Raw genomic sequence first — 143,746 nt, forward strand, 5'->3', positions numbered from 1 at the left:
GGACTGTAGCCTGCCAGGCTCCTCTGTCCATGGAATTCTCCAGGCAAAAATACTGGAGTGGGTAGCCATTCCCTTCTCCAGGGGATTTTCCTGACCTGGAGACTGAATGCAGGTTTCCTGCATTGCAGGCAGATCCTTTTCTGTCTGAGCCACCATGGAAGCCCTACTTCTTGCCTGTCACTTTGCCTCTTGCTGAATTCCTACTGCTCTGAGACACAAAAAACCTGGGCCTCAGTAAGTCCAGACACCAAGTCAGTCAGTTCAGTTGCTCAGTCATGTCCAACTCTTTTCGACCCCATGGACCGCAGCACACCAGGCTTCCCTGTCCATCACCAACTCCCAGAGCTTGCTCAAACTCACGTCCATTGAGTCGGTGATGCCATCCAACCGTCTCATCCTCTGTTGTCCCCTTCTCCTCCTGCCCTCAATCTTTCCCAGCATCAGAATCTTTTCCAATGAGTCAGTTCTTTGCATCAGATGGCCAAAGTATGGGCGCTTCAGCATCCAAGGGACTCTCAAGAGTCTTCTCCAACACCACAGTTCAAAAGCATCAATTCTTCGGCGCTCAGTTTTCTTTATAGTCCAACTCTCACATCCATACATGACTATTGGAAAAACTATAGCTTTGACTAGATGGACCTTTGTTGGTAAAGTAATGTCTCTGCTTTTGAATATGCTATCTAGGTTGGTCATAGCTTTTCTTTCAAGGAGCAAGCATCTTTTAATTTTATGGCTACAATCACCATCTGCAGTGCTTTTGGAGCCCCCCAAAATAAAGTCTCTCACTATTTCCATTGTTCTCCATCTATTTGTCATGAAGTGATGGGACTGGATGCCAAGATCTTTGTTTTTTGAATGTTGAGTTTTAAGTCATCTTTTTCCGCTCTCCTCTTCTACTTCAAGAGGGTTTGTAGTTCCTTTTTGCTTTCTGCCACAAAGGTGGTGTCATCTGCCTATCAGAGGTTATTGATATTTCTCCTGGCAGGCTTGATTCCAGCTTGTGCTTCATCCAGTTTGGAATTTCACAAGATGTACTCTGCAAATAAGTTAAATAAGCAGGATGACAATATACAGCCCTGACGTACTCTTCCCAATTTGGAACCAGTCTGTTGTTCTATCACACCAGGTATGTGATTCTAATTAAAAGACTGTAGGGGACTTCCCTGGTGGTCCAGTGGTTAAGAATTTGCCATCCAATGTAGGGGCCTGTGGGTTTGAACCCTGGTTGCAGAACTGAGATCCTTGGGGCAACTAAGCCTGTGAGTACTAGGCCATGACTACTGAGCCTGAGAGGCACACCCAGAGAGTCCAGATATCACAACCAAGAGCCCTCATGCTGCAACTAAGACTGGACACAGCTGGAAAAAGAAAAGACCGTGGGTTCCAGGCCTGAGCAGAGTTTTGGCTGGGTCCCAATCCTGGCCACATGGGCTCAAGTCCAAATCCAAGGTGCACGGTTTCAGTCTGGACTTGGTGCTTTCTCTGCCATGGCCTGGATTCAATCCCTGGTTGTGAAACTGAGATCCTACAATTGTGTGATACAGCTGGAAGTTAATAAAAGAAGGTGAAAATGTAGAATTGTCAGGGGCTAGTTTCTTAATAGAGAGGCTTCCTTATGAACTTCTGTAAGTATAAAGGAACTCATGTTTAAAATCTTTGATCCAGAAAATGTGCATTATAATTGGCATAGTTAAGAAGGGCAATGAGCAATGAGTTTTATTTTCAAAAAATTGTAAAAATGGAATTTTTGTAAATATGGCCGCTTCAGCTGGACTGTAGACTCTCCTTCCTCTAATGAAATGAATACAAAATATTTGCCACAAAATGTCATGTGAAAGCCAGATCACAGTTGTTAAACCATAAAGCTTTATAAAAATTCAAATGGGGACTTCCCTGGTGGTCCAGTGGTTAAGACTTTATTTCTGGTGCAGGGGGCTCAGACTACATCCCTGGTCGGGGTGCAGGCAAAAAAAATAAAAATTCAAGTGGAAGGAAGTGCAAATTTCTGCCAGGTGTGATACTTTCACTTTTCCCCCTAATATAATCTTCATATAAGTCAGTGGGAAAGAAAGAAAGGAAGTCGCTCAGTCGTGTCCGACTCTTTGCGACCCCATGGACTGTAGCCTACCTATCAGGCTCTTCCGTCCATGGGATTTTCCAGGCAAGAATACTGGAGTGGGTTGCCATTTCTTTCTCCAGGGGATCTTCCAGACCGAGGGATTGAACCAGGGTATCCCATATTGTAGGCAGACGCTTTACCATCTGAGCCACCAGGGAAGTCAAAGTCAGTGGGAGGCTACAGGTAATTAGTTGCCAACTCATATTTTATAATTTTTTTAACTTTTTATATTGTACTGAGATGTAGCCGATAAACAATGCTGTGATAGTTTCGGGTGAACAGCTGAGGAGGACTCAGTCATGCATATACTTGTATCTGTTCTCCCCGGAGCCTCCCTCCCACCCAGGCTGCCACATAACATTGAGCAGAGTTCTGTGTGCTACCCAATAGGTCCCTGGCCAACCCACTTTAAAATTACGGTTAATATTAAAAAAGCCCACGTTTCTACCTTTTCTAGAAAGATGCGTTCTGCTCCCCTGTGGTCAGTGCTCTAGTTTGAACAGTCCCACCACCCTCTCCTTCATTACCTGCCTCTTTCCTCTAAGCAGCTGAATCTGCAACCTCTATGTTGGCCTATCTCCCACTTTCACAGCGGGACTCAGGCAGAACAAGTAACTTGCCTAGTGTTTAACAGTGGCAGAGGCTGAGTTTTCAACCTAGATACTGCAAATAAATTCTCTACTACTTCCACTGTATCAGCTGAAAACGAGACGAATTCACCTTATTTGACTTCCTTTACTGCTCTACTGTGCCCTGAGTCAGTCCTTAAGTATGTATCTTTTTATCCATTCGGGCGGCTCTGACCCTGAACTTGTCACACACTGTAACCTCTGCCCTGCTGTACAAGTGCCATCTTCTGTGAAACTAACTCAAACTTGTTTTTTCTCATTGTTGTATCAAAAAAACAACACAGAATCATACTTTTCAAATGCTGTGCTTTACATTTTATTAAAAAACAAGCAAACATCTTCAACATCAAATGCTTTAATTCATGTTTCTCTGTCAAGCATTGACCACATTATAGACCCAACACAACGAAAGCAATTAACACAGGGTAATTCGTGGTAGGGACATAGTACGGAGGCCAAGGGGGCAGAAAGTGCACAGGACCAGCTGGCTGCTTGAGCTGCTCGTCCTTGACACTGTGGGTTCACAAGAGCCAGTTCAGTCAGTTCACCTGCAAGTAATCACGGCCAAGGATCTGGCTGCTCTAAACTTGCTTAACACAGAATTAAAATCAGAGTTTGTTTACTGTTGGGCTCATTCAAGTTGATCAAATTGGAGAGAGTGCTGGCAGAGCCCAGAACGGGAGTACTAAGAACAAGTGTTCTCATGAGCCATCGTCACCCAATTACACAAAGTGCCCTTCCTTATTGTAGGAGTTTGCTCAGTAGCCCAGGCTCCTCATCTGATCAGGAAGTCTCTTTGCCTGGACAACGTTAGAGCAACAAGGAAAGCAACCTAACTTGCCAGCTCTCTTCCCCGTTTTGGGTCAGTCATCAAAAAGCACCATGAGATGGCGACTTCCTGTAGTTTACCTTGTAAAGCGCGTTCTGCTTTGACATTTCCCTTTAGCGGTGAAGTGGCTTGGGGGACGTTTGCAGAGACTGAGGAAGTGTCCTAGGTCTACCATCAGCAGTACACTTAAATTTATAGCCTTTAGGTGACAATTTCTGCCGACATTTCTGTAGATGACTAACCTCAATCATTAACATTTGTGAACGTCCCCATTAGAGGGTGACAGTTTTTGAGTCTTCTCCGGAACCTTAGCATATACCTTTATGAAACCTGTGAGCCTCGTGCACTGACTGCGCTGTCAGGGCCATGAGGGTAAAAGTGTGTGTATTTACAAAACTAAAACGAATTAAATACACAGCCATTTCTATACTTGACTAAAAGTAGAAGTACGAGGAACAGAGGCTAAATCAGTGCTTTACTATTCAACAAAATGCCTTCAAAATGTGAGAAGTAGCCAAGTGGCCATATTCCAAGCAGCAACCGAGACATCCAAAATACTCTTTTTAATGTAAAAATCAGTAGAAAATTAACCAGGTGACAGAGTCGTTATAATGGCTTCCAAACTCTTTGAAAGAAAATAGTGGAATTTTTTTTTTTGAAAAAAAAGGAAGTGCTTTGTCTACTGAAATCTGATCTGAAGCAGCACCGCGGCATGGGGAGAAAGCAGGGGCCCTCCAGGGGTCCATTCCACCAGCCCCAAAGCACCGCCTGTCCTCCAAGACTCCACGGATCACAGCCCCACACCCACACAGCTCCACAGGAAAACCTGGGGCTACCAACTTTTATGTAATACAGCTTATCAGTTTGGATAGGATATGACAAGTTTTTCAGAGTTCCTTTAAAGGAAAAACAATTTAAGAGTATCTAATTAATTCAAATTTTCGGCATGGTATCTATTGGGCAAAAGCCCTGGGTGAACACAGGAGGTACAGATGAGTAACTTTAACGTTTCAGTTGCATCAGAAGCACCAGAGGTGCAGACGTCCCATATCTCAAGATACCCTGCTTCCTGAAGTCAAGGGCTGGTTCCTGGGCTGAGGCAGCCACACTGTCAACCAGCTCCCACGGTGATTCTGATACTACAGACAGCCTGCAGAGCATATTCTGAGAAACAGGAGACAAGCCTCCAAGGGAAAATCTGAGAAAGGCAGGGATATACTTTTAAAAGGCAAAACCCAAACAACCTCTTCTGTCTTGTTGCTGAGAACAGACCTTCATTCAGATTGAGATAGAGTAACAACACTATTTTTTCTTTTTAAATTTCTAGAAATTTTTAATAAATCTACCTCTACCTACATTCCTATCCCAAATTAGGTAGAATTTTTTTTAAAAAGTCTGAATATAAAGTGCTGGTTCTTGTTTCAGTATTATCGGCTTGATGGAAAACCACATAAAATTATCACCTGTTCTATTGACCTTTTCAGCTGAACAAGTACAAATTACGTATTCGGATCCACATGTATATGTAAATTAATATCATCTTTAAATTTTTTGGTCAGTGCAAATTTAAAATTCCATAATATACATTAAGTACAATTTTACTTTATATTACAAATGCACACTATTTTTCTTTTGACATGCTGGTAGTATTCATTTTTACAGCAAAAAGGACTGTTAACACTTTCTGAGTCACAGTATATTTTCCAGCTCTAGGTAGGCAAACATATTTCAAAAAGCAAATACTACACGTTTTTGACACATCCTAAAAAAATAAAAATAAATAATTTTGACTATAAAATTTCATAACGTTAGCTACAATAAGGGTTCACAGCTAATAGTTGCAGAAAACCTAAAACACCTTTAAGATCATGTAATCTTACCATTTGACAACTTGTATGTTACAACACAAGTCAGTTTGATTTCCATTAAACAAAAAAAAGCACTGAAAATTCTCATCATCTACTTATGGGATCCCTAAGAAACTGCCAGGGATTCAGTATTTAACCTACTAAGATTGCAAGGAGCTAGGAATTGTATTAGAATAAAAGGAGAAATCTGAAAACAGACATGAATACAAGCTTTACTTCACATATTTCTTCCTGAGAATTTAGAAGTTACTATTTTTAAATCAGAATAGTTTGAAATGGAACAGAAAAATTCTATGGCAAATCATTTTTTGTAAAGTGTGGACTCTCTGGTAATGTCAACAATTGCTACCCTAATATATAACTTGCAAACATGAGTCTTATAAATTGTATTTATTTAAAACAAGGTACATGCCTATACATTTATTTGAAATGCTGGGTAAATGTGCCTAAAAAGTTAGAGAATTTTTCTAAAATATGTTATATGATATGATATTCTGAAGTAACTTTCATAAAAAAATTAAGTCTGAATGAGTGAATAAGGTTAACAGATAAACTTTGTGAAGGTCAAACTTCAGTGGATTATGAAAATGAAAGACCAGTTTGTTTTTAAGTAAATGAGGGTGTTTTATATGACTCTGTTCTAAATCCAATGTAACATTATAGCTAGAATACAGTTTTAAAAGTAAAAAAAAACTATATAGTTATTTTGATTATTTTAATTCTGAGACCCCCTATTAACTATTTACTTTGATTATTCTATAATTAGCACTATGAATTATAGATAAAATATAGCCTAAAGCAAAGTGAATCTAACAGTATATTTGTAAAATGTGGTATCGGTAACAATTTTGATCACAAATTAAAGAATGAAGCTCATTATACTCAAAACATGATCAGCCCAGGAAAGAAAATCTGCAGACTCTCCCAACCACCACCACAGGTAGCTACTGTGAATGGTGTGTGAGTAAGGTGAAAACAGATCTTCTCACAAAATCTTACAATACTAGAATTTAGCTGCTCACATTGAGATCTGGGAAGAGATTAATTTAAGCAAAATAAAAGCATTCTAATGTAACTGACTACTACTGTATACATTTCTTAGTTGTTCCTTCAAAACATGGCCTGGGCCTGAAGGTGACTGAAATTTAAGCTTCTGGCAACTCATAATAGACGACAGATTCATCCACAGATCTTTAAAGGGAGCTAATGGTGTTGGTGAAAGATACATTCTAGTTCTTCAGAGATTAATGGCATAAAAGACCACCAAATCCACAAATGGAACATCTGTCCTAAAAATACCTGGCTGGGGGCCCCCTGGGGCAGCCTCCGCTGTGGAACCTGAGGGAGCAGGCTGGGGAGCAGCAGAGGAGCACCCTCGGAATATTTCTGAAGAATGAGAATATCCAGATAATATATCTATCAGAAGAATTATGGGTTTTAATTATTAGGCTACATTTCTATCTGTGAGTAGCAGAATTTATGATCAATTTAACTTATTAAATAAAGCAACATATTGTAAACACTAAACACAGGTATACCACAGTGAAGAAAATAAATAAGTAAAAAAAATATATCTCTCATTTTAAAATAAATATGATATAAACATTTTAGCAGAGGATTCTATATCCATTTCCCCAAGGGAAAATCCTGTTAAGTACTTTCAAAATACTGTAAGACCACCAATTTTTTAAAATGTATCCATCAATACTGAACTTGTTTTGAGCAATTAACCTGACTGGTAAATCTTCCTTAGTATATATTTTTTGAATTGTTGACACTGTCTTTTAATCAAAAGAGAATTTGGTGAACAGTCTGATTTGAAACTTGTAACTTTTTTTTTTGACTGCCACTCCGCACGATCTTAGTTCCCTGACAGGGGATTGAACCCCATACCCTCTGCAGTGGAAGCATAGAGTCTTAACCACTAGAATGCCAGGGAAGTCCTGAAACTTGTAACTTGCAATGCAAAGTGCTCTGAATGTTGATTTTTACAACTCGCCTAGGTGGTCCCCTTTAGGCTAAACTGGAGTATAACAAGATGGCAGATTTCAGCTCAACTCGGTCACTAACAGAGTTAACCAAACAACAGTAGGAGACTGAAAGTGTCCTTAAAATAAAATTTAAAACAAAAAATCTGAGTGTTGCCTTCCTTTTACATTTCTCCTTTTAGGGTTTCCTGGAAATAGATATTTATGTGTCCACTTGGTGCTGGGCTGCAAGAAGTCTTAAGAGGCATGCTGCAGGAGGATGCCCAGCAGGACACCAACCATCTCCTTTCAAAAAAGCACGTCATTTTTAAATGTTACAGGGTCATCACACTCAACATTAAAATGGCAATGATTTTCCACCCACACCTTGCTGGATATACGTGTCCAATCCACTGTGTTGTTCAAGAGTAAGGACTGGGAGGGAGCACACAGGTCAGCGAGCCTACCCGCAGACACAGAGCCTTTGTGGAGCGTTCTGTGACTTTCTGCTAGTGCTGTACGGTCAAAGTGTTTGCTGCAAAAAGAGCAGGCATTTGTAAACAACCCGAGGTCTGGCTGTTTTTGGAATGCTATTTACATAAATGCATACCCACTCTACTATTGATGAAGTGAAGACTAAGCTAGTTGACAGCTCTTTTTTGGATGAATGGGCATCTAGTTGTTTGCGAGGACTCGACACTAAGTCCTCACGCCCTCCTCCATCTACTCCGTTTCCTTTGTGTCCTCTTGACCTGAAGCACTGGAGGCGTCGTCGTCCGTTTGCTCTCCGGAGAAGCACAGCATGAGCGCGCGTGTCTTGTGGGTTATGGTGACAGCGCAGGGCCCCTGGGCCCACGGCTCCCCGTCCACCTGCACTGGCGTCATCGGGCACTTCAAGATCAGCTAGAATCACGGCAATGAGAAAGCGGTTAGTCCCCAGAAAGCTCAGACAAACCTTCCTTAGTAACATCTTGAGTCCTTGAACCCTTCTTAGGGACATTTCTTAGCATTGCACTCTTAGAAAATTAATCTGAATATATTTTATTCTTCAATTGTTTAAGGGATTCTTTTTCATTGGACACTTCACTTCTTCAACTGGACTGAGGGCCACATTTCCTGTCTTTCCCCATCCTACTCAGCCTGGGTACAGGATGACCGATAGCATGGGTTGTAAACCGCATGTTGGTTTAGGGAAGGCTATAGTATATTATCTTCTAAACCTCAATGGCTTAGAAATGGGACAAATCAGTCCATTGTAGCAATATTTCACCTACTCGCACTGTATGTGCTTGTCCTATTCGAAAAGGATTCGCCAGTTTCACTTGAATCTGAGCACAGTGGAAAGACCCATATACTCCGACGACTTCCAATAAACCATCATCATGCCTAAAATTGGACAAAGGAAACATGGATTATGTGATGCGGTAAAATAAAACCAGCCACAATAGGACAATTACTTTTCAGCATAGGTGGACCATCAGCTTATTAACTATTGACATTAATGAGGTATACAAAAAAGAAAATCTGTGGTAAAAATGTTAAAAGTCTACGAAGAACAGACTGCTTTAAAGAAACCAGCGACATAAAAAACCAGTTGCAAATGTACTTACCTGGCTAGAGGGTAAGTCTCGTCTCCCATCCCTTCCCACAGTCTGCAGCCACCACCCCAGTAGCCGATATTCAGAACGATAATGCCTTCCAAATTCGGCAGTTCTACTCGCTCACCATCCAGCTCTAGCTTTAAAGAAATACAAGGAGTAAGTTACTTTAGGGCACACTACTTTCAGACACAGCCACTCAGAATCATATCCACTTTCACATACATGTGAGAGCTGGTTGGAAGACTGCTTCCTACCCAGGTAATCTAGCCTTTCTCATCTGTTCAATGTTTGTCGTAATAAAGGAATCATAACGGTGAATTTTTTTAAATCAAAGACATCCTTTTTCTTACATCCCATTAGTTTTTCAGGCTTTATCTAACTTGCTGTTTTAACAGCATCTCACACTGCCAACCCCTTCCTCTTTCCCTGAAGTATTCTCTTCCTTTGCTTTCTGGGAACCAGACTACTTCTCTGGGCGTCCCTCTGCCACTGCTGAGAGCTCCACTCCCAGCCTCACACCGAAGGCATTTCACACAGCCATGGACTGGGCTCCCTTCTCTTCTCTACACACTCTGGATTGAAAGCTGAGCCACTTCTGTCTTGCTAATTGCCATCTCTGTGCTGACAGCTCTATTTTTTGTTGGTGCAGGAACGTGAACTGGGCTAGATCTGTATATCCAACTGCCCACAAAACACTTCCCACTGACTGTGGCTCCTAAAACTCTCATGCACAAAGCTGAGTCAAGCATCTTCTCTGCCATCTTCTTTCCCAGGGAAGGTTAGCACCAGCTGTCCTCACCCCCTAACTAGAAACCTGGAAATTATCTTTGACCTCTGTCTCTTCACCTTCCATACCAATTAAGCACTAAAAACCACCGATGCTACTTCTAAGTCTCCGTCCTTGCCGTCATTCCTGACCACCCCTAGTCCAGCAGCCACCGTTTCTGCAGCTCTGCTCTCCTCTTATTCACCTCTCAAAGGCCGCTTACACTGACACTTACCCCGATTACGTCCCTTCAGTGGCTGGACTCGGTGCTCACGATGAGCCAAGTGCCTTTATAACAAGGCACCAGCTTCTCTGTGACCTCGGCCTCTGCCTAGTTCTCCAGCATCAGCTCTCGCCACTGTCTCTCCTGCAGGTTACGCTCCAGCCTGAACACACTCAAATATGCTATGTTCTCTCCTGCCTCTGGGCCTTTGCCCATGTTGTTCTTAGCCCAGAATAATATTTATCTCCTTCATTTAGCTAAGTTTTAATTTGTAGATTATAGTTTGTAACTTCTTCCAGAAAGACTTCCTCGTCAGTCACTTTCCCAAGACAGTTTCCAGTCTGTGGGTTATGTTCAGCTCAGTTCAGTTCAGTCACTCAGTCATGTCCAACTCTTTGCGAGCCCATGGACTGCACCACGCCAGGCTTCCCTGTCCATCACCAACTCCTGGAGCTTGATCAAACGCAAGTCCAATGTGTCGGTGATGCCATCCAACCATCTCATCCTCTGTTGTCCCCTTCTCCTCCTGCCCTCAATCTTTCCCAGCATCAGGGTCTTTTCCAATGAGTCAATTCTTCGCATCAAGTGGCCAAAGCATTGGAGTTTCAGCTTCAGCATCAGTCCTTCCAATAAATATTCAGGATTGATTTCCTTTAGGATGGACTGGTTGGATCTCCTTGCTGTCCAAGGGACTTTCAAGAGTCTTCTCCAACACCACAGTTCAAAAGCATCAATTCTTCAGTGCTCAGCTTTCTTTATAGTCCAACATCCATACATGACTACTGGAAAAACCACAGCTTTGACTAGATGGACCTTTGTTGGCAAAGTTAATGTCTCTGCTTTTTAGTATGTGGTCTAGGTTGGTCATCGCTTTTCTTCCAAGGAGCAAGCATCTTTTAATTTCATGGCTGTGGTCACCATCTGCAGTGATTTTGAAGCCCCCCAAAATAAAGTCTCTGTTTCCACTGTTTCTCCATCTATTTGCCATGAAGTGATGGAACAGGATGCTATAATCTTAGTTTTCTGAATGTTGAGTTTTAAGCCAACTTTTTCACTCTCCTCCTTCACTTTTGTCAAGAGGCTCTTTAGTAGTTCTTCGCTTTCTGCCATAAGTCTGACGTTATTGATATTTCTCCCAGGAATCTTGATTCCAGCTTGTGCTTCATCCAGTTTGGCATTTTGCATGATGTGTTCTGCATATAAGGTAAATAAACAGGGTGACAATATACAGCCTTATGTACTCCTTTCCCAATTTGGAATCAGTCTGTTGTTCCATGTCCAGCTCTAATTGTTGCTTTCTTGACCTGCATACGTATTTCTCAGGAGGCAGGTAAGGTGGTCTGGTATTCCCATCTCTTGAAGAATTTTCCACAGTTTGTTGTGATCCACACAGTTAAAGGCTTTGGCATAGTCAATAAAGCAGAAGTAGATGTTTTCCTGGAACTCTCTTGCTTTTTTATGATCCAATGGATGTTGGCAATTTGATCTCTGCTTCTTCTGCCTTTTCTAAATTCAGCCTGAACATCTGGAAGTTTACGGTTCACATACTGTTGAAGCCTGGCATGGAGAATGTTGAGCATTACTTTGCTAGCGTGTGAGATGAATGCAATTGTGTGGTAGTCTGAACATTCTTTGGCATTGCCTTTCTTTGGGATTGGTATGAAAACTGACCTTTTCCAGTCCTGTGGTCACTGCTGAGTTGTCCAAATTTGCTGGCATATTGACTGCAGCACTTTCACAGCATCATCTTTTAGGATGTCAAAAAGTTCAACTGGAATTCCATCACCTCCACTAATTTTGTTCACATTGTAAGGCCCACTTGACTTCACATCCCATGATGTCTGGCTCTAGATGAGTGATCACACCATTATGGTTATCTGGGTCTTTAAGATCTTTTTTGTACAGTTCTTCTGTGTATGTAATTCCTGTAAGACTCCATATTTTCCTTATATTATTTCTTATGCCATATTACAATGTGGTTTAAATGTCTTTCTTCTCTCCAGACTGCAGACTTAGTGACAGTGAGAGGTTTGTCACTGTATGTCTAGTACCTAACACTGTGCCTGGCATTGAATGGGTGGTTTCACAGGTGATTTTTGTATAAACAGACAATTAGACAAAAAAATGTGCTACCTCATACGCTTCACTCTACCCAAGTAAAGTCCAGGAAAAAGGAAATAGGATAAAGCAGAAGGGAACATTCTTCACGGCCAACCTCACCATTCCCCCTGTGCCGTGAGCTCAGAGTCTGTCTAACCAGAGCAGCAGCTTTCCGAGCTGAGTGTGCAGTGAGGCTCCTCCTTCTCCGCTCATTTTCCACTCTTTCCCTAAGCTGTTTATTGTTTGGCTCTTTCCTTACTTTTTTTTGGCCATGCTGCACGGCACATAACAAAGATACATCACAACCATAACAGGAATTGAACGTTGGGCTTCATCTTCCTCTGAGAGTCCATGACCCAGGCACTGTTGTCACAGAGCGTCACACTGGTCATCACGCATGAACAGACGCTGTTCAGTATAAGGGTTAAACAGACTCTGGAGTTACATAAACCTGGGTTTAAATGCTGGTTACCTGTATCCTTGGGCACTCTGTGAACCTGGGCAAGTTATTTAATTTCAAACAGCTTCATGAGTGATGGGAATATAGTAGTATCTACCTTACAGGCTGTGGTGAAAATTTAGTGGGAAAATGTGTATAAAGCACTTAGAAGTGTCTGGTACACAATAAATACTCCATATGTGTTATGGAAATATGTTAATAGAAAATTCAGCATTTTTGTTTAAAAAAAGTTCATAGTCCAGAGACCACCTGAAAGTTTAAAAGCTTACCTCAACTTTTTTATTCAAATCTTTACATTCTTGCACTAAACAATCTTTGGTTCCATAAAATAAGTAAACAGCCTATGAGAAATGGACAGAAAATATGATATTAAAGCAATCTAACAAGCCCTGTAAGCTAGAAAAAGACACTGAACCAAAGCTCCCTGATGTGACGACTGAGTCATGTATCCACAGAGTGGACTAGAGACTGATGGGAGAAGGCACCATTATTACTACAGAGTTCAGCCCATTTTTTTAGGGGAATGTAGGATTAAGTGGTTTGTGCTTAAATGGTGTTTTCTCCCAGTTTATCCAAAAAGCTACACTTTATAAAGAAAATTTTGCCTTTTCCTAGTACTTAACATTACTTAATGAAAGTAATGCAGGCAAATCTAGCAAACATTTTATAATCACTTTTGAATATAGAAAGGTTGATGGAAGCATTGAGATGCTAATTACCATACTGTATAAACAGCAATACTATTGTGTTGGTAACTATATTAATAAAAGGGAGCTATTTATAAATTTCAAATATTTGTAAAACAGAACCAGGAACAGATAATTGTAAAACAGAACCAGCATCTATTTTTCACATCCTGTTGCTCAATCACCAAAAGTCATTAAAAAAATTTCCAAGACAAATGTTCCACCAAAGGAATCAATTGTACTAAAAACCAGTTAAAACTGTGGTAAACAAACTGCTCCTTTTCTTACCTCATTTGCCTTTTAGAGTCTTTTCAGGCCTATGCAATCTATTTTTCCACTAATGGCTTCATCAAAAATTTATCTTGCCTAAATTTACTTCCAATTCTAGTTGCCATTTAAGTAAGATAAGCTATCATATATTCCATTTAGTAGGCATCTAAGCAAAATGTGCTCTAAAACATTGCAACTGTGAGTTAAAAAATTTTGTCATGGTTATAAAATACTTTAATAAAATACATTTAAGGATCTAATTCGACAGTCTTATACAAAATGGAGCAGGCAAATGTTTCCGTAAGTTAGTTCTATCTCAATCTAGTTGAAAGAGTGCTAGGTATGATTGAACTATTGATTTTTACTGTACCTTAGGTGATAAGCAGGAAATGTTATTTTATCCAACACACCTTATTAAGAATTCTGCTAGAAAACAGAGATGGGGCCTTCTCACGATGAGCGTGAAAATTGAGGGCCATGAGAGCATCAGGTCCAATAGAAAAATAGTTGTTCATTGTGAATTCCTGTGGAAAAGCGTAAACAACAGATTATGCTTCCATCCATGCCTGTGTCATTTATTAAACATATAAATCTTAGTCTTTATGTTCTTTATGAAAACTGAGTCATTTACTTTTTACATAAGCTATTTTATGCTATCCAGTGACATTTCCAGAGATAAAGCTTCAGTTTAAAGGCTGATTCTTTAAGACAAAATTTCACTTTCCATTTCTGGTTAATATGCTACATCTAAACAGCTCTACTCTACACCCAGGCTTTCAAATCCTGTGTTCTCAAATATTTGCTTGTTACTTCCAGCACTTCTCAGGTTCTCAGCTTTTTCAGTCTCCATTAGGCTATTGGTGCCTGCTCAGTTTATCTTACTTCCCAATCTAGCCTGGGTTCCTCAACCGAGCTGCACTTGGTCTTCTCCCTGAGCAACAGCTTGCATTTCTGACTTCTTGTTCAGTGGGTCACAGACTAAAGGTTGACATGCCCCGAATATTAATGCATTTTCTTCCTATTCAAACCTGAAACCCTATTTTTCTTATTTTGGTTAATGTCATTTTCACATATCCTGTCATAAAAACTAGAAATCTTGTAGTAAAGTTTTTTTTTCCCCCGCTTCCCCTAATAGCAATCAGTTGCCAAGTCTTGATCAATACTACTTCTAAAATGTCTCTGAACAGGGGAAGTGCTGAGTTATGGTCTGGAAATGCTGAGTCATAGTGAGGAAGGTGCTGTGTTATGGTGAGGAAGTAAGTAGTCCTCCTCCTAAGATTCCCTTTGTTTTGTCATAGTGCAGGTTTCTTACCTATTTTCACATTATCCCCAGTATTTTTCTTTTTATTTATTATTTTCTTTCTTGTTTTTATATATTATTAATTTTAAATTGGGGTTTAGCTGCTTTACAATGTTACATTAGTTTCCACTGTACAACCAAGTGAATCAGCTATGTGTATACACACGTCCCCTCGCTCTTGGACATCTCTCCCATGGCCACTCCCCCACCCCACCCATCTAGGTCACCACAGAGCACAAAACTGAGCTCCCTGTGTTATACAGAAGCTTCCCACTAGCTAGCGATTTTACACATGGTCGTGTGTATATATGTCGATGCTAATCTCTCGATTCATCCCACCCTCTCCTTCCCTTGTTGTGTCCCCAAGTCCATTCTCTATGTCTGTAGCTCTACTCCTGACTTGCAAATCAGGAATTGCAAGGTTCATCAGTACCATTTTTCTAGATTCTACATATATGCATTAATATACAATATTTGTTTTTCTCTCTCTGACTTACTTCACTATGTATGACAGACTCTAGGGCCATTCACATCTCTATAAATGACCCAATATAATTCCTTTTTATGGCTGAGTATAGAAAGAATGCCTGAAGAACTATGGATGGAGGTTCATAACATTGTACAGGAGGTGGTGATCAAAACCATCCCAAGAAGAAGAAATGCAAAAAGGTAAAATGGCATTTTTATCTCCTCTGAGGAGACCTTGCAAATAGCTGAAAAAATAAGAGAAGCGGAAGGCAAAGGAGAAAAGGAAAAATATACCCATCTGAATGCAGATTTCCAAAGAATAGTAAGGAGAGATAAGAAAGCTTTCCTCAGTGATTAATGCGAAGAAATAGAGGAAAACAATAGAATGAAAAAGACTAAAGATCTCTTCAAGAAAATTAAGAGATACCAAAGGAACATTTCATGCAAAGATGGGCACAATAAAGGACAGAAAAGGTATGGACCTAATAGAAGCAGAAGATATTAAGAAGAGGTGCCAAGAATACACAGAAGAACTATATAAAAAAGATCTTCATGACCCAGATAATCACGATGGTGTGATCACTCAACTAGAGCCAGACATCCTGGAATGTGAAGTCAAGTGGGCCTTAGAAAGCATCACTATGAACAAAGCTAGTGGAGGTGATGGAATTCCAGCTAAACTATTTCAAATCCTGAAAGATGATGCTGTGAAAGTGCTGCAGTAAATATGCCAGCAGATTTGGAAAACTCAGCAGTGGCCACAGGACTGGAAAAGGTTTGTTTTCATTCCAATCCCAAAGAAAGGCAATGCCAAAGAATGCTCAAACTACTGCACAATTGCACTCATCTCACATACTAGCAAAGTAATGCTTGAAATTCTCCAAGTGAGGCTTCAAGAGTACGTGAACCGTGAACTTCCAGATGTTCAGGCAGGATTTAGAAAAGGCAGAAGCAGCAGAGATCAAATTGCCAACATCCACTGGATCATAGAAAAAGCAAGAGAATTCCAGAAAAACATCTGCTTCATTGACTATACTAAAGCCTTTAACTGTGTGGATCACAATACACTGTGGAAAATTCTTCAAGAGATGGGAATACCAGACCATCTTATCTGCCTCCTGAGAAATCTCTATGCAGGTCAAGAAGCAACAGTTAGAACTGAACATGGAACAATAGACTGGTTCAAAATTTGGAAAGGTGTATGTCAAGGCTGTATATTGTCACCCTGTTTATTTAACTTATATGCAGAGTACATCATGCAAAATGCTGAACTGGATGAAGCAGAAGCTGGAATCAAGACTGAAGGGAGAAACATCAATAATCTCAGATATGCAGATGACGACATTCTAATGGCAGAAAGCGAAGAGGAACTACAGAGCCTCTTGATGAAGGTGAAGGAAGAGAGTGAAAAAGTTGGCTTAAAACTCAACATTCAGAAAAGTAAGATCACGGCATTCAGTCCCATCACTTCATGGCAAATAGATGGGGGAACATGGAAACAGTGACAGACTTTATTTTTGTGGTCTCCCAAATCACTGCAGATGGTGACTGCAGCCATGAAGTTCAAAGATGCTTGCTGCTTGGAAGAAAAGTGATGACCAACTTAGCGTATTAAAAAGCAGAGACATTACTTTGTTGACAAAGGTCAGTATAGTCAAAGCTATGTTTTTTTCAGTAGTCATGTATGGATGTGAGAGTTGGACTATAAAGAAAGCTGAGCACCAAAGAATTGATGCTTTTGAACTATGGTGTTGGAGAAGACTCTTGAGAGTCCCTTGGACTGCAAGGAGATCAAACCAGTCAATCGTAAAGGAAATCAGTCCTGAATATTCATTGGAAGGACTGATGTTGAAGCTGAAGCTCCAATACTTTGGCCACCTGATGCGAAGAGCTGACTCACTGGAAAAGACCCTGATGCTGGGGAAGATTGAAGGTAGGAGGAGAAGGGGATGACAGAGGATGAGATGGTTGGATGGCATCACCGACTCTACGGACATGAGTCTGAGTGAGCTCTGGGAGTTGGCGATGGACAGGGAAACGTGGTGTACTGCAGTCCATGGGGTCACAGAGCCAGACATGACTGAGGGACTGAACTGAAATAATGCTCCACTGTACACATCTACCACATCTTCTTTATCAATGCATCTGTCGCTGGACATTAGGTTGCTTTCATGTAAATAGTGCTGTAATGAACACTGGCATGTATCTTTTCTAATTATGATTTTCTGCAAGGAAGACAATACAGATGGCGAAGAGGCACATGAAAAGATGCTTAACATCAGTAAGTATTAGAGAAATGCAGACCAAAACTGTAATGAGGTATCATCTCCCACTAGTAAGAATGACCATCATCATAAAATCTACAAACAATAAATGCTGGAGAGGGTGTAGAGAAAAGGGAACCCTCTTGCACTGTTGGTAGGAATGTAAACTGATAGAGCCACTATGGAGAACAGTATGGAGGTTCCTTAAAAAACTAAAAATAGAACTACCATATGGTCCAGCAATCCCACTACTGGGCATATACTCTGAGAAAACCATAATCCAATGTATCTTTTTAAAACTATAGATCTGCTATCTCTGTGCTACCTCTGTATTATTTGCTATTTACTAACCATGATGTGCACCCTCCAGTCTATGTCCTTTACCTGGGGAGTCTTTTGTTTCTTTCTCTGTTGATCTAAATTGTATTTACATTTTAAGGACCAACTCCCATGTCACTTCCCCTGAAATCTTTCCCGCCTGATCTACCAGGGGAGAACCAGGCACACCTGCAGCCTGTTCCATAACCAGCTCCCCAGAGACGAGCACCTGTTGCTGTGTCCCACGGCAGTGCCACAATGGAAGCACCCCATCATGTCTGTTGAAACCACTAGCAACTGCAGGCCTAAAAACATACCTTGGGTTTTCTTAAGTTGTAGTATCCTTTATTTGTTACTTGAACTTTCCATCTAAAAAACAAAAGTTTAAAAAAAATCAGTAATTACTAACAAATTAATTGTCAGTTAATTATAATTATTACCAATCAACTCTGGATGTCTGGTAGATAAGGTTCTTCTATTAAAATAGCTTTTGGGAAATGAATACATTTAAATGACTATGTAAATCTTGAGAGGAGTACTCAGCCTAACTTGTTACCTAACTTATGATTTACATAACAACACAATATACAGCAACAAAATAAAACACCAGTGTCCACACATAAGTACAACTGACATAGTCTCTTACATTTAAACTACATTTAAATTTATAACTACACAAGTCTTCATTTATAATTCAAGGAATATTCCCAAAGCTCAAGAAATCACTTTTGAGGGTAAGTATAACTTACCTATCTAGTTTAACTCCATCTGCTTCCATCACGTTTCTTAAGACTTGTGCAACTGGGATTTCTCCCGCATAACCTGTACCCCACCCCAAGGTATTGGATAGATCATTGCCTGTTCCCAGAGGCAAGACTGCAACTTGTGGAATGTACTTCTCTTGTCCCTACAATATAGAAGATTATTTTAGATTTTTCTCTTCAGACTATTTGGAGGGTAATTAAATTTGGTAAAATTTAAAGCCCAAAGCAATAAAGATACAAATAATAACTACTCAATCACAATATTCAAGGTTGGCAAGGTCTTCTAATATTCACCTGCATAATAAAAAATATAACCACAAATGCTGTGTAACTTTCTTGGAAGTGCTTCTGTGAGAGGCAAGGAGATTTTAAGGATGGATACCTTAATCTTCATTTCGTCAAGGGCATCCAGGACCCAGCCGACAGTCCCATCCCCTCCACAGACAAGCACTCGAGCTGAGTCATAGGGAAGAAGAGTACAAAGTTGTAGGGCTTTGATGGGGGGAGTTTTAGTAACATCAAAAACCTATAATGTGAAAGAAAAGGAAAAAATTATTTTACCCAACACTGTCACCCCCCTGTGAGGATCATTTCCCTCTAGATGAGGACCCAGATGTGCTTCAGTAACAATGCTGGCATTTATCTTTATGCTGGGCAGTATACCAGACTATAGTCACTGTGGCTCACATCCTGAGTGAAGTGAGTGCAAGTCGCTCAGTCGTGTCCGACTCTTTGCGATCCCATGGACTATACAGTCCATGGAATTCTCCAGACCAGAATACTGGAGTGGGTAGCCTTTACCTTCTCCAGGGGATCTTCCCAACCCAGGGATCGAACCCAGGTCTCCCATATGGCAGGCAGATTCTTTACCAGGTGAGCCACCAGGGAAGCCCTAATTCTGCCCCTAAAAAGCACGAGCAAACAGCATTCTACTGGAAATGGAGACAAAGGAAGGTTAAATAACTTGCCCATGCTTCCTCTGATAATTAAGTGCTGACATAGAAATCTAATCCTGTATTCTATCCACTGTACAATACTGCCACCTTTATGTTCACATAAAACCAGGCTGTGCTAAGTTCACCTTTAACCAGTGCTTCCTATTCTATATGGGATTTAAAAAATTCATTACTAATGCAAGTTAGTACACATTTCTGTAAAAAAATTTTGCAATATGAGTAAAATGACATAAAGATGAAAGGATCCATAATACCTATAAGTCTATAAATGATCTAGGAAAACATTTCAAAAGATGAAAAAACTGTGTATAAAGATATTCAGTGCAGCATTATTTATAATCATACAACTGTAGAGACAAACTCGACCGCCATCAGCAGGAGACTATATAAATATGGATACATCCACTTGATGATTTCTTAGTCATCACATATATAATTATGAGGACTAGGCTGCAACACTGGAGAAGGCAAAGGCAACCCACTCTAGTAATCTTGCCTGGCAAATCCCATGGATAGGATTTAGTTGAAAAACTAAACAACCCATTGTGCAGCAATCATTCTTTCCAATTTGTAATTTTCTCTTTCAACATTACACAACTTAAGAAAATATAAAAATAATTTTAAAAGGAAAGAGAAAGGGAAGTTCCCTGAGAGTTCAATGGTTAGGACTTCGCATTTTCACTGCCATGGCCTGGGGTTCAATCCCTGGTTGTCTAGTTTTTCAAATCCCATGGAGGAGCCTGGTAGGCTGCAGTCCATGGGGATGCGAAGAGTTGGACACGACTGAGTGAATTCACTTTCACGCATTGGAGAAGGAAATGGCAACCCACTCCAGCATTCTTGCCTGGAGAATCCCAGTGACGGGGGAGCCTGGTGGGCTGCCGTCTCGGGGTTGCACATGAGTCGGACACGACTGACGCGACTTAGCAGCAGCAGTAGCAGCAGCAGGTTGCAACATGGGAGAATATACTTTTAGGTAAATGCAAACTTGCTACTGCTAAGTCACGTCAGTCGTGTGCGACCCCATAGACGGCAGCCCACCAGGCTCCCTGTCCCTGGGATTCTCCAGGCAAGAACACTGGAGTGGGTTGCCATTTCCTTCTCCAATACATGAAAGTGAAAAGGGAAAGTGAAGTCGCTCAGTCATGTCCGACTCTTCATGACCCCATGGACTGTAGCCCAGCAGGCTCCTCCATCCATGGGATTTTCCAGGCAAGAATACTAGAGTGGGGTGCCATTGCCTTCTCCGGTTACTTTTAAAGAAATGCCAATATATAAATGCATGCACAATTCATGGAAAGAACATGAACAAATGAAAACAACTGATGTATCTGTGTAGAGGTACTGCAGGTGATTTTCTCTTTTTATTTTTAAATTTTATTTATTTTGGCCTTGCTGTGAGGCTTGTGTGATCTTAGGTCCTCAACCAGGGATTGAACCCCAGGCCATGGCAGTGAAAATGCCAAGTCCTAACCATTGAACTCCCAGGGAACTTCCCTTTCTGTTTCCTTTTAAAATTATTTTTATATTTTCTTAAGTTGTGTAATGTTGAAAAGGAAAATTACAAATTGGAAAGAATGATTGCTGCACAATGGGTTGTTTAGTTTTTCAAAGTAGAAGCTGCTAGCATGTCATCTCAGTCTCAATGGCGTGAACCTTTTATTCTTTTAAAATTGAGGTATAACTCACATATAATGAAATTCACTGATTTAAAGTCAACAATTAAATGCGTTTGAGAAGCTTAGTGAGCTGTGCGTTATTCAGTTTAGAGCATTTTCGATGCCCCAGTAAGGCTTCCCATTAGTCACTGTCCATTAGACACTCCTCATTCCCAGCCCTAGTCTTAGGCAATTGCTGATTTACTCTCTGGCTCTATAGATTCACCCTTTCTGAACAGATCATATAAAAGGGATCATACAGTATTCATCCCCTGCATTGTGCTTCCTTCACTCAGCATGTTTTGAGGTTCATTTAATTTGTAGTATGTATGTACTAGCATTCCTTTTTATCACTGAATATTCCATTCATATGGGTACATCACATTTTGTTTTATCCAGCCACTGACTGATGGGCTTTTCACTTTTGGGCTATCATGAAAAATGCTGCTATGAAAATCTGCATAAAAGTATTTGTGGGATATATGTTTTCGTTTCTGTTGGGTAGATTCCTAGAAGAGCTATGTGGTATGGGAAATTTAAGTTTGAATTTTTAAGAGATTGTCCAAGTAGTTGCTAAAGTTGCTGTACCATTTACATCCCCACCATGAGAATCCCTCTTTCTCCACAAATTCAGATGGCTCAATACTATTTTCATAATTATTATTCTTCCCTATAACCAGGTGATTACTGGCTTAAAGCATTAACAACCATTACAATTTAGGAAAAATGTACAACTAAAAATGAAAAGATAACTACAGAAAGAAAGGTCTCCTCTTTGGTTACCTGGACGGGATTTAGGAGGATCCTGAATTCTCCCAGCAATCCTTCTCCCATGTTAGTTCCACTACGAGAGTTGGCCAGAATTATTAATGGAGTCCATTGCTTTCCAAGTTTAGAGGCTAGCTAAAAAAATTAATGTGCATTAAAAGATCTTAATATCTCAAAGACAGTGAGTAGTTTTTAATTTCTTATTAACAACAGTGCTATAAATCTGCTGAGAGAAAAATCAACTATCCCAGTCAGTACAATATAAAAATGAAAGAATTCTAAGAATGGAAAGAGATGAATTAATTTAATTTCTGCTTAATATATTAATATAAATTTCTTCTACATTATTCTAGATAAGTTATCCAGTATACACTTGGGTACTCATGTAAGAAGGAACTCACTTAACAAGGAATTTCACTGCTAAATCAAATTACTAGAAAGTTTTGACTTAAATTGAGTTAAAAAATCTATCTTTCAGTAACTTTCCACTTTTGATTCCTGAAGTAAGGAATAATCTCATTTGTTCTTCCATATAACTGTTGTGTTCAATAACTTGAAACATTATATCATTTATTGGTCTTGCCTCCCAAGCAACACATTTCAGCCCTTCATAGAAGGGACATTGATCTTCTCTGCTCTCTAAACCCTGACTGTGCTTTTCTGGCTGTACTCTAATTTTCAAGCTTTTTAATTTTTTTGAATGGTGTATTCAGAAATATATTCAAGAATCCAGATTTGCACAAAGCCCTAAATCAAATTAAATTCATGTTTCTCTAACCACTTCTTTCCTCTCCCCTTCTCCTTGTGGGTATAAATATTAATGAAGATGTTCCCTGGTTTTACTTAGTGATCCTCAGTCTCCTATGATGTCAGACTGAATTCAGAGACATAAGGGGTAGTGTATTTTTTTTAAAAAGTATCACAATAACATTAAACATAATGCTTTAAAATTTTAAAATGTCTATTTTGGACTTCCCTTGTGGGAATGTTCACTATTATTTGTGGCAGGATCTAATGTGCAACATAAATTCTTGTCTCCAGGTACCCTATATGAGGTTCCAAAGGAAAACATTCTTCAGAACAACGTGTGAGGGAAAATCTGTTTTCTTTTTACCGACAATAATGAGTCCCAAACCTGGCTGTTCATTAGTCATTGAAAACTTAAAACAAATACAGATTCCTGGGACTTATGGCTACCTGCTCCAGTATTCTTCCCTGGAAAATCCCACAGACAGAGGAGCCTGGAGGGCTCCTGGAGGGCTGGAGGGTAGTCCATGGAATCACAAAGAGCTAGACACCACTGAGCGACTAACACTTTCACTTTCACAATATGGTGGTGGTGGTTTAGTCGCTAAGTTGTCCAGGCCCCTGTGTCCATGGAATTTTCCAGGCAAGAATACTGGAGTGGGTTGCCATTTCCTTCTCCAGGGGATCTTCCTGACCCGGGAATCGAACCCAGGTCTCCTGCACTATAGGCAGATTCTTTACCAACTGAGCTACAAGGGAAGCCCAAAATATAACACATCCCAATTTCTCCTTAGACCTGAAGGAACTCAAGTGCCAAAGTTCCTGGCACATCTTTAGGAAGTGGGTAGGGTATCATGGCTTACCATAATGATTCTTTGCACACACACAGTTCTCAGTGTTTCACACTGACTTAAATAACTTTGTAGAAATCAATTATGTAAAGAAAAATAAACTCTGATTACCATTTCATAATCTGTTTTTTTGTCTTTACGCATATGATTAATGGAGGTTAAATAACTTGGTGGAATGATGAGGTTTTTGAATTCTCCAAAATCACACTTTTCATTCCTTAAGCTATTCTTCATACACTCATCATGTACTGTTTTCTGACACCAAACGCACCTGAGGCAAGGAAAAAAACAGATAATAATTAACTGGAGACCATAATCATACTAATCTGCAAACCAATCATTTTTGTCAAAAAAAAATTGTAATCTCATCACCAATGAAAAAATCTGGCAAATAAAAATTTATAATTGCTTTCTACACAGGCAAAATAGAGCAATAAACTTTGAATAAACTTGTTTAACAGTAGTTCTTAAAGTGTGGTCTGGGGAAGATCATTTCAGGGTGTCTCTGAGGTTGAAACCATTTTAATAGTAATACAAGATGTTATTTCACCTTCATTTCTATCAAAAGCATACAGTAGAATTTTCTGGAAGCTTTATGGTATGTGCCAAATCAACGGACTGAATGCAGAAAGAGATACAAGCCTCTAGCTGACTTCCACACCAAAGAAATGTACCAAAAATTTAAAACGATGTCACTTTCCTCTATTTTCACAAAATATTTTGTTACCAGTATTATTTTTAAAGTGAATATTTTAACCATTTCTCAGTTTTAATTTATAAGGCGGTAAATACCAGTAGATGTAATCCACATAAGCAAAGCTGGTCTAGAATATGGTTCTGTGTACTATGTATTTGGGCTTTGGCTGGAACAGGGTCATTAGGCCTAAAGGCCTGCAGCTTAAACACCCAACTGGCCCCAGTACTTGAAGAGTTCTTCAAGGTCCAGTCTGAAAACCTCCGGATTTATAACCATCTGTGACCACTTCAGCAAAGATAGCAAAACAGTCAATTTCTTATTGGCAGTTAATATGAAACAAATCTATACGTTTACATCTAAATTACAGGCAGAGACATTTATGTTCAAATTTGTCTCTGTGTTTAAATCATATGAAACGAGAATAGTGCTGGCCAAGGTCTTAGGTTTCTATTATTATTCTACTAAGTATTTAATCCACTCACGGATAAGGCAGATCTGACTGTACAGATAGAGCAGGCCAACAGAAAACAATAGCTGTAACTAAATAAAAAAAAAAAAAAGAGGATACAAACTCTTTCACCCCAAGGTCAACTCTCTTGGACTTCTATTTTAAGGCTGTTTTTTTCCGGTTGGATGTTCAGTTTTGTCAAGTAATTACTGCTATTGACTCAAGAATCCTAATTACTGCTCAAATTATCATTATCTGCCTGATCTGTTAGAGGGAAAATGTAAAATAACTTGCACCAGACTTTGTTAACACTTGCTTTCAACCTAAGCTTGAGAAATTACAATTGATTGCTTACGTAGCCAAAGTATTTTACCTCCACCTACTGTACTACTGTACACTTTAAACCAGTGTATTGTTATTGAAAATAATCTGAAAGGAAACCCCACTGAATTATTTCACAACGGTTTCCTCTGGGAAGAAAAGTGGGACTGAGGAATGAGAAGAACACTCACTTTTTACTCTATGTTCTTTTGTATTGTTTGAGTTTTAAACATCAGTATATATTCATAAACTACTTGAATAAATTTTTAAAAGTGTATTTTAGGTGATCTTAGCTTGAAAGTAAAAGTGTTAGTCGCTCAGTTGTGTCTGACACTTTGAGACCCCATGGTCTGTAGCCTGCCAGATTCCTCTGTCCATGGAATTCTCCAGGTAAGAATACTCTAGTTGGTAGCCATTCCCCTTCTCCAGAGGATCTTCCTGACCCAGGGACTGAACCCACATCTCCTGCATTGCAGGTGGATTCTATACCGCTGAGCCACTGGAAGCCCAAATTAAACTAGTAATCTGCAACAAAGCACAAATCAAATTAAGCAGTAATTCACCATATCAGTGGAGGATTTTTGATTTTAAGTGAAAGTGAAAATGAAGTTGCTCAGTCGTGTCTGACTCTGTGACCCCGTGGACTGTAGCCCACCAAGCTATCAATTTTCAAGACAGAATAAAATTTGCTGGTATGGGAGGCACTTCATGCAAGTGGGTATTCTAGAATCTAGATCTTCCCAACCCAGCAATTAAACCCAGGTCTCCTGCATTGCAGGCAGATTCTTTCCTGTCTGAGCCACCAGGGAAGCCTGTAATGCTTGAGAATTTAGAAAATATAGAAAGACATAAAAGTCATCTAGAGATAGTTCCTCTTAACTTTTTGATATATTTAATCTCAGTTTTATAATCCTCATATATTTATTTTTCATGTTAGGGGTAACAATGTATATATGTCTGGAGGTACTTCTCGAAATTGTTATCATGAATTCTGTCCTATGCCATTAAGTTTTTTTTTTTTTTCAAAACATAGCTTGTAAAGATGTATAATATCACATCACATGGACATAACATAATTCATTTAATCCTCCCCCCTCTAAAAAATTTAGATAGTTTGTCTAAGTATAAACAACCTGATGCACAACCTTAAACATAAATGAAATTATTTCCCTGGAATCTTTAGAAGTCAAATTACTGAATCAAAGGGCATGCGTTTTCCTAAGTTTCTTGAGATGTGTGTCCAGAATGCTTGATACCAGCACACAAAGGTGTCCATCATATTTAATACTTGCTCAACACTTTTCCTTGATAATTTGATGAGTGGAAAAGTACTTTGTTGTTTTAATTTGGAGATCTTTGATCACTAGATGAAGCTGAATAATTTTTCTGCCTTGTTTTGTGAATTGATTCATAGCCTATCTTTTACTAGGTTTTAATAACTGCACGCACTGTTAGTTATGTAGGATATCAACTTCTTTTCTGTCATAGTTCCTGCAAATATTTCAGTTTTCTCTTAAATTTACTATTTAATGTACTTAAGTTTATTTTTTGCTAGACAGATATATATTCCCTTTGTGGTTTATTTAAATGCTTTCAAGCTTTGAAGACCTTTACCTTTCCAAATTAGATAAATATTCACCTATAGCTATTTTCCCCCTCACAATTCAGCTTTAATCCAGTGCTTCTTAACCTTCTGGGGCTACAGATTCCACTGAGAATCTCATGAAAGTGTTAGGCTTCCTGGAACCTTATCTATGAACTAACAATTCCTGCTTCAATCCATCTGGAGTTTATTTTGGTATAGAGTGTGATATGAAGAGTTAACTGTTTTCCTCTCAAAGAGCACTTGTCCAAGCACGACTGATCATTCACTAAATTCTCATAAATTTCAGAAAAGACTGTTTTAACCAAGACGATGGCTATTATCAGCCTTTGCTCTGTTAAAGTAAAGCCAACATACTCACTCCTTAGGCAGCACTCTATTTTTCCTGAGAAATACCATAATCAAAATTGAGACCTGTTTTCTTTATCTATTTTGTAACTGGTGTTTTACTTGATCTAGATTTCAAATCTGATAGGAAAATAAGACATTAATAGCAATATTTTAATATTTTAGTTTTAGCAGTCATGTTTTTGAGTGATTGTTTATGATCTTTATTCTTTCCCTATTTTGAAAAATTTTAAACCCTTACACAGATGTCAAAAGAATAGCAAAATGAATACCTTTAAACCAACCCTTAGCTCTGATTCTTAATTAACATTTTTCTCTCATATTTTCTTTCTTTCTTTCAAAATAAACTCATATTTTGATGTATCATTTGGAAAGAAAATTGGACATTATGAAATTTCACCTTTCAATACTTCAGCAACTATTTCCAAAAATACAAGGGTAGTCTCCTTGCTTTTTCAAATGTTTTGCATTAGAAAAAAAATTTTTTAACAGCAACACAGGTAAGCCCACCACCCATATTCCAGCATTAGTAACTTATTGTAATTACTTTGCTTCATTTCTATATATCCATTTCATGTGTGCTTAGCCACTCAGTCATGCCCGACTCTCTGCAAACCCATGGACTGTAGCCTGTGAGGCTCCTCTGCCCATGGGATTCTCCAGGCAAGAATACTGGAGTGGGTTGCCATTCCCTTCTCCAGGGGATCTTTCTAACCCAGGGATCAAACCCGGGGTCTCCTGCACTACAGGTGGATTCTTTACCATCTGAGCTGCCTGGGAAGGCTCTTTTTTTTTTTGGTGCACAAAAGTAAATTGCAGACATTAGAATATCTCCTAAATACCTCAGCAAGCAGGCATATCACTGTTTAGATGTTTTCTTTTGATTTTACATATGATGAAATCTACACATATGTACATTTTCTGAGTTTTGACAAGTAAATATAATCATGAATCATAATCATGTTCATCATCTTATGAACACATAGAACATTACCCTATGAGTATTTTCGTGCAGGAGTATGACTGCTTTATTAAAAAAAGTTCACAAGGGAAGAAAAAACACTTGCTGGCAACACTGCTTATTAGTTTCTCTAAAGTTGCCTGTTAGTAACTTTACCAAAAGGTACCAGTTCTCAGTATGCTGGACGAGGCAACAGAATTATATGTGAAACTGAGATGGTCACCTAAGAAATTCATGTTAGAATGGGGTTCAAACTACAAACATATCTGCCTCCTAATTTGGGGAATATGTTTTATTGGAATATAGATCCTCATTCATTTATGTACTGTCTCTTGCTACTTTTGTACTGTGACAGATGGTAGAGTGAATTACTTATGACAGACTATACGCTCTGCAAAGCCTGAAATACTTAGCTTGGCTCTTTACAGAAAAAGTTTGCCCACCTCTGCTCCAGAAGACAACTTGTTATCTTTCATTGTTTCACATAATTAATGAAATGAATAAACACATACCAATAGAACATAAAATCAAAAAGTTAAGATCAAAGCCTAAAGTTGCCAACATTGCCTTCTAAGAGTCAGAAGTTTTGTATTATTAATCACAGTGGGTATGTATGTGGGGTGGGGTGTAGTGAAGAAAAGGATATAAATAAAAGTGTTTTATAAATAAAAATATAATATAAACCAAAAAGTTTTCTTAACAGGAGACAGAACACAGTTTTATTCAATAACGTAATGAATACTTAAAAAAGAGAACCCAACTTCCTATTTTAGTCAGACGAGAGGTGAGAAGAAAGACAAGCAGCGTGGGGCCAGAGATGAGAGGATACGAGGTGCAAACACACTCTGCCATGGGTGAGGTGGAAGCAGGAAAACACAAGAAAGAAAGAAGGCTATAGGGAAAAATAGATCCAACACAGTGCCTGGCACAAAATAGATGCTTAATATGTGAAACCTAAATAATGACAATGGGACTAAATTAAAAGTCCTTTGCCACTTATTCTGTAGTTTTTAACTGGGTTGCAGGTTTTAAAATCAGCTATCACATGGCCCTTTGAAATTCTATCTAGTTGAATAGTCTTCACGGTTTACTTGAAATCTTGGACTTCCTAAGAATGTGAGGCGGTCACAGAAGGAGCCCTCCCCAGGGCTGGATAAAATCCAAAGAAGGACAGTCTGGTCTGTGTTTAAAGGTTATAAATATTTAGTTTCTTTATCTGAAATATCTCATTCCTGCAGAAGGTCACAGCAGACTGTAATCCTACATAAAATGATCAGCTAAAATAAATCAGAGCATTGCAGAATACATACTATTAATACTTCAGATCACTGCTCTTTTCTTCTGGGAATAATAAACATTTCCTAAATTGTAAAGAAACCATTTTTACCACGGGTTAAGGGTTTTAGCATGCTAGGAAGAGACTGCTCAGTAACCCGGAGAACAAGCTAAGGAGGAAAAGAAGGTCTTTAAGGACAGAGGCTCATGTTTAAGAAGTACATAAATACAGAAGTAATTCTTAAACTTTAGAATCCCCTGCAGGGACTGTTAAAGCAAAGATTATTGGCTCCCAGCCCAAGTTTCTGATCCAGTGGGTCTGGGGTGAGGCTAACGCCAGGAAAAATAGAAGATGCTCAGTTAAATCTGAATTGTAGATAAACAACAAATAATTTTTTGGTTTAAGTATGTCTCAAATAATGCAAATATTTTTATTTCATTTTGTGTTAGATGCAAATATCTGGTTTTTATTCTGTGTGCTAATCTAAATCTGTGTTGAATTTGCATTTCTAACAAGTTTCTGAGTGATACTGATGCTGCTAGTCTGGGGACCTTACTTCAAGAACCACTGATACACAGGATATTATGTCATCATCAAAAAGGAAAAATTAGGGGCAAGGATGAGAAGATTAGGGAAGGATTCCTGGAGGAAAGGGCACAAGATAGTCATTAAGGATGCCAAGAAGCTAGCCAGGAGGAGGATACTTCAGCCTTGAGGAAAAGAAGGGTGATATGAAAAGTTGGTATTTAAAGGAAACCACAACCAGCCTGATGTTGCTGGTGCAGAAAGCTTAATGCAGACAGTGGTAGAGAAGACTAAAAGGGCAGGCACGGTCCAGAGAGCACAAGGACCTTATATACCACGTTAAGAACCTGGAGTTTATACTCAAAGACCATCACTGTAAGTGATGGGGGTTATGGGAGGGTTTTAAACAGAGACCCCATCAGATATGTATTTCTAGAAAGATCACTTAATTGGAGAATCAGAGCACTGTGATTATTTGCTAAGGAGCAACTGAAATGCAGTTAAGATATTTACAGAAATCATTTTAATCTAATTCTGCACAGACAAAAAGAAGGGAAGGAAATAATACTTACTTCATGTCTTCTTTTAAACCAATCCCAATTCTCTAAGACTAAAGTTTAACTAGCAAGAGAATTATGAAAAAATTTTAAAAAGATACTGGTAACTGAGCTCTCACTGAGGCCAAAAGGACACCTAAATTTGAAAGATATCAAGTAAAAATGGTTATAAAACTGTAGTTGTTGAAAGCATATTTTTAAAGTCTTAATCTGATGTGTAAGATGTTAGAAATAATTGTTGATATAACTGTGCTCATGCTAATTTAAAAAAAGGACTTTTAAAAACAAAATACAAACAAAAAAAGTAACCTGCAATCTCATGCCAGTTTTCTATTTCTGTTCTTAAACATGGCTAGGGACTTTTCAACTTGTCAGAAACAAAATCCAACACAATGAAGATGTCCAGACTTAAGGCAGAGACAAGACTGTACTGGAGGTTAGAAATTCTGGAGGCCAATTCTATTTTACCACTGAGTAAAATTCTCTATCAAATTCTCTCAAATGTAAAATGAATTAGCACAGATAATCTGCAGAGAAGCATCCCCTTTTATTACCAGTGTCTAACACGAGCAAAGAACAGCTTCACCTATTTTCAGACGATATTTAAGTACACAAATGTGTATTTAAAAGCTATTAAAATATTCTTGGCTTAATCAAAGTCGCTTGGCTAAGATGCCAAAGGTCCTGAAAGACCATCTGGCAAAAGGAGTATTCCTTTAAGTGTTCTTTCGGAGTGTGCACTATAGCACCAAACCTATATTAAAAAAAAGATAACTAAAGTGCTGCCCTGGAATGACACTTGTTTTCATTGTACATTCATAATACAAAACCCAAGATGAATCAGTTTTGCAATTTTGGGGAAAAATTAACTGGTCCATACTTCGTTTTTCTTTATGCAAAATGGAGCTAATCAATAATTAACAAAAGTTAAAATATAACATACATTGGCCATAAAGTCTGCAGCACTTAGAGACCTCTGGATGAAAGTTAAGAGCCAAGTTTTATTACCCAAAAAGGTCAGGTTGGCTAAGGAGTGTGGGCCAGAAGCACTCGATAAATTACTGCAAAGCTGCCTCGTTCTACCATTCTAGAACTATATATTAACTTGTTTCCTTCAAGTGGGCAGGTGAGGTCTTTTGTGGCGATCAGTGCAGGCTGCTGACACCCACTCTTTGAAAAGCTTGACTCCCTCCAAGCACTGTGGGGCAATCAGGACCCACCGAAGCCATACCTGTAATCGCAGAGCTTGGGCTGGTTGCCGCACTGTTGCTTGCAAACCACACAGTAACTGCACAGGGGGACGTTTCCCCGGATCCAGTGGTGGGGCATGGCGTCCACGGCCTTGCTGTCACTCTTGAGCATGATCTCCTTGCAGGGGAAGCGCTTGTCGGCCTTCTTGAGGCAGCCCTCGTCCACGCGCAGCCCACAGCAGTCGCAGAAGGCGCCCTGCAGGATGTGCTGCGCGCACACACAGCAGTAGGTGGGCTGGCTGAACAGGTCCGTGTCGCGCCAGCCGTGCTTGCTCTTGCGGAAGATGTCCCTGCGGTGCAGCTGCCGGCGCGACCGCTGGACGCTGCACCAGAAGGTGATGAACACGGGCAGCAGCACCGAGCACAGCGTCCACAGGACCAGGTGCCCGTCCGCAAACAGGCTGGCGGGGGGCGCCGGCCGCTCCTGGCCTTCCATCTTCTCCAAGGACGGCGTCTGACTGGGAGAGACGCGGGCGGGTCCCCCACGGGCTCGCTGTCCCCCTGCAGCCCCCCTCCCTGTCAGGTGGCCCCGCTCGCCCCAAGGAGGCGCGCGCGCCCCGCCTTCCCCAGGCCGGACCCCGGAGCCTCGGGGTCGCCGACAGTCCTAGCCGAAGGGGCGGCGCCTGGAGCCGTCACGCTCCCCTCCCCCGCCCAGTCCTCGCCAGGCCGCGGGGAGGGGAGCGACCCCACTGTGGAGGAGGGCGGCGCGGCGCCCGGGCCTCGCCCGCAGCCGTTAACCCAGGCCCGGCACACTCGCGGCTCGGGGGCTCAGGGCCCCACGGGCCCGCCCACCGCGCGGCCTCAGCGACCAAGGTGCCCTCCACGCCCGCGCGCCCGGCCTACCTCGTGTGGGCTGGGGGTTCGGCTCCGGGGCCCAGGCCTCAGGCCTTGCTGTCGCCCTCGCGTCGCCGCGAGTCTCGCCGGGTGTGCGGACTCCGCCGGAGAGGCCAGCACCGGCGCGGCCGCGGGTTATGGGGCGGGGCCTCAGCCGGAGTGCCTGGGCTGCGAGGAGGTGTGAGGTGCGCCCGCAAGGCCGCGGGGCCTGACGGGGCGGTGCCTGATGGGGCGGTGCTAGATCGGGGGGCGGGGCCTCGGCGGGAGCGCCGGGGCTGCGAGGAGGTGTGAGGTGCGACTGCGAGGCGGCGGGGCCTGAGGGGGAGGGGCCTCGACACGGGGAGGGGTTAGATCGGGGGGCGGGGCCTCGGCAGGAGCGCGGGGCCTTTGAGGAGGTGTGAGATGCGACCCCGAGGCCGCGGGGCCTGACGGGGCGGGGCTAGACCGGGGAGGGGTGGGGCCTCGGCAGGAGCGCAGGGGCTGCGAGGAGGTGTGAGGCAAGGCCGCGAGGCCGCGCGGCCTGACGGGGCAGGGCTAGATCGGGGGGCGGGGCCTCGCGGATAGGGAGGGGCCTCCCGAGCGGGGCGGGGCTATATCGAGGGCGGGCCCAAGGGCGGGCCCGTGGGCGGGGCTTCGGGAGGACAGTGGGCAGGGCTTCAGGAGGACAGTGGGCGGAGGAACAGTAGAGAGGGCTTTAGAGGCTTACAATCTCATGGACGGAGGAGACTTGGTGGGCTGCAGTCCATGGGGTCGCTACGAGTCGGACACGAAATGACCGACTTCACTTTCACTTTTCATTTTCATGCATTGGAGAAGGACATGGCAACCCACTCCAGTGTTCTTGCCTGGAGAATCCCAGGGACGGGGGAGCCTGGTGGGCTGCCGTCTATAGGATCTCACGGAATCGGACACGACTGAAGCGACTTCGCAGCAGCAGCCTGTGATCAGAGGGAGCTCTGGCATGAATGATTTATTTACACAGTATACGTTTTTTCTATGACCTGTAGCCTCACCCCTCCTCACTATCAGAAGGTGGAACCTGGCACAGTTTTGAACACGGAAAGGGAGAAAACTGGCAGTTTTGACTGACTGAAGGGGACAATCCAAGTCAAAAATTGGCAGTGTTGCCTGAGCTCTTACTAGTTACTTATTAGACACACACTGGCTGCGGTCTCACTATGTGCCAAGCACTGTGCGAGGAGCTCCAGCTCTCTTGGAGTGCCCGGACTGTTGAAATCTGCCTAACAAGGAGAATTTGGTAGCCTTTTTTAATGACTTACAGCACCTTAGCTGCCATCTTTGCACTTAGCAGGGGCCATGCTGAACTTATGCCCATTTTACAGATGAGGAAAGCCAAGATAAAGAGAGGTTGAGAAATATGCTTGATGTCATAACTCAGTGTTGGGACTGATATCACCTTAACTTCATCATTGAAGTTGAGTTCAGTTCAGCCACTGTCATGTCCGTCTCTTTGCGACCCCATGAACTGCAGCATGCCAGGCCTCCCCGTCCATCACCAACTTCCGGAGGCCACCCAAACTCATGTCCATTGAGTCGGTGATGCCATCCAACCATCTCATCCTCTATTGTCCCCTTCTCCTCCTGCCTTCCATCTTTCCCAGCATCAAGGTCTTTTCAAATGAGTCAGCTCTTCGCATCAGGTGGCCAAAGTACTGGAGTTTCAGCTTCAGCATCAGTCCTTCCAGTGAACGCCCAGGACTGATCTCCTTTAGGATGGACTGGTTGGATCTCCTTGCAGTCCAAGGGACTCTCAAGAATCTTCTCCAACACCACAGTTCAAAAGCATCAATTCTTCGGCACTCAGCTTTCTTCACAGTCTAACTCTCATATCCATACATGACCACTGGAAAAACCATAGCCTTGACTAGATGGATCTTTGTTGGCAAAGTAATGTCTCTGCTTTTCAACATGCTGTCTAGGTTGGTCATAACTTTCCTTCCAAGGAGTAAGCGTCTTTTAATTTCATGGCTGCAATCACCATCTACAGTGATTTTGGAGCCCCCAAAAATAAAGTCAGCCGCTGTTTCCACTGTGTTTCCCCATATACTTGCCATGAAGTGATGGCACCGGATGCCATGATCTTAGTTTTCTAAATGTTGCGCTTTAAGCCAACTTTTTCACTCTCTTCTTTCAGTTTCATCAAGAGGCTCTTAGTTCCTCTTCACTTTCTGCCATAAGGGTGGTGTCATCTGCATATCTGAGGTTATTGATACTTCTCCCGGCAGTCTTGATTCCAGCTTGTGTTTCTTCCAGTCCAGCGTTTCTCATGATGTACTCTGCATAGAAGTTAAATAAGCAGGGTGACAATATACAGCCTTGACGAACTCCTTTTCCTATTTGGAACCAGTCTGTTGTTCCATGTCCAGTTCTAACTGTTGCTTCCTGACCTGCATACAGGTTTCTCAAGAGGCAGGTCAGGTGGTTTGGTATTGAAGTTAGCATCAGTCTGAATGATCAAAGGGGCTTCCCTGGTGGCTCAGTGGCTTCTCATTGTGGAGCACAAGCTCTGGGGCATGCAGGCTTCAGTACTTGCGGCACACGGACTCAGTTGTCCTGTGGCATGTGGGATCTTCCTGGATCAAAGATCGAATTGGTGTCCCTTGAATTGTGAGGTGGATTCTTAACCAGTGGACCTCCAGGGAAACTCAAGATGTGATCTTTGACCACCTCCATTGGCATCATCTAAAAATATGGGTTCCCAGGTCTTCATCAGATTCCTGGATCAGAATTGTACTGGAGTTAGGAGTCTACCCTCTTAACAAGCTCCCCAGATAGTTCTTTTATTTATTTATTCAAACTTTTGTTCGGTTTAAATTGTGAAATGTATATATCACACATACAAAAGATTTTTATAAAACATATGCACAGTTAAAAAAATAAGCACATGTATGCCCGCCATGTAGGTTACTGTATTGAATATTAAGAGCCTTTCCTGTGCCCACCTGATGGCTATGCCTCCTCCCCCATCAGGAAACTGTCATCCCATTTTTTGTGTTCTCCATTCCTCGCTTTTCTTTATAGTTTTACCCTTCCTGAAAGTGTCTCTACACAATATACTTTTGTTTAAGCCCAAGCCTGGCCCTGTCAGGAAGTAGCAGTGAAGCCAGTAGCACGTGAGGGCTCCCAGGACGACAAGATACACTGAGCTGGGTCTGGGACAGAATCTGGGCTCAGTTTCCTCCCTGAGAAGATCCCACCTGGAGAAATCAGTGGGGGTGGGCTTGGGAAGATTGTTCATCACCATGGGGGTCAGCTGGGCCGGGCTGTAGTTTGAATATCTGGAAAAATATGGCTGGGGAAGGGGATGCTTTCTAGTTTTGCTTCTCAGCTTGGTAAGACTTCCTTCAAGGTCTTAGAAAAAGGTCCACGTAGAATGCTGCTCAGGGAGGAATGAGTATCTTTAGCTGATCCAGGCAATACGCATGGTCATTAAGATAAACAAGATGCAGATAGTCTGTCCCAGGCTTACCCCGCCGCCTGTCCTCAGTGTGTCTCCGTATCGTGATGCTGACCTGGACCGCCTGTCCCCCATGTCAGAACACGGAGGTCGTCTTGGGATCCTCTTCACCGCCCTCCTGTTTGCATCTTCTGTTTCCTGGCTCCTGTGCCTTCCCCTTTCTTGGTGAATTTTCTACAGTTTGTGGAGCACATCCTTCAGTAGCAAAGGTACATGGGAAGCATATTTTTGAGTCCTTGCATGTTTATAAATGTCTTTATTCTGCCTTCTATACCTGATTGTTTATCTGCATGTACAATTCGAAGTTGAAGACATTTTCCTTCACACCACTGAAGACAGTGCTCCATTTCTGCTTTCTTTCATTGTTGCTGTAGAGATGTCTGAGTGTTGCTGATGGGCTTCCCTAGCGTCTCAGGAGGTAAAGAATCCTCCTGCCAGAGCAGAAGACACCGGTTCAACACCTGGGTCGGGAAGATCCCCTGGAGAAGGGAATGGCTACCTACTCTAGTATTCTTGCCTGGAGAATTCCATGGACAGAGGAGCCTGGTGGGCTACAGTTCATGGGGTTGCAAAGAACTGGACATGACTTTACATCTAAACCATACCATTAGGAGATGTCTGATGTTATTCCTGATCCCCACAATGTGACTTGTTTTTGCTTTCCTGAAGCTTGTAGAATCCTCTCTTTTTCTTCAGTGTTCTGAAATTTCACAAAGATGTGCCTTGGCACACGTCTGTTTTCATCTGTTGTGCCAGATTTGCCTGGCCCTTTCAGTCTGGAAGCTCATGTCCTTCAATGCTGGAATTACTTTGTTGATTTCCTCCTCTTTACTGTCTGTGTTCTTTTTGAAACTTCTGTTATCTGGATGTTGGACCTCCTAGACTGTTCTCTCTCTCTCTCTCTCTTTTTAAAATAGACTTTATTTTTTAGATCGGTTTTAGATTCACAGCAAAATGGAGCAGAAAGTGCAGAAAATTCCCTTATATCCCCTGTTGCCCCACATGTTCACCCTCCCTCATCATCAACGTTCCCCACCAGAGTGGTGTATTTGTTGCAACAATTGATAAGCGTACTTGGACACCGCATCATCACTCAAAGTCCACGGTTTGCAGTGGAGTTCACCGTTGGTGCTGTGCATCCGCTGGGTTTGGACAAATGTAGGATGACACTTATCCACTATTATCGTGCCAACATAGGACAGTTTCACACACATAGACACACACACAGAAGTCGTTCAGTCGTGTCTGACTCTTTGCGACCCCATGGATTGTAGCCCATCAGGCTCCTCGGTCCATGGGATTTTCCAGGCATGAATACTGGAGTGGGGTGCCGTTTCCTTCTCCGGGGGATCTTCCTGACCCAGGGATTGAACCCGGGTCTCCCACATTGTAGGCAGATGCTTTACCATCTGAGCTACCAGGGAAGTCCATCAAAAATACAGAAGAGTAGTAGTAAGTTTCAAAAGGATGTCAGTTGAGATCTTTTTTTAAAGATGAAATCTACTTCCTAGAAGTCAACTCGCCAATTATATGCACAGCTGGAGACAAGAGGCTGCAAAAAAAGGTCCAACTGGAAAGTATCTTGGGTACCCAATTAGATCCAGTTGTTCTGCATCTGTGGATTTAAAATGACCATCATCCACGGTGGAATAGATGTGTCCCTCGTTGCTTAGAAAATCCACAGCTAGCTTGATTGAGGCTACAGACATGTGTTGGAGTTGGTTCTTGAGATCCTGAAAGTTCAATCCTTCAGATCTTGGGCAAGCCTTGATCATATTCAGCACCTGGTTCTGGGCCACAATGAGGTCATTTGCTGCCCTACAAATCCTCTGGGTTCTGCCTGTTCCTCACCCCTGGTAACCACTGATCCTTTTCCTGTTTCCATAGTTTTGCCCTTCCCAGAATGTAATATAGTTGGAATCCTAGGATATGTAGGCTTTTCAGATTGGCTTCTTTCACATAGTAATGTGCATTTAAGTTTCCTCCATGTCTTTTCATGGCTTGATAGCTTATTCTTTTTTAGTGCCAAGTTGGAGAAGCCAATGGCACCCCACTCCAGTACTCTTGCCTGGAAAATCCTATGGACGGAGGAGCCTGGTAGGCTGCAGTCCATGGGGTCGCAGAGAGTCAGACACGACTGAGTGACTTCACTTTCACTTTTCACTTTCATGCATTGGAGAAAGAAATGGCAACCCACTCCAGTGTTCTTGCCTGGAGAATCTCAGGGATGGGGGAGCCTGGTGGGCTACCGTCTATGGGATTGCACAGAGTTGGACACGACTGAAGCAACTTAGCAATAGCACTTTAAATTTAGGGCTAAGTAATTGTCTGGATGTGATACTATAGTTTATTTACCCTGTAACCTATTGAAGGACATCTTGGTAGCTTCTAGGTTTTGACAGTTATGAGTAAAGCTCCTAGAAATATCTGAATGCAGTTTTGTTTGGATATAAATTTACAACTCCTTTGGATAAAAGTCCTCTCTGTAAATATTCTAAAAGACTTCCATCGCTTTATTCTTGAATCTTTTTATTGAGTTTTTAATTTCTAAGAACTTTTCTGTTGATTTTTTTTTTCAGATGTGGAAGAAACATTTAATGAAATTAAACAATTATAAAATACAGACTCTCAAGAAATACAGACTCTTAAGAAACTAAGAAGAGAACTTCCTCAGTTTGGTAAAGTGTATCTACAAAAAGTCTACATCATATTTAATGGTTAAATATTGAGATCATGAGACCAGGAAGTCAATGTTCCTTTCCTACAAAATCCTGTACACACCTCCTGGGAGCAAAATCTTTCTCTCATCTCTCCAAGGATACTCTGTGTGTGTGTTTCCTTCTGTTTTTGCATTGCTTGTGATTACCCCAAGTTGCTTTTTCCTGTAACTTCTTTTGTCTTCATCTTCCACATCAGAGTCTTTCTCAGATGTCTGATGACCCTCCCGGTGAGTCTTTGGCATCTTAAGATTTGAGACCCACGGCTAGAGTGTCTCTTTATCCCTCAAGCTTGTCATCCCAACTGAAATCCCACAGAGAAAACCAGCATATATTTCAGTAATTTTTTTTCTCCAGGAGAATTGGAGCTTTTCTGTTCTAGTTACAGGCCTTGCCCTTTTCCTGAATGAAGTATGACAGAGGCCTTAGAGGCTGTTTCCCGAGTTAGTCAGTGCACGCGCCACCCCTCGTGGGTTTATTTGCATTGTCTTACATTCCTCTGCCTTTGCCAGTGCTGCGGGCGTTCCTGTTTAGTTAGGCTGGAGAGGCGCTGGCACCGGCAGCCAGGGACCTGGTGAGACCTTGGCCGTCCTTACCTGCTGGGCAGATGTAAGTTGAAGCCGGTGTCCTGGCCCAGAGCAGACTTTGCAGCCCTTTTGGAAAGGGTCCTGTCCAAGGCCATTGTATTGCTGCTTCAAAGAGGAAGGCTTGTGTTTGTGCAGCAGTCCTGAGGCTGTGGGAAGAGAAACCCGGGACGTGGGGTGCAGAGAGAGCAGGAGAGAGGTAGGAGATGGGGAAAGCAGCTCACACTTAAAAGGCGCCAGATCTTCTTACCTGGGTAACGATGGACTTTATTTCAACGAATTATAAAATTATAAAATTTTATAATTATAAATGTATAAAATTAATTTAATATGTATTTGGCTAATCTCAACATCATTTGGGCATTACGTTTTTTGACAGCCTTTCTGTCATGTGTCTGAGAATGAGGAAGTTATACAAATATTAATAAGGGTGACTTCGCAGAGGAGGAAGAAGAATAACAACAGTAGTAACAGTAGTTTCCAGGTATTAGTTACATCTGTCAAGTACTTGACATGTTCTTTCTCTTAAAAGTCTTCAAACACGTTAAGAGGTAAGTTTTATTATAATTATCATTCCTGTTTTTTTTTAATTAATCTATTTATTTTAATTGGAGGCTAATGACTTTACAATATTGTAGTGGTTTTTGCCATACATTGACATGGATCAGCCATGGGTGTACATGTGTTCCCCATCCTGAACCCCCCTCCCACTTCCATCCCCTATTCCTGTTTTAAGATAATGAGCAGACAGTGACTTGGACAGTAAGGAACGTGCGCAGCGTCATACAGCTTCAGTGTAGCACAGGCAGTGTTTCGGAGCCAGGGTTCAAGCTCAGGTCTATGGATGACTCCACAGCTCACAGTCTGGACCATCGTACCACTCAGCCCACACAGTAGGTATTTGTTCATTTTTGAATGAAGCTCCAGGGGAGCTATTTCAAATCCTGAAAGATGATGCTGTGAAAGTGCTGCACTCAATATGCCAGCAAATTTGGAAAACTCAGCAGTGGCCACAGGACTGGAAAAGGTCCGTTTTCATTCCAATCCCAAAGAAAGGCAATGCCAAAGAATGCTCAAACTACCGCACAGTTGCACTCATCTCACATGCTAGTCAAGTAATGCTCAAAATTCTCCAAGCCAGGCTTCAGCAATATGTGAACCGTGAACTTCCTGATGTTCAAGCTGGTTTTAGAGAAGGCAGAGGAACTCCAGAGATGAAATTGCCAACATCCACTGGATCATGGAAAAAGCAAGAGAGTTCCAGAAAAACATCTATTTCTGCTTTATTGACTATGCCAAAGCCTTTGACTGTGTGGATCACAATAAACTGTGGAAAATTCTTCAAGAGATGGGAATACCAGACCACCTGATCTGCCTCTTGAGAAACCTGTATGCAGGTCAGGAAGCAACAGTTAGAATTAGACATGGAACAACAGACTGGTTCCAAATAGGAAGAGGAGTACGTCAAGGCTCTATATTGTCACCCCGCTTATTTAACTTATATGCAGAGTACATTATGAGAAAGGCTGAACTGGAAGAAGCGCAAGCTGGAATCAAGATTGCCGGGAGAAACATCAATAACCTCAGATATGCAGATGACACCACCCTTATGGCAGAAAGTGAAGATGAACTAAAAAGCCTCTTGATGAAAGTGAAAGTGGAGAGTGAAAAGTTGGCTTAAAGCTCAACCTTCATAAAACGAAGATCATGGCATCTGGTCCCATCACTTCATGGGAAATAGATGGGGAAACAGTGGAAACAGTGTCAGACTTTATTTTTTTGGGCTCCAAAATCACTGCAGATGGTGACTGCAGCCATGAAATTAAAAGACGCTTACTCCTTGGAAGGAAAGTTATGACCAACCTAGATAGCATATTCAAAAGCAGAGACATTACTTTGCCAACAAACGTCCATCTAGTCAAGGCTATGGTTTTTCGTGTGGTCATGTATGGATGTGAGAGTTGGACTGTGAAGAAAGCTGAGCACCGAAGAATTGATGCTTTTGAACTGTGGTGTTGAAGAAGACTCTTGAGAGTCCCTTGGACTGCAAGGAGATCCAACCAGTCCATTCTGAAGATCAGCCCTGGGATTTCTTTGGAAGGAAGGATGCTAAAGCTGAAACTCCAGTACTTTGGCCACCTCATGCAAAGAGTTGATTCATTGGAAAAGACTCTGATGCTGGGAGGGATTGGGAGCAGGAGAAGAAGGGGACGACAGAGGATGAGATGGCTGGATGGCATCACTGACTCAATGGACATGAGTCTGGGTGAACTCCGGGAGTTTGTGATGGACAGGGAGGCCTGGTGTGCTGTGATTCATGGGGTCGAAAAGAGTCGGACCCGACTGAGTGACTGAATTGGCAACACCCAATTATTAACTTGGACCCCAAAACACCCAGATTTGCACATGCTGACCATCCTATTGTACCCCTGACCAATTTTATTTCCTTGGGCTCCAAAATATCTACAGACAGTGACTGCAGCCACAAAATGAAAAGATATTGCTTCTTGGAAGGAAAGCTATGACAAACCTAGACAGCACGTTAAAAATCAGAGACATTACTTTTCTCACAAAAGTGCATACAGTCAAACCTATGATTTTTCCAGTAGTCATGTATGGATGTGAGAGTTGGACCGTAAAGAAGGCTGAGCACCAAAGAATTGGTGCTTTCAAGTTGTGGTGCTGCAGAAGACTCATGAGAGTCCCTTAGACAGCAAGATCAAACCAGTCAATCCAAAAGGCAATCAACCCTGAATATTCATTGGAAGGACTGATGCTGAAGCTGAAGCTCCAGTACTTTGGCCATCTGATGTGAAGAGCTGACTTATTGGAAAGGCCCCTGATGCTGGGAAAGACTGAGGGCAGGAGGAGAAGAGGGCAGCAGAGGATAAGATAGGTTAGATAGCATCACTCAGGCAATGCACATGAATTTGAGCAAACTTCAGAAGATAGTGAAGGACAGAGGAGCCTGGTGTGCTACAGTCCATGGCGTTGAAAAGGATCGGACACGACTTAGCGACCGAATAACAACAGCATCAGTTATCTGTTGTCAGGGTAATGCTGCGTAACAAACTGCTCCTAGCTCGTTTGTGCGAACTTCCTGACTCAGGGATCAAACCCTCGTCTCTTAAGTCTCCTGCTTTGGCAGGTGAGTTCTTCACCACTAGCACCACCCGGGAAGCCTGCTCCCTAATTCCGTGACTTGAAGTAACAATCATTCCCTGGTGACTCAGACGGTAAAGAATCCGCCTGCAATGCGGGAGACCTGGGTTCAATCCCTTGGTTGGAAAGATCCCCTGGAGGAGGGCATACAACCCACTCCAGTATTCTTGCCTAGAGAATCCCATGGACGGAGGAGCCTGGCGGGCTACAGTCCATGGGTCACAAAGAGTCGGACACGGCTGAGTAACTAAGCATAGAACACACAGTCTCAAGAGCCTGCAGATTACTGGGAGGCTCTGCTACAGGCTGTGGTAGCTGGAGGGCAGCTGAGCAAGGCTGGGCTGCGCTGGGTGGGTCTGCTGCCAGCTGCACATCGGTGTAGACACTGTCCATGTGAATTAATTCTGAGACCAAGCTTGAAGGATGGCAGCTGTCTGGGGAAAGCTCTTTTTGCAGCGATGACTGCAGAATGCAAGGGGGCACACTGAAGTACAGAAACACGTTTCCTGCCTCTGTTTGGGTCACGTCTGCTACCTTCCCACTGTCCAGAGCCCGTCACTTGGCCGGGCCCAAAGTTAAGGGACAGGACTGCAGAGCCATATGGTAAAGAAGGACATATGGTAAAGATGTCAGTGGTAAAGATGTGCAGTGGCAATGGTGAAGAACTGATGCTAAGAATTCAGTCTACCTAGCCCACGCCTAAGATCTCACAGTGTGCCTGTAAATTAACATGTGGGTGGGTACACATGCAGGTTATGGAGGTACCTTATGAAGAGTGTACAAGAATCATATGTACATGGTGAATATATAACATTTGTAGTCTAGTGGAAAAGAGAGCAAAAAAAGAAAAACAGAAAAGAGAAAAAGAAAACAAGTACGTAAGGAAATGTTAGTATTTATTTAATTGGCTCTGGGCCTAAAGAATGTGGACACATTATAATTCTCTGGGGACTGGTTCAGCAGCTTTCTATAGTTAAAAAGAAAAGATGTTCCCTTGTTTCTGAAGTTTAACTCACAGAATTTGAAATCACTCTTATCCTATTGAAACACTATGTGGTGTGATTATGTTGAGAGCTTGATGATGCTGGCTTTATCACCGATCCTTAAACTTTGAAGAATTTCTTTTTAAAAGAGATGGGAGGGCTTCCCTGATGACTCCGTGGGGGAATCGGCCTGCCAAAGCAGGAGACATAGGTTCGATCGATCCCTGACCTGGGAAGATCCCACATGCCACAGAGCAACTAAGCCCATGCAACACAACTATTTAGCCTGTGCTCTAGAGCCCAGAAGCTGTACTACTGAAGCCCATGCCCCCTAGAGCCTGTGCTCTGCAACAAGAGAAGCCCTCGCATCACAACTAGAGAAAGCCCACAGAGCAACAAAGACCCAGCACAGCCAAAAATAAGTAAATAAAAAATTATTTTAAAAAGAGAGAGAGAGATAGGAAACTGATACAAATGAAAATGTCAATTATGTCAGGGTGCTGTGAATATGGGTGGTAGTATTCTTCCTTTGGGGCTTCCCTGGTGGTTCAGATGATAAGGAATCTGCCTGCAATGTGGGAGACCCAGGTTCAATCCCTTGATTGGGAAGATCTGGAGGAGGAGATGGCAACCCACTCCAGTATTCTTGCCTGGAGAATCCCATGGACAGAGGAGCCTGGCGGGCTACAGTTCACAGGGTCGCAAAGAGTCAGACACGACTGAGTGACTAAACCTTGCCTTTTCCTATTCTTTCTTTATATATTATACTTCAGTCAATTTAGTCGCTCAGTTGTGTCTGACTCTTTGTGACCCCATGGACTGCAGCACACCAGGCTTCCCTGTTCATCACCAACTCCCAGAGCTTGCTCAAACTCATGTCCATTGAGTTGGTGATGCCATCCAACCATCTCATCCTCTGTCGTCCCCTCTCCTGCTCTCAATCTTTCCCGCCATCAGGGTCTTTTCCAACGAGTCAGTTCTTCGCATCAGGTGGCTGAAGTATTGGAGCTTCAGCTTCAGCATCAGTCCTTCAATGAATATTCAGGACTGATTTCCTTTAGGATTTAGGATTGACTGGCTGGATCTCCTTGCAGTCCAAGGGATTCTCAAGAGTCTTCTCCAGCACCACAGTTCAAAAGCATCCATTCTTTGACACTCAGCTTTCTTTATAGTCTACCTCTCACATCCATAGATGACTACTGGAGAAACCATTCTTAAATGTTGTCATGCCTCAGTATCTGATGAGGGCCTTCAGATCAGTTAAAAAGGTAGGAAAACAGTTTGAGGCACTGCAGCGCTGTCTCTCTCCACCTCCCGTGGATTCTCTGGTGTTGTTGGCAACTTATGGAATAGTGAACCTCGGTGGCCTTGAGTGCCTTCCCCTGACCTTGGTTGTCCCAGGTTCTTCTCTCTACTCTGCCACCTTGTGGATTTTTGGGGAACTGTGCCTTCTGCTGTGAGCCTGGGTGACTCATCTAACTGATGCTCCCAGTTTCCCTGGAAATGATCATAGGCAAATAGAAGGAAATTCTCCCCACCAGAATGACACTCTCTTGCTCTTTCAGTTTTGCCATTGTTCCCTTTTGTGAGATGATATCCCCAGAGCCCCACCTGAAAGGCATTTGAATGACCTGCCAGTATCACACCTGGGTGACTTTTCACCTGAGACCTTGAAGCAGTATCCCAGGGTGGGATACAACCTTTCTCTAGTAGCACTTCTGTCCACTCAAGGTTCCCTCTTCTTTCTGTTTTTTTTTTTTTTAAATTATAAAAGTAATACAAGCTTACTCAGAGTTTTGGAGAAGGAAATGGCAATCCACTCCAGGATTCTTGCCTGGAGAATTCCATGGATGGAGGAGCCTGGTAGGCTACAGTCCACGGGGTCACAAAGAGTCGGACATGACTGAGCGACTTCACTTTCACTTTCATTTAGAGTTTACAATCCAATGGAGGAGACGGATTTTAAAAAGTAAGCAAAGACAACACTTACCTGTTTACAGGGAGTGCTATGAGGTGGACAGTTGTGGTGGTCGTGGCAGGGAACCTTCATTATGTAGGCTGGTGCTTGCTTATGCAAGGGAAATTACAAACGGATACCTGAAGATTGAGAAAAATCCAAGAACAGGGAAGAAGAGCATGTGCAAAGGTCCTGGGTGGGAGAGAGCTTGTTAAGTTGAAAGTAATGAAGTGTGGCTAGAATGGCATGAGCTGGAGGGGTGTGCTCGGACTGGGTTTGGAAAGGACCACAGTCCCTGATAGCACAGCATCCTGTAGTGCATCATAGGGATTCTCATTCTGTTCTGAGCACAGTGGGAAGATAAAGAAGGATTATTAAGCAGGGAAGTGATGAGGCCTGATGTATATTTTGTGTTTCTGTTTTAAGAAGACTATCATTATTGCTACATGGAGAATGCATTGAAGCAAACAGGGAGGGAAGCTGGGAGACCTCTTGGGAGACGGGCACAGGCAGCTGGGTGAGAGGTAATAGTAGCTTAGATTCTGGTGGTGGCAAGAGAGATGGAACAATCTAGGCCCATGCTGGTGGCAGCAAGAGAGATGGAAGAAAGCAGGCCCATGTGGCTACTGAGCACTTGAAATGTGCAGGTGTTAAAGGTGTGGTACAGAAAAAAAAAATCTGAAATATCTCACTATTACTTTATCTCAATTACTTGTTGAAATAATATTTTGGATATTTCATGTTAATAAGTATAATGAAAAATTATTATCTTTTTTTACTATAAAAATGTGGCTACTAGAAAAACGTAAATTATGTATTAGTAGCTTGCATCTATGACTCACATTATGATTTTATTGGACAGTGCTGATAAAGAAAATAGTTGCCAAAGTAAAAAATACTTTCATAGTAAATTTACATTGGATACATAGAAATTTCTAGCTAGGTACAAACTTTTTTTTTTGGCCCACAGACGATGTTTATTTGGTATAACAATGCAGCTAATGTTTGTTCTAACCACAAAGAATAAAACGAATAAAAGGCTTGACAATGCACATAAAAAGCTAAGGTGTTTAGTGTGACAAAAATAGTGCTCCTAAAATTTCTCAATAATTACAGTTATTGAAAACTGTATGAAAACAGAAGGATGTTAACAGCAACAGAGTACATAAAACCAAACATAAAATATTGAGCAAATTAATATATGAGGTGACTTTGCTAACAATGCATGATTTTTTCCCCCTTGTTTATACTCTGTTCAGACTATTTTTATACCAACAGAATGGGCAGAACACTTTGGTTTAATATCAGTTACACAACATTAGCATAAACTTGGAACACTACGGATAGGAGGCTGTTTTCTTTTGAGTAGGCAAAGTAACCACACAAACGTCAGATCCCTTCTCTGAGCTGAGAATTTTATCCCCGTCAATGCCAAGTACCATCCACACACGTATTTTATAATATATTTAAAATTTTATGTGATATATATTTGGTGATTTGGATTTTGAGATTTTATTATCTTTAAAAAAACACACTTCAGTGTGGAGTGAGGCTGCTTATAGCCGGACTGACAGCATATTGCCGGGGCCCTTCTGGGGGCATAATTTGGAAGAGCGCTGGGCTTTAAAGACGGATGAATTTGGCTGGACTTCTGCATAACGTGTGAACTTGGGCATTATTTCACCTCTCTGAACCTCACTTCCTTGTTTATAAAAAGAAGATGAGCTATGCAGCTCATTCCGTAGCCTACACCCTACATGGTAGGTATTGTTATTTCTTTTGTTCAGAAGAAACTGAAGTTCAGAAAGGGTAAGTGGGGACTTCCCTGGTGGTCCATTGGTTAAGAATCTGCCTGCCAATGCTGGGGACACGGTTCGAATCTGGGTCCTGGAAGAGCCCACATGCTGCAGGGCAACGAGACCCCCTCCTTCCCCCCACACATATACAACTACTGAGCCCAGCCTGCGAATGGCAGCTACTGAAGCTCTCTCACCTAGAGCGCATGCTCTGCAACAAGAGAAGCTGCTGCAGTCCCTGCAATGAGAAGTCTGCGCGCTGCAACTAAAGCAAGCCCGCACGGAGAAAGGAAAACCCAGCACAGCTACAAAGAACAAAACTTTCTTTTAAAAAAAGAGAGAGGATAAGTGATTCATGGAAGGTTACGTTCAGTTCAGTTCAGTTCATTCGCTCAGTCATGTCCGACTCTTTGCGACCCCATGAATCACAGCACGCCAGGCCTCCCTGTCCATCACCAACTCCCGGAGTTCACTCAGACTCACATCCATCGAGTCAGTGATGCCATCCAGCCATCTCATCCTGTCTTCCCCTTCTCCTCCAGCCCCCAATCCCTCCCAGCATCAGAGTCTTTTCCAATGAGTCAAGTCTTCGCATGAGGTGGCCAAAGTATTGGAATTTCAGCTTCAGCATCATTCCCTCCAAAGAAATCCCAGGGCTGATCTCCTTCAGACTGGTTGGATCTCCCTGCAGTCCAAGGGACTCTCAAGAGTCTTCTCCAACACCACAGTTCAAAAGCATCTATTCTTCGGTGCTCAGATGGAAGGTTACATTGCTAGAAAGACATAAACCCCAGGCATGAACCCTGGTCTATCTGGCTACAAGGTCAGCTGAAAAAAATTTTCCCCTCATCAGGCTCCTGGCTAATTTCCTTGCCCACCTCTGAAATTACTGGGGAGGTCAAATTAGATTGGTGAATGGGCTTTGGAAAAATGTCATAAAATATGCAAATGTAAGAGATGATTCAACCTCAGTGAAACAATAGGAACATAAACAGAAGCGACAGATAAACACAAGCTACTCCAAGATGTCTATGTATCTGTTTAAATGAAATGGTTGTCGCATGTTGCTCTGTCAAATTCAAGCTCTGAAAGCCATATGACAGAGGGATAATTTCCTTCCTCAGGACGAAAATTTATAGGAATTCAGAGGAAAATATTTTGGTGATCATAATAAAAACTTCTGAGTCAGATGAGTTTTGCATCATGCCGTGAGCGCTGTGAGTCAAAGCACAAACAGCGTTTGGGCCGGATGTGGCTTCCTTCAAGTAGGCTGGCTCTCTGTGGGGGGATTCATTCTGCGACAGGCAGAGAGAGGGCCCGGCAGGATGAAGGGGTTCTTTGTGCTTGTGCTGTATCTCACCTTGCTGATTTTCTTCTCAGGTGAGCATTAACTCCCGAAACCGATTTCTTTGCTGACAAGATAAACTGGGATAAATCTATTTTATATTTTTAAAGTATTTTTTCAGAATTTCAAATAATACCTAATACATAATAATTCAATGCTTTTTTTCCCCTTAAGAGTAGGCTCCCAGAATTGCTATCATAAGAGATAATTTTTTTTATCTTTAAATGCATTTGAATACTAATTCTCAAAAATGCTGATCAATCTTAAAATTTGACATACCTTTTTTCCCACATTATTATTATTATTATTATTATTATTTGGGCTGTGCTGCCTGGCTTGTGGGATCTTAGTTTCCCGACCAGGGATTGAACGTGGAGTTCCCTGCAGTAAAAGTGGGAGTCCTAACCACTGAACCACCAGGGAATTCCCTTGATATACTTTTATTATGATAATGGCTTTTAGAGTTTGTGTATGATTATCAAAACTTGATTTACTTTAATTATAATATCTGTTTTGAGGGGTCGTGGGTGCTTACTAAGTTTAACATAATCTTGTTACGGGGGAACCTTCTAGTAACAATTTAAACTTGGTTTTAGTGTGTTGAGGCTTTGAAAGAATCTCACCAAAGCAACCCTGAGGGATAAGAAACACACTGATCAGGGACCTGAAGAAAATGTGTTTAAAGAAACATATCCATTAAAGTAATGGCCACTTTTAGAGGAATGGGTCATCGCAGTAGGTAAATAAGTTTTAGTTATGCAGCCCTAGCCATCTTAGGAACAATTAAAAATTCCTTTCTGAGCCTTTGGGAAAGCCAAGCCCTCTGAGACAGGTCTCTGAAAGAACTTTTGTGTGCTGACCCAAATTGGACTTGCAAATGCTTGGCCTTGGACAGCGAGATGGCACGTGGATGGGGGTGCCTGAGAGTCCCCCGAGGTCCTTCCTGACTTTTTCAGGGGCCTCTCCCATTCTGACGGAAAAGCAGGCCAAGCAGCTCCTGAGATCCTGGCGCCACGACAGACCGAGCAAACCCGGATTCCCCGATGAGCTCATGCGGGTGAGTTCCAGGCAGGCTCTGGGCTGTTTGAAGGGACAGGGAGGTGGCTGGAGTGCTTGTTCATTATGAAACCATCTGAGGTGGTCCTCCCAGCCCAGGGAGGGCATTAGATGGAGGCTCTATAGAGTCTCAGGTGCAGGGTGATCACCTTCTTCTCAGACCGTTCTCTCCCAGAGGTGCCAGCTCCACTCCCCCGCTGTTCACACAGGCTTTAAACGGAAACAGTGCAGCCCCCGCTGGGGGTCCCGGATCCCGAGTGGGCTGTCGGGCAGCTCCTCTGAATGGGACGTTCAGGAGCTGTGCCCCGAGGCTGGTGTCAGTCCCGTCTTCTCCCTCTTGCCTTGGGCCCCGGGCAGGCTGGCCCAGCATCCCCGACCAGTGGCGATGCTCTGTCTGGGCAAGGCAGGATCTCTGCCCTGCTGCGACCAGCTTCTGCGCTCGCCCCACGCCTCTGATTTCAGGCTGGGACCTCGGCTCAGCCCTGTAGGATCCTGGTGTCCGCCTGGTTTTTCTGAACCAGGAGCCCCTCTCCTGACTTCATTTTGTGACTTGTGCTGGGTGCTACAAGACCCTGCCACCCTGGCTTGTCTTGCCTTCCCATGACGGAAGTACTGACATTCCCACTCAGGTGAAGGTAAGGGCTTTCCAGGTGGCTTAGCAGTAAAGAATCCGCCTGTCAAGGCAGGAGACATTGGTTCCATCCCTGGGTTGGGAAGATCCCATGGAGAAGGAAATGGCAACCCACTCCAGTATTCTCGCCTGGGGAATCCCATGAGCGGAGGAGCCTGGTGGGCTACAGTCCATAGGGTCACAAAGAATTGGACCGGACTTAGCAACTAAACAACAGGTGAAGGTAAGCAACAGCGACCCGGGCAGAGTCAGCACGTCTGTGAAGCTGTGTCTGCAGTCGAGGCTGGTCCCCACCCTGTGTCCGTGCCAGCCAAGCCCCACACTCACCTCTGTTCACTGTGTCCCTGTGACAAAGCCCCGAGGATCTGCAGCCACAGTGGCTTCGCTCCCTGTGGAATCATCGAGCGGGCAGCGGGATTAGTCCCTTTAAAAGGCTCTCCTTACCATGCCCGGCCGGCACAGTGGTGGCTGTGGGGAAACCGTTGGAGTTTGAATCTCCCCATTTTCCAACTATGGAACTTTGAAGACGTTCCCTCACGTTCCTCAGTACTCTTCAATATTCTTGACTGTAGAAAGAGGGTAACAAATAGTACTACTTATATTACTATGATATCATTGTTATAAACAATAGCGTAAAGCAGCTCCTTTGTGAGAAGAGAAGAAGGTAATTCATACTAAGGCACTTAAAAGAGTATTCAGCAAGCAGTAAGACTCCTCTGAGTACTAAGTGCCAGGGACAGGGTGCAGCAAGGCTGCAGATGGTCCTCCAGGTTTCTGCTCCCCGCCGGTGGGAGACACAGAGAAGCCAGCAAAGTGCTGTTTCCCAGAGTCGCTTAGAAACCAAGCGAGGGCTTCAGACTGTGAAGGGTGGATGTGGCTTTGTTCTTTTCGGTGGGAGAAGCCAGAGGCGGCTGGAGTCTCTGAGTGCAGGGGGAAGGGCGCGGGAGCAGGGAGGGTGCGGGGATGCTGGACTTCTCGGTTCAGCGGAGGACAGTCAGAGGATGAGTGAGTGGGGGAGTGCAGACTCGGGCTTTAGACACAGCGTTTAGAAGAGGTCCGGGATTGAAGTCCGAGTCTGTCGGCGCTCAGAGGTGGGCATAAGCAGAAGACTCCTAGGGGCTCAGGAGGAATGTGAGGGGATAGGGCGGAACCAGGCAGGGGGCCACGTGAGCGCAGGGGACAGGGGTTGGGAAGGGAAAGGGTGGAGGGTGACGGAGCCGATGGGGAGCAGGGTGCCTGGCTCCAGGTCCCTGGGGGGCCCCAACTGGTTCTTTGTGCTTTGGGGGTGTTGTCTGGAGGGGGTGTTGTCTGGAGGGGGTGTTGTCTGGAGGGGCTGTTCCACAGGCTCTTCCTCGTGGGCCCCGGAGGCTGGGGGAGGCTGGTCACGGGGCTGGTTCAAGGCCCCCACAGGTGCCCGGGAGATAGGCTGTGCTCGGCTCCAGAGTGGGCCGAGTGGTTTCTCCTCCGGCGTCTGCTCTGAGCTCTGATTGTGGAAGGGCGACCTTGCGGGGATTGGAGGCGGTTTAGGCAGCAGGTGGGCGGGCCTTTAGGTTCCGCTTCCTGCCTCCAGCTTCCTTCCTCTGCCTGTGCCAGCTACGCAAGATGCTCGACTCTGTCCTCAGACAGGGCTGCTTGTGGTCCTTCCATGCCCAGAATGCCGCAGAGCTCCTTCTCTGACTGTTTCCCTCTTCCCAGCTCCTGATCATCACCAGCCTTCATCTGTGACAACCCTCCGCTTGCCTCCGGCTTTGCTATGTTCTGGAATATTTGGCTTTGGGGTTTTGTTAATTTGGTCGTCTTTCTTAGGTTTGACCACCGACTCGGGCTTCCTAGGGGGCGCTAGTGATAAAAAAAAAACTTGCCTTTCAATGCAGGAAATATAAAAGACTTGTGTCGATCCCTGGGTCGGGAAGATGGCCTGGAGCGGGGCATGGCGACCCACTTCAGTATCCTTGCCTGGAGAATTCCTTGGACCGAGGAGCCTGGAGGGCTATAGTCCATAGGATTGCAAAGAGCTGGACACGACAGCAGTGACTTAGCATGCACGCACGCACCACTGACTCATCTTAACGCCTTGAACCTGCCTGATCTAGTTCCTGTGATTCTGTCTGGACTCACCCACCATTTCCTACACATCCTGTGTGTGGTACAGTCCTGTGTGTCCGTCAGCAAGACACTGACCTGTGTCTAGAATCCTTAGCCACTCAAAGTTAGAAAAGTGCTTGTTGTGACCTATAAATATGCAACAAAGCATTTAGTACTTAGTTTATACCTGTAGTTCTCACACGGGGGTGATTTTGTTCCCCTACCTCGGGGACATCTGCTGATATCTGGAGACTTCTTGGGTTGTAACAGCTGCTGGGGGGAGGGTTTACTATTGGCATCTAACGGGTTAAGGCCAAGACCGCTGCTAAATGTCTTACAGTGTGCAGAGAAGCTCCCACAACAAAACTCATGTGGCCCCAACTGTAATAGAGCCGGGGGTGAGGAAGCCTGTCTGCAGTGCTGAACAGCCTCTTCCTGTTTCACTGTGTGTGTCTCTCACACTGTCACTCACAATCACCTCCACCCACGCACGGTCCTGGCTGAACCAACACAGTTTCCTGAATCATATTTTTTTTTCCTTAGGAGCTTGTTTCTTCACCTTGGCTATGTGCTGGAATCAAATGGGGAGGTTAAAAATATGCCACCTGGGACCCCTCAGGGATGGGTGGCCCGAGGTGTGACATCGGGGAGGGGGTAGAGGCCCCCAGATGGCATCAGTGTGCAGCTGAAGCCCAGAACCACCAGCCCGGGCCTTCTCCGGGGAGGACTGCCACGGGTAACAGTGGGGAGCACGTTTAGAAAGCAGTGGAGTGTTGAACTGAGTGGTCTGGAGAGTCGGTGGCTTAGCTGTTTATATGCAGGTGAGAGAGAGAGTGTGTGAAAGGGATGAGTGGTCGAGCAGAGAGCCCTCCATTCCTACCAAGACAGGCTCCGAATTACACTCTACATTCGCTGTGCCCTGCCGAGCACTGGGCCTGAGGCCGTAGACTAGACGTTCTTCTTTCTTTTGAGAAGCGTGTGTCTGTGGTATGGATAAGGATGAACCAGAGCCTTCCAGCCTGACTCCAGTTATCTAATGAGGTCACCTGGCACACGGGGTCTGAGGAGAGGGCCTCCAGCTCTAACCTGAAAAAGGAGGGAGGCTGGGAAGGCTTCCTGGAAGAGACACCACTGAGCTGAGGCTCGAAGGATGTGGAGTTTGCGGACAGTGCGTGGGTGGGCGAGCTGGGATGAGAGCGCCCCGCAGTGTGATTCCAGGCTGTATTCTGTACAGACTCATTCTGGATTATGGCCTTTCGACTCGGGGTGAGTCCTTTCCCTTTCCTGGAATAGCCGTTGTCTCTGTAAAATGCAGAGTTTGGCCCAGAGTCTGGCTAAAATGTTCATCCCAGGCTTTCTAATCTAGAATCTGGAGAGAGCGCCAGGGCGACTGTGTTCTTGGTGCCAGTCAGCAACTGACAGGAAGAGCCCACAGCCAGACCTGGACTTGGCAAGGACCAGAGGGGCTTGTTTGGAGCTCCTGGAGGGGCTTGTGTGGGGGTCTCCCTCAAATGCCAGCCCCCCTCGAGCTGGCCCTGCTGCCAGGGGCCCAGCCTCCTGCACTTGCTGCCTGACTTGGTCCCCCCTGTGTCTCGTTGCTGACTTTTCCTTTCAAGGGATTTACTGAGGGCAAGATGAGCAATACCAACCACCTGTTGTGTAAAAAGAGGCAACTCAGCCCTTTTTAAAAATTACAGTATTTTTTAGTTGAAGTGTAGTTAATTTACGATGTTAATTTGTGCTGTACAGCAAAGTGAGTCAGTTATATGTACACACATACATACATACATATATATATTCTTCTTTCTGTATTGCTTTCCATTACTGTTTATCACAGGATATTGAATATAGTCCCTGTGCTACACAGTTAGTTGCCTTATCATTTCGAGTCACCGCTTTTAGCTGAGCGACTGGTGGACGTCACCACCGTCTTAGCCCACGTCGCTGTCGAGTGTGAGCCCTGCGTGCAGTGACCTCTGTTTGTCAGAGGTCACCAGGAGGCCGTGAGATGCCCCTCTGGCCGCATGAACCACACCTCGTGGCTCTTTACCTTTTGCCGAGACCACTTTCTACCCTCCTTCTTTCTTTGTTCAAACCATTTACCTACATGTTCCTTTGTTAGGGATGGACACACTGTTCTGTGTGTTCAGGGTGGCAGATATTGTGTGTGTGAGAGAGTTTGTGTATGACTGTGTGTGTATAGGATATATATATATACTTGAGGGTGTGTATATATGAAGATATGTGTGTGTACGACTATACGTGTGTGTGTGTGAGCGTTTGTATATGACTGTGTGTATAGGATATAAAAGTATGTGAGGGTGTGTATATATGAAGGTATGTGCATGTGTATGACTATACGTGTGTGTGAGGGTATGTGTATGACTGTGTGTATAGGATATATGTGAGGGTGTGTATGTATGAAGGTATGTCTGTGTACAACTATATGTGTGTGTGTCAGGGTTTCTGTATGACTGTGTGTATAGGATATAAATGTATGTGAGGGTGTGTATGTATGAAGGTGTGTGCGTGTGTACAACTATACGTGTGTGTGAGGGTTTGTGTATGACTGTGTGTATAGGATATAAATGTATGTGAGGGTGTGTATGTATGAAGGTGTGTGCATGTGTATGACTATACGTGTGTGTGAGGGTATGTGTATGACTGTGTGTATAGGATATATGTGAGGGTGTGTATGTATGAAAGTGTGTGCGTGTGTATGACTATACGTGTGTGTAAGGGTTTGTGTATGACTGCATGTATAGGATATAAATGTATGTGAGGGTGTGTATGTATGAAGGTGTGTGTGTGTGTACAACTATACGTGTGTGTGAGTGTTTGTGTATGACTGTGTGTATAGGATATAAATGTATGTGAAGGTGTGTATGTATGAAGGTGTGTGCATGTGTATGACTATACGTGTGTGTGAGGGTATGTGTATGACTGTGTGTATAGGATATATGTGAGGGTGTGTATGTATGAAAGTGTGTGCGTGTGTATGACTATACGTGTGTGTGAGGGTTTGTGTATGATTGTGTGTATAGGATATAAATGTATGTGAGGTGTGTATGTATGAAGGTGTGTGCGTGTGTACAACTATACGTGTGTGTGAGGGTTTTTGTATGACTGTGTGTGTATAGGATAATATATATGTGAGGGTGTGTATGTATGAAGGTATGTGCGTGTGTATGACTATACGTGTGTGTAAGGGTTTGTGTATGACTGTGTGTATAGGATATAATGTATGTGAGGGTGTGTATGTGTGAAGGTATGTGTGTGTGTATAACTATATATGTGTGTGTGTGAGGGTTTGTATATGACTGTATGTGTATGAGGAAGTGTAGGTATGTGAGTGTGTGTGTGCATGAGGGTGTGTGTGTGTGTGTTTTGGAAAAGGCATCGCAGGATAATGTTTTTCAGACAGCCTGGATTCCAGTTTCCTCTCTTTTGACCTTGAGTGTCTGGGATACACGGGATGATAGGTGATGGGCACGGAAGGTCCTCTCAGGGCCAGGTTGGGAGGCGCTGGCTGTCCCAGCGGAGTGGACTTTCATTCTGTACTGGGTGGGAGCCACAAGGGGTTTGAAGAGGGGGGGTTAAGCTGGCATGGAGGAGCCACTTAGAGGCTCAGGACACAGCCTCTTGAACTCTGGCCTTCAGGTCCCATTATCCATGGTACGTGGGATATTACGTTTCTGGACATGTTATGTAACCTGGAGATGGACAGGTGGGCTGGGACAGATGAGCAGCGTGGGTCTGTCCTTGGGAGCTGAGCCTGGAGACTCATGTGCTCAAAATTACCGAGAGATGGCCGGAGGGTTATTTCATTTTGCTTCTCCCATCTGATGGACTGTGCACAAGAAAACCCTTTCAGAGAGAAGAGAGTCCACTGATGAGAGGAAACGGATGGTGCTTTGGGGAGGGATCAAGAATTCAAAATGAAAGCAAATAGGCAGATTTGTAGTCATCTCTCCTCGGGAACGTCTATGAAGCAATGTTTATATTCTTGACACTTGGCTTAAATATTGGCAGGTGTTGGCTTCTGTGGGATGATAGGTGTTTTGGAAGCAGGTTCAGACAAGCTTTGCCCACACATCCCGGGGGCTGGACTGCTTTGACAGCCTGTATCCTGCAGACTCACGGCAACAGCCGCTCTGTCCTGACTGTGTGGTGGGAAGGACAGAATAACGCCTTTGAAAAGATCACTGGTGCGCCCTCCTTGTGGGGAGGCCTGGCTTCCACCTCAGAGGAGTGGGAACACCTTGCTGGCACCCTTGACGGAAGAAGGTGAGGACCGAGGGAAAGAGGAAGAGACCGGCTCTGGGGAAGGAAGCCGGAAGTGTTCTGAGTGTCTGGAGGCAACCAGGGAGGAAGGGGTGGAAGCCCCAGAGGCGGGGATGGGGAGAGGGGTCGGGGTAGGATGAGTGGGGAGGTCAGAGAGGCCCACCTCTGACAGAGCTCCTGTGGCGGGAAATAGCCGACACATTCATTTTGTGGCAGGGCCTTGGCTTTGAGTTTGAACTCGTTTTCTGCTCTGTAACCATCCTCTGTGGCCCTCACCCTGTAAGAAAAGTCTGCTCTACGTAGCAATCTCGTGTTAGTGATTGTCTGGGGGAGTGACAGAGGGTAGGTGTGTGCTGTGTGGGCTGAAGGTGGCTGACGAAAGGGGAAGGGACGCACTCGGATCTGGAAGCTGGAGTGATGGGGGAAACGCGATCCCCAGATCTTCAGAGCAGCGGGGGAATTGGGTTCTAGATGTCGCAGGAAGGCAACAGGCCCTCTTGGAGGGCTAGGATTCACGTGGGGACAACCCCTCTGGGGACATCTGGGTGTTCGCTGAGTTCACTTACTCTGCTCTAGGATTTAGGACTGAAGGTTATGAAGACATCACGCTAGAAGTCTCCAGATGGTCAGGTAGGAGAAACAGCCTGAGAAGCGGAGGGAGACAGGGCTGTGTGGAAAGAAGGGCTGGGCTTGGGGTGCGAGGGGAGAAGCTGGAGAAAGACAGTCCTGAGCTTCTCCTGGAGTGTGTCAGCGGTTGCGACTGCGCTTCTGCTGATGGGCAGGGTTTGGGGGCTGAACTCTCAGAACTCCAAAAGTGGGCCCCGGCCCGGCTGGTGGGCTTCGCTTGGGAGCCCACCAGCCACGCAGAGCCTCAGGCTCCTCCCCACACGTGAGCGTGGACCTGAGCCACAGGCTGGGGGCCCCAGGGGCACATCTAAGTGCGAGAAGCGCTGTCCTGGAGGGGCGGTTCTTAGCTTCTACTCCCAGCGTCCTGGGGACTGGGAGCAAGCCGGCACTTGTTTTGTTTCAACACAGGGATCCCTCTTGCTTCCCTCTGGGCTCTCTGCTTGAGTGGATTCCTGTTTTCCAGGACGCCTGGTCCCTGGCTTCTCTCTCTGCTCTGTGGTCTCTGCTGCTCAGCCACAGTTTCCTTTGCTGGGTTCTTAGCGCTCGACAATCCTTTAAACATCGGAGCATTCCAGGGCTCTGCTCTCTGCCTCTTATAGTCCCCTAGTTGAAACATCACCTCTGTGCCAATGGCTCACACTCCTAAGTCCAGCCTGGGCTCTCTCCACGAGCTCCCTCATACAACTGTCTGCTGGGCTGTTTGCACTGGAACATCTAGCCAGCAGCTCAGACCTAACCGCTCCCTGCCCTAGCCTTCCCCTTGGGGTAAGGGAGGTGGCCATCTCCTCCTAGTTGTGTGAGCCTGAAATCCAGCATCTGACCACTTCTCACCCTCCCCTGCCACCACCTGAGTCCTTAGATGTGGACCCAGCCACGTCCTTTCTGGACCCCTCGGCTTCTGTTCTCACCAGAGCAGCGAGAGTCAGTTCTTAAAAACGTAAGCCAGACCCCATTTTCCCCCTGCGTAAATCCTTCCAGTGACTTCCTGCCTTGCTCCCCAAACTGCCATGGTCCGACAGTGGCCTGCGAGGCCCTAGAGGTCTGCCCACTCCCCCTGTTCCCTCCTTGACCTCCGCCTGCGTCGCATCCCTCTCCCCGCTCCACCCCTGCGGGCACGCTGGCCTCCTCCCTGTGCCTTCAACGTGTCAGGCTTGTCTGCCCCTTCACTGCTGTGGGTCAGGCTACGGGGAAAGCAGGGTTGCCTTTATTTCGTGACTTCTTTACTATCTTTTACTTCTACAAGAAGTAAAACTTCTTGTTCCAGTTCATTTTAAATTGAAGCGTAGGATATGTATTATGCTATGGTCTGAGTGTGTCCTCCCCTCCCCTCCATTCATATACTTAAATCTGAACTCCCAAGTGACGGTATCCGGAGATGGGGCCTTTGGGCCGTACTCAGATCATAAGGGCTCTGCTCTCATGGATTGTAAATGGGATTAGTGTCCTTATGAAAGAGGCCCCAGGAAATCTCCCCAGACACGTCTGCCGTGTGAGGATGCGAGGAGATGTCTGCGGCCGGCCAGGCAGCCCACGTCCGCCCCTGCTTCCGCCCTGATCTGTGATCTTCCACCTCCTGGGCTGGAAGAAGTCAATTTCTGTGGTTGGTGAGCTGCCCAGTCTGTGGTATTTCAGGTTATAGAGCCTGAATGGACTAAGACATGTTGCAACTTATTTATTTTGTTTAACTCTTCCTGGAACAATGGGCATTGTAGTTATTTCTGATCATGTGTACATCCTTGTACACATGTATGTTTTGCCAAGTTCAATGATAAATGAAACGTCCGAGTCAGAGGGTTTATGTACTTGCAATTGAAATGGGGACTGCCAAATTGCCTTATCAACTCCCATCAGTAGTGTAGATAAAAATATCTAGTTCCTTGTATTCTTGGCAACACTTGTTCTTATCAGACTTTGCATGCACAACATTCAAAATGGGAATAAATAAGGTTTTAAAAGGAAGCTCAACTGCATGCTTTTTTATCTGTTTCTCTTAATATTATACACATTTCTTCATATTATTAAAACTCTTTATAACCATAATGATAGTAAATTACCCTCTTTTGTTCGATCATGTCCACTATCTTTTTAAATCTAATTTTTCATTTTAAACTTTTTATTAAAACTGAATCTTTGCAATATATTTAAAATGACATATTCCACAGACAAATATTTAAGAGAAAACTTCTTTATGTATAATTATTGGCATACAAATTTAAGAACATATTTAAAACTAAGCTAAATATTTATAGGTATATATAAATATAGCCAAGTTGGAAGTGGAAGTGAAAGTCACTCAGTCGTGTCTGACTCTTTGTGATCCCATGGAATTTTCCAGGCCAGAATATTGGAGTGGGTCGTCTTTCCCTTCTCCAGGGGGTCTTCTCAACCCAGGGATTGAACCCAGGTCTCCCACATTGCAGGCAGATTCTTTACCAGCTGAACCACAAAGGAAGCCCAACAATACTGGAGTGGGTAGCCTATCACTTCTCCAGGGAATCTTCCCGAACCAGCAATCAAACCGGGGTCTCCTGCATTGAGGGCGGATTCTTTACCAACTGAGCTATCAGGGAAGCCCATCCAAATTGGATATATATCCAAATTCATATCAATAATCTGGAACACCTGAGTTTTAAGTTGTTGGTTTTCCAGATAGTGTGAAACACCTTTCATCCACTTTAGAAAGGACCCAGACCATCTAGAAAGAATAACTTTGTTTAACAGACACTGTTTCCCAAAGATCACATAGAAGTCTTCAATGCAATTATAATTAAAAAAAATTTTTTTTAATACATTAGTATTTTATTATAGATGTGCCTTGCTTGCTTGCTCAGTTGTTCAGTTGTGTCTGAATCTTTGTGACCTCGTGGACTATAGCACACCATGCTTCTCTGTCTATGGAATTTTCCAGGCAAGAATGGTGGAGAGGGTTGCCATTTCCTTTTCCAGGGGGTCTTCCTGACCAGGGATCAAGCCCGTTGTCTCATGTCTCCTGCATTGCCCGGTGAATTCTTTACCACTGAGCCACCTAGAAAGCCCTTATGATAGATCAGCATTATTTAAAAAAATTATACATAACAAGACAGAAATGTTTACCTTTACTAAATACTACTTGAACATACATGGCTATAGTATAAGGTTTTGATAGGTGAGCAGGGATCCATTAAAATTATCCCCCAAATTATCATTTTCTAGTCATCTTAAGCTCACGAATAACATGCTGAGACACTGCTTCAGGTAGTCAGCCCATGATAGCCAAATTGCATTATTGCTATATCGTGTTTGAGCTACAATTACTGGGAATAAGAAGGACGTTATAAAATTGTATTTCCTAAATGATATGTTTATTTGATAATTCACAAACCACATAGAAAAAAAATCACTCAGGACAAAGCTGCAGCTGCTGCTGCTAAGTCACTTCAGTCATGTCTGACTCTGTGACCCCATAGGCGGCAGCCCACCAGGCTGCCCTGTCCTTGGGATTCTCCAGGCAAGAACACTGGAGTGGGTTGCCATTTCCTTCTCCAATGCATGAAAGTGAAAAGTGAAAGTGAAGTCACTTAGCCGTGTTCGACTCTTCACGACCCCATGGACTACAGCCCACCAGGCTCCTCCATCCATGGCATTTTCCAGGCAAGAGTACTGGAGTGGGGTGCCATTGCCTTCTCCTGCAATTACAATTTATCTTCAGAAGCTTCTTCCAAGTGGAGATCTGTCCGTTGATGTAAGGAAGGAGTCCCACGTAGCAAGGCACTAAATAATGGAAACACGCCATCAGGAGATCAGATCAGAGAACACTTTCGCTGTTCATCATAGAGAATGTTCTCCTCAGCCATGTTGGTAAATGCTGACTTGATATCATTTTGCATTGTTTTGTTTCCATCTTTCCCCATCTGCTTTCAGGGTTTTATTAGTGTACTCCACTTTATCTTCCAGTTTTCCGATCTCTTCTGTAAACAGATCAGTATCTGCCTTTCTGGAGGTCAAAGATGCAACTGTGGAATCCAGTTCTGCCTGTCTTTGGTCTCTTCTTTTCATGACACCCATTAACATTTCAGTGTAAAGCACACACTCACATACGACAGGAAGCAGGGCCTCTGAGAGGCCGGACATCTGTTTTCAGAGGCCTTACAGCGTTTGTCAATGCACCTGGCAGCACCTTGTAGAGTATCAGCCAGATCTCCTCTGATGCTGACCACAGAATATGAATTGGGTCATATTCTTTCATTTCATCAAAATATTCCCTTTCTTTCTTGCAAATTCTCTGAGATATCTTAATCTATCAAATTTATTTTCTGGCTGAATATTTCAACAAAGTTATTCATTTCCTTGGATTCCCTTGGGTGACTTTTAACTCCTCTCATTGATAATGCGGCTGCTCTGTCTGCCCCATCCTGCTGAGTAATCTAGGCCCTTGCTTCTTGCGAGAAGAGAGTTCCCAAGCTTGTGCAATAGGAAAAACTTTAGCGTCCTCATTAAATGTTAGACTTGGATGATCAGCAACTTGGGTCAAAGATTTGTGCAATGCCTTCCTGCGTGTCTCAGAGATGTCACCATTAAAGCATTCCACCATGCCTTTCACTATAAACATTTCTGACAATGGTGGAATACTCAAAGTGGGTTGTTCTTCTTCAAGTTTTTCTTTTAATCAAAGAAAACCTTGATAATGTCTCCTAACTTTGAATTCACTGGAGTCAAATTCCCCATGAGATGTCTTAGTAGTAATCCTGTAAGTAATAAAAGTTTCAATTGTAGTAACATGGCTTTCAGGTTCATCAACTGTAACAAAAAGAAGGAGTGTGCCTTAAATTTAATTTTTATTTTATATTGGAATATAGTCTATTTACAATGTTGTATTAGTTTCAGGTATACAGCAAAGTGGTTCAGTTATACATATATACATTCATTTTCAGTTTATTTTCTCACATAGGTTATTATAGACTATTGAGTAGCATTCTTTGTGCTATACAGTAGGTCCTTGTTGATTACCTATTTTATATATAGTAGCTGCTGCTGCTGCTGCTAAGTCGCTTCAGTTGTGTCCGACTCTTTGCGACCCCATGGACTGCAGCCTACCAGGCTCCTCCGTCCATGGGGTTTCCCAGGCAAGAGTACTGGAGTGGGGTGCCATTGCCTTCTCCGGCAAGGATATGCTGATCCCAAACTCCTAATCTATCCCTCCCTGACCTTCCCCTTTGGTAACCATAAGTGTGCTTTCAAAGTCTGTGAATCGGTTTCTGTTTTGTAAGTAAGTTCACTTGTATTATCTTTTTAGATTCGACATGTAAGTCCTATCATATGATATACGCCTCTGTCTGACTTACTTCACTTAGTATGACAGTCTCTAGGCCCATCCGTGTTGCTGCAAATGGCATTGTTTCACTCGATTTTATGGCTGAGTGATACTGCATCATACACATGAACTACCTCTTCTTTATCCCTTCGTCTGTCCAATGTTTAGGTTGCTTCCACGTCTTGGTTATGATAAATGAATGTCAGGGTGCATGTATCTTTTCTAATTATGGTTTTCTCCAGACATATGCTCAGGTGTGGGATTGCTGGGTCATATGGTGGTAGCTCTATTTTAGTTTTTCAAGGAACCTCTATATTGTTCTCCATACTGGCTACACCAGTTTACATGGCCACCTACAGTGTAGGAGGGCTCCTTCTTCCACTATTTTTTCTATAATAAACAACAGTCTAAAAGTTTGCTCTTATGGTATTTTTAACATTTTGAATTAGTTGCTAAGGACATATTGCCAGAAAATAAATTACTGGGTCCAAGTATATGAATATTTTTAAAGCTTTTAGTATATATTTCCACATTGCTTTCTAGAAGTTTTATTTATTTATTTTTATCCTGCCACAACTCGAGAAAAACCATGAGATTCCCCCGTCATCACGAGATGAGGCCCTTCTTTTCCTGCAGGACCTAGAGAGCAATCCCGAGTTCCCTCTCAAAACTCCATAGGAGGCTTGACTCCCTTTAGGCCACTCAATGGGCTCCAAGAGATACCCGTCACAACTCAAGAGGAGAGCAGAGCTCTTTGCTTCAACTTGAGACGAGGCCTGACTCCCCAGGTGAACCTTGAATGCAACCCCAAGATCCCTGTTGCCACTGGAGAGGAACACGGAGTTTCTGGACACAAGTCTAGATGAGGCCTATTTCCCCTGCAGTGACTTTCGAGGAATCCCGAGGTGCCCGTCACAACTCGAAATGAGACCTGACTTCCCCGAGGCAATACAAGCAGGACCCTGAGGTCCACGTCGCAACTCAAGAGGAACCCCAAACTTCCCGCCAAGCCTCTAAAAGTTTTAAAAGATAATTCATGCTCTTGTCCTCCAAGAGTGTTCCAGTGGAGGTTTTAAGGTAAAGATATGAGGGGAGCATGATTATGGTATCTTAAATTGTAGATCAGTTGGCCGTTTCTGGGGCGGGAGGAGTGGATGCGGTCAGGGAGGATGAGGGACCAAAACTGGCTTGCCGGCATCTGTGTGGACACATGGGTGCTATTCAGTGGCATTGGAAACAGGAGGAGGAGAGGTTATCTGGAATGAGGATGTGTTTGAAGATCTTCTCTGACAGCACCTGCCTTTGTACTTGTTTCTTCTGCTCTTGCCTACCTGATTAACTCTACTTATTTGCAGAGATTGACCTGAAATGACGCCTTTTTAAAGAGAATTTCCTGGTGTCCCCATCCTCCCACCATGAATTACAGCATCCCTCTGGCCTAGCATTCACAGCATAAACTTGCTATTTCTGACTTAGAAAAACAAAAAACAACCAACCTCTCTCTCTCACTAGACTGCTCTAAACTGCTTGAGCAGATGGACTGCTTGTTTCACTTCTGGGCCCCCAGCACCAAGCAGAGTTTGACATTTACTAAATGCTCATGATACTTATTTCCTTTCCTCTCTCTGCTTCTCTCCAGGGGAGAAGTGTTGTAGGACATAACTCTACCATAGAACCTGGAGGTTATTTCAAAGACATCTTCCCCATGGCCTTGCTTAAATTCATTAAATTTCTCTTAGTCATTCCAAATTTTAGGGAAGAAATTACTGCCAACTGCTGGGGTGAACCATGGAAATTCTCTAAAAAGATGACATCTGAGCTAAAATTATGTCCTTTTTGATTGTATTCGTAAGCACTTGTGTGCCCTGGGAATATGCTTTCCATTTTGGCCTGTGTTCCTTTAAGGAATGTTCTTGTTGGGCAAGTATAAATCATATTAGCTTTATTGTAAATAGTCTTTATAAAATATGCTTTCATATTTGGCGCCTTGACAAATGTATGTAGTGACTCCATTACCCTTTCGTGCCCTGTGGTCTCAAAAACCAGTTCAGAGCGACAGTTCAGAGGCAAATTGTGCGCATAAATGATTTGCCTTCTTTTAGGACTGAGCCTTCTGGTGGCCCTGAGCAGTTAAGTTCTGAGCCACCCTACTGCCTGTCTGATTACCTTGCTTTTACTAATGAGCAAAATACTTCATCCAAATGTCAGTGGATCTTTAATTCCATGCAAATGTCACGGGAAGAAGTTTGCCTTCTTGGAAAAAGATCCCACCTTGATAGATTAACTGTCTAGTTTATGATTCTCAGCTAAGCTCAGGTTCCAGTGGGTTTTTAATTTCATTATCACACCTCTCCTGTGCCATTATAAAGGACCTCTTCCAATTTCTGCTCTAATTACTGAGAAATTATTTACTTAAACCATTACAGTTGGCATTGGACACGGAAAACAGATATTGGTTTTTGTTTGCTTTTCTTCCCCATGAAGAAAGAAATTAAAAAAAAAATGAAAACTTATTTTCCATCTACCCTTCTTTCTTGATCCAGGAACATTTGAGATTATCATTAATGCTGGGCCATTTCTAACCTAGCCAACACAATTGTTGAATTTGTGGTTTTCAGCAGATTTGCAGTTTGGCTTTTCATCTTTGACTAATGATTGCTTTTAGGCCTTTGTGGCGTATTCATTTCCCTAACATTTTAAATAAATAGTGAAATGTCATGGAAACCAGAGCTTGTTTCTTTCTCCCTCTATGTGTGTGTCTGTATTGTTTTTCTTCAACAATGATTTCAGCCTCTATTTAGGAGTATGAAATATATATATATATATATATATATATATATATATATATTTCATTCTTGGATGCTCTTTATGTACATTTGGCCTGGGCCATTATAATGGGCAGATTGACACAGATACCCAGGAACCTCCCAAGGAGGAGTTAGTGAGATTATGGAGAAAGAACAGTCATTTCAGTTACTCATTCACTTGCTTGTACATTTCTTCTGTGTGTTTTACTGAGGCCCTACTATGTGTCAAGAAGTAAGTCATATACTAGGTATGTCTTGGTCACTCATCAAAGAGCCAGATAGGTGTTTGGCTGAAAGGGACAAGGATTAAATGAGTAAGGATGCCAATGAGCATGTAATTATAAGAGGTGCATAAACGCTGTGTTTCAGTGGTGACATTCTTTCCTATCACCACCAGTCTCATTGGGAAAGTCTTTTTGGAAGCTATCAGGTTCATGGTTGCAAATGTAAGTTTCCCAAAGTTCTAATTTCCTCTCGAAAGCTCAAATTTCATCATGTAGTAACAAGCACCGGCAGTTGTTTTCCTGGAAGTGACAAGCTCAGTGCGTGCGTTCGTTCGTTTTTGGACAGATGCCTGCCAAACAGGCGCACGAAACGCCTAGTGCAACCCTTGACCCCTACATCCCCCAGGTGCTTCTTCTTGAGAAAATCGTTGCACTCTGTTGGGCAGCGGAAGTGCTGCTTGTATACTTCCTGTTGGTCACTCTCTACGGCTTTACCAGGGCGTGTTTCAGTGAAACTGGCCTGTTAAGCATGCTTTGTTTTTATTATTTATTTTAGCCGTGAATGTGTGATGAAGGACACTGTGACCCCTAGGCTAGCTGGGTGCCTTCGCTCCTGCAGAGGCGTCAATTTTACCCACAGTGAGGGGGCTTCCCAAGTGGCTCAGGGGTAAAGCATCCTCCGGTCAATGCAGGAGATGAGGGAGACGTGGGTTTGATCCCTGGGTCGGAAAGATCCCCTGGAGTAGGAAATGGCAACCCACTTCAGTATTCTTACTTGGAAAATTCCATAGACAGAGGGGCCTGGCAGGCTACAGTCCATGGGGTCACGAAGAGTTGGATGTGACAGAGTGACTGAGCACACACACACATGTGCAGTGAGAAGGCAAATGTCTTAATATTGTTTAAAAAGTAGTTTTGACATCATGGACCTGCGAGGGGAGCACAGATCATGCTTTGAGGACCACGGCTTTAGTCTTTTATTCAACAAACATTTATTAAAAGTTTCCTGTGGACCAGTTCCTGGGAGAGATGCTCTATCCACAACTTCAGGGCATGGTCAGGTCTTCCATATCAAATAGCAACCAAAATTAACTGAGGAGGGCTTAGTCAAGGACTGTTTACAAAGGTCTGGCAGGATGAAGGGGAACTGACAAGAAATGATAAAGGCTGCAGGGCTGAGGCTCCCGAGGCAGGAGGGTGGAAGGGAAGAGTGTGGTTCCCAAATCTGGAGGGGCAGACCTCTAGAAGCTGGGTCGTCAGGGGAGCGATGCAGACCACCTGCCGGGAGTCCTCAGGGAGGTACCAGGGGAGTCCGTATGGACCCCGCCTCTTGCCTCCTGCCTCCAGTCCTCTGCTGGCACCTCCTCCTCCAAACCCAGCTGGGAGCTGCAGGACAAAAGCGTCCGTGTTGCAGTTCATCTAGGTCAGCCTCTTAGTGCCTAGGGCCAGGCGAAGGAAGGGAGAGAATGGGTTTATTTATTGATTTATGGTTGCACCGCGCCACATGAGAGATCTTAGTTCTCTGATCATGGATGGAAACTGCACCCCCTGCATTGGAATCCAGAGCCTTAACCCCCGGACGGCCAGGGAAGTCTTGAGAATGGGTTTAGAAAGGAAAATGCAGATTACGAATTTGGCACAGAGCTTCATTTGTATCATTTTGTTTAATCCTGGAAGCGCAGTGAAGTAAGTGCTAGGGCAACCTCATGTTGCAGACGGACAAATTGAGGCTGGACACGCGGTGGCTGAATGGTAAGGAGTCTGCCTGCTAATACAGGAGATGCGGGTTTGCTTCCTGGGTTGGGAAGATCCCCTGGAGAGGGAGATAGCAACTCACTCTAGTGTTCTTGCCTGGGAAATCCCCTGGACAGAAGAACCTGGTGGGCTACAGTCCATGGGTTTGCAGAAGAGTTGGACACGACTTAGCGACTGAAATGGAAAGCAGCAGCTGTGGTAAGGTCTTGATTGGAACTAGCCCCCGATCCAGACCCAGACCTGATCCTCTTAGCCCCTCCACCACACGCCTGGCAAACAGGCAGGCGAGAAGACAGCAATGTGGGTTTCCTTCAGGGAGCTGTTACACGGAACAGCTGAGCAAGTAAAGCTATGTGCTGAAAAGTCCTTGTTCCTTATTTACAAGACTCCACACTGCCTTTCTGTTCCTCCCAGTGACTATTCTTCTGGCCAAAGACTCCGCAGACAGGGCAAGACAGGGCAGGGCTGAACCCCAAACTCACAAACGTGTCCAGCAAGCTGCTGGGGAGTCCTCGTTGGGTCCCACAAGGAGCCCTCCCAGAAACCAACCCCTCCCCAGCTGTCCCAGAGACTCCTCACCCAGAACACAGGGTACATCTTGATGAGTTAAATGAAAGCAATAACATAATCAAAACAGTTTCAAACTGCGTGAGTCCTGGGGGAAAGAAAAAATATTTCAGGAAAATTGGACACCTCATAATTCATTCCTTTGCACAGTCATTAAATTAAAAAAAATATCTAAAATAGGATGTAGACTTCCTAGAGGATTTCCTTGAAACTTAAAAACTCAGAGTTCTAAACTGGACTGCCTATTAAAGCTTTATCAATGCCATTGGAGGGTTTTCATGATTTAGGATTTTTAGATCTGTACCTGCCAAAATTATCTTCTACAGGTATTACCACCTATATGTATAAGGTGAAATGCCACTTCTCTGATTAATGGCCTGAAGCTTTGGGTTATCTACATGTGCTCATATGGACTGTTCCATGCATACTTTGCAGTGATTCCCATCCCATAATTTCAGCACCAAGCCTTATTTCAGGGCAATGTCAACAACATATATCCATCAAATTGAAAGTCAATTCTCTCTCTTTCAAAAGGAAACATCAAGTTCATGTGCCAACACATGAACCAGCATACACAGCAGTTCCACTAAAAAGTCTGCTGCTGCTGCTGCTAAGTCGCTTCAGTCGTGTCCGACTCTGTGCGACCCCATAGACGGCAGCCCACCAGGCCCCGCCGTGCCTGGGATTCTCCAGGCAAGAACACTGGAGTGGGTTGCCATTTCCTTCTCCAATGCATGAAAATGAAAAGTGAAATTGAAGTCGCTCAGTCGTGTCTGACTCTTAGCGACCCCATGGACTGCAGCCTACCAGGCTCCTCCATCCATGGGATTTTCCAGGCAAGAGTACTGGAGTGGGGTGCTATTGCCTTCTCTGAAAAAGTCTGATGAGGCACAATTAAATCCCTACTCTCAGGGAGAGGTCACTGCTAAGCTGAGTGACCAGAGCTGTGCTGGGGGAAGTCCAGAGAGCTGCAGTGCCACAGAGAATTTGAGAAGCTGCCTGGAGGAAGTAACATCTAAGCCGAGGGCTGAAAAATCAGATCGGAATGAGAGAGCTGGACTCTAAAGAAAGCTGAGTGCCGAAGAATTGATGCTTTTGAACTGTGGTGTTGGAGAAGACTCTTGAGAGTCCCTTGGACTGCAAGGAGATCCAACCAGTCCATCCTAAAGGAAATCAGTCCTGAATATTCATTGGAAGGACTGATGCTGAAGCTGAAACTCCAATACTTTGGCCACCTGATGCGAAGAACTGACTCACTGGAGAAGACCCTGATGCTGGGAAAGATTGAAGGCAGGAGGAGAAGGGGACAGCAGAGGATGAGATGGTTGGATGGCATCACTGACGTGAAGGACATGAGTTTGAATAAACTCTGGGAGTTGGTGATGGACAGGGAGGCCTGGTTTGCTGTAGTCCATGGGGTCACAGAGAGTCAGACATGACTGAACAACTGAACTGAACTAAGGAAAAAGAGAAGGCACAGGGGTGTTTTGGGCAGAGAGAATAGCCTAAAATCAGAGAGCAGAGCAAGCATAGTCCGTCCAGGGAAAGATGGAGCACAAAGCTCTTGTGGGATGATGGTGATGGAAGAGGCTCAGGAAGTGGGTGAGGCAGGATCACCAGCAACCCTGCAAACCACCTTAAGGAATTTTCCTTAGCCCAGTGGAAGCCATTCAAGTATTTTAAGAGAGGAAGCAATTGTAGATAAATTTTTAAAACAGTCGACTTTGCAACAGAATGAAGAGAGAGACCAAACCAAACCAAACCAACAGCAGGGATTTTTCACTCTCTTCTTTATAACTTAATTTTTACATAATTTCAAAACAGTAATATGTGTCACCTGTGATAAAAAACAATAAAGCCATTTTCATTATTCATATTTTAAAAACCTACCTTGGCAAAAGACCCGAACAGATACTTCACCAAAGAACATGGATTGAAAGACGAGCATCTGAAAAGATGCTCGTATCATATGTCATCAGGGAAATGCAAATTAAACAATGAGATACCACTGTATGCCTGCTGGAGTGGCCGAAACCCAGAACACTGACATGATCAAATGCTGGCAAGGCTGGAGGACGACAGGGACTCTCACTCACTGCTGGTGGGAATGCAGAGTGGCACGGCCACTTTCAAAGGCAGTCCAGTGGTTTCCTTCACAACTAAGCATCCTCTTAACATATGACCCAGGGATCATGCTTCTTGGTATTTATTCAAATGAGTTGAAAACTTATGTTCAATACAAAAACATGCACATAGATGTTTGTCAAAGCTTTATTCATAATTGTCAACATTCGGAAGCAACCAAGATGCCCTTCGGTAGGTAAATGGATAAGTTGTGGTATATCTAGGAAATGAAATATTATTGAGCTCTAAAAAGAAATGGGCTATTGAACCATGAAAAAATATGGAGGAAACTTAAATGCATATTTCTAAGTAAAAAATGCTAATCTGAAGGGGCTACACTCAGTATGACTCCAATGATAAGATATTCTGGAAAAGATAAACGTTGTTATTTAGTTGCTAACTTGTGTCCGACTCTTTGGGACCCCGTGAATGGTTAGCACACCAGGCTTCCCTGTCCTTCACTATCTTCCAGAATTTGCTCAAACTCATGTCCATTGAGTTGGTGATGACATCCTCTGTCATCCCCTTCTCCTTCTGCCTTCAGTCTTTCCCAGGGTCTTCTCTAACGAGTCAACTCTTCCCATCAGGTGGCCAAAATATTGGAGCTTCAGCTTCAGTATCAGTCCTTCCAATGAATATTCAGGGTTGATTTCATTTCAGATTGACTGGTTTGATCTCCTTGCAGTCCAAGGGACTCTCAAGCATCTTCTCCAACACCACAGTTCAAAAGCATCAATTCTTTGGTGCTCAGCTTTCTTTATGGTCCAACTCTCACATCCATACATGACCACTGGGAAAACCATAGCTTTGACTAGACGGACCTTTGTCGGCAAAGTAGTGTCTCTGCTTTTGAATATGCTGTCTAGGTTTGTCATAGCTTTTCTTCCAAGGAGCAAGTGTCTTTTAATTTCATGGCTGCAGTCACCATCTGCAGTGATTTTGGAGCCCAAGAAAATAAACTCTGTCACTGTTTCCATTTTTTGCCCCATCTATTTGCCATGAAATGATGGGACTGGATACCATGATCTTACTTTTTAGAATGTTGAGTTTTAAGCCAACGTTTTCACTTCCTCTTTCACCTTCATCAAAAGGCTCTTGAGTTCCTTTGTTTTCTGCCATTAAAGTGGTTGTTGTTGTTGTTCAGTCACTGTCATGTCTGACTCCTTGCAAACCCATGGACTGCAGCACACCAGGCTTCCTTGTCCTTCACTATCTTCTGGAGCTTGCCCAAACTCATGTTCATTGAGTCAGTGATGCCATCCAACCATCTCATCCTCTGTCATCCCCTTCTCCTTCTGACTTCAATCTTTCCCAGCATCAGGGTCTTTTCTAATGAGTCAGCTCTTCACATCAGGGGGCCAAAGTATTGGAGCTTCAGCTTCAGCATCAGTCCTTTTAATGAATATTCAGGACTGATTTCCTTTAGGATTGATTGGTTTGATCTCCTTGCTGTCCAAGGAACTTTAAGAGTCTTCTCCAACACCACAGTTCCAAAGCATCAGTTCTTTGGCACTCAGCTTTCTTTATGGTCCACCTCTTACATTCCTACATGACCACTGGAAAAATCATAGCTTTGACTATATAGCCTTTTGTTTGCAAAGTAATTCTCTGCTTTTGAATATTCTGTCTAGGTTGGTCATAGCATTTCTTTCAGGGAGCAAGCATCTTTTAATTTCATGGCTGAAGTCACCATCTGCAGTGATTTTGAAGCCCAAGAGAATAAAGTTTGTCACTGTTTCTATTGTTTCCCCATCTATTTGCCATGAAGTGATTGGACCCAACCCCCTGATCTTAAGTTTTTTGAATGTTGAGTTTTAAGCCAACGTTTTCACTCTCCTCTTTCACTTTCATCAAGAGGCTTTTTAGTTCATCTTCACTTTCTGCCATAAGGGTGGTGTCACCTGCATATCTGAGGTTATTGATATTTCTCCCGACAATCTTGATTCCAGCTTGTGCTTCTTCCAGCCCAGTGTCTTTCATGATGTACTCTGCATAGAAGTTAAATAAGCAGGGTGACAATATACAGCCTTGATGTACTCCTTTTCCTATTTGGAACCAGTCTGTTGTTCCATGTCCAGTTCTAGCTGTTGCTTCCTGACCTGCATACAGGTTTCTCAAGAGGCAGGTCAGGTGGTCTGGTATTCCCATCTCTTTCAGAATTTTACACAGTTTGTTATTTATGATCCACACAGTCAAAGGCTTTAGTGTAGTTATAGAAGCAGAAGTAGATGTTTTTCCACTTCTAAGGTAAACCTGGTGCTGCTGCTGCTAAGTCACTTCAGTCGTGTCCAACTCTGTGCGACCCCATAGACGGCAGCCCGCTAGGCTCCCCCGTCCCTGGGACTCTCCAGGCAAGAACACTGGACTGGGTTGCCATTTCCTTCTGCAAGGCATGAAAGTGAAAAGTGAAACTGAAGTTGCTCAGTTGTGTCCAACTCTTCGCGACCCCATGGACTGCAGCCCACCAGGCTCCTCCATCCATGGAATTTTCCAGGCAACAGTACTGGAGTGGGCTGCCATCACCTTCCTTTGAGACAGTAAAAAGATCAATTGTTATCAGGGGTTAGAGGGGAGGGAGGGATGAACAGGCAGAACATGAAAGAATTATAGGGCAATGCAAGTATTCTGTTTGATAGTCTAATGATGGATATGTGTCATTATGCATGTGTCTAAACTCATAGAATGTACAGCACCAAGAGTGACCACAGCATAAACTCTGGGTGATGATGCAGTGTTGATGTAGGTAGGTTCATCTCTTGTAACAGATGTACCACTCTGGGGCAAGATTTGATAAAGGGGGAGGTTGTGCATCTGTGGGGTATATAGGAAATCACTGTATTTTTTGCTTCATTTTGCTTTGAAACTAAAACTTCTCTGAAACATGTCTATTGAAGAGAAAAGAGAAAGAAAAAACAAACAGGTGAAAAGCACAGTCCCCACCCACCCCCCACCCTGCCAGACCCTCCCCCTGGAGTTGAGTGGAAAGGAAGGAGGTAAGGCTGGAGCCAGGGAGAGCTCCCCAGACGCCGGGGCGGGGACCGCGCAGGAGGGCTGGGGACTCTGGTTGCGCAGAGGCGATGGCGGGCATCCGGGAGCACCCACTGGACTGGGGCTTGACTGGCTGGTGGGGCTGGAGGGTCGGGCAGAGGAGGAGATCCCGGAGCACGATGAAGCTCTGCCTCCCCGGCCACGTGGGGCCATCGATGGAGATGCTGCTCACAGAGACGGGCAGCACCGAACAACCAGCTGCCCTCTGTTGTGGACACACCAACACGCAGAGCCAGTGACAGTTCATAGAGATGAAACCGCACAACCTGTGGTCCTTTGTGACCGGCTTTTTAGACTTAGCATAGTATTTTTGAGGTTCAGCCAGATTGCAGCATGCATCATTCCTTTCAATGGCCATGTAGGATTTCCATTGTCTGCGGATATGCTATATTTTATTTATCCATTCTTCGGTTGATGGACATTTGGGTTGTTTCTACTTTTTGACTGTGATGAATAATGCTGCTGTGAAAATCTGTGTACACACTTTTGTGTGAACGTATCCTTTCATTTTTCCCATTGCCTGCTGGTATACTAACTCTATGTTCAGCATTTTAAGAAATTGCCAGGCTGTTTTCACAAGATGCTTTTAGATCCCCAGTAACAGTTTTTTTGGCTTTAAAATTTATTTTGTTTGACAATAGCATATCAACTCCAACTCTCTTATAGTTATCCTTTACCTTTTGAAAAAGATGATTTTATTACAAATGCCATGCCATAACTAGTATTTTATTAAGTTATGCATGTTTTCAGCTTCATTAAAATGATGCCACACTATAAACATTGTCTTCTTGGACTTGCTCTTTTCACTCATGCTATTTCTACGACTCATCTATGTTTCTGTATGTTATTATAATCACATTTTCACTGCTGCGTAATATTCTACTTTGTGATCCTACCATAATTTATTCATCCACCCTCCTATCAATGGGTATTTGAAATGTTTCCACCTCTTTCCAGTATTTTGCTACTACAAATTTATTGCTACTGTAAACATTCTTATCTTCTCTTGTTCTCAAAGTGACCAGTGACATTCACAACTGGATACTTGTTAGAAATGCAAATTCTGGAGCTGTATCCCAGACTCATTGAATCAGAAACTCTGCGGGTGGGGCCCAGCAATCTAAGGTTTTTAAAATTTTATTTGTATTTATTTATTTCGGTTTTAGTTGCAGCGTGTGGGATATTTTTCAATGGTAGCATGTGTGATGTAGTTCCCTGACCGGGGGTGGAGACCCCTGCATTGGGAGCGTGCAGTCTTAGCCACTGGACCACTAGGGAAGTCCCAATCTGTAGGTTTTAACAAGCCCTCTAGGGTGCTTCTTGATGCCTGATGAAATTTGAGAATCACTGCTCTAGGCTATAAAAAAGAGTGGCGTTTCAGGATTCTAGGCAACAGATTGTTTTCCAAAGTGGTTGTTCCATGTAACTCTCCGTCATCAGTGCCTATGAGCCCCCGGGATACACACCCTCTCAGCACTTACGGTTGCTGGCACTTTCTCCTCCCTGGCTGTGCTGCTGTATCTCAGAAGCACAGCCGTATCCTGCACAGGGGTGGCTCGGCCGTCACCATGGATAAAAGCTTCTCTCTGAAATGTGTGTTTGTTTTACAGGAGTACATGCACCATCTGCTCCTCCTGGAACACCGTGCCGAGGAGCAGTTCCTGGAGCACTGACTGAACCCACACTGCAAGCCCCACTGCGACAGGAACCTGGTCCATCCCATCTAAGTGGCTCGGGACCAGCCTCTGGTATGTTCCTTCTCCCAGGCCTTCTGTTTCAGGGAGACAGCAGTGAGCAATGCAGGCAGGACTCTGGGGGCCTTTCAGAACCTGATGCTACAGGAACCAGCAGGTCAGCTAGTTATGGGTTGGAGATTGGGAGGAGCGAGGCGTGAGAGGTGGGTGGGACCAGGTGGAGAGGATCACTGGGGACACGCAGGGGGGCCTGACTCCTGCTGAGTCACCTGGAGATCCCAAATAGGGGAGGTACGAGACCTCATTTGCCACCCAGAAAGAGTCCTTCTGGAATACAAATCTGGAGAAGTGGGGCTTGTTGAGACTTGGGTCTTTCCAGCGGGGATCAACATCCATGGGCTTGACGGGTGACATCACAAGGGTCACCACCGTCACCAGGATCAGAAACTTATTTTCTTGCTCGATCTTAGTTCCCTGACCAAGGATCACACCCAGGTGCCAGGAGTGAGAACACTGAGTCCTAACCACTAGACTCCCTAGGATCAGCACCTTCTTTACTGCCTCCCCATCTTCCAGCCCGGGACCCTGCCCAGCCAGCCCAGTCTTCCCTCCTCCTTTGGCTCTGCCCTTTTAGTGCCCCTGAGCGCAACAGCTCAGCCTTCTCAGCACGCCTGACCCCTGCACCTCTGTTCCTGCAAGGGGCTGCTTGCTGGTTCCCTCGCTGTCCATCTGTGTCCATGTCCTCGCTCCCTTTCCAATTCTTGCCAGATAACACAGCAAAACCCCTTCAGAGGTGAAGCCTGGTGAGTTTCATTTCTCCTCGTCATGTGAATGGAGTAAGCAGGACAGAGTATACAACTTGACACTTGATCAGCTGTGGTTAACAGACGTCTTGTTTCCTTGTTCATTTTGTGCCACTGTGAGTGGACACATGAACATCCCCTTCAGAGGATTGCTCTTTGTAATTTTCAGGGTGCTATTACACAAAACCTCTCATTTGGTCCTCTTAACATCCCTGGGTCATTGCAGGGCATGAATTTTAATCCTGTTTTTTTTTTCCTTTTTTAGTTTTGGTTGTGCTGGATCTTCGCTGTGACGTTCAGGCTTTCTCTAGCTGCAATGAACAGGGTCTACTCTTCGTTCTGGTGGGCGGGCTTCTCGTTTCAGTGGCTTCTCTTGTCGCGGAGCACAGGCTCTAGGCACACGGGCTTCAGGAGTTGCGGTGCTCAGGCTTAGTAGTTGTGGCTTCTGGGCCCTAGAGCACAGGTTCAGTGGTTGTGGCACATGGGCTTAGTGGCTCCGCAGTGTGTGAAATCTTCCCGGGCCGTCTGCTGAACCCATGTCCCCTGCATTGGCAGGCAGGTTCTTATCCACTGGACCCCCAGGCAAGTCCTTAATCCTGTTTTATAGGGGATTTAACTGAGTGTGATTAAGCTATTAATGCATGCCAGCCCGTGGCTGATATGGCTGTCTTCTGACAGCCACAGATCCTGCACGCTTTCTGCAGGGACCTGTGTGTGTGTTTCAGGGGTAGATGGGGCATGGTCCTCCTGAACAGTGAGAGGAGCATCTCCGAGGAACGGAACAGGAGTTCTGTTTTTGAGGTCTAGGGGCTCTGCTAACATCCTGCTTTGGTCCCTCCAACTCTGAGCTGGTTCCTTCCTCTGCCAGAACTCGTTCCTCCCCTGGCACCTAAGATCTTTGTCCGCCAGCGTCAGAAGCGCTTGCTTGCAGAGTACATAAGCCCTCAGACTCTGGAACCTGGTGGACTTGGGTTTGGCACTCTTGTGTTTCTGCTCTGTGACCTTGGACAAATCCCCTAACCTCTCTGAGTCTGAGTTGGGGTAGTGATGATGTGTACAGAGCCAGGCATGTAGTGACTGACTTCACGAGCAGGGGCCCTTGTCACCTTTGGTGCAGGCCGGGTGAGAGCAGAGACTTCCAGGTTGGAGAGCCTCAGGGCAGCAGCCTCGCCTCTGGTGGTGGTGGTGGTGGGTCCTGCAAAAGAGAGGATTCCGCGGGGGCCTCGCTTCAGAAGACCAGGAAGCGGCCGGGGGGATATAGCATTCTGACTGTGACTCTGCTTCGGAAAAAAATATTCCTCACTTCTCTCCCAGCTTCCTCATTTGTAACATGTAAGGGTTGCCCCTCATATGGCTATTCAGAGCATTAAAAAAGTCAGGGCATGGAAATTAGTACTGCCCCGGCACATGCTAGGAAGTGTTCAGGAAATGACAATTTGGTAGCTGTTTCCTCTGCCCTCCTCCTCTCCGCTTATTCTTATCAACAGCATCATCACGTTGACATTATTTTCTTTTAAAATTTTTTTTAAAAAACTTTTTATTTTGTATTGGAGTACAGCCAATTAACAATGTTGTGATACTTTCAGGTGGACAGCAAAGGGTCTCAGCCATACATATACGTGTCTCCATTCTCCCCCAAGCTCCCCTCCCATCCAGGCTGCTCAGTAACGTTGAGCAAAGTTCCCTGTGCCATACAATACGTCCTTGTTGGTTATCCATTTTAAATATAGCAGTGTGTACCTATGGATCCAAACACTCCTAACTATTTTTTCCCTACAGCTTTCCCCCCTGGTAACCATAATTACCTTCTCTAAATCTGTGAGTCTATTTCCATTTTGTAAATAAGTTCATTTGTATAATTTCCTTTTAGATTCTTCATGTAAGGGATCAGTTCAGTTCAGTTCAGTTCAGTCGCTCAGTCACGTCTGACTCTTTGCGACCCCATGAATCGCAGCACGCCAGGCCTCCCTGTCCATCACCAACTCCCGGAGTTCACTCAGACTCACGTCCATCGAGTCAGTGATGCCATCCAGCCATCTCATCCTCTGTCATCACCTTCTCCTCCTGCCCCCAATCCCTCCCAGCATCAGGGTCTTTTCCAATGAGTCAACTCTTCACATAAGGTGACCAAAGTATTGGAGTTTCAGCTTCAGCATCAGTCCTTCTAATGAACACCCAGAACTGATCTCCTTTAGAATGGACTGGTTGGATCTCCTTGCAGTCCAAGGGACTCTCAAGAGTCTTCTCCAACACCACAGTTCAAAAGCATCAATTCTTTGGTGCTCAGCGTTCTTCACAGTCCAACTCTTGCATCCATACATGACCACAGGAAAAACCATAGCCTTGACTAGACGGACCTTTGTTGGCAAAGTAATATCTCTGCTTTTGAATATGCTATCTAGGTTGGTCATAACTTTCCTTCCAAGGAGTAGGCGTCTTTTAATTTCATGGCTGCAATCACCATCTACAGTGATTTTGGAGCCCAGAAAAATAGAATCTGACACTGTTTCCCCATCTATTTCCCATTAATTGATGGGACCAGATGCCATGATCTTAGTTTTCTGAATGTTGTTGAGCTTTAAGCCAACTTTTTCACTCTCCTCTTTCACTTTCATCAAGAGGCTTTTTAGTTCATCTTCACTTTCTGCCATAAGGGTGGTATCATCTGCATATCTGAGGTTATTGATATTTCTCCCGGCAATCTTGATTCCAGCTTGTGCTTCTTTCAGCCCAGCGTTTCTCATGATGTACTCTGCATATAAGTCAAATAAGCAGGGTGACAATATACAGCCTTGATGTACTCCTTTTCCTATTTGGAACCAGTCTGTTCTTCCATGTCCAGTTTGAACTGCTGCTTCCTGACCTGCATATAGGTTTCTCAAGAGACAGGTCAGGTGGTCCGGTATTCCCATCTCTTTCAGAATTTCCCACAGTTTATTGTGATCCACACAGTCAAAAGCTTTGGCATAGTCAATAAAGCAGAAATAGATGTTTTCCTGGAACTTTCTTGCTTTTTCGATGATCCAGCGGATGTTGGCAATTTGATCTCTGGTTCCTCTGCCTTTTCTAAAACCAGCTTGAACATCTGGAAGTTCACAGTTCATGTATTGCTGAAGCCTGGCTTGGAGAATTTTGAGCATTCCTTTACTAGTGTGTGAGATGAGTGTAATTGTGCAGTAGTTTGAGCATTCTTTGGCATTGCCTTTCTTTGGGATTGGAATGAAAACGGACCTTTTCCAGTCCTGTGGCCACTGCTGAGTTTTCCAAATATGCTGGCATATTGAGTGCAGCACTTTCACAGCATCATCTTTCAGGATTTGAAATAGCTCAACTGGAATTCCATCACCTCCACTAGCTTTGTCTGTAGTGATATAAGGGATAGCATATGATATTTCTCTTTCTGTCTGACTTACTTCACTTAGTATGACAATCTCTAGGTCCATCCATGTTGCTGAAAATGGCATTATTTCATTCTTTTTAGTGGCTGAGTAATATTCCATTGTATATACACACCACATTCTTTATCAACATCATCACCATAACATTATCTTCTTGTTCTTTTCCAGCAGACACTTTGATGAGCAAAGGCCCGGATACTATTGAAACAAGATGAGGCTCCTTTCATTTCTTTTCCAGTTGTGGAGTGGAGATCTCCAGGGCTTGGGAACTGTGGGCACAGCAAGATTGTGTTGGGGACTAACAGCAAATATTTATGCTGCTTCACTTTACTAACCTGAACAACTCATTAAAACCAATCACTTAAACTATAGCTCCTCCCTCCTCCCCTTTAACGGTCCCTTCCTACCAGTTTGAAGGGTAAGTAGAAGGAGAATCTTTTCTGGGGCTGGTGGACCTGGGGTCTCCAGAACAGGAGAGGGGTTAGTGGGAAGGCCTTGTTCAGCCCAGTGAAACACACCACTCAGGCTGCGGGGGTTTTGGTCATCGCTTTTTTGTCCTCTCTCGTTTTCTGCTCCAATAAATACTGGTGTTAAACCTACTTTCCATTGGTGTCTCTTTTCATTTCCTAGAAGAAAAGCAGAAAATTTGTCTCTTGTTTATCTTTGTGACTCCAGCATCATAAAATTCACTCTTCTTAGAAGAGTAGGATGGATAAAAACACAAATACCCAGGAGTTTTCCACAAGGGTCATCTTTTTTGGTAAAGAGATTATTTGTCCAAGACCAGCTGTGGGAATATGGCCATAAGTTAGTACTAGGTCCACACCCTGGTCTTCTAGCCAAGGGGACATTTCCTGTAGAAAGTGGGTCACAGCTTCTGTATGTCAGTGCCCCTCACCTGCTCACAACCCCCAGAATCAGAGATTGGACTATCAAAGACCAACAAAAGCAGAAATTGGGAGGGCGACAGAAAGTGGGCTGGGTGGTCCTATGGAGAATGTGGCATCCTCAAAAAGGATAAGGAGAGATGCTCATCCACCCTGGGCTACAGAGGTGGGTCTGTGCCAAGGGAGCCCAGAAGGGCTTTTCCAGGAGACAGTTACTGAGCTTCTCAACAATGATACTATATTTATTTTATACCTACTAAAGTTCTGTCTAGTCAAAGCTATGGTTTCTCCAGTAGTCATGTACAGATGTGAGAGCTGGGCCATAAAGAAGGCTGAGTGCCGAAGAATTGATGCTTTCAAACTGTGGTGCTGGAGAAGACTCTTGAGAGTCGCTTGGACTGCAAGGAGATCAAACCAGTCCATCCTAAAGGAAATCAACCCTGAATATTCATTGGAAAGACTGATGCTGAAGCTGAAGTTCCAAAAGTTTGGCCTCCTGATGCGAAGAGTCAACTCATTGGAAAAGACCCTGATGCTGGGAAAGATAGAGGGAAAGAGAAGGGGATGACAGAGGATGAGATGGTTGGATGACATCATTGACTCAATGGACATGAATTTGAGCAAACTGTGGGAGATAGTGAAGGACAGGAAGTCTGGTGTGCTGCATTTCATGGGGTGGCAAAGAGTTGGACATGACTGAGCGACTGAACAACGACAGTGTGTGCTCAGTCATGTTCAACTCTTTGCAACCCCACGGACCGCAGCCCGCCAGGCTCCTTGTTCCATGGGATTTCCCATGCAAGATTACTGGAGTGGGTTTCTATTTCCTACTCGAGAGGATCTTCCCAACCTAGGGATCAAACCCACATCTCTTGTGTCTCTTGCACTGGCAGGTGGATTCTTTACCAACTTTGCCACCTAGGAAGCCCACGATGGGCTGAACCCTGCACAAAGATTTTTATATACATTACTTCATCTGATCATCACACTGTAAGCAAAATATATTGCCTGCGTTTCAGTAAACAATGAATGTTGCCCACCATCAAGCCATCAACCACTGCAGCTACCCCTGACCATGTGTCCTGAAGGGAATTCAGGACAGAGAAAAACAGGATACTGGCCCTAGATATGGAGATGCCTATCTAAGGAATAATTTCAATGTGTCCAGAGTTGCAACTTCCACAGACAGAAAGGTGGCACCAGTGGTAAAGCATCTGCCTACCAATTCAGGAGATGTTAACTTCTATGCAGAGTACATCATGAGAAACGCTGGGCTGGATGAAGCACAAGATGGAATCAAGATTGCTGGGAGAAATATCAATAACCTCAGATATGCAGATGACGCCACCCTTATGGCAGAAAGCGAAGAGGAACTAAAGAGCCTCTTGATGAAAGTGAAAGAGGAGAGTGAAAAATTTGGCTTAAAGCTCAACATTCAGAAAACTAAGATCATGGCATCTGGTCCCATCACTTCATGGGAAATAGACGGGGAAACAGTGGAAACAGTGTCAAACTTTATTTTTCTGGGCTCCAAAATCACTGCAGATGGTGACTGCAGCCATGAAATTAAAAGATGCTTACTCCTTGGAAGGAAAGTTATGATCAACCTAAATAGCATATTCAAAAGCAGAGACATTACTTTGCCAACAAAGGTCTGTCTAGTCAAGGCTATGGTTTTTCCAGTAGTTATGTATGGATGTGAGAGTTAGACCGTGAAGAAAGCTGAGTGCTGAAGAATTGATGCTTTTGAACTGTGGTGTTGGAGAAGACTCTTGCTAGTCCCTTGGACTGCAAGGAGATCCAACCAGTCCATGCTAAAGGAGATCAGTCCTGGGTGTTCATTGGAAGGACTGATGCTGAAGCTGAAACTCCAATACTTTGGCCACCTCACTCGAAGAGTTGACTCATTGGAAAAGACCCTGATGCTGGAAGGGATTGGGGGCAGGAGGAGAAGGGGACAACACAGGATGAGATGGCTGGATGGTATCACCAACTCGATGGACATGACTTCGGGTAAACTCTGGGACTTGGTGATAGACAGGGAGGCCTGGGGTGCTGCAGTTCATGGGGTCGCAAAGAGTCAGACACAACTGAGTGACTGAACTGAACTAAATTGAAGAGACCAGAGTCTTGCCTGGAAAATCCCAGGAACAGAGAAGCCTGGCAGTCTACAGTCCATGGGAGTCTCAAGAGTCGGAGATGACTGAAGTGACTTAGCATGCGTAGATAGAAAAGCAGTGTATTCATTAATTCATTGACTAATTCATTAATTCATTGAGTAAATTCATTGAGATGTCTCCTTTTTTGTGATTAGCAGTAATTTTTTGATGTTTGCCTACAAGTCTTCTATTTTTTTCTGGCGGCACCATGTGGCTTGCAGGGTCTTAGTTCCCCAGGTAGGGATTGAACCCGGGCCACAGCAGTGAAAGCGCTGAGTCCTAACCACTGGGAATTCCTTGTCTCCACCCTGCCCCCCAGAAAAAAGTCCTGTATATCGTGGCTTCTCCGCAAATCTGGGAGGCTGTGTCTTGGGCTATAGCTCTCAGTAAGGTCCCTGAATAAAACTTCACTTGAAACCTTTAGGTGGTAACTTTTTCTTCAGTTGACAACACCTACTCTGGGCAGTGACTGTAGGGATTATTCCCACTTTATAGATGAGAAGACTGAGGTTTACAGAATTTAGGTGCTGTATTAATTTTCTGCCTCTCTCTAAAAAAAAAAGACCAGAATCTTTAATGCAAATTTATTTTACATTCTGCAGGTCAGAAGCCTAACATGAGTGTCATGAGGTTAAAGTCAGAGTGTCAGTCTGACTTTAACCTCTAGGGGTGAATCTGTCTCTTTGCCTTTTCCAGCTCTGGAGTCTGCCTGCATCTCTCATCTTGTGTCTTTTTTCCTCCATCTTCAAGGCCAGGAATAAGGAGCTCTTCTCTCATCAAATATCATTCTGAGTGGTCCTCCGGCCTTCAGTTCAGTTCAGTCGCTCAGTTGTGTCCGACTCTTTGTGACCCCATGAATCGCAGCACGCCAGGCCTCCCTGTCTATCACCAACTCCCGGAGTTCACTCAGACTCACGTCCATGGAGTCAGTGATGCCATCCAGCCATCTCATCCTCTGTCGTCCCCTTCTCCTCCTGCCCCCAATCCCTCCCAGCATCAGTCTTTTCCAGTGAGTCAACTCTTCGCATGAGGTGGCCAAAGTACTGGAGTTTCAGCTTTAGCATCATTCCCTCCAAAGAAATCCTACCTTACTCTTCCACTTTTAAGTACCTTTGTGATTACACTGGGCTCACTTACATAAGCCTGGACAACCTCCCTATCTTAAGGTCAGTTGATTAGCAACCTTGATTCCCCATCACCACCCAAGCTAACATACTTACAGGCTCCAGGGATTGAGATGTGGACATCTTGGAGGGAAGGCATTATTCTGCCTACCATAGGCTATTTGTTCAAGTCCCCGCAGAGCTGGAATCTGATCCTAGGAAGCCCCTCACTACTCTGAGCCCCCCCAAACACTTCTCCTCTGCCCTTAACCTGAAATTCGTCTGCTTTAAGCAGTCAGGTCATTGCTTCATCTGAGCTTCCTGAGTGCTCAGGATGTGTCTTTACTGGGACCCCACTGCACCCCACCTAGCAGGGGTGTCACTGAGCACCAGACCCTTTCCGTGGGTCTGATATTTAACACAGAGACTTGGATGGGGTGAAGCGGCAGATAGAGCAGTCCTGCTCAGGCCACCACAGAGCCTGTGTCTCTGGGTGTTTGCTAAGAAGTAGGAGCTGCACATGTGTGTGGGGGACAGAATGCAAGATAATTTCCCTGATAAGTCCCAAAGATAAGAAGGAATGAAGCAGAATTCAAAGCAAAGCAGACCCTGGGGGAGCCAACGTCTCCTGTCCCATCAGAGAAAGAGGGGCCTCTTTGAGTTGCTAGGAACCCTGGACGCAGCTCAGATCTCAGGGGCAGACACTCCTCTTAGGATCAGAGGGAATTCTTCCTCGGTCAGATGGACCCTGATTTTCAACCTCCTCCCTGAAGGCGCATTGGGGCACACGGTCCCTGAGGCCACAGATGAAGGGGCTCGAGCTCTGGGTTCACAGTGAGCTCATTCCAAAGTCAGCTTCCCTGCCTCACAGACAGCAGGTGAGTGAAAGCATGGGTGCTACAGGAAAAGCCTGACTGCAGCAGGGAGCAGCAGTTCAGCAAACGGGCTTGGGGCTTCCCTGGTGGTCCAGGGGCTAAGGATCCGCCTTGCAGTGCAGGGGACACAGGTTCAATCCCTGGTCCAGGAGGATCCCACGTGCCTTGGGGCAACTAAGCTCACGAGCCAAAACTACTGATGCCCAAGCGCCTGGACCCCACGCTCTGCAACAAGAGAAGCCACCTCAATATGAAGCTTTCACAGCATGACTGAAGGGTAGTCCCGCTCTGCACAACTAGCGAAGGCCCAGCGCAGCTACAAAACCGCACACAGCCAGAGAGGAACAAACACACAGAAGCAAGATACAGAAAGAAAGAAAACAGGCTTGGAGCCAGGCTGCGTGGCCTTGGGCAAGTTGAGTAACTTCTCCGGGTCTCAGCTCATCCATAAAATGGGAATAATGATAATAACACCTAGTTCAAGTGTTATTGTGATTATTCCCTTATTGAGTGAGTGCTCGTTGCTCAGTCATGTCTGACTCTTTGCAACCCTGTGGACCGTAGCCCATCAGGCTCCTCTGTCTATGGAATTGTCCAGGCAAGAATACTGGAGTGGGTTGCCATTTCCTCCTGTAGGAGATCTTCCTGACTCAGGGATTGAACCTGCAGCTCCTGCTTGGCAGATGGATTCTTTACCACTATGCCATCTGGGAAGCCCTTTCCTTTATCAAGTGGCACTCCATAAACGTAGTCATTACTATTTAAAAAAATTATTGGACATTGTTTTATTAATCAAGATAAATTCTATTTATGTACTGGGGCTTCCCTGGTGGCTCAGACAGTAAAGAATTTGCCTGCAATGCAGGAGACCTGGGTTCGACCCCTGGGCTGCGAAGATCCCCTGAAGAAGAGATTGGCAACCCACTCCAGTGTTCTTGCCTGGAGAATTCCATGGACAGAGGGGCCTGGTGGGCTACAGTCCACGGGGTAACAGAGTCAGACAAGACTGAGTGACTAACACTATTTATGTATTAAAACTTCTTATTTAGGTAAGAGATAGAGAGTGGTTGGGGGAATACAGAGTACAGAAAGGCTGCCCCCCACTTGAGAAAAATTTGTTATCTTTACATTATTGAACCCTCATGTGTGTGAACATGATCAATCTCAGCATTTATTTAGGCCACTTTCTAGCATCCATCATTACAATTTTATAATTTTCTTTGTAAAGATTGTACATAGTTTTTGTCAGCATTATTCCTAGGCACCTTGCAGGACTTTTAAAATTGTAACTGGAATGTTCTTAAGATTACATTTTCTCCGGAATTCCCTGGTGGTCCAATGGTTAGGGCTCCACACTTTCACTTCCAAGGGTGTGGCTTTGATCCCTGGTGGGTGAACTAAGATCCTGCCAGCTGCCATGCAGCACAGCCAAAAAAAAAAAATTTACATTTTCTAGTTGGTTATTCTGCTGTATATAGGAGTGATATTGATTTTTATATATTGTTTCCGGACACCTTTTTGATATCCCTTATTACAGGCTGAGCGCCGAAGAATTGATGCATTTGAACTGTGGTGTTGGAGAAGACTCTTGAGAGTCCCTTGGACTGCAAGGAGATCCAACCAGTCCATTCTGAAGGAGATCAGCCCTGGGATTTCTTTGGAAGGAATGATGCTAAAGCTGAAACTCCAGTACTTTGGCCACCTCATGCGAAGAGTTGACTCACTGGAAAAGACTCTGATGCTGGGAGGGATTGGGGGCAGGAGGAGAAGGGGATGACAGAGGATGAGATGGCTGGATGGCATCACTGACTCAATGGACATAGTTTTTGTACATAGTTTTTGTCAGTGAGTCTGAGTGAACTCCGGGAGTTGGTGATGGACAGGGAGGCCTGGCATGCTGCGATTCATGGGGTCGCAAAGAGTCGGAAACGACTGAGCGACTGATCTGATCTGATCTGATCTGATTACTTCTAATAGTTTCAGGTTTTGAGAGGGTTACTATGTATGACCTTTGCTCCTCTACCAAGTTTAGAACAAATTGAGAAGTTAGGAGTCTGCAGGATTCAGATAGACAGAGGTGCAGACTATCACCTTAATTCTTCACAGAATCGTTTGGGAACTATGGATTAGATTTGTGGCTACAATAGGCTCTTTAATATCCTATTCCATAATTAAGTGTATCCAGTTGCAGACAGAGCTGGAGAACTGCTGGTCTTGCCATTGTAGCTATCACAGGGTGGTGGGGGGTAGAGGATGAGAGGTTCCTATGGGCAGGCTGGCTCCCCAAGAGGGTAGAAAGGAGGGTGCTGGTCTGTGCAGGCCCAGTTCTTTCTCCAAACTTGATAAGTTATTCTTTGGTGATGGGTGAAAAGAGAGCCCAGGGCACTATTCTAATGGAGTTATCACCACGAAGAATCATCAGCACGAAGAAACAAATGTCCCTCGCATATTGTAGGTTCTCTTGCATTTTCTGTGTAGAAACTCTTATTGCTCAGGACAATACCGTTTCTTCTGTTACAAGAGGTATAACTCTTGTTAGTTTTTTCTGTCTTATCACTACATCTAGGACTTCTAGAACAGTGTTGAACAGAGGCCTTCTTGCCTCCTATCTGTGTTCAAAGGGAATAATATGATTGCTATCACCTTTTGGTCAGAGAAGGCAATGGCACCCCACTCCAGTACTCTTGCCTGGAAAATCCCATGGACGGAGGAGCCTGGTGGGCTGCAGTCCATGGGGTCGCTAAGAGTCAGACACGACTGAGCAACTTCACTTTGACTTTTCACCTTCATGCATTGGAGAAGGAAATGGCAACCCACTCCAGTGTTCTTGCCTGGAGAATCCCAGGGATGGGGGAGCCTGGTGGGCTGCCGTCTATGGGGTTGCACAGAGTCGGACACGACTGAAGCGACTTAGCATTAGCATTAGCATCATCTTTTGGTAGAAGGCTATTTGGGGGCTATTTCTCTTCTGTTCTTAGTTTGAAAAAAAATTATAAAAGGGTGTTTGCTTTTTTGAATGCACTTTTGCATTAATTGAAATGACTATAATATTTTTAATAATATCAATATGATAATAATTAATAGATTTTTAATTCCTTAAAGATCCTGAACTAATGCAGCTTGTCAGGGAAGCCTTCTTACAGGGAAGGAAGGATTGTAAAGTAATCAGTCAGACAAAGGAGATGGAGGTGGGGATGAAAGGGAGGGAAGAGGGAGGGCCAGAGTTGTTGCAGGCAGAAGCAGCAGAAAGTGCAAAGGCCCCAAGGAAGGAACCACTTTGTTCTAGGAGCTTTCAGAAGGCCAGTGTGGCCTCACTTCTGAGGAGCAAGAGATGTGTCTGAGTTGAGGAGGTGGATAGTAAGTCTCCTCCAGTCCAGTTAGACTCCCCACCAAACCTGTCAACTCAGCTGATAGAAAAACAAGTCTACCTCAGAGACTTTTCAACTGATTAAAACTGATGTTTTTTTGTGCAGCTGCATTTGTGGTTTAAATCTATTTCTCTTTTAATTAAGCACCAGCCCTGGCTTTCCTCTCTCCTGGTCACATCAAAGTTCCTCTTCTCTTGGTGGTTTAGTGGGCAGCAGAGAGCAGTGGCTTCAAAGCGTGGCCCTTGGGCCAGTACAGAACTTGTTAGACAAGCAAACTCTTGCGTCCTGGGCTTAAGCCCTGTAGTCTGTGTTTCAGCGAGCCTTCCAGGTAACTGGATGACCCAGAGGTTAAGAACCACTGAGTTAGAGCTTTCTGATGTTGTGGAAAGAACTCACAACTGGGAGCTGGGAGGCCTGGGCTCTGCTCCTTTCTATTCGTTTCTCCAACAAACATGTTTGGAGCACCTGCTGAGTGCTTCCTAACATTCCAAGCCCCAGAGATCCATAAATGAACAAGACAGACAAGTCTGAACTTTTTAAAAAAGTTTAAAATTCAGACATATATACACCACCACTTTAACCATCATAAAGTATACAGTTTAGTGGCACGTAGTACATTGATGATATGCAACCATTATCACTATCCAGTTCAGGAACATTTTCTTACCCAAAAATGAGACTCTCCAACCATTAGGCAGCCATTACCTCTTTGTTCCTCTCCTCACCCCTTAGCAACCACCAGTCTGGTCTCCGACTCCATGGGTTTAGCTACTCTTGACATTTCATGTAAACGGAATGATGCAATATGTGGCTTTTTGTGGCTGGTGTTTTTCACCGAGTGTATGTTTTTACAAGTCATCCATGCTGTGGCTTATGTCAGCCCTCGATTCCTTTTTACGGCTGAATAATACTCCCCTGGATGGACAGACCACATCTTGTTCACCCATTTATCAGCTGATGAGTCATCTGGGCGTTTCCACTTTTTAGTTATTGCGAATAGTGCTGCTATGAACATTCACGTATATGCTTTTGTTTGAGTCCCTGTTTTCCATTTCTTTTGGTATATACTTAGATGTAGAATTGCAGGGTTGAATGGCAATTCTATGATTCAATTTTTGAGGAACCACCAAACTGTTTTCTATAGTGGCTGCACCATTTTACATTCCCATTAACAACGTATGAAGGTTTCAATTTCTCCACATCCTTGCCAACACTTACCTTCTGTTTTAAAATTTTTTTTAATTTAATTTTACTTTTTACTGGATAGAGTTACTTTACGCTGTTGTGTTAGTCTCTGCTGTACAACGAAGTGAATCAGCTATGTCTATACACATCTCCCTTCCCTATTTAATCTCTCACCCACCCCACCCCCAATCCCACATCCAGGTCACAACAGAGCACTTACTTGGTTACAGCCTTCCCAGCACGTGTGCAGCGCTATCTTATGGTTTGATTTGCGACTGGACATGGAACAACAGACTGGTTCCAAATAGGAAAAGCAGTACATCAAGGCTGTACATTATCACCCTGCTTATTTAACTTATATGCAGAGTACATCATGAGAAACGCTGGACTGGAAGAAACACAAGCTGGAATCAAGATTGCCGGGAGAAATATCAATAACCTCAGATATGCAGATGACACCACCCTTAGGGCAGAAAGTGAAGAGAAACTAAAATGCCTCTTGATGAAAGTGAAAGAGGAGAGTGAAAAAGTAGGCTTAAAGGTCAACATTCAGAAAACGAAGATCATGGCATCTGGTCCCATCACTGCATGGGAAATAGATGGGGAAACAGTGGAAACAGTGTCAGACTTTATTTTTATGGGCTCCAAAATCACTGCAGATGGTGACTGCAGCCATGAAATTAAAAGATGCTTACTCCTTGGAAGGAAAGTTATGACCAAACTAGATAGCATATTGAAAAGCAGAGACATTACTTTGGCAACAAAGGTCCGTCTAGTCAAGGCTATGGTTTTTCCTGTGGTCATGTATGGATGTGAGAGTTGGACTGTGAAGAAGGCTGAGCACTGAAGAATTGATGCATTTGAACTGTGGTGTTGGAGAAGACTCTTGAGAGTCCCTTGGACTGCAGGGAGATCCAACCAGTCCATTCTGAAGGAGATCAGCCCTGGGATTTCTTTGGAAGGAATGATGCTAAAGCTGAAACTCCAGTACTTTGGCCACCTCATGAGAAGAGTTGACTCACTGGAAAAGACTCTGATGCTGGGAGGGATTGGGGGCAGGAGGAGAAGGGGACGACAGAGGATGAGATGGCTGGATGGTATCACTGACTAGATGGACGTGAGTCTGAGTGAACTCCGGGAGTTGGTGATGGACAGGGAGGCCTGGCGTGCTGTGATTCATGGGGTTGCAAGGAGTCAGACATGACTGAGCGACTGAACTGACCTGAACAACTAATGAAGCACCTGTTCATATGTTTATGGGCCATTTGTATGTTTTCTTTGGAGAAATTTCTATTTAAGTCCTTTGCTGCTGCTGCTGCTAAGTCGCTTCAGTCGTGTCCAACTCTGTGCGACCCCATAGATGGCGGCCCACCAGGCTCCCCCATCCCTGGGATTCTCCAGGAAAGGACACTGGAGTGGGTTGCCATTTCCTTCTCCAATGCATGAAAGCGAAAAGTGAAAGTGAAGTCACTCAGTCGTATCCGAGTCCCAGTGACCCCATGGACTGCAGCCTACCAGGCTCCTTCCTCCATGGGATTTTCCAGGCAAGAGTACTGGAGTGGGGTGCCATTGCCTTTCTCCGATTTAAGTCTTTCATGCATTTAAAAATTCAATTGCTTTTCTTTTTGCTGTTGTTGCTTCTGGCTGTGCTGGGGGCTTGCAGGATCTCAGTTCCCCAATCAGGGATCAAACCCCAGGATATAGCAGTGAAAGCATGAAGGTCCTAACCACTGCACCACCAGGGAATTCCCTTGTGTTTTTGCTGTTGAAGGTTGATGTCTTTGTAGCAGCTAAGAGCAGTGCTCACTAAAGGTGGAATCTTGGGCAAGTTACCAAACCTCCCCCGTCTCAGGTTCCTCTTTTGTAAAATGGGGATAATAATGGAACCTACACGAAAGGAGCGTGTGACAATTAAATGACCTACTGTGTGCAGAGCTCTTGAAGCTCTGCTGGCACATGGTAGCTTTGTGCCGTGTAACTGATAGCCTGCATTATACACGAGATGAGACTAACAATAGTAACTGGACATGAAATTACCAGAGATGAATCACTGCTGGGAAGAAGACAAAACAGTGATGCAATAGCGAGTGACTGGAAGGCTATTTTAGGTTGGGTGGACAAGGAAGGCTTTTCGGAGGAGGCGACACTTGAGCTGACACCGGAATGACAGGAAGGAGCCAACCAAGTGAAGATCCATGTACAGGAAGAGCATTTCAGGCTGAGGGAACGGCTGGGGCAAGACGGGAACCAGTCGGCCAGTTCAAAAGACTCCATGGGAGACCGACAGGGCTGCCAGGGTGGGGGCTGGGCTTTCCCCGGTGAGGGTCCTGCCTGATACTGACAGCACGTGGGAGCGTGGGCTTTGCAAGGCCGGAAACCGGCTGGCCAGGTCTTTATGTATTAGCTGGGAAATGAGGACAAGTCAGCCCATTTGGAAGAGCCTCTGTTTATCTTGCTTAATGTCGGGCTGATTATATTTATCCTACGGGCTCTTGCTGTGAAGCTCAGATGAGATAAATTCGGAGGTGGGAGGAGGACACACTTTAGAAAATATTAATTACAGGCATGTGCAGTAGGGGGCGCTCAATTACAGCCTAGCTTAGGGCTTCCCAGGCGGCACAGCGATAAAGAATCCACCTGCAAATGCAGGAGACACGGGTTTGATCCATGATGGGGAAGATCCCCTGGGGAAGGGCATGGCAACCCACTCCAGTATTCTTGCCCAAAGAATTCCATGGACAGAGGAGCCTGGTGGGCTAAAATCTATGGGATCGCAGAGTTGGATACAACTGAGTGACTAACACACACACACACACACACACACACGTTATGGCCCAGAAGAGCATGGGTGCGTTTGAAAATACCTTTTCATGGGGACAGTATTGGGAAACATGATCTGTGCTTTTCTGTCTCAGCATCGTGGTTCTTGTAGTCCTTGTAGCCTCCCTCCCACCTTCACTGAAACTTCCTTCAAGGTTCATGAACCTTCTTTCAAGGTCCAGTCCGGCTGAGCACCCCTCCTGCCACGTGCCCGGTCTGGGGCTCTGAAGGTGAATGGCATGGTCCACGACTTCCAGGAGATTCAGTGCGGCCTTCTCCACTATGTTTCTGTAGAAGGTCTGTGAGCTCTCTCCTGTGCAGCTGCAGCGTTTTCTCCTCAGGGGATAAAAGACCTCAGGGAAAGAGCTGGGATTTGGAGTGCTGGTCTCCTCTATACAAGTATCCAGGATACAGGCTGCCTCGCAGCGGCCAGAGTGCGGTGAAGCCAGACTGCGGGGCTGCACACCAGATCCACCACTCACTAGTGATTTAACCTCTCTAGGCCTCAGTTTCCTCATCTGTGAAATGGAGGTAATAGTACTTCACAGGTTTGCAATAAAGATGCAGTCTAGTTAACTGGCCGATAGATACAGCACTAGATGACTGCTTGACAGGTTTTATGTCAATATTTGCTTATTAAATAAAATCAGTAAAGAGAACTGTGATGTGGGCAAGCCACACAGCCAGAGCTTTAGTATCCTAATCCGTTCTTTGGGGCTACTGTGACTCCCGTGGGGAAAATGTGTGCCCAGGGCCTGGTTCACGGGAGCCCTCCACAGGGCCGGTCCTCCCCTCCCTTTCAGCCCTGGGTCCTGGTGGGCCCCCCGGAGGCCTTTCTCACAGCCCTGCACGCCGGGAGCAGCAGAAATAGGCCTTATCTGCGAGCCCCGAAGCGCCCACGGTGAAGGTTCTCGGAGATGGATGCTCTGCGAAATCGGAGAAGAGAATTGGGGCAGCGTGTGCGCGGGTCTGCGTGTGTCTCCCTGTGGGCGGCTGTCTGTGTCTGCGCCGGGGCAGCCGTGGGGGGACACAGAGAGACCACCCTGCTGCTCACACGCTGCGGGGAAGGAGCGGTCTGGCCCCGCCCGGGGCGAGGCTGGGGGCGGGGGCGCCCGGCTGCGAGGACCCGGCCGGCCACTGGGGGTCAGTGTGTCTCCGCCGCTGGCCGCTTTACCTGATGGGGCCGGCGCCCACTGACAGTTCCTGACAGTTTCCAACATCTCCTGCCCCAACGTTAAAAAAGGAAAAAAAAAAAAAAAATTAATTAATTAATGTATCTTTCTCCGTAGCAAAGAAGGGAGCCCAGAAAACCGAAATAACGAGCCGACTCTCTTTGGAAAATGTAGGAGGTGGTTAAACCGACCGACCTTCGCATTCCTGGGCTGAAGGAATTAAGAATCCAATTGTGGTTTCTGCTCTGGTTATCTTGGTGCCGCCGAGGGTGCCACGGGGCAAAATCTGCTGAATTCTCCCTTTTCTGTTTTCTTCCTCGGCGAGGAGGAGGGCGTTAATGCCGGTTGGCAGTTACATGAAACTGAGATGGATGGTAATGGGGTGTGTTAACAAACAAGGGCAGGAAATAAAGTGTCATATTTTCTGGAGGGCGAACCGCTCCCCGGAGACAGTGCGGCAGCATTCTAGTGAGGAGACACTTTGAAGCAAAACAAAACAAAAAAATGCTCTGCATAATCATCTCTGTGTGTGTGTGTGTGTGTGTGTGTCTCCGTCTCCTTCACTTTTTGGTGCCTCTTTGGTGAGACATAAATTCTGTCTTATCCCAGGGCTGGCAAACAGGCAAATAACTGGGCACCGAACAGAAAAAAAAAAAAAAAAAGAAAATCCCACACTCAGACTCCAGCTTCAGTGTTTAGCTATTCCTTTGTCTCGGGGTTGAGTCTGGAGATAAAGAAGACTGGATGGAGTCTTCGCCACTTCAGAGCTGCCTGCCTGGAAGCCCAATCCCTGTCTGATGGTGACGCCCCTCCTCAAGCCCACTGACCCCTGATGTGTGATGCCCTGAAGCTGGGCCCTTACTGGCGCTTCTGCAACCGCAGGGGACACCCTCAGCCCCCTTGCTGCAGCCTCCTTACCCTCCTTCTCCGCACCGTCTTGATTTCTCTGCAAGGAGCCGAGGCTTCCAGGGCCTCGCGTCCCCGCCCGCGCTGGCCCTCGCGTGCACCTAACATCACAACCTCTCTGACCAGTGTGCTCTTTGAAGACCTCGCTGCTCTCTCCTCCCTAGTAAAAGCCCAGGGAGGGAGCCCATTTTCCCCATGGGAGCCAGAGTCGCCCCAACAGACAGTTTGGGAAACTAAAGCTCTGGCTGTGTGGCTTGCCCACATCACAGTTCTCTTTACTGATTTTATTTAATAAGCAAATATTAAGATAGTCCTAGCACCTGGTGCGGATGTCTGGTACATTCTCCTAGGTGCTTGATCCATGTTTGTGAGTGAAGAACTGGCAACGTCCCGAACCGCATGCTAGAAATCATAGAACCGATGTTTACTGAAGATATATTCTCTGTCCTAAACGTTTTGCACACTTTCTCTCATACAGACCTTGAGCCATCCCTGGGAGACAGGAACTAGCACATCTGTTACCAGCATTTTCATTTTATGGATTTGGAAGTTGAGCCTCGCAAGAGGAAACAGACTTGTCCACAACCGAGGAACATGGCAACCTCAGAGCAGAGAGGTAACCAGGGATCAGGGCTTCAGGACCTCTGCCTACTTGGATGGCCCAGTCCTTGGCACCTGGTTCCATAGCATGGCACGTCACACTAGCTAATTTGTTCTACTGTAGACACGTGTGCTCCTTGGGGCCAGCACCCTGCCTGTAGCTTCTCCATAGCCCTCAAGAGAGAAGAGACCCAATCAGGGCAGGGGGCTGCTGCTGCTGTTGCTGCGTCGCTTCAGTCGTGTCCGACTCTGTGCAACCCCATAGACGGCAGCCCACCAGGCTTCCCATCCCTGGGATTCTCCAGGCAAGAACACTGGAGTGGGTTGCCATGTCCTTCTCCAATGCATGAAAGTGAAAAGTGAAAGTGAAGTCGCTCAGTCACGTCCTACTCTAGCGACCCCATGGACTGCAGCCTACCAGGCTCCTCCGTCCATGGGATTTTCTAGGCAAAAATACTGGAATGGGGTGCCATTGCCTTCTCCGAGGGCAGGGGCCAGAGTCCTCCAAAAGCAGGATCCTGGGTTCGGCTTTGGTTTGGACTGAATGGATCCCCATGGGGCCCAACTCCTCTGGACTGTGGGGCCAGGCTGCCTGGATTCATACTCCAGCCCTGCCACTTACTAACAGGGCCCATCACGTAATCTCTCTGGGCCTTGGTTTGCTCATTTGCCAAAAAGGGCATAATAGCAGCACTTACCTTGTACAGATGCTGTGGGGGTTGAATGGTGGGGTACGTTTGTGTTGAGGATGTGTGTTCAGTTGCTCAGTCGTGGTCTGACTCTTTGCAACCCTTTGGCCTGTGGTCTACTAGGCTCCTCTGTCCATGAGATTTTTCAGGCAAGAATACTGGAGTGAGTTGCCAGATTCTTCTCCAGGGGACCTTTCACACCCAGGGATCAAACTTGCGTCTCCTGGCAGGCGGGCTCTGTAGAGGGTGCTGGACACTCATACCTGCCGCCTGTTAGTGGTTCTCATTTGAGACCCGGACACCGAATCTGCACTTTTTGCCGCCCCTTCTTAACTGCATGCCTGTCCCTATACTGGTCATTAAACGTCTGTGGGCCTTACCATGATCTTTTTTCATTGAAAGGAGAGTCATTCCATTAAAAACAAACAATATGCCAACAAACTCTCGCCTTTGAGATTACAGGGGAGGGTGAACATTTGGCTTTCTGCCTGAGCCCCCTTCATGTCGTGTATTCATATATAAATCAACAAGGGATGCCCATATAAGGTCTGGTATTCAACATATTCAGCGTATGGCTGCCTTGGGTGAACATACACTCACAATTAATGAAACCAGCCAGCTTCTCCGGATGGATATAAATACTCTAGGAAGAGAAACCCAAGACCGAAGGCTCAGGACACCCGCGCTGGCGGCACCAGCTCAGCCTCTTCCTGTGTGTGGTGCAGCCTGACCCCATCCTCGGTCCTTCCTGAGGGCTGGGTGAATCCCCCACGGCTGCATTTTTGTCAGGCTTCCCAGGGGTGTCACCAGAGTCTGTGCTGTTGAGGGTGTGCTGTTGAGTTTTCTTCAGAAAGGGCATTGAGAGGCATGAGGGCGGGACACCCAGGTAGCTCTCAGGGTTATCGCTTCGTCTCCAAGTATCCACAGAGTACTGCCTATATCCCTGGGCACTGTGCCAGGTGTGAGGCACTGCTGGGTCCCTGTTCCAAGGAGCGGGCAGCCTAGTGGGCATCAGCTAGTGGACAGGGAGCACCTCTATGCTGCATGCTGGGAGGGAGGAGGCCAGGGCACCCCGGGCTTTACGTGGGAGCCAGGGGGCCCTGCTTTGACCTGGGGACCCCAGAGGAGTGCCAAGTTGAGGGGTGAGGAGTGAGCTAGGCAGGGAGAGGCCCTGTTCCTAGCTTGTTCAAGACCCTGACGCTGAGGAGAAGGTGGGGGAAGCACGTGGGGCTGGAGTGAAGGGCTCCCAGGGCAGGGGGCATGCACGGAGGTGAGCCTGCATGGGTTGGAAGGCAGGGCACACGCTGCCCTGATATCCGTGTCAAGGACGTGAGGCTTCATTGCTACCCAACCAGGTTCCTTTTGCCTGGTGCACGCTGAGCCGAGATGCTGAGACTTGCAGCAAAGAGGGTTTATTCGCAAGGCAGTCAAGGGTGGAGATGAGAGAACAAACCTTAAACCCACCACCTTGAAGGCAAGGGGCTCAGGGTCTTTATAGGCTAATGAGTAAAGAAGCAGGGCAGTCTCAGACATGGGGAGTGGTGATTGGAAGAAGGTGGAATAATGTGGTTCTGGCGTATCTACGCCACAGGCCCCTGTGTGTTCTGATGGTGGAGTTTTTAAGCCCCTCATGTCAAAAGATTACTGAGTGGACACACACGTGCTCAACTGAAGGGTTGGTGGTCCTATCTAGTCTTAACCAGCTCAGCTCGAATTAGACACAGCTGGCTCCAAGTTCCTGGAAAAAAAGTTCGGCGATCATCTCATTGTTTAGGCTATGATCTTCTTGGAGGACATACAGGTCTTAAAACAACTTTGATGAGTGAAGACAGGTGAGATGGATTTAAGCCACGGTTTCAGCCCTCCCTGATTATTCCTCAACCTTGAGGAAGAGAGGCAATGATTGCTCCAGCTATTTCCTGCCGATAAGGGGCTTAGACCCAACAAGGGCTTGAGGGTGTAGAAGGCTTAAACACAGGAGGACAGTCATTCTGGTAGTGTGACAAGTGATTCAGATTTCCTTTAGAAGAGTTTTACCTTACCAACATCACCCCTGCCAAGCCGCAGACGAAGATGATCACCCAAATTTCTTTCTCATAGTTTGCTTCCGTTAGAACTTGAGATCTGTTAGGGGTTCCCTTGCTGACTCAGGAAAGTCAAGGTTCGAATGATCTCTCATTTTTTCTTGCAGTTTTTCGAATGATCTTGCAGTTTTTCTCCCGCAGCATGGTCTCCATATTCCGTTGTGTTCCTTACAAGCTCCAGTCCTGCAAGGATGGATCTGCTTTTCTGGATTTTTAATATTCCAAGATTTTAGCCCAGAGGTTCATTGTTTCCTCCTTTAAGAAATTCCTCCCACAGCATATTGTTCTGGAATGGTTGCAAGCTTTTTTGTTTTTTTTTTCAAGATTGGAACAGAGGAGACTGCAATATACAAGCCTGCTCTGGTTTGTACTTTGTGTCCATTTGTCCAGGTGCAAAGGCAAGCCTTTTGCGGAGTTCCCTGTGAAAGCTTCAGCTTGGCGCTTCTTTTCCCTGTGTTAGGGCGGCTGCCAGCAGAGTGGCCTGTCTTATTCTCTGTTGTCCCCTTTTCTCCTGAACCTGGCCTCTGCTATTAAAAACTTGAAAGGCAGTTTCAGCAAGCTAAGACATAGGCATCCTTTAAGCCCCTCAGTCACCAGAGTAACCACCAGACCCTTGCTCAAAACCCATCAGCTCCCTCCCTTGAACAGGAACTAACATATACCTTTAGATCATATAGTTTGGACACAAAGAAAGGCAGCTATAGGAAGGGAAAAGCAAAAACTGTATGGAACCAGCTGAAACCAAGGTGGCAATGAATCTCACCTCCAACAGACCCCGAGTCTTACTCTCTGCTGATTTTATTACATTAGCAGAAAAAATGACACCCCTGCTGGCGGCCATGACTGGAAGCCACAGACCAAAACGGGGTGGCACCCCACTCTCTCCCAGGGAACTGATGTGCCTGCCTACCATAATGAGCCTCCCTCCTCTCCCCACTGTTCTTATACCCTCTAAGCAAATCCCTCTTGCTTAAGGTGAGAAGCTGATTTGAGAACCAAACTCCTGCTTTTCCATTCTCTGGGCGTTGCGTAAAGCTTGTGCTGCTCTCATCTTAGCTTCGGTTTTATTTTTGGCTGCATGAGCCTGAATGGAAACAGAACCTTCAGAACCTCAGAAAAAGAACAGAGTAGGGTGCATGTGGTAGACAACACTTCTATCTCTTGCAGTTTCTTCTGTATATTGGGGGTCACTCTGACCGATAAGTCATATTAACTATCTTTAAATTCTCTGGGACTGCAGCTCTCTATGTACTGCCTATGGGCTTTAAAGACCATTTTCTGGAATTCCAAAGGATCTTCGTTTGGTTTCTCTTTTACGTCCTGAACTTTATTAAGGCTTCTTTGTTTTGGTGCCCCTTGTCATAATCCTGCAAGAATGCAATGTCTACAGTGTTCAGCTTGAAGCCCAGCATTCCCATCCCAGTTAGGATCCGCTGCTGGTACCAGTGTGCTTGCTGCAGCCTGCCAGGGCTTTCCGCGTGAAGCCATCAGCCTCCTCCCTAGCTTTATCCAGCACCATTCTATATTCTTCTAAAGTGAAGAGGGTATTTAATGAGTTTTGATTATCTGTCCAGGTTCGGTTGTGGGTTGCCCGCCCCCCCAAAAAAATCAAAAAGCTTTCCCGTTTCCTTTGGATCATCTCTATAAGTTGTCATGTTGCTCTTCCAATCAAATTAATTGGAAGTTAATCTGGGTCCACTCCCCTTTTTCAACCCCATCAGCCACCTAGTCTCAACATTTACGCCCCTTCACCCAGTGGGGACTTGCCCTGATGGATCTTGCCCCACCTGAGTCTGGTAGTTCCCTGGTCACATTCAGTGCCCTAGTGGGTATGAGAGGGGGAGACCATTCTTATTTCTCCACAGCCAGGCCTGAGGCTGTGGCTCAGATACTGGCAGTGAAGGAGAAGTAACACCTTCGTGTGGGGGAGGAGGAGCCTTTAGAGTGCTCAGCCGGATCAACAGCAGTTCAAACAAGTTTCCTTAGAGTCAAGTGAAGCCAATTTATTTGCCTTCTTTCCTGTTGGACAATAAGATCACATTTTCTTTGCACAGGTTTATTCTGATATAATAACACGACTGTATGTACGACCTTTCATCCCATTTTTCTTCCCATTTACATAATAAATCTAGTTGCAGAGTTCTACTGTAATTTAAGGAGCCATTTTTAGGCCACCTTGCTCCTGAAGATGTTGTGACCATGCAGTGTTACAGAAGATTAATGCCATCTTTTTCTTTACCATGGATGCGTAATTAAAAGTCATTCAACTTGGAGAATACAGCCTAGAGGGCTGCAAGAGGAAACTGGATTAGCACTTCTCCTTGAAACCGAAGGCGCTTTGCTTCTACGCGGTAGCAGCAACAAAATCTTTCCAAGCGTTCTTGCTTATAGTCACCAAGAAGCTCAGTCTCCAATAGCCAATTCTTAACAGTTAAGACAATCAGACCTAGACAGACAAGAACCAAACAACACAACCAAGAGCTAGAGTCCTGGTTCTATAGAACCCTGGGCTTTTAACTCAGATATCGATTGCATCACCCTGGGCCTTTAACTCAGATATCGATTGCATCACCCTGGGCCTTTAACTCATATCAATTGCCTCAGCAGTAGTAATCTTTTATGTTGCCTGCCAACGACCTGGCAGCTGGACCCCAACCTACCTTTTGGTGAGGACTGCGAAAACAATCTAGACATAGGTGCATTTCTTTAACAAAATTACTCTCCAAAAGAATGTCTTCCAAACCTCAAGACCCTCAAATCCCCAAACCATCTCTTTGCTACAAAGCAAAGCTAAGCACTGAAGGTCAGTGGCACCTTGCCAGGAAATCTAGGGGCTGGTCCCTGGAACAGATGGACCAGGCAGCTGCTTTTGATACAGGCAAGGGGCCAGTGAACCACGGGCAGAATGTCTGTCTGGTCTTACCTTCTGGCTGCCTTGCCAAATGCTGGGCTGCAGAGGTTTGTAGCAAAGGGAGAGTTTATTTGCAAGGCAGCCAAGGGAGGGGATGAGAACAAATCTCCAATCCACCTTCCTGAAGACAAGAGACCCAGGGTATTTGTGGGATAACAAACGGAGAAGCGGGGTGGCATGAGGTGTGGGGGAGCAGGGGAAGGGTGCTGCAGTACCCATGGTTGGGAGCAGGTGTGACTAGCTCATAGGCTTCTGCATATGCTAAGGGGGGACCTTCCAGGCCCCTGGTGTCAAAAGGTCACTGAGCTGACACTCACACACACCTAGTTGAAGGGTGGGAGGTCCTGCCCAGTCTTAACCAGCTCTGCTTGAATTAGACGCAGCTGACTCCAAGTTCCTGGAAGGTAACTTGAGCAAACATGATGTTGCTTAGGCTACATATTATTGCTGAAGCTCCAATACTTTGGCCACCTGATGCAAAGAGCTGACTCATTGGAAAAGACCCTGATGGTGGGAAAGATTGAGGGTGGGGGCAGGGCGACAGAGGATGAGATGGTTGGATGGCATCACTGACTCAATGGACAGGAGTCTGAGCAAGCTCCAGGAGATGGTAAAGGACAGGGAGGCCTGGTGTGCTGCGGTCCATGGGGCCACAAAGAGTCAGATATGACTAAGCGACTGAACAATTAAAACAAGGCTACATGTGCTTGGAGGGCATTGCAAGTCTTAAAACAATCTCAGTGAAGGCAGGTGAAATGAGTTTAACCCATGGTTTCAGTGGCAAGGGCTATAGGGTAAAGCTGAAGGATTTAAGCAAGGCAAATAGGGTAATAAGATTACCATTAAAAATGATGCTTGTAGCTGTGCTGCGGATTGAAGGACTGCTGCTGCTGCTGCTAAGTCGCTTCAGTCGTGTCCGACTCTGTGCAACCCCATAGACGGCAGCCCACCAGGCTCCCCCGTCCCTGGGATTCTCCAGGCAAGTAACACTGGGGTGGGTTGCCATTTCCTTCTCCAATGCATGAAAGTGAAAAGTGAAAGTGAAGTTGCTCAGTTGTGTCTGACTTTTTGCGACCTCATGGACTGCAGCCCACCGGGCTCCTCCATCCATGGGATTTTCTAGGCAAGAGTACTGGAGTGGGGTGCCATCGCCTTCTCCGATGTAAGGACTAGAGAGAAGCAAAGGTGACCCTGGGAGACCAATTAGAAGACGCCGTAGCTGGATGGGGGAGAGATGTGGGTGCCTCCGGGAGGGTGGGAGGGGTGGGGATGGAGAAGACCACTTCTACAAACATTTAGGTGGTAAAATCAATAGGGCTGGGTTTGGGGAGAAAGGAATCACAGCGGACTCCGGGGTTTTGAATTTGCACGAAGGAGTGCATGGTGGAAGAGAAATGGGTTTGGGGCAGAACAGATTGCCTGTTCAACTTGGACACATTGAATGTGAGGTTCTGTTGAGACATCCAAGTGGGGAGGAACTGGTAGGGTCTGGAGTCCGGAGTGCAAGCAGATAGTGTTACAGACTAGGAGTCATCGGCCACATAGGTGGGATTTAAAGCCATGGAATGGATGAGGTCGCCCAGACAAGTAAGCAGGTACGGGCTGGAATGGAGAAAGAGAACGGTGCTCAGGGAAGTGGAGGAGACTACAGACAGTGAGGCCGGGCTCCCCTGCAGCTCCATCTGGCATTTGTCTGGGTAACCAGTCTTCGGTGGCAAACCATTTTTGGTACTCTTGCTTTGGAGGGCTTCCCCGCTGGCTCAGGGGTAAAGACTTGGCTTGCAATGTAGGAGACATGGGTTTGATGTCCCAGGTCAGGACAATCCCCTGGAGGAGGACCCACTTCACTTACCATGCTTGCCGGGAATCCCATGACGGAGGCGTGTGGTGGGTGATGGTCCATATGGTCACGAAGTCAGACAACAGCTGAAGTGACAGCACGCATGCATTCCTTTGCAAGAAATAGCTGTGACATAGGCCCTTTCAACCACATGGTAAGAATTTACAGTCATTTCTTAATCTTCTCGGGGACCCGCCTAAACCTTGTTGGGATCTTCAAGTCACAAGTCCTTTGCCACTGCTTTGCTTTGCTGAAATTCTTCCCACCTGATCTTGTTGGAACAAAGACCTCTCTTGGGTGCTCATTCTGTCTCTTGTGGTACTTGCCCTAGGCAAGGTGGAATTCTTGATCGGGGAAAGGCTGGAGAGGGGTCCCCCTCTCAGCTGGTGGCCTGTCTGACACTTGGATCAGCTCGTGGTAAAAGCTGCTTTGGGGGGTGGGTACCTCTGGAAGAGCTGACATTTCAATGCATGAGCCAGCCCTTGCGTTTATGCTTTCTCTTATTCTGTCTTTCCCAGTGTATTTGATGTCCTCCGCTGGTGGTGTGGGAGAGGACTTTGAAATAGATGGACACGTCATTGTGTGTGCTAAGTTGCTCAGCTGTGTCCAACTCTTCGCGACCCCGTGGACTGTAGCCCACCAGGCTCCTCTGTCCGTGGGATTTTCCAGGCAAGAATGGGGTTGCCATTTCCTTCTCCAGGGGATCTTATTAAATAAGATGAAGTCACAAAGTGATCCATTTATTTTCAATCCTGCTTATGGAAAGAAGAAAATCACAGGATGTTTTAATTTCTTACTAATCCTTCCTTTTACCAAAAAGTGAGCAGACACATGGGGCCAGACAGAACCTTGAGTCAGCCCCGCTAGTTAGTGTCATTTGCTTTATTTGCATTGATTTTTATCCCCCTTCCCCCTTTTTATGGCCCACAATGCTGATTTATTTTCACAGTGGTAGTGCTATTCCTGCGTATTTCCAGCTCTCTACTTGGTGGGGTTATTTGTTGCCTCAGGGCTTCCCTGGTGGTTCAGATGGTAAACAATCCGCTGGCAATGCAGGAGGTTTGATCCCTGGATGGGGAAGATCCCCTGGAGAAGGCAATGGCAACCCACTCCAGTGTTCTTGCCTGGAGAATCCCATGGACAGAAGAGCCTGGTGGGCTATAGTCCATGGGGTCACAAAGAGTTGGACACAACTGAGTGACTAACTTTCAGCTAAGCTGGGTTATCCTGATTGCTGCAGTAACAATGTAAAACAAACAGTGTGTGTGTGTGTGTGTGTGTGTGTGTGTGTGGCTGTGGCTGCCTGGGCTCTTCATTGCAGTGTGTGGATTTCCCTGGCTTTGGCGTGCAGCATGCAAGCTTACACCCCACTAAGATGTGAAATCTTAATTCCCCGGCCAGGGATTGAACCCACATCCCCTGCATTGGAAGGCAGATTCTCAACCACCAGACCACCAGAGAATACGTGTATTTGAGTAATTTCACAGTTGGAACGACCGAAATAGCTCAGTTGGGAGAGCCTTAGACTGAAGATGTAGAGGTCCCTGGTTCAATCCTGGGTTTCAGCAGTGTCTTTTTTTGGGCTTCCCTCATAGGTCAGTTGGTAAATAATCCACCTGCAATGTAGGAGACCCAGGTTCGATCCCTGGGTCGGGAAGATCCCCTGGAGAAGGAAATGACTACCCACTCCAGTGTTCTTGCCTGGAGAATCCCATGGACAGAGGAGCCTGATGGGCTACTGTCCATGGGGTCATAGAGAGTCCGGCAGGACTGAGCAATTAAACCACCACAGTGGGAACACAGTTACGACAAAGTATCTGAAGGTGATAACTTACCTGTGTGGCAAGATTTCGAGAACGATGGGTGAGATTATAGGATTTTTTTTTTTTAAAGAGGCTGACCTAATTAGTGTGATGAGCTGTCCTAATTTTCCTGGGACTGTGTTTTTTGGATGTGGTACTTTCAGTTGTAGAACTGAGGAAGTCCCGGGGAAACTGAGATGAGTTGGTCAGCCTGGTTCTAAGTGAAACAAACTGATCATCTTCTCTCACTGGTCTTAATCAAAGTGGGGGTGCTGGCTGGTGCTCTCATCGGAGTCTCCAGAGGTTTGGGGTCTGATGAGGGAGTTCGAGGGTTTTTGTCAAACCTCCCCAACCCAAAGAAGTTTAACTCCCTCCCACCAGACAGATGAGGACACTGGAGAGGAGGAGACTGACAGATTTGTTCCCAGCTGCACAGGTTGTAAGTGGCAGATTGGAGAGTAGAACCACGTCTCCTGACTGTCAGTTCTGGTCAGTTTTCCCCCTCCTGTATCCCTAATCCTAAGGGAAATCAACCCTGCATATTCATTGGAAGGACTGATGCTGAAGCTGAAGCTCCAACACTTTGGCCACCTGATGCGAAGAACTGACTCATTGGAAAAGATCCTGCTGGGAAAGACTGAAGGCAGGAAGAGAAGGGGACGACAGAGGATGAGATGGTTGGATGGCATCACCGACTCAATGGACATGAATGAGAGTAAGCTCCGGGAAGTGGTGACGGACAGGGAAGCCTGGCGTGCTGCAGTCCAGGGGGTCACAAAGAGCTGGACACAACTGAGCAACTGGACTGAACTGGATTCCCAGCTAGAGCTCTTTGCTCTATTCTGCTGTTCCCTTCCCAGCCTGTTTGCTTTCAGATGCCTCTATAGTAACATTAAAACAATGAACAATTAGATGGCATTTGTTAAGTGTGAGACACTGTCCTAAGAGCTTCCTATTAATATACTATATTAACCAGTACTCTAGATTAAATTAATGTGCAGTATAATAAACATTAACGTTATATAGCATATCAATTATAATTGGAGAAGGAAATGGCAGGAAGGAACCTCCAGTATTCTTGTTTGGGAAATCCCATGGACAGAGGAGCCTGGTGGGCTACAGTCCATGGGCTTGCAAGAGTTGGACACGATTTAGTGACTCAACCATCACCAATGCCATCAATCACTATATATATATAATATAGAATATATATTAATATTATAATATCACTATAATGTATTTTATAACATATTGTAATATATATTAATTATATAATATAAAAATAGTATTAATCATTGATCTTCACAACAATCCTATGAGGCAGCTGCTGCTGCTGCTAAGTTGCGTCAGTCATGTCCGACTCAGTGCAACCCCATGGATGGCAGCCCAACAGGCTCCTCTGTCTCTGGGATTTTTCCAGGCAGGAGTACTGGAGTGGGTTGCCATTGCCTTCTCTGATCCTATGAGGCAGGTATTCTTATTATACCCCTTTTACCCATGAGGAGATGGAGGCATTGCCCAAGGTCATCAATTAGTACGTGGCAGGGGCAAGATTTAGAACCCAGGCTGTCTGGCTCAAGAGGCCACGTGAATAACTGCCAAGCTCCATGGTGCTCTGTGCTACTGTCCTTTATGAAAGCAGCCCATGATGGGGAGATGGGGCCCAGAGGGTGGAACAGGTTTATGTGAAAAGGGTTTAGGTATAGGCTTCGTGAGAGCTGAGCTTGAATCTTGGTTCCAGCATTCACTTGGAATGCCTAGGCTGTGCTTTAATAGGATAATAATAATAAGAATATCATATCTGTTTCTTATTTCTCTGCTAGGTCATCATAAAGATCACATACAAGTAAGTCTTTGGGACAGGATTCTGTGAAGAGTAAAGCACAAGACAGATATAGTTAGTTTTGGTAAAACAGGTGGCATAAAGAGATGCTTGTTAAAGGCATGGTAATGATGGAAAGGCTCAGTGTGAAAAGGCAGTGGGGAGGGCTTGGCAACCCACTTCAGTATTCTTGCTGGGAGCATCTCATGGACAGAGGAGCCTGGTGGGCTACAGTCCATGGGGTCACAAAGAGTCAGACACGACTGAAGTGACTTAGCACGCGTGCACGGGCTAACTACAAAAGTTTGGATCGAAAGTCTGGATGGTGGTAACATAACTGGTAAGCACTCAGTCAGTATGTGGAATGGACAAATGAGTGATAAGACCTGGAAATGAGAATGAGCACATGCTGGGCAGAGCCTTGACCTCTTGACTTCTCTGCACCTCCTCTTCCTTCTCTCGCATGCAGTGTGGAGAGGACTGGATGTGTGAGCCCGGGCCGAGTGATCAGCCCAGCGCCTGGCTCCTGGGAATCCCTCAGTCAATATTAGCTATTATGATTAGTGGTGGAAACTGCTTTTTAAAGTGAGCCCACGCTCGCCACCTGGAAGGTGATTGCATTTCTCCGTCTCCGCTGAGTGGCGGGAAACTGGTTGGTCAGGAGCTGGGAAGTCTTGCTCTGGTTTCAGGATCCCTGTGACCCTCTCTCAAGGCAGAGGAATGTGTTTCGAGACCCCTTGCAGCCGCTCCTGGATCCCAGTCCCTCCTCCGCAGTTGAGGATCTTTCTGCCCATCCTTTACCAGCTCGCTGCTTCAGGGAAGGGCTGCCAGATACAGGGATGAACTTTCCCCCGGATTCCTTGCTGCCTCCCTTCAGAAGCGAAATGCCGCGGTGCTAACAAAGTGTCTTTCAAGCGACCAGAGGCCCAGACCGTGGGCTGCTGCCTGCCAGCCAGAGAGCTGGTTCCCACCCCCACCCCGTTCTGGGGGCAACGGCAGGCGGTCCCAGCCGCCCCTCCCTCTCCCCTCTGCTCCATGTTATCTATGGGGATTGGGAAACATTATCAAAACAGGCCCCATCTGTTCCTGAAGTCGTGGAAGAATACTCGTGTGATAAATTTACAGGGCGCTGGAAGACCCTCTAATTTTCTGGGAAATGACAAGGCCTCTGTGGCCACCTTGTGTAAAATTTCCTCTTTTATCCCCAAGTTACATGCCCTGGACTATTTACTTGGAGTCTGAGGGTATATTTACCATTCAGGCAACATCACAAGCCGTCAAAGAAATCTACTCAGAGTAGGATGTGTTGGGTGTCTTGCCTTTCTAAAAATGACAGTCAGCTATTTTTTTTTTTTTTTTTAATAAATCTTTTTAGGTGTTATGTTCATAGTGTAAACAGTTCAGGAAGGACGCGGGTAGGGAGTCAAAGTTCAAGTCAGGGCAGACGTCCTGAACAGAAACAAGACTCAATCCAGCAGCTCTGCCAAGACAGAAGCTGGTTAGATATTGGATTGCCTCTGTGCGTTCTTCCTAAGCCAGCTATTGCTCTATCGATCTGCTGCGGGAGCACCTCGAGTGTTTGAAGCCTGAGTGCGTCATTCAGAACCAACCCTGGACAGCCACACTGAGGAGAGGATTTGCCAGTAGCTGAAGGAATGCTTTGCGGGAGAGGTGGAAGGACATGGTTTTCCAAATTTAGAACTCACTCACATTTCGTGGGTTCTGACATTAATATTGAACTTGAACATAAAGTCCTGGCAAGATCCAATTTCCTAATTCAAAACAAGCTGCTCAGGGAGCCCACCAAGGTGCCTGGGAAGTGCTCTGTCTCTTACAAGACAGCCCGTTGGAGGATTCAAGCGTGAAGGCACCTGGACCACGTTGATCCCGTGTCCCTTACAATCCATGTGGCTTTTAGAGTGAAGCAGCTCTGGGGTGTGCAAAGGAGCAGAAAGCACTGGAAAAAAGCGCTTCTGAAATTTTGCGGACCTGAGGACATTTGAAAATTAGTTTGAATCCTTCTGCCAGGTCTGGACAGTCCACGAATCTTGTGGACTTTGTTTTTGGCCTTATGACAGATCCTCAAGAGGAGCTGTTGGAGAACAGAGTAGGTGTGGCCTTCCCCCTCCCCTGGGAACACAAGAACAGCCTCTCTGGGGCCCTGCTGCCTGTTTTTATCATAAGACCCGTCCCCAGGAATGGCTCTGTCTGGTCTCATACCCACTCTCCGCTGGGCTGGAAGGCACAATGCTGCCTTGCGGTGACTTTGGCCCTGACCTTGGGGTTCCCACAGCCTCGGGGTTGGGACTGAGTGACCCCATATGTCTCAGCCCCTATAATTTTTCGGAATTCTCTCACCAGCTTATCACCTCTTGGCTTCAGATCTCTCAGCAGCAGCTCTGCAAGCAGAGATTCAAGCCCATGGTCCTCAGTGGGCCCCCCGGCCCCTCCTGGCCTCACCCTGCCCGCCTCTCTCCCCAGAGTCGCCTTCAGCTCCGCACACCTGACGCTCCTGCCCTGCTGAGCCACGTTGTTGCCTCTAGCTTGCCGTGCCCTCTCTGGCTTCTCTGTCCTCTCCACTTGTCCTACTTGAAATGTCCTGATCTGATGTGTCTCTTCCAGGAGTCTTTCCCGCAACCCAGCCCTCTCTGGACACCTTGAGCTCGCCCTGCCGCCACATGCCGCTTCCTGCATTGTCGCCCTCCCTTCCTGTGAGTAGGAGCACTTCATCTTCACCAGGTTCTGGGGGGCCGGCTGCCCGGGGGACGTGTCAGGGTAGGGAGTGAGGACTGGACCATCCCTGCAGGGGGCCGTGCCGATCGCTGGGCTTTGGGGAAGTGGAGCGTTCCTGGGGGCAAACCAGGAAGACGGTGGAAGGCCGTAGCGTGTCAGGTCTACAGCGTTACCACATCCATAACATTGCCGCCGGGATTATGTTTCCTACGGATAACTAGTGAAGGGGCTTAGGGCTTTGCGCTCAGTGGCTCAAGGCCGTATTGGGATGACACTTAATGAACAAGCATGGGGACAGGATCAAGAGGAAGAAAGTAAGAATCTGCATAAATTGTGAGGAAGGAGCCTGGATTCATGGAGGTTCTGAAACTGGGGATTTGTACTATGGGTAATGCTTGTCTTTCCACTGAACTGTGAGTTCCTTGGGGGTGGGAGGTATGGATTATTCATCTCCAGATGCCCAGGGCCCAACTTAATACCTCATGTATAGCACACAGGGCTCAGTGAATACTTATTGGGTGTATGGGTGGATAGATGGAGGAATGAATGGAGGGAAGAAAGGAAGGAAGGATGGATAAATGGATGGATGGATGGAAGGATGGATAAATGGATGGGTGGATGGAAGGGTGGATAAATGGATGGATGGATGGAAGGATGGATAAATGGATGGATGGAAGGATGGATAAATGGATGGATGCATGGAAGGATGGATAAATGGATGGATGCATGGTTAGTTTTTCTGAGGCAGCCTGCAGTCATCTGCCTTAGGTTCTCTTTCTTATCCTGCCCTGCTCCCTTTCTCAGCCAGCTACCTTGGACTCATACTTCATAACACAGCATCTGGGGCTGAGGGAGCAGTACAAGCAAAGGCCTGGAAGTAAGAGGGGGCAAGGCCAGTTGGGAAACTGTAGGAAGGTGTGTGTGCTTGGAAAGCACATTTCAAAGGAGAGAGCAGGGGTGGGTGACGCAACTGGAGACTTAATCAGGGGTAAGACTCTTGAGAGTCCCTTGGACTGCAAAGAGATCAAACCAGTCAACCCTAAAGGAAATCAACTCTGAATATTCATTGGAAGGACTGAAGCTGAAGCTCCAATACTTTGGCCACCTGATGCCAAGAGCCAACTCATTGGAAAATACCCTGATGCTGGGAAAGATTGAGGGCAGGAGGAGAGATGGTTGGATAGCATCACTGACTCAATGTACATGAGTCTGAACAAACTCTGGGAGGCTGTGAAGGACAGGGAAGCCTGGGGTGCCACAGTCCTTGGGGTCGCAGAGAGTCACTGAGGGTGGTCTTTCTGAATTGTCAATTCTGCTTGCAGCACAGCAGGTAAAAGTCACTTTGTACTTTGTGTATTTCTGAGCAACTGAACGACAACAGACTATAAAAGGACTCCGTCTCTGGCCCTTTGCCTGAGAGCAGTGGGACCTGTTGAAGTGTTCTGTGCAACATCATGGACAATCGCATTCCACTTTTTTTGTCTGCCCCACTTTTCAAACAATGCTTAGAACTTCCCTGCCAGGAACACCCTGGAGCAGAGCTGTGACCCAGGGTGTCAGCTGTTTCAACGGGAAGCACACCAGACCTGGACTCAGACGGCCTGAATTTCTTTTGAGGCTCACCCTTGCGGTTGCCAGCTGAGTGACACTGAGTCCCTTTCCCTTGTGCCTCAGTCTCTTCACCTGTGAAATGAATAAAATAGAATGTGCCCAGGGCTGGCTTCATGGACGTGTAGCTTGTGCAGTAACACAGGATTCCATCCTTACAAGGATCCTGGCCTTTGGCTTAATGCTGTGCTTCCACCGTATTGAAATTCTTATTAATTTTTAAACAAAGAGGCCCATATTTTCGTTTTGCACTGGGGCTCACAAATTATGCAGTTGGTCCTGAATCGACCTCACAGGGATGGTGTGAGAATAAAATAAGATCCAGTATGTGAAAAGTCTTTCCTAGGTTTTCTGGCTCTGTAGCTCAGCTTGCGGGATTTTAGTTCCTCAACAAGGGAAGTCCTATGAAAGATCTTAAAAGGCAATAAAGCCCTTAGCAAATCTTAGGCCTTACTGATATCATCCAGAGTGATGTGATTATTCTGTTTATCCATCCTCCTGTGTGCCAGGTGCTGGGGACCAAAAGATGATGGGACCTAGTCATTCTCTTCAAGGAGCTCTAGGCTATTTAGTAAAGGGAAAGCTGGAACTTGAACCATGTCTTCAGTCCTCAGTCCAGGGCTCCTCTACAGTAAGCCATTTGCTTCACTGTTCTTTTAGAGCCCTAGTGCGCAAGCTATCTTCCCTGTCTTCATGGTGCCTGGAATAGCATTTTGTACATACAAAGTGCGTTAGCCATTTAGTCATATCAGACTCTTTGCCACTGCTTGGACTGTAGCCCGCCAGGCTCCTCCATCTATGGAATTCCCTGGGCAAGAATACTTGAGGGAGTAGTCATTCCCCTTTCCAGGGTATTTTCCTGACCCAGGCATCAAATCTGTGTCTCCTGCATTAGCAGGTGGATTCTTTACCACTGAGCTGTCAAAGTGAAAGTGAAAGTCACTTAGTCGTGTCCGACTCTTTGTGACCCCATGGACCATACAGTCCATGGAATTCTCCAGGCCAGAATACTAGAGTGGAAGCCTTTCCCTTCTCCAGGGGATTTTCCCAAAACAGAGATTGAACTCAGGTCTCCCACATTGCAGGTGGATTCTTTACCAGCTGAGTCACAAAGGAAGCCCAAGAATACTGAAGTGGGTAGCTTATCCCTTCTCCAGGGGATCTTCCCGACCCAGGAATTGAACCAGGATCTCCTGCATTGGCAGCCCGATTCTTTACCACTGAGCCATCAAGGTGCCCAGTAAATGTTCATTCAATTAATTAGTACATTTGAGACAGTGACATGATTTTGTTCCAAGCATCCTTGCTTAAATGTCCTTTAGGACTTCCTCTTACTTTCAGGATAAACCCCAAACCCCTTGTCTTGGCACAAGGCCCCTGTGGTCTGGCTCCTTCCTCCATCTCCAGCCTCCTCTGCTGATGGGCCTCTGCCCTCTGACGGACACTCCGGCTTCTTTCAGTCGCTCACATCTGCCATTGCTCTGCCTCCCCAGGACCTTGGCACTTGCTGTGCTTAGCTCTTTTCTGTTGCCTGGTTATCCCCAGCTCATGGGTCACGCTGCTTCCCAAGCTCGACTTTTGGAGAGGCTTTTGCTTACCTCACCAGCCAGACCCCCCTCCTCCGGACGGTCTCTCACAGCCCAGCAAGCTGCCCCACGCTTCCTGCAGGCACAACCGTGGATTCCGCATGGTTTTGTCAATGGCGGCCTATCTTGGGTGCTGGCCAGCCGAGTGTGGCTTTGTCCCCTGCAGTATTCCTGGGGAATGGTGCAGTGCCTGTCCCAGAGTGGGCGCTCAGTAAAGTTTGGTGAGTGTGTGAAGAAGTATGTAGTGTTTGTGAAGGTTATACCTGGGTGTTGGGGGGGTGGGTCTCTCCAGCACCACAGGCCAGGGCCGTATGACAGAAAAACGATGTCATGGGCCCCTCACACTGTCTGCATTATGTGTCCACTGTACAGATGGTGAGGTCGAGGCTCAGGAAGGTTAAATGATGTCCCCAAGGTCACCAGTCTTGTCAGGGGCAGCCTGGGCCTGAGGCCAGAGCTGGTTAACATGGACGTCTAGGCTTTCTTTCACCACCTCCTGTAGCTCTTAGGTTTTCCCCAATATGCCTTTCCCCAACCAAGTGTCCCATAGGCCTGTGCTACATACATGTGAGCTGTGACATGTGACACATGGAACAAACGTGGGCCAGACTGTCACAGGTCCGGGGACCAGTCCCAGCTGTAGTCTTAATCTCAGAGTTACCCTGAGCCAGTCAGGCTTGCTCTGTGAGCTTCTATTTCCCAGCTACAAGGCTGAGGATTGGACCCCCGCGGTGAGTGTCTCTTCCTGGCACTGACTCTGGACCCACACGGTTCTGTGGCACTCTGCCCACCCCGTGCCTCCCTCTGCTGCCTTTCTTTCTGCTCACTGAGCATGGCAAGCTCCTTTCTGCCCTGAGGCTTTGGTGCCTGCTGGGCCCTCTGCCTGGAGCATCCTCCTTGCATCTTCACCGGCCGGCTGGCTCCTGGGTGCAAAAGTTTCAGCTTAAGTGTCAAAGAGAGGCTTTGCCCACCCACCTGAGCTAGCGTTAGGGCCCCACAGCAGTCACTCCACTGCCTGGTTTGCTGCATTTCACTTGTCACCATTTGAAAAAAAAATTGTATATATGCGTGTATGTGTGCTAAATTGCTTCAGTTGCGTGCGACTTTTTGCAACCCCATGGACTGTAGCCCACCAGGCTCCTCTGTCCATGGGATTCTCCAGGCAAGAACACTGGAGTGGGTTGCTATTTCCTTCATCTTCCCGACCCATATATATATATATATATATATATATATATATATATATGTGTGTATATGGGCATATATATATATATATATATATATATATATATATATGTTGCCAAGTCGCTTCAGTCATGTCCGACTCTGTGTGACCCCATAGAGGACAACCTACCAGGCTCCCCCATCCCTGGGATTTTCCAGGCAAGAACACTGGAGTGGGTTGCCATTTCCTTCTCCAATGCATGAAAGTGAAAAGTGAAAGTGAAGTCGCTCAGTCGTGTCCGACCCTCAGCGACGCCATGGACTGCAGCCTACCAGTCTCCTCCATCCATGGGGTTTTCCAGGCAAGAGTACTGGAGTGGGGTGCCACTGCCTTCTCCATATGTATGTATGTATACATACATATATATGTATATATATAAGTATATATATATTCACACACATATATACATTTTAATCTATTTATAATAAATACTAAAGTTCTCTCTCCATATCTACCTATCTATGTGTCTATCTGTCTACCTGTGGTCGTTCCTTTGCGTGCGAGTCTCCTGTCTCTCGGACGTGATGGGGAGCAGGGCAGCGGGCTGTCTCATTCATGGCTGCGCTTCTAGCTCTCGAGAGGAACACAGTGAATATTGACTGAAAGCATGGAAGGGTCAGTCGAATGAGTGAGTGACTAGTTCTCAAGAGCAGCAAGGGGAGGGAGTAGCAGGGAGACAAGGTTGGGCACAATCAGGACCACCGTCGTCAGAAGCCCAGCGCCCACCCTGAGCTCACGGAGCAGTGTGCACGGTATGTACTCATCACAGTCACGGGCTCACTTAACCAAATCGGTCATGGCAGCTGCCCTGGTGTGGCAATTATAGCGCTTGCAAAGCCAGGAAGAATTATCCTGAGAAGGTGGCACACATCCAACACGGCCCAGATGAAAGGACCACCTCCTAACATGCCTCCCAAGCCCCTTTCTCTTCCTTTTACCAGAGGATGTCAGTGTCCAGCTGCTGGGAGACACAGCTTGTTTGAGTCTGACCATGTCACCTGGGGAGTTATTCAAATTTTAGGGGCCTATCCAAAGCTCTCAGATGCTTGTGTAAAATCTATAGCTCCCCAGGAGCTCAGGGGGTTCACATCTACTGTTTTAGGAAATGTTCCACAACGTGAGGAACATACACTCTCTGCTCCACGTCTGGCCTGCCCCCACACCTGGGCCCTACCCACCGCCCCCACTCTCCAGCCTCTCCTCCCCTGACCCCCGATCTGGGTTTACCTTTTGCTACTTTAGAACTTCACAGGGACTGGAAAGGAATGGATTTTGTTTTACATCCTACCGCTGTTACAAACCTGGAGAAACCCCACATGCTTAAAATAGTAAAATGGCTTTCAGGCTAAGAGTATTTCTCATTTAGTATTTGAAAATCTGGAGCCTGCTACTCGGTTGAGTTGACCTATCTCTGAAAAATAAGATAAAAAAGTAAACTGTGAAGCTTCATCCTGTACCTGTCACACCCACCTCCTTCAGAGTCTGAAACAGTTGCTGTCCTGATCCGCTTTCTGGACTCAACTGTAAACCCAGAAAGGCCGGGGAACCCTAAGTTCTTAGATTGGAAAGTGCTTCCTGGGAAGGGAGGAAGAGGCTTGAGAATTTATCACCTCTCTCTGCCTGCCCCTGGGCAGGCCCACCATCCACCGCCCTAAGAAAGGAAGCAAGAAGCTACAAACTTTGCAAGAAGGCGATTTCACAGTCTCTCCAGGAGGACCCCTTTCATGGCCCAATAGTCCTGTGCAGGCAGGAGGTTGTTGCTTGGGTTGACCTACGGTTCTTACGCTACATTAGACCGTGTTGATCTGCACGAGTCGGGTTTTCCTGGATGGTACCTATTGTGGGCTTTCCTGGGGCCCAGGAAGGTAAATGAGCCGCCTTTAAAGGCACATTTCAGAGGAAATCTGTCTTCCACTGCCTAATGGCCGGAATATTCCTGCTGCTGGAGCCTTTGATGATTTCCTTGGTCGCCAAGGATGCCTGCCCCACAGCAGGGAGACCGCCCGAGTCCCCCAGGATCCTGGGGATGGTCTCTGAGGCGAGGTTTAGATGAGGCTGTCTGTGCTCTATCCTAATCCTTAACCCTCCTGGGGGGCCAGGCTGAGAGTGTTCTTAATTTCGTTCTTTAATTGCTTTACTAACCTCCCGGCTCCATCTCATTCTTCATGCCTCTCTTTAGGATACCCCCGGCTGCTCCAGGCTGTACTCAGCCCGGCAGAGGCTGAAGGCACTTTCCCTTCTTCTTTTCACTCTGACCAGGGTTGGTTGGTTCTCCTTCCTAGTTTTGAATGAAGCTGCCAGACCTGCAGCTCTGAGTTGCTGCGGCAGGTAGAAGACTGGCGATAGGCATTTGTGAATGGGGATATTAATGAATGAATGGGATAGTGCATGGCCGTGTACCCGACCAGACGTGGTGGCATTTGGGGTTTTCAGTTGCTTCCCTGTTTAGCAGTGGGTTTTCTGCCTCCCACGACCTGAGATCACAAAGCACATTTAGTAAGTAGAGAAGATGCCAGCAACCCAGGACAGGGAAGCCCCGTCTGGGAATCCGGGAAAGAGTTTGACCAAATTTTGGCTTCGGCACTCAGCCATGAACCAGGCAGGATCCAGGTCGGGGAGACAGAATGACCTCTTGTATTGGTGGCCTCCGCTCCAAGGTGCTTTTACGACTCCATCTTTGGGACCCGGTAAACTCTTCTGTCCTTGATTCTCTGAGCCCCCACCTCCACCTCAAGACTAAGGGAGCCAAACTGAGGAGGGTAGTGTTGAGTTCAAGGTCCTCTGAATTTGAAGTCAGCTCACTTTCCTAAGGAGGGCTATGCTATAAATATGACGCCTGCCTCTCTCTGTCCTCTCTCGACAAAACAGGCCATGGAGCTTGGAAGCCATGCTTTTAGAAGGAAGTGTAAGAACGTAAACTATGGGACTGGAGAGGTCAACAGGGTTTTACAAAGGTCATGAGAAAGCAATGAGTTTGGTCATTGGTCATCCCAGGAACCAAATCCCACTCCATATTGTAAAAAGGAATTTCAACAGCTATGAAAAAGCTTGTTGCTCCAATATTTTCTATTACTAACACAATAACTCTCCCTCTCTGGCACACACCTTGCCCCTCCAGAGGGGACGCTACAGCCTCTTGGGCATTACCATCCCCCAAGCCTCACATGGGAGCACTGGAATCTAGGCTTCCAACACCCTCAAGAAATAAATGTCCATCTCAGCCCTCAGCTCTCAGACTGAATATCACCCCCAAGGTCCCACAGTACAGACAGTGAACCAGCGAATTAGTAAGTCAAGGAGCTAGCGAAATGCTGTATCTACCTGCCCTCCAGTTAAGGGAGCTGATTACTCTGTGGTTCTCATCTTTTTGCAGCTTGAAAGACAAAATAAAATACAATTGGATAAATCTTGAGTTTCTCTCTCTTGGAAGGTGCTTTAAACTCCTGCTCTTCCCCCATGCTGACTTCCTCTCTCCTCCAGGAAACAGGATGCTGCCCTCAGGCTATGATGCCCTTTCTTGAAGCTCACAGGAGCTCCTCGTTTTTAATTTCAAGGTCATTGTTGAGTTCACGGGTGTGCGGGAAGTTGCCTTCGCTGTGGGAAGTCTTCTCTATCTGAATTTTACTCTGCTTACTGTACCTGATGGTGCCCAGGAAAAAAGGTGGCCTTGCCTAACAAACTAGCACACATCTTTTAATGGTGCCCCTCATCATCTTTCCCTTTATGCCTTGGTCACCAGGAAGCTCAGTGACACTTTTTGCTCAATTGCACTCGCTTTCCTTAACTTAAGCTTTTTCATTCTGACTTGATTCGGGTTCATCCGTCAGAGTTTTAATCATCCTGTACTATTTGTTGAAGTTTGGCCTTCAAATCCATGAGAATCCATGAGATGTTCAGAAAACTTGGGTATCTGGGGGGATTCTTGCTAAGCTGTTGACAGAGGGAATTTGAAGGAGTCCTGTCATGTTGGGCAGAATCCTAAAGGAGAGAAGGCAAGTCAGAACCAGAAAAAGAAGGCAAGGTTTTGTCTTGCAGTAGGGCTGGAGCCTGCAGGGGTGCGGTGGGGGAAGCCCAGAGTATGAAGTCCCTTTCAAGCGAAAGATTCAGAACTTGCTTATACATTCATTCATTTATTCCTTCTTCCATCCATCCATCATTCCATTTTTTTTAACTTAAAAAATTTCATTTATCTATTTTTGGCTGTGCTGGGTCTTTGTTGCTGCACAGGCTTTTCTCTAGTTATGGAGACGAGGAGAGGAGGCTCCTCTCTGGTTGCGCTGTGCGGGCTTCTCCTGCTGCAGAGCACAGGCTTAGGGTATGCGGGCACACAGGCTCTGAAGCGCAGTCTCGATAGTTGCAGAGCACAGCTTAGTTGCTCCGAGGCATGTGGGATCTTCCTGGAACAGGGATCAAACCCGTGTCACCTGCATCAGTGGGCAAATTCTTTACCACTGAGCCACAAGGGAAGCTCGTCATTCCATTTATTAAGAATGTATTCCATTCTACAGACTTTTGCTGGCACTGGAAACAACTGAAAAAGTTCTCTGTTCTTATGGAACTTACATTTTGTTGAAGACAAACAATAACAAAAAGTATTTGAAATATATCATGGGGAAAGAGGAGTAGGAGGGTTATAACTTTATGTAGGGTGGCCCAGGACAGAGGACGGCATTGAAATTAATGGAAAACATATGCCAGAAAAGCCCATTAACATGGTGTCAGGGATGAGCCACAAGAGTTGAGATGGTCCAGTCAATTTCTTCAAGGGGTAGAACGGGTGCTACAGAAATAATTGATATTATAAAGATATTTAGACCTCCCTGGTGATCCACTGGTTAAGAACCCACCTGTCAATGCAGGGGACATGGGTTTGACCCCTGGTCTTGTTGCTCTGATAGACAGAGTGTCTGAAGAACTATGGACAGAGGTTCGTGGCATTGTACAGGGGGCAGGGATCAAGACCATCCCCAAGAAAAAGAAATGCAAAAAGGCAAAATGGTTGTTTGAGGAGGCCTTACAAATAGTTGAGAAAAGAAGAGAAGTGAAAGGCAAAGGTGAAAGGGAAAGATATACCCATCTGAATGCAGAGTTCCAAAGAATAACAAGGAGAGATTAAGAATGCCTTCCTCAATGATCAATGCAAAGAAATAGAGGAAAACAATAGAATGGGAAAGACTAGAGATCTCTTCAAGAAAGTTAGAGATACCAAGGGAACATTTCATGCAAAGATGTGTTTGCGTGAAGGGCAGAATAAAGGGCAGAATTTAGGACAGAAATGGTATGGACCTAACAGAAGTAGAAGATACTAAGAAGAGTTGGCAAGAATACACAGAAGAACTATACAAAAAAGATCTTCATGATCCTGATAACCACAATGGTGTGATCACTCATCTAGAGCCAGACATCCTGGAATCTGAAGTCAAGTGGGCCTTAGGAAGCATTACTACGAACAAAGCTAGTGGAGGTGATGGAATTCCAGCTGAGCTACTTCAGGTCCTAAAAGATGATGCTGTTAAATGCTTCACTCAACATGCCTGCAAATTTGGAAAATTCAGCAGTGGCTACAAGACTGGAAAAGGTCAGTTTTCATTATAATCCCAAAGAAAGGCAATGCCAAAGGATGTTCAAACTACTGCACAATTGCGCTCATCTCACACTCTAGCGAAGTAATGCTCAAAATTCTCCAAGCCAGGCTTCAACAGTATGTGAACTGTGAACTTCCAGAAGTTCAAGATGGTTTTAGAAAAGGTAGAGGAACCAGAGATCAAATTGCCAACATCTGTTATATCATAGGGAAAGCAAGAGAGTTCCAGAAAAACATCTACTTCTGCTTTATTGACTATGGCAAAGCCTTTGACTGTGCGAATCACAACAAACTGTGGAAAATTCTGAAAGGGATAGGAATACCAGACCACCTGACCTGCCTCTTGAGAAACCTGTATGCAGGTCAGGAAGCAACAGTTAGAATTGGACATGAAACAATGGACCGGTTCCAAATTGGGAAAGAAGTATGTCAAGCCTGGGTATTATCACCCTGCTTATTTAACTTATACACAGAGTATATCATTAAAAATGCTGGGCTGGATGAAGCCCAAGCTGGAATCAAGATTGCCAGGAGAAATATCAAAAACCTTACATATGCAGATGACACCACCCTTATGGCAGAAAACAAAGAGGAACTAAAAGAGCATCTTGCTGAAAGTGAAAGATGAGAGTGAAAAAGCTGGCTTAAAATTCAGTATTCAAAAAATGAAGATCATGGCATCCGGTCCCATCACTTCATGGCAAATAGGGAAACAATGGAAACAGTGACAGACTTTATTTTCTTTGGCTTGAAAATCAGATGGTGACTGCAGCCATGAAATTAAAAGACACTTTCTCCTTGGAAGAAAAGCTATGATAAATTTAGACAGCATATTAAAAAGCAGAGTCATTACTTTTCTGACAAAGGTCTGTATAGTCAAAGCTATGTTTTTTCCAATACTCATGTATGGATGTGAGAGTTGGACCATAAAGAAAGCTGAGCGCTGAAGAATTGATGCTTTTGAACTGTGGTGTTGGAGAAGACTCTTGAGAGTCCCTTGGACTGCAAGGAGATCCAACCAGTTCATCCTAAAGGAAATCAGTCCTGGATGTTCATTGGAAGGACTGTTGCTGAAGCTGAAACTCCAGTATTTGGCCACCTGATGTGAAGAACTGGCTCCTTGGAAAAGACCCTGATGCTGGGAAAGGTTGAAGGTGGGAGGAGAAGGGGACAATGGGCACTTCAGCAGTGGCCCAGACTGATGGACAGGGAGGACCTTCCAGGGCAGAGCTGGGGAGAAAGGACCAGGGAGCTAGTCTGAAGGCATGCGACAAGGGGCCAGGCCAAGAGACACCCCTTACTCCCAGATTAATCCTTGTTCAAGTGAGAATGTTTTTGCAGTGTTTCTGACCCTGTCGCACCATTGTATGTTAGGGTTACAGGAGAAAGATAACTTGTCTTTTTGCTTGTCTGTGGATCAAGAGGAGCCTCAGCGAGGTGTGATGTAGGTCTTAGGTTTCTTGATTTCCAGGTCAGTGTCAGGATTGGATAAGACTATTAGAGTGTCTTCCGGATGGAGTGAGTGTATTTTGCATGTGGGAAAGGAATGAAAATTTGTGACCAAAATGACAAGGAGGGCATTATCTGTAAAAATTCCCTCTCTCCCCTTTCTGTCCATCCCCATGGGGCAAATCTACTTGCCTGCCATTGACTTTAGGCTTTGTCATTTTGTTTTGGCAAATGAGATGCTTCTGGATATGACATGAGCAGAGACTAGAGAGGTGCTTGTGCTGCTGAGTTTGCTGTCCTGCTTCTGCTGTGGCCACGAGAAAAACATGACATGGGCCCCAGAGGATGGGAGTTATGCAGAGCTGCCCCAGGTGACCCGAAGACCTGCAGTATGAAGCAAAGCCACCCCCACTGACCCTCAGGCATAGGGTGAGAAATACTTCCTGTTGTATGCCACTGTGGTATTTGTATTTGTTATGTAGCAGTAGCTGACGGAGACAACCCACAAGAGCAACCTGGAGTCCCATGGATTCCTGAAATTTGGGAATTGAAAAAATAAAATGCCTAAAATTGGGAGTGAGTTTGAGCCAACAGAAGAGAGAAATGATAGCATCTTTGGGATGAGCTGAGAAAGTTCTCCCTGCTGCCTTGAGAACATAGCATGAGTGATGGGCCCTGGAAAGGTGGGAGGCTCTCTAGAAGCATGGGTCTCCCATGCTGGTCAAAGACGAGAAATAAAGAGTCTGTTGAGGTTGTAGGTGAGGTGAATGGGTTTATAGACTGAGGTTGCCCAGGAATTCTCAGTGTATATATACAGTGTACATACTTAATGTTTGATATATTTGTTGTACAGTAATTTTATGATAATTAAACTTCTTAATATAGCTTTGTGGTGAAAGTGCTCCTCCTACATTCCAAAGATTACCAGGAGTCTGACCTTTTTTTTTTTTTTTAAACATCTCGTATTGTATGTATTTTTGGGAAGACATAGAGTAAAAATAAATAACCAGGAGTGCTGGGAATGGGGGTTGGGGGGTGGGAGAGAAAAAATGCCATTCAGAAATAGACTGTGAAACTCATTACCTAGATAAACCAATGTAAACCATTTATTGTTTAGGACAGGGGTCATAAACTCAAGTCCCCTGGGGGCCAGGCAGGGGACACACATGAGCATCACCACTTGTTTGTGCCAGGCCAGCTGGGCACCGTGGGGTGTGGACTGTGTGTGTCCATTCAAAGACGGCAGCTTATATGACTTGGTCCCCTCCTGTTGCTGCCACGCGGGAATGGAGCCTGGTGCGGCCAAGTCCTCTGCGTTTCCCTGAGAAGCAGAGCTGCCATGTACGCTAGTGTGGGTTGTAGACTGCGCAAGGTGCTCGTAGCGTTACTGGAGACCGAAATACAGTCCAAGCTTGGCTTAATGAGCCTTGGCTAGGACACATGGCTTGGAGAGTAGAGACGGGCTGGACTTCAGGCCCCTCTGTCTGCTCCAGCCTCCCTTTGTGTAGTGTTTGATCGTATGGGCTGGCATGGGACGGAAGATCCATTTCCCACTGTTAAACGCCTCCTTATTCCTACCCCTGGCAGCCCGTGCAAAGATGCCCTTCCTAGGCTCAGCTGATTCGATGCTCCTTCCCAGAACCAGGAGTTTTGCCTGAGTGGCGACAGCACAGAGGTGGAGAGATGACGTAGGCCACGTCTAGGTGTGCTTGAAGCGTAATTGACGTAGCGCCTTTAACAGCACTGAGCTGGGGACTTCTCCGGTGGTCCCAGGGACTAAGACTCCACGCTCTCAATGCAGGGGGCCTGATGTTCCATCTCTGGTCAGGGAACCAGATCCCACATGCTGTGACTAAGACCTGGCACAAATAAATAGACATTAAAAAAAAAATCCACAAAAAAACACTGAGCTGCTAAACAAAACTCACCAGAGGGTCTCCACCTACCTACTCAGGATCAAGAGATTCCAATGGCAGAAAAGGAACTCTGAAAATACTCACCTCTTCTTAATAAACCTTGCACAATGCACAGGAGGAAGATGCCCTGGAGAAGGGAAAGGCTACCCACTCCAGTATTCTGGCCTTAGAGAATTCCATGGGCCGTATAGTCCATGGGGTTGCAAAGAGTCGGACATGATTGAGTGACTTTCGCTGTTACTTTTCACTTTCACTCCTTCATGAAAGTTCGCTAGATTTTGTGTTTCATCACTGTAAGCTGTCTTTCCTGGGTATCACAGTATAGGGCAGTGAAATCTCCTTTTCTCAAAGGGCTGGCATTTGGTCCCAGTTCTACTATGGCTTGGTCCTGTGATTTTGGTCAAATTTTCATCCTGCTGACCCTCAACTTCCTTGTCTATGAAATGGACATTTAGATGCTGGTCCTCTTTCCCTCCCAGGGATGTCGTAAGGATCAAATCCAATGAGATGATGGATCAGAGAGCACTTTGCAAGCTCCCACGCATCACGTAAACATAAGGTATCACTGTATAGCTGCTGAGACAGGAGAATGGATGTGGCTGATGTTTTAACCAGAGATGGGGGGATCTGGCACAGGGCAGGCCACTTGATAATTATCAAAATGCTGAGAAAAGGACTTTGCAATTCATTATTCACCCTGTCCACTGCTGCAAATTTGTGCCTTTCCTATAATAATCAATATTTATAATGCATCTTGCCATTATTTTATCTGACCCTCACAACAGTCCAGTGGGATAAGGATTATTATCCCATTTGCTTGTGAGGAAGTTGAGGCTCACGGGCCTAAGGTTAAGCAGCTGGGAGGGAGCAGAACTAGGGAGTGAGTTGGGGCTTTCCATTGCGGAAGTTCGAGTTCACGGTGTTTCCTGACAGTTTCCTGGGATCATCAGAGGCCAACCTGGAGCTCAACAGCACCATCAGTGATAGTAAAGACTCCAGCAAAGCACTCAGGGGATCAAGGGATCCAGAGGGAATCATTGGAATTGATGACTTAGAACTGTGGTGCTGGAGAAGACTCTTGAGAGTCCCTTGGACTGCAAGGAGATCAAACCAGTCCATCCTAAAGGAAATCAAACCTGGAATATCCATTGGAAGGACTGATGTTGAAGCTGAAGCTCCAATACTTTGGCCACCTGATGCAAACATCTGACTCACTGGAAAGGACCCTGATGCTGGGAAAGATTGAGGACAGGAGGAGAAGGGGGCGACAGAGGATGAGATGGTTGGATGGCATCACCAACTCAAGGACATGAGTCTGAGCAAACTCTGGGAGCTTATGAAGAACAGGGAAGCCTGGCATGCTGTAGTCCACGGGGTTGCAACAGTTGGACATGACATAGTGACTAAACAACAACAACTTAATGTCTGATGAGTCGAGGAGCTGCAGCCCAGAATCTCTCCTCTCCATCTCTGGAAACAACAGCAACCACCCCTGACTTTTGGGGAAACTGCCTTCTTCCCTATTCCATGTAGGTCTGTATGAAGCTGCCTCTTCTTGCCAGAGAGGGGCATGTGATTTAATCTAGACCAGTGAGATACATGGTCTTCCCTGGTGGCTCAGCAGTAAAAAATTCACCTGCCCATATAGGAGACCTGGGTTCAGTCCCTGGGTTGGGAAGATCCCATGGAGAAGGAACTGGTAACCCACTCCAGTATTCTTACCTGAAAAAATCCCAGAAACAGAGGAGCCTGGCCAGCTGCAGTCCATGGGGTTGCAAAGATTTGGACCTGACTGAGCGACTGAACAACAACAAGGAGATACATGCTCCCCGTATCTGAGTCTTGGGAGGTTACACACAGGGACGGGGGGAGGTTGTACTTGGGAGGCATCCCAAGACCAAGCCAGGCAAAGCAATTCTCAGAATCACCCAGAAGGCTTAAAATGCAAATTACGGGGCCTGCCCTCAGGGCATCTGATTCAGAAGGTCTAGGTAGGGCCTGAAGTTTTGTATTCCTAATAAGCTCCCTGGTGATGCTGCTGCGGCTCAGAGGACCACAGTCAGAGCTTCAGGACCAGGGGTGACTCTGCCCCCCAGGGGACAGATGGCAGTATCTGGAGGCATTTTTGATTTCCCTGAGTGGAGGGCTGCTATTAGCATCTAGTGGGTAGAGAGGTCAGGGAGGCTGCTAAACATCCTCCATTACACAGGACAGCGGCTAGAACAAGGGATTCTGCCGCTGCCAATGTCAGCGGTGCTGAGATGGGGAAAGCTTGCGTTGAGGAATGGTCCACGTGCTCCTACACTGAGGTTCCGGAAACCTGGTTCCAGCTTCTTTCCACACTCATCTTTGAGTCTGGGGGCAAGCCCAGTAACTTTACAAAACATTTCTTTTTCTTAGTCAGTCAATATTTGTTACCAGCAACCAAAGATCTGATGGAGATGAAGTTTTAACCACTTTGGAGGAGTCAGGTGGGTGCATTGGAAGATCATGAGCTGGTTTCTGAATTGTTGTTGTTCAGTTGCTAAGTCCCGTCAGACTCTTTCCGACCCCATGGACTGCAGCACGTGAGGCTTCCCTGTCCTTCACTATCTTCCCAGAGTATGCTTAGGCTCATGTCCATTGAGCTGGTGATGCCATCCAACCATCTCATCCTCTGTCGTCCCCTTCTCCTCCCACTTTCAATCTTTCCCAGCATCAGGGTCTCTTCCAATGAGTCATCTCTTCACATCAGGTGGCCAAAGTATTGGAGCTTCAGCTCAAGCATCAGTGCTTCCAATGAATAATATTCAGGACTGACTTCCTTTAGGATGGACGGGTTTGATAAAGACATATAAGCCACAGTCCTTTTTTCCTTCCCTCCCGTGACTCTACCCTCCTCCTAGTGCACCAGTCCACTTTAAATAAATGCCATAATTTGTTTATCCATTCTCCTATTCTCGAAAAGATCATTTCCATTCATTTTTTGTTAGTAAACAATACCACAATGAATGCTTTTACATATAAATGCTCATGCTTACATATAAGCGTTTCTCTAAGATTCCTACCCAGGAGTGAAATCGTTTGATTATGCCATCGAGACACCTTCAGTTTTGCTATTGAAAGCGGAAGTGAAAGTCGCTCAGTCATGTTTGACTCTTTGGGACCCGATGGACTATACAGTCCATGGAATTCTCCAGGCCAGAATACTGGAGTGGGTAGCCTTTCCCTTCTCCAGGGGATCTTCCCAACCCAGAGATCGAACCCAGGTCTCCCACATTGCAGGCGAATTCTTTACCGGCTGAGCCACTCTTGGCTTGTTTTTATAAAGCACAGCTTTTATCTTCCCTTTCAAATTTACTGAATATTAGTAAATTCCTTTTCAAAATTGTTGTATCAAGTCATTCCAACACAGTGGTGGGTGTATCAATGTCGTCCCACCTCTCCATCAACACTCTTTGTAGACAGATGTATTAATTTGTGCCATCTGTTGAATGGCTCGCTTTGATTTGCATTTCCTTGATCATTAAGGTGTCTGACCATATTTTCATATACTTAGTGCTCACTTGGAATTATCTTTTTGGAAATCACAATTTGAGTTCTCTGCTACTCCCCCTTCTTTTTTCCTTTCTTTCATTCTCTCTCTCTCTGTCCCTTTCTCCTTTCCTCCCGCCCTCTCTCCTTCCTTCCTTCCTTTCTTTCTTCTTTGTTCGATTTCTTAGTAATATTTAGGCTGATGTGCTATACTCTGGGTGCTAGTCATGTGAATCAAATATCTATTCTGTGACTTGTCTTCTAACTCTGTTTATGGTGTTATTTGTTGAATAGAGCTTTTGAATTTTACTTCAGTCATAATGCATTAATCTTTTGCTTCTTGGATTATTATTTTTCCATCCTGCTTCAAGGATCTTTCCGTATGCCAATTATTATAAAGATATTCTCCTCTATGTTCTCTTAAAAAATATAAAGCTTTAAAAAAATTTAGTCCTTAATCCATCTGGAATTTATTTCTGTTTGCAGAGTGGGTCAACAATCTCACTTTAATTTTTCCATGTGAGTAGCTAGTTGGCCTAGCACCAGTTATTAAGCAACTCAGCCTCTCCTCATTGAAGGATACGGTCACCAGTGCATGTAGGCGTCTCCACTTATGTGAGGGTCTGTTTTGGGTTCTTTGTTTTGTTCAAATTGGTCTATTTGTCAGTCTCTGCACAAATACCAAGTGGATTTAATTACTGTAAATCTGTAATATGTCTCGATATGTGAAAGTGTGAATCTTTCTTCCTTGTCTTCCTCATAATTATCTTGTCTAATTCTAGTCCTTTACACTTTGCATATATAAAATGGTGTACTGCGTGTGTGTACATATATGTATATGTATATATAAAATGCTTGCAGGCTGTGTAGGTGCCTGGCCCAGAAGTGGAGCCCAGGAAATATCAATTTCCTATCCTCCTTGGAAGCGTTCCTTGTTGTTACCACCAGGAATGTACATTTCTTGGCTTAGCTTCATTCAGCCTCTGACCTTGTGCCCTAAAGGAGACAACAGAATCACTGTTCTGAATCCAGGGATCCACTTTGTTACAAGGAGTCTCCTGACACATATGACCCCAGCTACGGATACATAATAGCACCTAGTAAATATTTGCTGAAACTGAATGAAAATGCCTTCAAGAGACCAGATGCCCAAGAGGAGGGTCCGTCTGTGAACCTCCTAGCAGCACCAGAAATAGCACCGTGTTTGTTCATTCAGCGTGTTTGTGTAGCTCCTACCGTGTTCCTGGTAAGCCGACGAGACGAGACATGGCCTCAGCCTTCACAGAGAGACATTCAATAAGCAGTCACCCTGCAGAAAGTGCTGTAAAAGAGAAGAAGCTGGACTTTTAAGGGGGAATAATGTTATTGGAGGGTCAAGGGAGCCTTTCCTGAGGAAGTGACCTTTGAGTTCGGGATGGGTAGGGCCAAGTTGGAGAAGGCAATGGCACCCCACTCCAGTACTCTTGCCTGGAGAATCCCATGGATAGAGGAGCCTGGTAGGCTGCAGTCCATGGGGTCGCTAAGAGTCAGGCACAACTGAATGACTTCACTTTCACTTTTCACTTTCATGCATTGGAGAAGGAAATGGCAACCCACTCCAGTATTCTTGCCTGGAGAATCCCAGGGACAGGGGAGCCTGGTGGGCTGCCATCTATGGGGTCACACAGAGTCGGACACGACTGAAGCGACTTAGCAGCAGTAGCAGCAGCAGCAGGGCCAAGTTAGGCCAAGAGGAAAGGGGATCACTTTACACGGAGGAAGCAGCATGTGCAAACGTCCTGAGGCGGAAAACGCGGGACGTGTGCGAGTGGAGTTCCTCACTCTGCAGTGTGCACCCGGGGCTCTTCTGGAAAGGCAAGCTCTTGGATGGGGCTGAACTCCCGAGTCTCCAGCCAGCCCCCATGTGTTGGTCTGAGGCCGTGGCTCTCATTTAGGGCAGAGTGGTGGCAGGGGAACCGAGAGGGCTGTGAGCGTGTGACAGAGTGTGGGATGCAAGGCTGAGGGTGAGGAGCTGGGGCTGGAGGAGCAGGCAGGGACTGGGTCCCGCAGGGTCCTGGGAGCCCCTTCCAGATGTAAGCGGGGGAGTCCGCGGTCTGATGTGGCAACTGATAAAACCTTTCTTAAAAGCTTTTTTTTTTTTTTTTTTTTAATGCTCTGTTACATTGCTGAAGATGGTAGTGGTTGAATCAGACATACTCAGGGAGTTTACAAGCCTGGGCTTGTTCTTGATGCTAGAGAACCCTAGGAACCAAGGGGTTGCTGGAGTGTTTGAACTTGAGGCTGGTAAACCGCACAGCCAGAAGTCCACCCCGTCTCTGTCTCCCCTCCGGGTGCCCCTCTCAGATCTGCGGCTGTGTTTACAAAGGAGGCCATGCGGAGCTCTGAAAAGAGGAGCCTGGAGACTGAAGGGAGCACTTGGCACCCCTGCTTGCCCCTGGGGCATCTGTCCGACTTTAGGCATGCCCTTCATCTGCCTGAGCCTCAGTTTCCACATCTGTAAAATGGCGATGCACAAGCCTACCCGGCAGAGGTCTTGGGAAGACTGGAGGTGATATATGATAGTCACGGCCACTCAGCAAATGAGATATGCTTTTCCTGATCCCTATTCCTGCATCCTGAATTTTGGAAAAGTTCTCAACATGCTACCTTCGGCACAAAGTTCAAGGACTTGAGACCAGCAGGACCTCCTTTATCTTGACAAGTCCACTCCACTTGGGGAAGGTTCCCTTGTCTTACGAGAGCCAGTAATCTGGCGTTAGACAGGAAAATATAGGCCAAAAAAAAAAGTGAATATTTTCTTTTTGAAAAGGAAAATTCTCCATAGGGGGGGAAAAATGAGCTGACTTCGCCTGCTAGGGTCTGTGCTGACCTTTCCTCCCTGTCTGTCTGTCTGTCTCTGTCGTCTCTGCTCAACAACAGGATGTCCTGCGTCTCCCCCTCCTCTGGCTGCAAACAACCCCGGAGCCGCTCTGTCTGCCACGCTGCTCTCTGTTTAAAGGAACAGACACCCATTTCTCACAGAAGAACCGTTAGGTAAACAATAATATATTTTTTTAAGCCCAGAAAGTGGCTCAACATACTCTGTGTGGAGGGACTGTCTCAGGCATTCTTCAGCTAGTTTCAGGGCAAAGGGCTCCAGAGGAAGAGTGCTTCTTTCCCTTTCTTCTCCTTCCCTTCGCTTCTCTTTTCTTTTGAGTCAAAGAGGACCACAGGCCGAGAGGGGCAGGGAGACGGGCAGGCGGGAGCCTTGTCTGACGATCCGGGAAGCTGCTCTCTGGGGCACCCCCGCCCCCAGCCCTGGCATGCATGGCAGGAGAGGGTGACCTTGGCTCTGATGCATCTTGTCCCCTCAGCGCCCCTCTGCTCTCTGAGCACTTCCGGGCCTGTGCGGCGACCCCCCTGGGGTGACCTCACTCCACACTCCTCAGGACACCTCGTGGTATGCATTATTGCCCTCACTTCCCAGATGAGGAAATTAAGGCCCAGGCAATGAAGTAATTTGCCCAAGGTCACACAGAGCAAAGTTCAGGTCAGGACTCAAAGCCAGGACTCCAAAACTCCCTTCTGAACCACCTCCAACATTGACCCCAGCTTTCTGAGTGGCTTGACTTCACCCCATAGCCCCGCAAGAGTGGAAGGAACCCGTGTTCTAGATTCGGAGGGCAGGATCTGGAGGAATGAGCTGCTCCAGATTACGTAAGTGGGGTGGTCAGGGGTAAGACTGAGGTTTCTGGGGTCCTGACTCCAATACCAGTGCTGATAGTTTCAGTGAAAAAAAAGTCCAAGAACAAGATGTAGTCAGCCTCTTCATTACCTTATGTGTCCGCTCCGTTCAGAGGCTCCCCTCTACCCTCTGCCTTTCAGCCCTGTCTGCACAGCTGCGACCGTGGAAGCCGATGGCTGTACACCCAGGTTCCCATCTGTCCATAACATCAAAGAAATAATTACCAGAAAGCTAAAGCCACAGAACAGGTTCTCAGAGCAAGCGGAAAGAAAGGGTTTTTAGCTTTTTCAAAATACAGTGACTGTTGGCTGGTGGGGACAAGTCAACAGGGAGGGCTGTTGGGATGGGCTGGGGTGTGGAAGGCCCCTGGCTTTGAGATGAGCTTGCTGATGTGGCTCCATGAGAAGTTCCTTCCTGGTTATTATGGTCCTCATTTCTTCGTCTGCCACACCTGCACTGCAGGGTTGTTCTGGGGAAGAAGGGGCTATGGAAGGCTTCTCTGTACCTGCTTTTCTTCTTCTATTCCCACGGCCATGCAGAGATGGGCTGCGTGATTATTTTTGCAGTGAGGAAAGTGAGGCTCAGAGAAGTCTACCAGCTTGCCTGGGGTTGGCTGGCTTCAAAGGGAATGTTCCTCACCAAACCACTGAGCTACCCTGGGTATGTGAGTAGAATCGATTTGGGCTCGATGGGCCTGATTCATTTCCTTGACTCCTTGACTCTGAGGGGCAAAGAGCATGTTGAAGATGGAAGCCCGGCCTACCACTCTTGGGGAGGCCAGGCCAAGGTGAAGTCAAGGAGGTTTCCGTGCTTTGCACCCCAGCCCCGACTCCCGTGAACTGAGACCCGAGGTGAAATTTGGTCATCGGAATGGAGCTGAATGTTGTCATCTTTGTCAATTATTTCCTCTCTAAGAAGACAGGGGATGACCAGGGTCTTGCCTTCATCTGAGCGAAGAAGGGACAGAAGAACAGAGCGGGAGGCAGTGTTCACGCCAGAATGACAGTGAAGTTGACAGCGATGACAGCAAATGGGCTGACGGGGGCCGGAGACCTGCCCCGGGGCCCAGCCCTTTGCCACTTCCGGTGGAGCTGTCACGCTGCTGAGGTTGTGACGATGTCTTCCCCTCCAGATCCCCTCTTTGCTCTTCTTTCTGTGCCCGGGAGGCTGGGCTTTTACAGGCAACCTTACCTGGGCTTGTCTGATATGTGAGCGGGACATCAGAGGCCTGAAGAGAGAGGTCAGCGTGTCTCTCTCCTCTCCTTCCTGCTCTGGCTCTGTGTCCTGCAGTAGCTCCTAGCAGGGGTCCCTTCTGTGTCTCCGGCTCTTGCACTGCCTCCGCCCCGGGGAAACAGCAGCTTCCTTCACGAGGTTCTCTTTGCATGTCCCTGTTGAGTGTGCCTTCAGCCCCCTGCGGCCCCCCGAGTGGCTGTTGCCAAGTGCCTCTGTCTCCATTCCACAGGGATGAAGCCTGAGACCCAGGAAAGCAGGTCTTGCCGAGGTCACAGGGTCTGACCGTGGCAAGATGGAAGATCTGAAAGCGAGCAGGACGGACTCGGTGGGCCCGCATGGGGACCCCCTAGGCTGCTCCTGAAGCAAGCTCCTGGGTTGGGGGTGCGTGTGGAGTGGGAGGCCAGTCTGCCTGGCCCTGCACCCTCCCTCTACTGAGAACAGGCCCAGTGGCTCTACCTGACCCAGGGATTCCTGCATGCGTGGGCCCGGGAGCTCTTGATGACCTTCTAGCCGGAAGCAGCGGGGCTCCTGGGAGCAGGGAAGGTGAGCAAACACCAGATTCTGCTGCCCGAAGCCATTTCTGTTTTAGCTCATGTTATTAAATGTTTTTCACATTTGCAGAGCTTTCCTCTTGCTCCTCTGCGCTCCGCCCTCTCTGCCTCTTCCCTGTGGACAAATGGGGTTACCCCCCAAACCCACTTTCCAGAAGGGGACCCTGAGGCTCTGGGAGATGCAGGGCTGGCCTGAGGGGGTGGTGAGTGACTTGGGGGTGTTGCTATTCTGGGGGCTTAGCTCCCACAGGGCTGTAACATCTGCTCTATGAGCCACCAGCCAAGATGAACAGTGGCCTGGTGGGGAACACCTAAAGCTTTGGCAGGAGCAAGAAGGTGGGAGAGACGGAGGAGAGGGGCAATCAGCATCGGTGGGGAGAAAGGTAATACTGGGCTTCCCAGTGGCGTTAGTGGTAAAGAACCCACCGCCAATGCAGATGTAAGAGACGGGTTTGATCCCAGGGTCAGGAAGATCCCCTGGGGAGGGCATGGCAGCCCACTCCAGTATTCTTGCCTGGAGGATCCCCTGGACAGAGGAGCCTGGCAGGCTGCGGTCCGTGGGGTCGCAAAGAGTCAGAAATGACTGAAGCGACTCAGCACGTGCGCACAATGTAATAACGAGTTAGCAGACAGTCGCCTCACTGCATCTGTGTGACCAGCGTGTACCCTTATTCCCATCGTCCGGATGAGAAAACAGAGACTCGAAGGGGTTAGGTCCCCTGGGACTGGCATGTCGTCAGTGCTGAATAAACATGTGTTGACTGAATAGATTAAGTAACTCTACCCAACTAATCAGTAGTGGAGCTGGAATGGAATTCATCTGTCTGACCCCAAAGCCCTGTGTGTGTGCCAGCACTGTCTGTGCCAGGCAGAAATAAAAAGAGGGAAAGGACGGAAGCCAGAGAAGCCAGAGGAAGCCACTGGCTGCGAGATCAGAGGCTCTGGGGAAGGTGCTAGAGTGCTGCAGGTCAGATTGGGGGTTCCAGAGCCAGGCGGTCTGGATGCAGACCCCCACCTCTCTACTGACTCGCTGTGTGATACGGGGCAAGTGGCTCAGCTTTTCTATGCCTCATGTCTTTATGTGTAAATGGAGATAATGGTACTTATGTTGGCCCGGGCCTGTATGCCATGTCTGTTCTGCACCTTTCCCCTGCTCTGCAGCCACGGTGCCCACCCTTGCAGGCTGCGTGTGCAGGGATCCTGTGACGTCTGGCTTCCAGCAAGGTTCAGCCAATGAAAGGCGCTGGCAGGAGGTTGATTGGCAGGGTGGGGTTGAAGCCAGAGTACTTCTTCCCCTCTTTCTGCCTGGAGTCTGGTCTCTGCAAGCAGCTCCTTGCTCCTGCTGCAAAGGGCCACTGTGTTTCCAGCTTCCGAATGAGCCCAGAAGCCACGACTCCCACTCTCTTTGTCTGCCCAGCTCTGGCTGGGGTTGGGGTAGTGACTTTCTCTGAGGACTTAACTGGGCTCTCTCATTGTTCTTGTTTGGCTTCTCTGCTGTTTTATCACCAAGAAAGCTGGTTCTCTGCATTAAACCCCCTCTTTTTTAAGGGCTTCGAGTGATTTCTCTTTTCCTATTTGGTACCTTGTGGGGTTTATGTGAGAATTAAATAAGTTAATCAATGCCTAAGCACTGAATACATTCTAACCTCTAGCTTTTGTTTTTTAATTGAAGTATAGTTGACTGACAATGATTCAAGCGTGCAGCAAAATGATTTAGTTGTATCAGTTCAGTTCAGTGGCTCAGTCATGTCCGACTCTTTGCGACCCCATGAAATGCAGCATGCCAGGCCTCCCTGTCCATCACCAACTCCCGGAGTCCACCCAAACTCACATCCATCGAGTTGGTGATGCCATCCAACCATCTCATCCTCTGTTGTCCCCTTCTACTCTTGCCCTCCATCTTTCCCAGCATCAGGGTCTTTTCAAATGAGTCAGCTCTTTGCATCAGGTGGCCAAAGTATTAGAGTTTCAGCTTCAACATCAGTTCTTCCAGTGAACACCCAGGACTGATTTACTTTAGGATGGACTGGTTGGATCTCCTTGCAGTCCAAGGGACTCTCAAGAGTCTTCTCCAACACCACAGTTCAAAAGCATCAATTCTTCAGCGCTCAGCTTTCTTTATAGTCCAACTCTAACATCCATACATGACCACTGGAAAAACCATAGCCTTGACTAGACGGACCTTTGTTGGCAAAGTAATGTCTCTGCTTTGCAATACGCTGTCTAGGTTGGTCATAACTTTCCTTCAAAGGAGTAAGCGTCTTTTGATTTCATGGCTGCAATCACCATCTGCAGTGATTTTGGAGCCCCAAAAAATAAAGTCTGACACTGTTTCCCCATCTACTTGCCATGAAGTGATGGGACCAGATGCCACTATCTTCATTTTCTGAATGTTGAGTTTTAAGCCAACTTTTTCACGCTCCTCTCTCACTTTCATCAGGAGGCTCTTTAGTTCTTCTTCACTTTCTTCCATAAGGGTGGTGTCATCTGCATATCTGAGGTTATTGATATTTCTCCCGGCTATCTTGATTCCAGCTTGTGCTTCTTCCAGCCCAGCGTTTCTCATGATGTACTCTGCATAGAAGTTAAATAAGCAGGGTGACAATATACAGCCTTGACGTACTCCTTTTCCTATTTGGAAGCAGTCTGTTTTTCCATGTCCAGTTCTAACTGTTGCTTCCTGACCTGCATACAGGTGTCTCAAGAGGCAGGTCAGGTGGTCTGGTATTCCCATCTCTTTCAGAATTTTCCACAGTTTGTTATTTATGATCCATACAGTCAAAGGCTTTGGCATATTCAATAAAGTAGAAATAGATGTTTTTCTGGAACTCTCTTGCTTTTTGATGATCCAGAGGATGTTGGCAATTTGATCTCTGGTTCCTCTGCCTTTTCTAAATCCAGCTTGAACATCTGGAAGTTCACGGTTCACATATTGTTGAAGCCTGGCTTGGAGAATTTTGAGCATTACTTTACTAGCATGTGAGATGAGTGCAATTGTGTGGTAGTTTGAACATTTTTTGGCGTTGCCTTTCTTTGGGATTGGAATGAAAACTGACATTTTCCAGTCCTGTGGCCACTGCTGAGTTTTGCAAATTTGCTGGCATATTGAGTGCAGCAGTTTCACAGCATCATCTTTCAGGATTTGAAATAGTTCAACTGGAATTCCATCACCTCCACTAGCTATGTCAGTAGGTCAAGGCTGTATATTGTCACCCTGCTTATTTAACTTCTATGCAGAGTACATCATGAGAAATGCTGGGCTGGAAGAAGCACAAGCTGGAATCAAGATTGCCAGGAGAAAGATCAATAACCTCAGATATGCAGATGACACCACCCTTATGGCAGAAAGTGAAGAGGAACTAAAAAGCCTCTTGATGAAGGTGAAAGAGGAGCGTGAAAAAGTTGGCTTAAAACTCAACATTCAGAAAATGAAGATCATGGCATCTGGTCCCATCACTTCATGGGAAATAGATGGGGATACAGTGGAAACAGTGTCAGACTTTATTTTTTTGGGCTCCAAAATCACTACAGATGGTGACTGCAGCCATGAAATTAAAAGATGCTTACTACTTGGAAGAAAAGTTATGACCAACCTAGATAGCATATTGCAAAGCAGAGACATTACTTTGCCAACAAAGGTCTGTCTAGTCAAGGCTATGATTTTCCCAGTGGTCATGTATGGATGTGAGAGTTGGACTGTGAAGAAAGCTGAGCGCTGAAGAATTGATGCTTTTGAACTGTGGTGTTGGAGAAGACTCTTGAGAGTCCCTTGGACTGTAAGGAGATCCAACCAGTCCATTCTGAAGGAAATCAGCCCTGGGATTTCTTTGGAAGGAATGATGCTAAAGCTGAAACTTCAGTACTTTGGCCACCTCATGTGAAGAGTTGACTCATTGGAAAAGTCTCTGATGCTGGGAGTGATTGGGGGCAGGAGGAGAAGGGGACGACAGAGGATGAGATGGCTGGATGGCATCACTGACTTGATGGACGTGAGTCTGAGTGAACTCTGGGAGTTGGTGATGGACAATGAGGCCTGGCGTGCTGCGATTCATGGGGTCGCAAAGAGTCAGACACTACTGAGCGACTGAACTGATGTATAATTATATATACATTATTTATATATAGTTAAATATATATGCATATATTTAATCTTTTCAGATTCTTTTCCCTTGTAGGCTATTACAAAATATTGAATATAGGTCCTTGTGTGATGTAGGTCTTTGTTGTCTATTTTATATATAGTGGTGTATATATGCTGGGCTGCCATCTATAGGGTCGCACAAAGTCGGACATGACTGAAGTGACTTAGCATAGCATAGCATAGCATATATGTTAATCCCAATTTCCCAATTTTCTCCTCGTCCTATTTTACCATAAATTTGCTTTCTGTGTCCATGAGTCTATTTGCTTTGTAAATGATTTCTAAAAAATGATTTCTTTTAGATTCCATACATAAATGATCATAAGATATTTGTCTTTTTCTGTCTGACTTACTTCATTTAGTATGATAATCTCTAGGTCTATCTATGTTGCTGCAAATGGCATTATTTCATTCTTTTTATGGATGAGTAATATTCCATTATATATATATATATATATATATATATATATATATATATATATATATGTACTGCTGGAGTGCTAAAGGGCTTCCCTGGTGGCTCAGATGGTAAAGCGTCTGCCTATAAAGTGGGAGACCTGGGTTTAATCCCTGGGTCAGGAAGATCCTCTGGAGAAGGAAACGGCAACCCTCTTCAATATTCATGGTTGGAAAATCTCATGAACAGAGGAGCGTGGTAGGCTACAGTCCATGGGGTCACAAAGAGTGAGACATGACTGAGTGATTTTACTAGTTGAGTGCTAAGTTGAATCAGTCATGTCCAACTCTTTGGGGCTCTATGGTCTATAGCACACCAGGCTTCTCTGTCCATGGGATCTTCCAGGTAAGAATACTGGACTGGGTTGCCATGCCTTCTTCCAGAGGATCTTCCAGACCCAGCCCATATTCCTTGGGCTTCCCAGGTGGCTCACTAGTGCAGCAGAGTGCAGCAGGGGGCTGCAGTTGGAAGGAGAAACCAGGAAGGAGTTTCTCTTTGGCTTGGCAGGGTTGGGAAGGGACAATAAATTGCAAATGAAATGCCCAAAGTAGGGATCCTGGCTGAGTAATTGTGGCAAGTCCATGCAACAGAATCCTAGCAGCATCAATAACAGTACGCTCTCATATCTGTTGACTTGGAAAGACACTCACAGCCTGTTGTGTAGTGAGAAAAGGTGGTCAACTATAAACCTATCAGTGCCGAGCTTGGTACATACATGTGTCTGACTAGATGGATGGCGGGAGTGGTGGGTACAGCCACAGACGGCGCCTAGTTCTCCCTAACAGAAGAGATCCCCCCATGTTGGTTTTTAAATGTTCTTGCTTGATTAGACTCTCTTGAAAATAAACAGCAAGCATATACCCTTTTATTAACAGAAATAAAAGCCCTAAGAGATTTTCACTTTTAAAATGAATGCATGAAAAATAAGAAATTTTAAAGTAGCTTGCTTTTCAGGTTTCTCAGCCAGGAATTTAGCAAGGAAATAAGCTGTTACTAAAGGCAAGAACAAAGTTGAGGACTTTTTTTTTTTTCCCTGCGAAGGAGAGTCCTGATCAAGTATCTATGCTGAGACTGAGATGCCCACAGTGGGAGGAAGGGCACGGGAAAGACGAAGTGCTGCTCTGTGGGACAGGGACTTAGGGAGGTGGGGGTGGGTGGAGTCTTGGCACAGGTGGTGGGATTAGCCCTGGACAGGTGGTGCACACCCCTTGCATGCTGCAGGAAGGGCAGCACAAATATACAGAGCACGTAGGTGGGGGTGGCAGGAAAGTGAGGGCGTGCTTTCCTGGCAGCCTCTATTTTCTCTGCAAAGTAGGAGGCGAGGTCAGCTTCCCAGGCTGGGGGCTGGAGGGGCCTGGGGGAGGCTTGGAAGGCACCATGGGAGATGGGAGAAGGGCCGGTGGGGACGCCTGGAGGGATGGTTGGTCTTCTCTGTGGCCTTTCCTTTGGCACATGCCCATGCAGCTGGTGGGGGGAGATGGAACACTGTGGGCTTGGCTACAGAGCTGCAAGGCCTTCTGGATTCAATGTGACGGAGAAGTGAGGTGGTGAGGGATTGGCAGTGACAGCCAGAAAGCCAGTTAAATGAGGAACCATGGCCTCAGGCCAGCTTAAGAAGGGACGGAAGTCAGCAAGCCGGAGAGAGAGGTCTTAATGAGAATCCACAGTGGGCATCGTGGAAGTGAAGGAACAAGAGGAGGGTGGCTGCTTTGGCTGGGGGTGAGATGTTGATGGTGGGACTGCAGGGGTAAGAGTCATTACTTTTCTTTGTCAGGAGGGGAGACGGGAGAGAGGAGTCACCTGGTCTGTGTCTCCTGATTCCACTGGACGCTCGCTGTGGAGGCAGAGGCCTGGGCTCCCAGCATGCTTTGTGTTCTCGCTGAGCACTGGAGTTGCCTGGGCTGGGGCCATCCTGCTCTAACCAGTAGGCTTGCAGGCCCAGGTTCCCCACTGCTTTTATTAGTACCAAGATACCTACAGTGGGCACACTTGATTAGTCGGGCTCTGTATGAGGTTGCTCAAGTGGCCACAATAAAACACCACAGACTGCATGGCTTAAAAGATAGAAATTGTTTTCTCCCAGTTCTGGAGGTGAGAAGTTCAGGAACGACACATTGGAAGGGTCAGTTTCTTCAGAAGCCTCTCTCCTTGGCTTGCAGATAGCCGCGTTTCCCTGTGTCTTCCTGGGATCTTTCCTCTGGGTGTTTCTGTGTCCTGATCTCTTCTTATAAAGAGACAAGTCATGCTGCATTAGGGTCCGTTTTAAAGCTCTCATTTTAATTTAATATTCTCTTTAAAGACTGTATCTCCAAATACAGTCATATTCTGAGGTACTGGAGGTTAGGACTTCAACATCAAACTCTGAGGGACAAAATTTAGCCCAAAGTAGAACTATCTTGGTTGCAAGGCCTAGACTCCCACTCAAATTAACTAAGTAAAAAGAGGACTGTTGCTAAGGATGAGGCTTTCTCATGAGGACTGCAAACTGGAAAGCAGCTCCTCCTGTCTCTCTCCTCTCTGGGGCAGTGGCTGTAAACCATGGTCATAGATCCTTTGACCGCCTCCCTCGCATGAAGTGGTGGGGTCTGTATTGACTGTGGGTGGGCTTATGACCACTTCAACCAATGCAGTGTGGCAGAAATGTTGCTCTGAGACCTCTAAGGCTAGGCCATGAAAGGCCAGGGAGCTTCTGGCATGTTCACTTAAATACTCACTCATGGGGTGCTGACTCTCCTATAAGAAGTCCAATAACCCTGAAAGGCCATTCTGGGAACCTACAGTTGGGCACTCCGGTTTATAGTGCCAGCTGAGCCTGGCTTCCACCTCCTGGCCAAGATGCCAGACACAGGAGTGAAATCATCTCAGACATTCCTGCTCCAGCCCATCTGCCAGCTGATGACCACACAGTGACTTCTGTCCATACCAAGCAGAACAGAAGAATCACCCAGCTGAGCCCTGCCCGAATTCCTAATCCAGACATTCAAGCTATATAATAAAATGGTTGTCATTTTGAGCCACTAAATTTTGGAGTAATTTGATATGCAGAAATAAGTATGTGGAAACACTAGAAATCTGCTTCTTTCTGCTTCCCCCACTCTGTTGGCTTTTGTTGTTTACTCGTATTTCCTGCTCCCCCATACATTTAACCTGCATGTGGTCATGACTTGCTATGGTTCCAAGTTATTCTGTGCTAGCCCCTGCATCTCTCTGATTAGAATCTCCATATTAGTCAAAATATGTGAGAATCTGGTCAGCCAAAGCCAGGAGCAGGGCCATGTCTCCTGGAGGTTGGGGCCCAGCAGACACAAAGCCTTATTTACACAGTGTCAACTTTAATGGAAATGTGTTCTATGATCATTCAGTTTATTCTCCTATCCCACCAGGACTTCCTTTGATGATATCAGAAAGATAAAATCCCCATAGTGTCTCTTTAATACCTCCAGGGCCCGTTCATCCTGTGAGGCAGTCCACTTGCCACGGATCACTTGCGATTTAAAATTTCTACATGTGGAGCTGAAATTTGTTTTCCTATACTTTTTGATCTTTGGTCTTCATCTTGTCCTCAGCAGTCACATAGAGTAAGTGATTTTTTTCTTTCGGTGGTTTAGTTGCTCAGTTGTGTCTGACTTTTGTGACCCCATGGACTGTAGCCCTCTAGGCTCCTCTGTCCATGGGATTTTCCAGGCAAGGATACTGGTGTGGGTTGCCATTTCCTTCTCCAGGTGGTCTCCCTGACCCAGGGATTGAACCTGGGTCTCCTGCACTGCAGGCAGATTCTTTACCGACTGAGCTACCAGGGAAGCCCAGATTTTCTTTTTTTTGGCAGACAATATTTGAAATTCTTGAACTCCTCATTTTAAGGCTTAATCTCTTCAAGGCAAACCTGAGACTCGGGTATGATGACCAGAGTGTGTGATCAGAGAGGGAGGAGGGAAAGGAGAGCTGATTTTCTCAACTGCAAGTTCTTTCTGATCCTGTATTTGTTCTTTAGTGATTTTCACAAGTGAGCATGTCTGGCTTGGCCTTCCTTTTCTGTATTAGTTTTGCAGGGCTGCCATAGCAAATTACCACAAACTGGATGAGTCAAAACAACAGAAATGTATTCTCTAATAGTTTTGGAGGTCAGAAGTACAAACTCAAGGTGTTGGCAGACTCAGTTCCTTCTGGATGCCCTGAGGGAGAATCTGGCCCATGGCTCTCTCCTGGTTTATGGCACCTGCCAGCAATCCTTGGTGTTCTTTGGCTTGTGGTTGCATCACTCAATTTCTACCCCTGTCTTCACGTGATGTTTTCCCTTGTGTCTTCTGTGTCTATGTCCAAATTTCCCTTTTCTTCTAAGAATACCAGTCAATGAACTAGGGCCCACCCTAATCCACTATGACCTCATTTTAACTAATTACACGTGCAAAGAACTTTTTTTTTTTTTTCCCCCAAATAAGTCACATTTTGAGATTCCAGGTGAATGTGAATTTTGGGGATCACTATTCAACCCAGTACTCTCCTCCCTCTCTCCTTCCATTTCTTACTTCCTCCTCCTTAATTTCCTCCTCCAACCATATCTCCCTGCTGGAAGCACAGAGATAAGTGGCCAGTGTTCTTTGAGGGGTCATTGTTTTTGTTCTGTGCCTGATGTAGCACCATATGTAATTCAGTTGGAGGTCAGAAAATCTTCAGATGGCAGAGACCACGTGATTGCTTGTAGATGAGTTGCAAATAACTCAGTGTTAATATCTGGATTAGATGTTTTAGCAGCTGTTGCTCAAGAAGGAGAGAAAGAAGACGGGGAGGATAAGAAAAAGAAAAATACCATTCGTGAACTTAAACAATGTTTGCACCCTCCCTGCCTGACTATGGGGAGCTCAACTCAGGATGAGAGTTTTTCCTCTTCAGGAATAAAGATGGGTCAAGCAGCAATCATGCTTCCTTTTGTCTGAGATTCTCTCAATACCACACCCAGTTATCAAAGCCATTCTGGATCATTCTAGACTTTTGGTGGCCAATAATGTAGCCACTTGCCACAATGAAATGAGAATGTGCTCCAAGTTCAAAATACGAGTATGAAAACAAAGAATGTAAAATATCCCATTATTAATTTTTACATTGATTTTATGTTGAAATGATAATGTCTGGGATATATTGGGTTACATAAAGTGTAGGCATACCTCAGAGATATTGTGGGTTCAGTTCCAGACCACTGCAATAAAGCAAGCATCACAATAAAGCAAGTCACACAAAGTTTCTGGTTTCCCTGTGCATGTAAAATTTATGTTTATGCTATACCATAATCTTTTTTAAAAAATTATTTACTTGTAATTGAAGGATAATGCTTTACACCATCGTGTTGGTTTCCTCCATGCATCAACATGGATCAACTGTGAGTGTACATGTACCCCCTCCCACCTCTCATCCCATCCCACTCCTTTAGGTTCAGAGCCCCAGTTCCAGTTCCCTGAGTCACACAGCAAATTCCCACTGGCAACACTATGCCATAATCTATTAGGTGCACAAAAGCATTATGTCTAAAAAGACAATGTATATAACAATTAAAATATTTTGTGCTTAAAAATTGCTAGCCATCATTGGAGCCTTCAGTGAATAGTAATCTTTGTGCTGGTGGAGGGTCTTACCTCAGTGTTGATGGCTGCTGACGGGTCAGGTTGGTGATTGCTGAAGGCTGGAGTAGCTGTGTCAATATCTTAAAATAAGACAACAGTGAAGTTTGCCATATTGATTTATTCTTCCTTTCATGAGTGATTTCTCTGTAGCATACAATACTGCTTGATAATATTTTACCCACAGTAGAACATCTTTCAAAATTAGAATCAGTCCTCTTAAACTTTGCCACTGTTTTATCAACTAAGTATATGGCAGACACACGTAAGTCGTGTCTGACTCTTGCGACCCCATGGACTGCAGCCTGCCAGGCTCCTCTCTCCGTGGGATTCACCAGGTAAGAATACTGGAGTGGGTTTCCATTTCCTTCTCCAGGGTATCTTTCCAATCCAGAAATCAAGCCTGGGGGCCTCCTGCAATGCAGGCAGATTCTTTACGGACTGAACTACAAGGGAAGCCCCACTAAGTATGTATAATATTCTAAATCCTTTGTTGTCATTTCAGCAGTCTTCACCGTATCCTCACCAGACCACTTTCTTTGCTCATCCATAAGAAGCAACTCCTTATTCATTAAAGTTTTATCATAAGATGACAGTCATTCTATCACATCTTCAGGCTCTATTCCTAATTCTTGTTCTCTTGCTATTTCTACCACATCTGAAGTTACTTCCTCCACTTAAGTGTTGAACCTCTCCAAGTCATCCATTAGAGTTGGAATCAACTTCTTCCAAACTCCTGTTAAGACTGATATTTTGACTTTTTCCCATGAATCATGAATTTTCTTAATGGCATACCTAGCATGGTTAATCCTTTCCAGAAGATTTTCAATTTATTTTGCCCAGGTCCACCTGTGGCTCTATAGATAAAGCTATAGACTTAAAAAATAAATTTCTTATATAATGAGACTTGAAAGGGGAAAATTAATCCTTGATTCATGTTCTGCAGAATGGATGCTCTGTTAGCAGGCATGAAAACAACATGTTTTATTGTGCATCTTTATCAGAATTTTGGGGTGATCATGTGCATTGTCAATGAGTAGTAATATTTTGAAAGGAATTTTTTTCTGAGCAGTAGGTCTCAATACTGGGCTTAAAATATTGAGTGGTGGTGGTTTAATCATTAAGTCGTGTCCAACTCTTGTGACCTCATGGACTATAGCCCACCAGCCCTCTGTCCATGGGATTTTCCAGGCAAGAATACTGGAATGGGTTGCCATTTTCTTCCCCAGGGGATCTACCCAACTCAGGGATTGAACTGGGGTCTCCTGCATTGCAGGCAGATGGGGTGCTACTGGTAAAGAACCCACCTATTAATGCAGGAAGCTTAAGAGATGCAGGTTCAATCTCTGGGTTGAGAAGATCCCCTGGAGGAGGGCATGGCAACCCACTCCAGTATTCTTTAAAATATTCAGTAATCTGGGTTATACAGATGTACTGTCATCCAGGCTTTGTTGTTCCATTTATAGAGCACAAGCAGATTTACTATCATTTTTAAGGGTCCTAGGACTCTAGAATTATACATGAGTATTGGCTTCAACTTAAAGTCACCTGCTGTATTAACCCCTATTAAGAATCAGCCTGTGCTTTGTGGCTAAGGAGCCAGATATCAACTTCTCTAGCTATGAAAGTCCTAGATGGCATAGTGTTCCAGTTGAATCCTGTTTAATTTGCTTAGTGTGGCCACCTTTATCAATTATCTTAGCTAGATCTTCTGGATAACCTGCTGTAGGTCCTACATCAGCACTTTCTGCTTCATCTTGCCCTTCTATATTATGGAGATGGCTCCTTTCCGTGAGTGTTATGAACAAACTTCTGGTAGCTTCAGACGTTTCTTCTGTAGCTTCCTCACCTCTTTCAGACTTCATAGAATTGAAGAGAGCTAGAGCCTTGCTCTGGATTAGGCTTTGGCTTAAGGGAATATTGCGGTTGGTTTGATCTTCTATCCAAACCCCTAAAACTTTCTCCATATCAACAACAGAGCTGTTTTGCTTTCTTATCATTCATGTGTTCACTGGAACAGCACTTTTAATTTTCTTCAAGAACTTTCCTTTGTAATCACAGTTTGGCTAACTGGTACAAGAGGCCCAGGTTGTGGCCTGTTCTGGTTTTGACATTCCGTCTTCACTGAATGTAATCATTTCTAACTTTTGATGTCAAGTGAGATGTGTGACTCTTCTTTCACTTGAGCACTTAGAGACCATTGTGAGGAGGAAATGGCAACCCACTCCAATATTCTTGCCTGGAGAATCCCATGGACAGAGGAGACTGGTGGGCTACAGTCCATGGGGTTGCAAAGAGTCACACATGACTGAAACAGCTTAGCTCACATGCACGTGATGCCATTAATTGGCCTAATTTCAATATTGTTGGTCTCAGGGAATAGGGAGGCCTGAGGAGAGGGAGAGAGATGGGGGTCCAGCTGGTTGGTGAAGTAGTCAGAATGTGCATAACATTTATCAACTACGTTTACCATCTTATCTGGGTGCTGTTCATGGCGCTCTGAAACAATGACAATAGTAGAATCAAAGATCACAGATCACAGATCACCATAATGAATATAGTAGTGAAAAACTTTGAAGTATTGTGAGAATTACCAAAATGTGACCCAGGGACATGAAGTGAGCAAAATGCTCTTGGAAAAATGGCACTGATGGACTTGTTCAATGCAGGGTTGCCACAAACCTTCAACTTATTAAATATGCAACATGTATGAAGAGCAATACAGTGAAATGCAATAAAACGGAGTCTGCTTGTATTAAAATCAGTTTCATCTGTTTCTTCTTACTGTAAAAAAATGTGGCCAGTGGAAAGTTTTGAGCTATGTGGCTCGATGATCTTTTTATGAGGCAGCACTGTTTAGAGTCTGAAGCACCATGATAAAAAAGCAGGGTTTGAATCTGAGTTTTGCTACTGACAATTTGTTTGTTCTTGGGCAAGACACTGACTATCTAGGCTTCATATTCTTCCTCCTCTATGAAATAGGTGCAATGTGATAATGATTCCTACTTCACCTCCCTCTGGACATCCCTACCAGCATCAAAGGAGACAGAATTTGTGGTGAGGCCTCATGACTGTCAAATGTAGCACAAATGGCTTTTGATTAGCATCAGCTGCAGCAGCAACAGCATCACTGCCACCAGCACCAGCACCACCACCATCACTACCACTATCACCATCACGACCGCCATCACCATTATCACCACCACCACCATCCCCGCCACCATCAACACCATCACCACCACCATCCATACCACCACCACCACCATCACAACCACCATCACCACAATCAACACCATCACCACCACCATCACCACCACCACCATCACCACCACCACCATCACCAC

General features: G+C 45.5%; 2 protein-coding genes, 1 long non-coding RNA gene and 1 pseudogene across 10 annotated transcripts; 2 read left to right on the plus strand and 2 right to left on the minus strand.

Moving 5' to 3' along the window:
• Positions 1-3,037: 3,037 nt before the first annotated feature.
• On the minus strand, positions 3,038-32,665 carry DGKE (diacylglycerol kinase epsilon). Of its 2 annotated transcripts, none has more exons than XM_044939645.1 (12): positions 32,442-32,665; positions 31,580-32,052; positions 23,724-23,883; positions 22,030-22,149; positions 19,015-19,158; positions 18,618-18,775; positions 18,186-18,237; positions 13,929-14,042; positions 12,832-12,903; positions 9,023-9,150; positions 8,687-8,798; positions 3,038-8,315 (listed from the first exon to the last, which is right to left on the minus strand). In XM_044939645.1, exons 2-12 carry the CDS (start codon positions 32,032-32,034, stop codon positions 8,136-8,138), a joined length of 1,695 nt encoding a protein of 564 aa, XP_044795580.1. In that variant the 5' UTR covers positions 32,035-32,052; positions 32,442-32,665; the 3' UTR covers positions 3,038-8,135. The 2 variants fall into 2 exon arrangements, with proteins under 2 accessions (XP_044795580.1, XP_006076284.1); XM_006076222.3 differs by having other exon boundaries at positions 31,580-32,056; positions 32,442-32,664.
• Positions 32,666-38,565: 5,900 nt separating this feature from the next.
• Positions 38,566-79,446, plus strand: LOC102403104. 7 transcript variants are annotated; one of them, XR_003108064.2, is made up of 4 exons: positions 48,340-48,489; positions 49,411-49,511; positions 74,563-74,700; positions 79,016-79,446. XR_003108064.2 is itself a non-coding variant. In XM_025281261.2 (3 exons), exons 1-3 carry the CDS (start codon positions 48,435-48,437, stop codon positions 79,060-79,062), a joined length of 240 nt encoding a protein of 79 aa, XP_025137046.1. In that variant the 5' UTR covers positions 48,417-48,434; the 3' UTR covers positions 79,063-79,446. The 7 variants fall into 7 exon arrangements, 2 of the variants coding, with proteins under 2 accessions (XP_025137046.1, XP_025137048.1); XR_006549701.1 differs by lacking the exons at positions 48,340-48,489; positions 49,411-49,511 and adding exons at positions 55,869-56,513; positions 57,087-57,140; XR_003108067.2 differs by lacking the exons at positions 48,340-48,489; positions 49,411-49,511 and adding an exon at positions 38,566-38,588.
• LOC102411926 lies at positions 60,917-73,310 on the minus strand (annotated as a pseudogene).
• Positions 79,447-101,421: 21,975 nt separating the features above from the next.
• LOC123332723 lies at positions 101,422-109,517 on the plus strand. Its single transcript, XR_006549702.1, has 3 exons — positions 101,422-101,600; positions 107,693-107,781; positions 109,126-109,517. It is a non-coding gene; the product is annotated as an uncharacterized LOC123332723 (long non-coding RNA).
• The last annotated feature ends 34,229 nt before the right edge of the window (positions 109,518-143,746 follow it).

Source organism: Bubalus bubalis, chromosome 3 (assembly GCF_019923935.1).
Source record: "Bubalus bubalis isolate 160015118507 breed Murrah chromosome 3, NDDB_SH_1, whole genome shotgun sequence".
Taxonomy (NCBI): domain Eukaryota; kingdom Metazoa; phylum Chordata; class Mammalia; order Artiodactyla; family Bovidae; genus Bubalus; species Bubalus bubalis.

Excerpts from the sequence above, each read along its gene's own strand:
- DGKE (XM_044939645.1), bottom strand. The coding sequence starts at position 32,034 with ATGGAAGGCCAGGAGCGGCCGGCGCCCCCCGCCAGCCTGTTTGCGGAC. Across the intron at positions 19,159-22,029 it reads TCCTCCTAAATCCCGTCCAG|GTTTTTGATGTTACTAAAAC; the intron begins GTAACCAAAGAG and ends TTCACATTATAG. Across the intron at positions 18,238-18,617 it reads GATGGAGTTAAACTAGATAG|ATGGAAAGTTCAAGTAACAA; the intron begins GTAAGTTATACT and ends TTTGTTTTTTAG.
- LOC102403104 (XM_025281261.2), top strand. The coding sequence starts at position 48,435 with ATGAAGGGGTTCTTTGTGCTTGTGCTGTATCTCACCTTGCTGATTTTC. Across the intron at positions 48,490-74,562 it reads CTTGCTGATTTTCTTCTCAG|GAGTACATGCACCATCTGCT; the intron begins GTGAGCATTAAC and ends TTTGTTTTACAG. Across the intron at positions 74,701-79,015 it reads TGGCTCGGGACCAGCCTCTG|CAGACACTTTGATGAGCAAA; the intron begins GTATGTTCCTTC and ends GTTCTTTTCCAG.